The sequence below is a fragment of the Gopherus evgoodei genome, chromosome 14 (assembly GCF_007399415.2).
Source record: "Gopherus evgoodei ecotype Sinaloan lineage chromosome 14, rGopEvg1_v1.p, whole genome shotgun sequence".
Lineage (NCBI taxonomy): Eukaryota > Metazoa > Chordata > Testudines > Testudinidae > Gopherus > Gopherus evgoodei.
Genome location: NC_044335.1, coordinates 28,804,000 through 28,946,334, shown reverse-complemented (window position 1 = coordinate 28,946,334; position 142,335 = coordinate 28,804,000). Strand labels below are relative to the sequence as shown.

General features: G+C 47.1%; 4 protein-coding genes and 1 long non-coding RNA gene across 9 annotated transcripts; 3 read left to right on the top strand and 2 right to left on the bottom strand.

Moving 5' to 3' along the window:
• Positions 1-25,986: 25,986 nt before the first annotated feature.
• On the bottom strand, positions 25,987-50,064 carry E2F1 (E2F transcription factor 1). 3 transcript variants are annotated; one of them, XR_003996468.1, is made up of 8 exons: positions 48,751-49,047; positions 41,774-41,864; positions 40,356-40,575; positions 38,044-38,196; positions 36,071-36,185; positions 35,356-35,560; positions 27,571-27,659; positions 25,987-26,924 (listed from the first exon to the last, which is right to left on the bottom strand). XR_003996468.1 is itself a non-coding variant. In XM_030532884.1 (7 exons), exons 1-7 carry the CDS (start codon positions 50,045-50,047, stop codon positions 32,202-32,204), a joined length of 1,098 nt encoding a protein of 365 aa, XP_030388744.1. In that variant the 5' UTR covers positions 50,048-50,064; the 3' UTR covers positions 28,265-32,201. The 3 variants fall into 3 exon arrangements, 2 of the variants coding, with proteins under 2 accessions (XP_030388744.1, XP_030388743.1); XM_030532884.1 differs by lacking the exons at positions 25,987-26,924; positions 27,571-27,659; positions 48,751-49,047 and adding exons at positions 28,265-32,452; positions 49,985-50,064; XM_030532883.1 differs by lacking the exons at positions 25,987-26,924; positions 27,571-27,659 and adding an exon at positions 28,265-32,452 and having other exon boundaries at positions 48,751-49,045.
• A 64-nt stretch (positions 50,065-50,128) lies between these two features.
• On the top strand, positions 50,129-53,051 carry LOC115634895. Its single transcript, XR_003996469.1, has 2 exons — positions 50,129-50,217; positions 52,830-53,051. It is a non-coding gene; the product is annotated as an uncharacterized LOC115634895 (long non-coding RNA).
• Positions 53,052-55,670: 2,619 nt separating this feature from the next.
• Positions 55,671-62,970, bottom strand: PXMP4 (peroxisomal membrane protein 4). Of its 2 annotated transcripts, none has more exons than XM_030533000.1 (4): positions 62,730-62,970; positions 61,992-62,054; positions 61,126-61,324; positions 55,671-60,323 (listed from the first exon to the last, which is right to left on the bottom strand). In XM_030533000.1, the coding sequence occupies exons 1-4, from the start codon at positions 62,840-62,842 to the stop codon at positions 60,060-60,062; spliced, it is 639 nt and encodes a 212-aa protein (XP_030388860.1). In that variant the 5' UTR covers positions 62,843-62,970; the 3' UTR covers positions 55,671-60,059. The 2 variants fall into 2 exon arrangements, with proteins under 2 accessions (XP_030388860.1, XP_030388859.1); XM_030532999.1 differs by lacking the exon at positions 62,730-62,970 and adding an exon at positions 62,349-62,723.
• A 6,103-nt stretch (positions 62,971-69,073) lies between these two features.
• Positions 69,074-96,612, top strand: ZNF341 (zinc finger protein 341). 2 transcript variants are annotated; one of them, XM_030532787.1, is made up of 15 exons: positions 69,074-69,302; positions 78,003-78,113; positions 79,116-79,303; positions 80,427-80,579; positions 81,381-81,620; positions 82,745-82,940; positions 83,216-83,300; positions 84,184-84,374; positions 85,287-85,480; positions 87,306-87,514; positions 88,570-88,666; positions 90,668-90,800; positions 92,163-92,274; positions 93,615-93,685; positions 95,591-96,612. In XM_030532787.1, exons 1-15 carry the CDS (start codon positions 69,272-69,274, stop codon positions 96,103-96,105), a joined length of 2,526 nt encoding a protein of 841 aa, XP_030388647.1. In that variant the 5' UTR covers positions 69,074-69,271; the 3' UTR covers positions 96,106-96,612. The 2 variants fall into 2 exon arrangements, with proteins under 2 accessions (XP_030388647.1, XP_030388648.1); XM_030532788.1 differs by lacking the exon at positions 69,074-69,302 and adding an exon at positions 70,138-71,875.
• A 6,428-nt stretch (positions 96,613-103,040) lies between these two features.
• On the top strand, positions 103,041-139,044 carry CHMP4B (charged multivesicular body protein 4B). Its single transcript, XM_030532789.1, has 5 exons — positions 103,041-103,404; positions 129,444-129,621; positions 131,744-131,858; positions 132,251-132,377; positions 138,227-139,044. The coding sequence occupies exons 1-5, from the start codon at positions 103,215-103,217 to the stop codon at positions 138,292-138,294; spliced, it is 678 nt and encodes a 225-aa protein (XP_030388649.1). The 5' UTR covers positions 103,041-103,214; the 3' UTR covers positions 138,295-139,044.
• The last annotated feature ends 3,291 nt before the right edge of the window (positions 139,045-142,335 follow it).

Here is a 142,335-nt window from a genome sequence, read left to right as displayed (position 1 = left end):
GTGAAGAGTTTCAAAGGGATCTTATAAAACAGGGTTACTGGGCAACAAAATGGCAGATGAAATTCAGCATTGATAAGTGCCCAGTAATGCACACTGGAAAAAATAGACTCAACTACACATATATAACGATGGGGTCTAAATTAGCACTCAAGAAAGCGATTTCTGAGACACTGTGGATAGTTCTCAGAAAATTTCAGCTCAAAATGCAGCCGTGGTCAAAAAAGCTGACACAATGTTAGAAACTATTAGGAAAGGGCCAGAAAACAAAACTGAAAGTATCATAATGTATCATAAATCCATAGTGCGCCCCCACCATGAATACCATGTACAATTCTGGACACCAAATCTCAAAAAGGATATAATGGAACTGGAAAAAGTTCAGAGAAGGGCAACAATGATGATCAAGGGCATGGAATGGCTTCTGTATGAGGCGAGACTAGAAACACTAGGGCTGTTCAGCTTAGGAAAGAGATGACTAAAGGGGGATGTGATAGAGTCAATAAACTCATGAATGGCATGGAAAAAGTGAATAGAGAAATGTTACTTACCTCTTCACACAATGCAAGCACCAGGGTCACCCAATGAAATTAATAAACAGCAGGTTTAAAACAAACAAAAGTACTTCTCCGCACAACCCACAGCCAACCTGTGGAACTCAATGACAGGGGATGTTGTGAAGGCCAAATGTATAAATGGGTTCAAAACATAATTAGATAAGTTCATGGAGGATAGGTCCATCAATGGCTGTTAGTCAAGATGGTCAGGGTCACAACCTCATATTTCAGGTGTCCCTAACCCTCCAACTGCCAGAAGCTGGAACTGGATGACAGGGGAAAGATCACTCAGAATTGCCCTGATCTATTCATTCTCTCTGAAGCACCTGGCACTGGCCACTGTCAGAGACAAGATACTGGGCTAGATGGACCATTGGTCTTCACCCAGTTCTTATGTTCTTATGCTCCTACTGGGAGAAGTAGCCTGGTGGGGGGATTTCATAGATTCATAGATTCTAGGGCTAGAAGGAACCTCAAGAGGTCATCGAGTCCAGTCCCTTGCCCTCATGACAGGACCAAATACTGTCTAGACCATCCCTGATAGACATTTATCTAACCTACTCTTAAATATCTCCAGAGATGGAGATTCCACAACCTCCCTAGGAAGTTTATTCCAGTGTTTAACCACCCTGACAGTTAGGAACTTTTTCCTAATGTCCAACCTAAACCTCCCTTGCTGCAGTTTAAGCCCATTGCTTCTTGTTCTGTCCTTAGAGGCTAAGATGAACAAGTTTTCTCCCTCCTCCTTATGACACCCTTTTAGATACCTGAAAACTGCTATCATGCCCCCTCTCAGTCTTCTCTTTTCCAAACTGAACAAACCCATACTGGGTACTGGATCTGGAAGCTGGACGGGGGCTCAGGAAAAAGAAAAGAGGAGTTGACGTAGGAGAAGACTGGGACCGGCTGAGCAAGGTGACGAGGACTGGGACAGTGGTGTAGGGAGTGGGAGACAGATCTGATGAGGAGGTGGGGTGCATGGGGAGAACGAGGACTGACTGGCTAAAGAGACTGTGCCAAGGATCCAAATGGATGAGGACCCTGGGTGGGAGCCTGGGACTGGGATCCAATGGGGATGGGGAATGTGAGAGGTGGCAGCAAACGAAGGCTGGGGGTGGAAGACAGACAGATCAGATCAGGAACCAGGATAAGCGGAAGTGGGGCTGGGTGGGAAGGGGACTAGGACTTGGATGAGAAGCCTGAGGAGTGGATACTGGGACAGGCTAGGTGAAGAGCATGGGCCGAGGACCTGCAGGGTGAGAATGGTGTATGCACAGGGTACTGCATCCCAGGAGGGTCTAGTCTGACAGTCAGGGGATTGTGAAATTCCACCCAAGGAGAGGTGAAAGCACAAGGCCTGACTCCAGAGGGGGAGCACTCAGAGAGACCAGAAATGGGACAGAGGTGCCGCTCGCCCTGTAGCCCATGCTGGCATTTCCTACCTTCTGAATGCTTGACTTCACAACCTTCATAATGTTCTTTTAATGGAGCTTTGTATGTGAAAGTGTAATTATGTCACACTTCAACACAGCCACTTAAAGATCATTCCTACTCAGCGGAAAATTCCACAATTCCATCCCTTCTGTATGGCGCAGCAGGACACACCTGGAGATTCAAATCAAGAGCAATTTAATGACAGATGACAGACATGTTAGCAACGACATCATATGTGGGAGCCCCTGAGCTGGGCAACTCACTTTACTGATTGATCCTTAATAAGTCGTTGATGAGCTGTCCTTAGGTTAAAACCCTACAGGCTAAATCCTAACTCCAGCACAGGGCCTGGACAGCTGGTCTGGGCACTGAGCAGATGTATGGGGGATGGAGAAAGAATCCTTTCCCAGGCAGTGGAGCAGCTCCTTGAAGGCAACTGCATCCCAGTTGATGCCGTAGCCTCTCCAACTCAGGCTCAGGGGTGCAGGCTCTGAGCAGCACTTACCTCAAGCAGCTTCCTCTCCAGTTCCTACATGCAGGTGTGGCCAGGCGGCTCTGCTGCCAGCTGCCCCGTCTGCAGAAACCACCCCTGCAGCTCCCATTGGAGTGCCGGAGGGGGCCATTGGAGCGCGTAGGTGCCAGAGCAGGGCCATGCTTTGGCTTTTGGGAGCCATGTGGTGAGCCCCTGACCCTGCGCCCCAGCTGGAGCGCTGCAGTGGGGCCATGCCATGGCTTCCAGGAGCTGTGTGGTACAGCCCCCGACTCTGCACCCTGGCTAGAGCGCTGGAGTGGGCAAGCCCCAGACTCCGCTCCCCAGCGGGAGCTCACAGGCTGGCTTAAAACAGCTTGTGGGCTGGATCTGACCTGCGAGCTGTACTTTGCCCACCCTGGGGATAACAGAAGAGTGGGCACTGCCAGCAGCAGGAGACAGACACAGATGGGGAGCTGGCCTGGAGGGAGAGACAGTTAGCGTGTGTGAGAAGAACAGGGTCCTTCCTGACTAATTTTCAGCATCGATAACGTCCTGGCCAGGAGCTGTTGCCCAGCGCCTTGTGTTTGCCCTAGATCAGCGGTTCTCAACTAGGGGTCTGAGGCGAGCCAGTATCAGAGGGTCCATGAGGTCCAGCACCCCACAAGGCAGAAGCCCTGAGCTCCAGTGCCCCACAGGGCTAAAGCCCTGAGCCTCCTGAGAGCACAGTGGCTGAAGCCCGGAGTGATGCCCCACACCGTGCTTGAGCCCTGGAGTTTTTATAGCATGTTGAGGGGTGGGGGTTGGGACCCAGAAAGAAAATGGTTGAGAACCCCAACCTAGAGTATGAGTTCTCCAGGGCAAGGAAGATCTCAAGCACCTGGTAAACACGTGGTACCACAGAAGTGACTCTGCACGTGAAGAGCATCATCAGGGACGTGGAGCTGCCACGGACAGGAACCAGGCTGGAGCACAAGCTCCAGCAGAGCCCAAGAACAGCTGAGGGTGCAGATGGAAAGCCAGATGGAGGGAGGCACCTGGGCAGATCTGTACCAGGCCAGGGCCAGGCTTCTGTCTCGCTGCACAGAGGGCATGAAGAGCTGCAATCACCATGTGTTAAATAGAAGAATGAAGGAAGCTGCTGTCCCAACTCCTCTCTTTCTGTCAGAGCTGCAACTGTGTGTGAAGCATGGAGGAATGGAGCCCTGTGTATTCACCCACTGACTAGGCTGTTCTCCCCGATGGTAAGTTGTAGATTCTGATGAGGGGTGAACAGATGCAGAGGGCAGCACTCCTCGGTGTGGGGATAAGCCATGAATACTGCAGTAGGAGAAGCCCAAGTACCGACCCGTGTTAGTGACAGGATTCTAACCTGTCCACAGAGATCAGCTCTGCAAAATGCTGGTATTCTGGCTGGTAGCACCTAGGGACCTCTGTGGGCTCAGAGCCCCATTGTGCTATGTGTTGCAAAAGACATGGAAACAGTCCCTGTGCTGATATGCTCACAATGGAAAGAGACAAGAAACAGAGGTGCAATAATATGGTCACACAACAGTCTGCTTTATACCTCATTGACCTTACCCACTAGACCATGCAACTGCTTTTACATAGCAGTATAGTGGTTTGGGTCCTATATAATCAGGACTATTTCCACACTCCTTATTTTTCCCCTCTCATTTTTAAGGGAAAAAAGCTAATCTTAGAAAGTATTCCAGGGCTCTTTATCTCAAGCCTTGCATTAGCCATCTCTAGCTGTACGTTACCAAGGGACCTGATTAGCCTCTGCCAGCTTTCAGACAGCACAAATTTCTAGCTTCCCAAAGCCAGGCTCTGGAAGGGGCTTTCACTCTCTGCAAATGGATAGGAAAAAGGATATAGATTAGATCACAGTTGAGCCCAAATGTAATTAAAAGCAAGAGAGGGCTAATCGCAGCGTGGGGGTGACTCCACAGACTTCAGGGAGTTTATGCTAGGGATGCATTTGGCCCCAAAGTCATGCTAGAAATACATGTAAAGGTTGGGCAGAGCTGGGACCTTTCTGATGGGCACAGGCGTAACTGGGCTGTATTTCCTTTGAGATCTAAGTGGTTTCTGCTCTCAGGCAGCTGAGTTCTAATCAGAGCATTTATCACCACCTCATACAGAAGGTTCCCAGTGCTAGCCCCTGTGGCTATCGCTGCGGGTCATTCCCATAGGTGTCATTACGGGCCTGATGCAAACCCATGGAAGGCAGCAGGAGGACACCTGATCCCTACCTCAGGAGCTTGAGCAGACCCTGTGTTATCATGATCAATAAGCAATTGCTACATGGGATACCAGAACAGCCCCCTAGACCCCACCTTGGGCAGCAGCTCAGGCCTGGCGCTTCAGCTGAAGAGGAGACTCCCCTAATGCATCCAGCCGGAGGCACACTGCTGCAGATGGAGGAAGGGGAATATCTCCTTGGAACCCCTCTAGACATCAACTGTTGCCCCCAAACATGAGATTGCTGATTGCCATTATCTCTTAGCATGTGACACTACATGCAGGATCAACCATCCAGTTATTTCTTCACTAGAAGGGCCAATGCAGCCAATGCCCAGCGATCCGCCTCACTCCGGACTGGTAGCAGTGTGTCATGGTTATTGTTGACTATGGTGTCAGGTGGTGTGCAGTGCCTGCTGACTCGGATCCAGGGCTCCAAGGCCAGAAGGGACCATGTGACCATCTACTCTGACCCCCTGTAGAACAAAGGCCAGAGACCTGCCCCAGATAGCCCCTAAAGCTTTTAGAACATCCCATCTTGCGTTAAAAATGGCCAGCACTGGGGAATCCTCATGCCCTTTGGTGCCCTGTTCCAACGGAGGAGAAATAGCAGCTCGAGCTTGCACCCCAGAGGATCGGTGTCTTAGCCCCAGTGAGGAAGCACGGTTCAGTAGTTAAGATGTTTGCTAGGAAGCCATAAGACCTGTGTTCAATTCCCTGCTTTGCTACGGGCTTCCTCTTGCCTTAGGCAGGTCTCCTGGGCTAGGCTCACAAAAGGGACTTAAGCACAGCAATGCCTCACTACTAGGCACCCTGCTGCCCAGTGGGATTCGCAGCCAGAGATAGGTACCCAGCTTCTCTGTATAAAACCTAGAGAGCATTAGGTGCCTAAGGGTATGTCTATACTACCTGCCAGATCGATGAGTAGTGTTCGATGTATCGGGGATCGATTTATCTGCCTGGACGCAATAAATCGATCTGCTAATCGATGCCCATACTCCACCTCGGCAGGAGTATGCGGAGTCGACGAGGGAGCCGCAGCAGTCGACTCGCTGCGTGAGTCCAGCCAAGTAAGTTGAACTAAGATACTTCAACTTCAGCTATGCAAATAGCGTAGCTGAAGTTGCGTATCTTAGTTCAAACTCCCCTGCTAGTGTAGCCTAGGCCAAAGGATGGGATTCGCAAAGGCTACATAAGGTAGCTGATAAGAAATGCCAAGGAGAGGAGTGGGGCTCTGTCTGATTCAGAGCAGTGTCATAGGGTGAAAATGCGCTGCAGCCCCACAGGTAACAAGATCTTCTCACCTCCCCTGGTGGGAAAATTATTTTAGTCACATGACCAGGAAGGAAAAGGTCTCCCTTGGGCCAGGCCCGGGATGTGCAGAAGAGTGAGGGTGCCAGGCTGGACAGATGCAGGGGAAGCCGCAGCGGGATGCAGAATGCAAAAGGCTCCTGCAGGGAAGACCTGACTTAGCAGGAAGTTGCCCAAGCTAGGAAGGGCTGGGAGCAGCCTGCTAACACAGGGAACTGATTTGAACTGTGCAGACTTTATTTTGGGACTTCAGGTTATATTCTGAGTTTTCATGTTAATCAACCCAGATGTTACAGAGGGCTGTTTAAACAGGGAAGCCCTGGTGAGGCAAAACTGCGGTCAGGCTACTGCGTTGCAGAGCCACACCAGGCCACGAAGGAGCACTCAGGAGGCAGTGACTGGGTTACACTCAAGGACTGGAACCCAGGTTTCCGTCCCCTCAGATAGCAGGCCATTCATCTGATTTTAAGCCAGACCATTCTGTTTGTGTCTGGTTTGTCCCCTGCTTGGTACTGATATAAAACCAGACATGGTTTTGTCCTGTTTCATGCACAGAGGATGCTGTTTTGGAGACGGCGCCACTCCAACCGCACCAGTATGGACAGGGTCACACAGGAGGGGGCAGGGACAACCGAGGGGAGGTTGTCCTGTATTCTGGGGGTGTGTCCGTGGTCACTGTGATAAACTCAGGACAGACAGCTGCAAGGGAGGGGTAGGAATCAGTCCCAGAGGGTTAAAAGGCCTTCCTCCTTATCAACTGGGAGGCAACTACAGGTCAATCAAGTTCAACTGAGACAGGGTTACCAAGGTAGCAATTAGAATCAGCTGAGGGGGAGCTACCTGAGGTTAATTAGTATCAGCTGATTCCAACTTAGGGCTGTCTGAGACCTTTTTAAACCCTTCCCTCGGAGAAAGGAGGGGGGAGAGCAGAGAGAGAAGGAGCCCTGCTGCCAGGAGTGTAGGAGCAGCAAGACAGCAAGCCTCACCAGGAGGAGAGACAGTACTCTCTCCCACAAGGGAGTAAAAGAATACTCTAAATAGGACTGGTGGAGATACGGAGAGCAGACTTCTCCTGTGTCCCAAGGGGGACCGCATTGCCCAAGCCTGTCTCACCAGGGCTAAAAGCAGCAGAGGCTGGGGAGACTTAGAAGGTGCCTTGCCACACCACCCTACTCCAGAAGAGTGTCCAAACCACTGGGCTATTGGCTAGAATAAGCCGGGGTGGGGTAGGGTCTCTCAGTCTCTCCTCTGATGATGTCTGACTTCTGTCTCAGTGTTCTGAGGCAGAGAAGCTGGAGCACACGGCTCAGGACCGGCTTGCACATTCGTGGGCAGGAATCTCTTGACATCCCTGGCTGCCTGTGAAAGGGGGGATACTGTGGCAGGCAAGGAAAGGCCTCAGCCCGGATGGCAGGTTAGGCTGAAGCCTTCACATTATAAGGCCCCAAATCTGTCACCTTCAAGAAGCAAAGCTCCTGTTCTTACACACAACTACTGATCAAGAATGAGCTGAAGGAATTGCGGCAGATAGACACCATTAACGCAGACCAGACAGAGCAGCGCTGAGAAATCCCAGTGCAAGCTCTGCTGACACGCATGTTCTTATCAAGTACTGAGGCCCAGCCGCTGATTGCCTCATTGCATGCCCATTGCTTACATCTGGGGCTGAGCATCAGTCCTGGGAGACGGGAATCCCCTATGCTGCTCATTTAGCGAGGACACAGGCTGTGCAATGAGGCTGTGCCAAATATCGAAAGGCAACAATTCATGATGGCTGCTCATTAGCCACAGTTTATGCAGGAGAGCTGAAGAAGCGCTGCCAGCTCTAGGGATTTTAGCATGAGTCTCATGTTCTTTTCCATTACGGCCTCAGCTCCAGGAGTCATGTGATTATCTCAGCTCTCATCTAAAAATCAAAACATGTTTCTAGCCATCGTGACTGAAGGGAAAAGGCCTCACAACATGATCCCAAAGGCTCACAAGGTCCCCACATTTATTATTTTTTTAAGACTCATGATTTGGGGGGTTGGCACTGGCGATAGTAAGTTCCAGCCCGGCAGACTAATGAGACCCCTGGAGCCAAGTAATGATCACTAGAGAGTTCTCAGGTCATTTCTTTCCTGTCCCTTTTCTCTTTGCTATAGTATTCTTTACTGACTCGATTTCAGACATTTGTGCTATCACCCAGCACATCTCACTGTGGCGCTTCATACCACAGGCAGGCCCAAACTCCTCTCCCGAACTCCCACAAACTTGGGGGCAGTGGGGAGCAGTTTAGAATCTGAACACACATCTAGATCATGTGGCTGGCTCCTTCCTTCCAGCATCAAACCAAACCCGCAGATCTGAGCACCCCTGAAATGTAGGGGGATTAAGCCCAGATCATGCTTCAGGTCACTTGTAGTTCATGAGCAAAAAGCATATCAGTCAGAACTGCCTCCCACCCAGATCTCCTTATCCTCCTCAATGCATGATGCAAACCGCCCAGATTCATGAGTCTGTAAGAGAAATGACCTTGCTGTATGAATGAGTAGCAAAAGGAAGGCAGGCTTGGCCACTCCATTGCCTTAAAGCAGGGCTCACCTTGGGCTGGATGCCTCTCACAATGACTCCCTGTCTGTCTCTGTTACCTCGAGCCTTCTCTCTGTTCCGGTGCTCCTTGTAACTAAGAAACGGCTCGCAGCTGGCGTTGAACATGCCTGATGTATTCTGCGGTTTCTGGGGACATCAACTCTCTCCCTCTCTCCCTTCAAGCTACTGACCATTTTGTTTCTGTGACTTCTCCTACCAGAGGCTTCACAGACCCTGCAGTCGCCAGTCCAGGTTTAACCCACAGCTGCCTTGTCCGCTTCGCCCAGAAGGGGGCAGTGTGCAAATGGATCCCAAACGCTCAGGGTGACATGACCACGGCAGTCAATGAGGGCTGAGTCAGGCCAGTGGAGAAGGCGATGGAACCACTCCCTTAACAACCAAGGCAAGGTGAACGACACTTGCCACTTCCGCACAGCAATCACACGGCTTTCCCCTAGCAACGTGCAAAAGAAAGGCTCTTTTGGTTCCTTTCACTAGCTTATTGCCGGGAAGAACAAGTCAAGTAGACGGCACAAAGCGCAGCCAGAGGGAACGATCCTGCATTAGTGTCTACCAGATGGACTGCTCAGACCTAAGAGGACTTTTCCATCCTCATGAGTCTATGAGCTACTGGTTAACAGCTCCCTCTGATTTCCATGCAGCATGTGGCCAAGACTCCCTCAGAGCCACCTCAATATTCATTGCACTACGTGGGGTTGGTCTGTGCACTTCCAGGCAAGTCACTCAAGCCATCACCCACATCCTTCCAAAAGTGCCATGGGGTCTTTAATAGCCACAAGTGCCCAGAACCTCCAGTTCCGGTCTCCTCAGAAATAGGGCACCTTCCACAGCACAGCACCCCCTAGTGTTAGGCTGGGGCATTGTGTCTGCACAGGGGTGAAAGGGAGAGTGCCTGTTACTCAGTCACCATTGCCTGGAGAATCTGTAGAAATGTAACAGGCTTTTATCAGAATCACTTTTCAGTCCTGTATGGTACAATAGAAAATTCCAGCCTTGCCACAGGATTTTTGAAGCATCCTACAGAATTCCCTGTCATGGACAGCATTTGCTATCCAGTTCCAGCAACCAGCGAGGTAGCACTGCCGAGTGACTAGGGCAGGGACTGGGAGTCAGGAGACCCTTCTTCTATTCCCAGCTGGAGACCCTGGACAAGTCGCTTTTCCCTCCCTGGATCTTATGTCCGTCGTGTCTAGCTAGAGGTGAAGGTCTTTGGAGCAGAGCTGTCTCTTGTTATAGGTCTGTGCTCCAGCACACACCAGCCTAACACAGGAGCCCATCTAGGGCAACGGGCAACAACTGAGCAGCTGCCATTTGAATTCATTCCACAATGATGAGGCTTAATAGAAGGGACCAAGTTAAAAGCCAGGGCCTGCTTCAGTGGGTAGAAAGCCTCTGGTTTTACTGATGCTACACCACCATCCCCGCCAGATCTTCAGCACTTTACAACTAATAGGCTATTGAAGAGAAGGCCAGTCACATTAAAAACAAAAGAGGTGATGCTGAGTGATGAACAGCTTTAGGATGTGGTTAAAATCAATGGTGCTGCCTTTAGCAGGAGACACGTGGTCAGCTGAATCATTTAAAAGGCCACAAGGATGGTCCTGAGTTCACAGGGAATTGCAAATACCATTTAACTATTGTGATTTACTTCTCTGACAATCCCGACCCATACAGACTCTGACATGTTGGCTTGGCTTTGCACTGGGCTGCCCCCTGCTGGTACTGCATCCACTCTGCAGGGTTTATTTTCCCTCGCATTCCACAGATGTTGTCTGACTCTTTTGCTTTTCCATCGCTAGTCTGATCATTAGGGGCTGGGCTAAATCTGGTTCGGTACCAAAATTTCTGTTTTGCAGGAAATGGCATGATTTCAAATTTTGTTTCAATTCTGAATCTGGACAAAACGGCAGCTTCCCAGATTTCCTGCAAAATGAAATGGTTGGGAAAAAAATTCTTTTTGGGAGGGGGTCATTTAGACAAAATGGAAACATTTCATTTTGATGTAATCACCATGTTTAACTTCTAACCGGAATGTTTAAAACAAAGTTAAATAATATTTCATAATAAAATAAAAAGTGAAACTGAAAGTCACTGAGAAACAAAATGTCACATTTAGATTTTTTTGGTTCAAAAGAAAGTTTTGCTGAAATCAGCCCACACCTGTGGAACATTTTGATTTGGATGAACACGGATTTTCTGATGGAAACACCTTCTGTCAGAACATTTTCAACCAGCCCTACTAAGATTCAGCCCCCAGCAGCTGGTTAGTAGTACTGTTGTAGGGCGAAGCGTTCCACGGCTCTGGTAGAGTACAGCTAATTTCCCCCTAACTTCAAAACTACAGCCAGTCTCCCCAGCGCAGGGCCAAGAGGTTGAGAGCATTACCTGAGGCACCTAAAAATCAATGTTTGGGCCCAAATTCCTAACCTTTGCTTCTGTAGCCTCTCCATCCTTTCTGCCCATCTTTTAACAGTGCTCTGAATGGTACCAATGTTTGCGGAAGTCACTGACAGAAGGATCTGAACGTAGCTGGATCATCAGTGCATCAGCTCTTCCACAGAACCAATAGGGGAGCAACTAAGTGGCAACAAAAGTGCTTGCAACTGCCCAAGGCATCAACCTAATGTTCAGTTCTACAGACTAAGAGAGACCATGGTTACAAAACAGCCCTGGGAATGACAGTTTGACATTATCTAGCCAAGAAAAACAAACCATTTGCCTCCAAACCACTTCCCCACCATGGTCCTGGAGCCTGATAAAGTGACGGATGTCACTAGCTGTGACGTGGACTTTTAGCAGAGGGCAACCTAATAATAGTCCCATTATCAAACAGGCTGACTCACGGCACTGGCTGATGAAGATTGGGAGGAAACCCTGGATTATTACCTGGAATTGGTGCCACATTTACAGACCCAGAGACAATGGGCTCTGGCTTTTATAATTGCAGATGGAAAGCAGCTAAATCATCCTACTGAAAGAGCCACTTATAGTTTCCAAACCCTATAACCCCAGACATGCTGCATTTCATGACCCCAGGTGCAAGCCTACTAACAGCTGCCTTCTGAATTCAACCTTGGGGACCATATCTATGAAATGGAGACCCAGAATTTATATCCCCTACATAGCTCTGGCCAGCTCCTCGCTTTCTGTGTCAGCCTGGCTGTGCCTCGCCTCCTCCAGGAGCTGAGTCCTTCATCAAAATGCTGGGAAGCCAGTGTAACTTTAGCGCCTTCTTGGCCAAGATGGAGTCTGCTCTGCAGGCAGCTCTGGCCAAGAGAAGGCGGGCGCAGGAATGCAGCAGGAGAAATCCCTTCTACCCCAGAGGCACCTGTTCCAAACCCTCCAGAGTGAACACACACACCCACAGGAAAAGTACAATGGATATAACAAGGGAAATATTTATTTACAGAGGGATGAGAGGAGAAAAACAACAAGGAGAAATATAGGGCAGGGCCAGCTCCAGGCACCAGCTTATCAAGCAGGTGCGTGGGGCAGCAACATTAGGTATTCAGCGGCAATTCAGCGGAGGGTCCCTCACTCCCGCTCAGAGCAAAGGACCTCCCGCTGAATTGCCGCAGATTGCGGCTTTTTTTTTTATTTTTTTTTTTTGGCTGCTTGGGACAGCAAAACCCCTGGACCCGGCCCTGATATAGGGGGGGCAGTAAAACAGTGTTGCATCCAAGCCAAGGCACCACGGGCCCAGTGGTAGCACAGTCTGGAAGGGCAGACACTGAGCAGTGTGTCTGCACACAGAGTTCAGGAGGCCTGAGCAAAGTTCAGTCCAGTGCTGAGTCTTGGGTGCTCCTGGTCATCTTCGGCGCCAGTGAACTCTCCCCAGCAAATCCCTCCGGTGCCCTCTTCTGCCGCTCTCTGCAAAGCCCCACAGAGCGACCACCTCTCCACTTAACTAGCTACAGCCTCCCTCCTTGTTCCCAGTGCAGAGTCACAAGCCCCAGTACTCACAGCCCCACACAGCTCTGGGCAGCCGTGATACTGGTCCAGCTCCAGCCTGTCCTGCTCGGTCAATTCCTCCCTGGCACAGTGCTCCTCCTGGCTCCTTTCCTGGGCTGTCCCCGATCAGACCTGTCCTTCTCAGGCCTCAGGCAGGTTCTCCCTGCTTCACTTTTCCAGGGCCTGCTGACTGCCTCTCTTTCCCTGGGGCTCCCGTGCTGCCCCGGAGTTTCCCTCCTTTTTTCTTACTCTCCCCTCTCCCCTGGGAAGAAGATTTAAAAGGTCCATGCTCTCTAAACCCCAAAGGGGTTACACCAGGAAGCCACTAGCTGGAATCTGGTAGCCCATAAAACCCCAAAAGGATGTATGCTGCCTAGGTGTAAGAGGAGACTATCAGTCACTGACCATCTCGTCCAATAAGGAAGAATGCCCAGAGGTTTGTTGATGTAGCCATTCTTGTTATCAACCCGGGAGCTATGCCAGCAATTATATCCCACAGTGACAGACACCTTACAAACACTTAGCCAGATAGGAGCTCCTCCAAGGACTGCCATGACATGGTGCCACCTCTAGCAGCATGCCAAGAAGAACTGATGGAGTGGTTCAGTCTGTAACAAGACGGCATGTGCCAGCGGGGGACAGGAATCCTCCAACCACATGTTCCAAGCACTGATGGCAAACGGCCTCTTTGGAATGGACCAAAGGGCTGCATCTTATACCCTTTGTGCCACTTCCCTCTTCACACTCTCCATTGGATATGGTGCGGGAGAGAGGAAGTTTGCCTGACCTCTATTCACAAAGTGAAGTAAGTGAGGCAGGGGGAAGGGAGAATCAGCTGTGGAGATCTGGGAAGGTCTACATTACGAACTTACATTGGTATAACTGCGTCGCTATGGGGTGTGAAAAAGCCACACCCCTGAGTGATGTCATTATACTGACCAACCCCCGGTGTAGACAACGCTCTGTCGCTGGGTGAAACACTCCTGTTGACACAGTAGTGTCTTCACTAAAGTGCTACAGCCGTGCGGCTGCATTGGTGCAGCTTTGGGAGTGTAGCGCGGCCATTGGGTTAGCAGACAGTACAGGACCGCACAACCCAGGCAATATGACAGGCAAGGATAACCTCAAAAATAAGCCCCTGGGTTGGTGCAGGAGAAAGCAAAGGGTGCAAAATGAAGGGAGGCCTATTAGTTAATAGAGAATACTTTGAGTACTTAAAATACAAATAGCTACAAATACCTTCTCCTCCAACAGAAGTCCCACTCAAACCTAAAACTATCATTAAGAGTAATACAACAATATGTTATTTCTCAGACCATTGATACGGAAAAGATGCTGAGCCCTGATTAGGGGGCGGGGCTTCTCTGACTATGGGTCCTATAAAGGTAGCCAGTCAGTCAGGCAGCAGCACAGGCAGCTGCAGAGAAGCCAGCAAACAGAGCTGTAAACAGGGGAGTTTGAATGGGAGTTTACAGGGGCAGTTTTAGGGGAAGACTAGGAGAACGAGGCAGAGGAACAGACAGGCTAGTGAAGGGAGTGTGTGGTGTTCTGGCAGTATTTTGGTGCTCGTTGGGGATTTGTTTTGCTGCAGGTGGTGGTGGTGTGGTTTGGTTTGTGTTTCCCGGATTTACGGGATTTAGGTGGGAAGCCTGTGACAGATACAGAGGCAGCAGTGGTAGTGACCCAAGCTGTGGAAGACACAGTGAAGATGACTGGATGTGGAAGCTGTGGCATGTACATGATCCTGGAGGGGGTACCTGAAAAGAGTTTCGTCTGCATGAAGTGCCGCCTGATAGAGCTGATGGAAGAAAAGATCTGAGGATTGGAGATGCAGGTGGAAACTCTGGTTGAGTTTAGAAGGGGGTTCGAGCGGATGATGGAGCAAAGACATGAGGAGGCTGAAGGGAAAAGCTCAGACTTGCAGATGGAAGCAGGACCAAAAAACTCTGAGGGGAGACTGCTGGCTGAGGAAAGTGGACAGTGGAAGCATTCAACTGAGAGAACCAGGCAGAGGAAAAGATGGGGTAGTGAAGGAGAAAAAGACCTCAGGAACAGGTTTGCGGAGTTGGAAAATGAAGAAGGGGCACAGCAGGTGGTCACTGAAGGTGAGAGGGTAAGGAAGAAGAGAAGAGCAGCTAGTCCTATAGGAAAAGGGGAAGAGTCAATGGAGATAACACCAAATATGAGCCCCAGGAGGATACGGGATGGGTTGCAGAGGACTGCAAGGGAGAATAGGAATTGAGAAGACTTGCAGCCAGAGGGAACAGGGGATAGACCGGAGAATCACACGGTCATCAGGAAAAGGCAGGTCTACATGACTGAGGACTCCTTACTGAGAAGAATAGACAGGCTTGTAACCTGAGCTGATCCAGAGAACAGAAGGGTGTGCTGTCTCCGAGGTGCTAAGATACGGGATGTGAATCTGAGGCTGAAGAGGATCCTAATGGGACTGGGAAAGAATCCCCTGATTGTCCTTCATGTGGGAACAAATGATACGACTAGATTCTCGCTGGAACGTATCAAGGGAGACTATGCCAGGCTGGGGAAGACACTTAAGGAAATCGAGGCTCAGGTGATTTTCAGTGGGATTCTGCCTGTTCCCAGAGAAGGAAAAAAAGGTGTGACAAGATTATGATGATCAACAGATGGCTCAGGCAGTGGTACTATAAGGAAGGCTTTAGGATGTATGGCCACTGGGAAGCATTCATGGACAGAGGACTGTTCTCTTGGGATGGACTTCATCTGAGTAAGGAGGGAAATAGACTTCTAGGATGGAGGCTGGCACAAGTGATTAAGAGAGCTTTAAACTAGGAACTGGAGGGAGATGGTTGGGAGATATCCAGGTAATCTCCACACCAATTTTAACATTGAGAGGGAAGAAAATGAAGTAAGAAAGGATACAGCTGTGAGTAGGAGAATGGACAAAAGGAGGAAGGGTATGTAGATACAGTCTAATAGCTGATACTAGCGTTAGAATGTCTGGGCCTAATCAGGTAAAAAAATGTGAGCAAAGCCAAACAGCAAGAATTAAGATGTTTGTACACCAATGTGAGGAGCCTAGGTAACAAAATGAAGGAACTAGAGTTACTGGTGCAGGAAGTGAAAACAGATATTATAGGGATAACGGAATCATGGTGGAATAGTAGTCATGACTGGAGTACAGGTATTGAAGGCTATGTGCTGTTTAGGAAAGACAGAAATAAAGGCAAAGGTGGTGGAATAGCATTGTATATCAATGATGAGGTAGATTGTAAAGAAACAAGAAGTGATGGAATGGATAAGATAGAGTCTGTCTGGGCAAAAATCACATTGGGGAAGAAAGCTACTATAGCCTCCCCTGGGATAGTGCTTGGAGTGTGCTACAGACTGCTGGGATCTGATCTGGATATGGATAGAGACCTCCTTAGTATTTTTAATGAAGTAAACACGAATGGGAATTGTATGAACATGGGAGACTTTAACTTCCCAGATATAGACTGAAGGACAAGTGCTAATAATAATAGGGCTCAGATTTTCCTGGATGCGATAGCTGATGGATTCCTTCACCAAGTAGTTGCTGAACCAACAAGAGGGGATGCCATTTTAGATTTGGTTTTGGTGAGCAGTGAGGACCTCATAGAAGAAATGGTTGTAGGGGAGAACTTTGGTTTGAGCGATCTTGAGCTAATTCAGTTTAAACTAAATGGAAGGATAAACAAAAATAGATCTATGACTAGAGTTTTTTATTTCAAAAGGGCTACCTTAAAAAAATTAAGGAAATTAGTTAGGGAAGTGGATTGGACTGAAGAACTTGTGGATCTAAAGGCAGAGGAGGCCTGGAATTACTTCAAGTCAAAGTTGCAGAAACTATCAGAAGCCTGCATCCCAAGAAAGGGAAAAAAATTCATAGGCAGGAATTGTAGACCAAGCTGGATGAGCAAGCATCTCAGAGAGGTGATTAAGAAAAAGCAGAAAGCCTAGAAGGAGTGGAAGATGGGAGCGATCAGCAAGGAAAGCTACCTTATTGAGGTCACAACATGTAGGAATAAAGTGAGAAAGGCCAAAAGCCATATAGAGTTGAACCTTGCAAAGGGAATTTAACCCAATAGTAAAAGGTTCTATAGCCATATAAATAAGAAAAAAACAAAGAAAGAAGTGGGATCGCTAAACACTGAAAGTGGAGTGGAGGTTAAAGATAATCTAGGCATGGCCCAATATCGAAATAAATACTTTGCCTCAGTCTTTAATGAGGCTAATCAGGAGCTTAGGGATAATGGTAGGATGACAAATGGGAATGAGGATACAGAGGTAAATATTAGCACATCTGAGGTAGAAGCCAAACTCGAACAGCTTATTGGGACTAAACTGGGGAGGCCCAGATAATCTTCATCCAAAATATTAAAGGAACTGGCACATGAAATTGCAAGCCCATTAGCAAGAATCTTTAATGAATCTGTAAACTCAGGGGTTGTACCATATGACTGGAGAATGGCTAACATAGTTCCTATTTTTAAGAAAGAAAAAAAAAGTGATCCGGGTAATGACAGGCCTGTTAGTTTGATATCTGTAGTATGCAAGGTCTTGGAAAAAATTTTGAAGGAGAAAGTAGTTAAAGACATTGAGGCCAATGATAATTGGGACAAAATACAACATGGTTTCACAAAAGGTAGATCGTGCCAAACCAACCTGATCTTCTTTGAGAAGGTAAAAGATTTTTTAGACAAAGGACACACAGTGGATCTAATTTACCTTGATTTCAGTAAGGCATTTGATACTGTTCCACAGGGGAATTGTTAGCTAAATTGGAAAAGATGGGGATCAATACAAAAATTGAAAGGCGGATAAGGAACTGGTTAAAGGGGAGACTACAACGGGTCGTACTGAAAGGTGAACTGTCAAGCTGGAAGGAGGTTACTAGTGGAGTTCCTCAGGGATCCGTTTTGGGACCAATCTTATTTGAACTTTTTATTACTGACCTTGGCACAAAAAGTGGGAATGTGCTAATAAAGTTTGCAGATTACACAAAGCTGGGAGGTATTGCCAATACAGAGAAGGACCAGGATATCATACAGGAAGATCTGGATGACCTTGTAAACTGGAGTAATAGTAATAGGATGAAATTTAATAGTGAAAAGTGGAAGGTCATGCATTTAGGCATTAATTACAATTTTTGTTATAAGCTGGGGATGCATCAGTTGGAAGTAAAGGTGGAGGAGAAGGACCTCAGAGTATTGATTGATCACAGGATGACTATGAGCTGCCAATGTGAAATGGCCATGAAAAAAGCTAATGCGGTCTTGGGATTCATCAGGCGAGGTATTTCCAGTAGAGATAAGGAAGTGTTAGTACTGTTATACAAGGCACTTGTGACTCCTCATCTGGAATACTGTGTGTAGTTCTGCTCTTCCATGTTTAAGAAGGATGAATTCAAACTGGAATAGGTTCAGAGAAAGGCTACTAGGACGATCCGAGGAACGGAAAACCTGTCTTATGAAAGCAGACTCAAAGAGCTTGGCTTGTTGAGCCTAATCAAAAGAAGGCTGAGGGGAGATATGATTGCTCTCTATAAATATATCAGAGGAATAAATATCAGGGAAGAAAAGCAATTATTTAAGCTCAGTACCAATGTGGACACAAGAACAAATGCATACAAACTGGCTATCAGGAAGTTTAGACTTGAAATTAGATGAAGGTTTCTAACCATCAGAGTGAAGTTCTGGAACCAGGGACGGCTCCAGACCCCAGCATGCCAAGCGCGTGCTTAAGGCGGCATGCCATGGGGGGTGCTCTGCTGGTTGCTGGGAGGGTGGCAGGCGGCTCCGGTGGTCCTCCTGCAGGCTTGTCTGCGGAGGGTCCACTGGTCCCATGCAGCTTCGGTTGAGCCGCGGGACCAGCGGACCCTCTGCAGGTATGCCTGCGGGAGGTCCACCGGAGCCGCAGGACCGGCGATTGGCAGAGTGCCCCCCGCGGCATGCCGCCCTGCTTGGGATGGGGAAATGTCTAGAGCTGCCCCTGTCTGGAACAGCCTCCCAAGGGGAGCAGTGGGAGCAAAAGACATATCTGGCTTCAAGACTAAGCTTGATAAGTTTATGGAGGGGAAGGTATAATGGGATAGCCAAATTTTGGCAATTAATTGATCTTTGACTATTAGTGGTAAATATGCCCAATGGCCTGTGATGGAATGTTAGATGGGGTGGGATCTGGGTTACTACAGAGAATTCTTTCCTGGGTATCTGACTGGTGAGTCTTGCCCACATGTTCAGGGTTTAGCTGATCGCCATATTTGGGGTCAGGAAGGAATTTTCTTTCAGGGCAGATTGGCAGAGGCCCTGGGGGGGTTTCACCTTCCTCTGCAGCATGGGGCACCGGTCACTTGCTGGAGGATTCTTTGCATCTCAAAGTCTTTAAACCACCATTTGAGGACTTGAATAGCTCAGACATAGGTTGGGGTTTGATACAGAAGTGGGTGGGTGAGATTCTGTGGCCTGTGTTGTGCAGGGGGTCAGACTAGATGATCATAAAGTTCCCTTCTGACCTTCAAGTCTATGATTCTATAAGTTACAAGGTGGCTTTGTGAGGCGATGGTGTTGTGTCTGATGTCAGAGCAGAAGGCTGTGTGCTCAGATCATGCTAGGGTCCTGTGCTGCTGCTTTGTTAATTTTCCTTCCTCTCACCCCAGGAGGTTTGTGCTCTCTTCTCACCGTGTGTGTGGTGGGGTGGGGGGCACGAAGGAACCAATTTTCACATAGCTGGTCCATGCCAGGGTGATATCATCCTCTTTCATTGCTCCACTGAGCCAAAAGCGAGAGGGTTTGCTCCACTGGCATCCCTTAACCCTTGTATCAACTGGGGGGGATACACACCAATAAATGAATAACTACATCTGTCAGTCAGCAGACAACAAGCTAACCCCAAAGGCAGGCTGAGAGGGCAGGAGTGAAGGGAAAGAAAAACGGCCAGACAGGAATTGCACCTGCACTACGGGCAGATGCCTTACACACTGTGTCGCTGGCCTACCAGAAAGCCAGCCTCTCCTCTGCCAGATGGGCTCGTAGGATGGGAAGCCAGACTCTCCTTGCTCTCCCTGAATACAGTTCTTCAGTCAGCTAGGGCATTGGTGCCAAAAGCCAAGGCCTTCATCAGTGTTCCCTGCCGACAAGGTGACCATGGCTATTTTCCGAATCAGGAGCTGGAACAGTTTTGTGGGGACACAGCTTTAGGGGCTGAACTAGTTGCTGACTGGACGTTACACTTGGTTGAAAAAGGCGAGCATGTGTCACTGGCGGGAATTCCAACCAAACAGGGAGATGCAAAAGTGGAAAAGTGGAAGCTGATTTCCAAGAAAAAGTTTCTCCTGTTGCCCTCACCAGGGGTGGTTAGCGTTACCAAGATAATCAAGCAACTCTGCTAGCATGGTCTCAAGAGAATGTTTTCTTTTCTCCAAACACTGTTCAGCTGACTGAGCCCTCATTCCCCTGGACTGTTTGCTCCTGTGAAGATGGAGCAAATGCTACTCATTTCAGAATGTATGTGGCAGAGCCTTGTGAACAGCTGTGAAGGTTTGGATTACTGACATGACAACACATGACAGTTCAGGCATCCCAAATTCAGCTGCTGTGCCAATGGGACATGATCTGACTAGCTGTGAGTTTCAGTGAAGAAGCAGGACTTACGGGAGTTTGCCCCCATGAGGCATTGCAAACCCTTCCCAAAATACCCTGTGCTAGATGGTAGCAAGTTGCACAGTGGGATAGCTACTCCTGGCGCACTGCTCTCTGCATCATCGATGCAAGTGCTGCTAGTGAGGAAACAGGCTGCCGACAAAAGGAGCAGAGAGTGAACAGGCAAAAGCGATTTAATTACTACTGTACATTGACATAACTTAGGTTGATTTAGTTTTATAGTGTAGACTTGCCCCAAGTCGTGTGTCAAAAGGCTGTACTTTCCTGCCTGCATATAGCTGGAGCAAAGAGCCTTCTGCAGAGCCTATTGATGGGGTGATGTTGAACTTTCTCCCTCCTTTGCCTGTGGAGTGAAGGAGGCTGAGACTGGGTAAAGGTTTAGTGCAGTTTGGCTGCTGTATTAACCCTGTGGCTCAGTGTGTAATGTGGGATTTGGTTGAAGGCGCCAGGAATCCTCAAGTCATGGGCACCAAGCATGACCCTCTTTGCAATGAAGGGGGCACAAAGGGCTGCTTCTAATGGCGGTCAGTGTCTCTTCACACCCTCTCATGTTTTCTGTGATTGGGAAAGGGCTTTGCCTGACTTCTAGCCATAAAGGCTAATGGGGTCAGAGAGTACACGTTGGAGATTCTCTCCAGGAGAGCAGAGGCAAACTAGCAACATTAATGACCTTGTGGCACAATGGTAGCATGTCTCACTGCAGATCAGAAAGTTGTGTGTTTGAATCACACTAAGGTTGTGTGTTTTCTTCTGCTGCTTTGTTCTCTGGTTTTTAAAATTTCTCTGACTCCCGCCCCACCTTGGTGGTTCATGGTACCATCTCATAAAAACATAAGAACGGCCAACCTGGGTCAAACCAAAGGTCCATCTAGCCCAGTACCCTGTCTTCCAACAGTGGCCAATGCCAGGTGCCCTAGAGGGAATGAACAGAACAGATAATCATTAAGTGATTCATCCCCTGTCACCCATTCCCAGCTTCTGGCAAACAGAAGCTAGGGACACCATCCCTGCCCACTGTCTCACAGTGTTCATGAGGTGGGCAGGAGCACAAAGGGTGGGATGAAGGTACCAGTCTTCCAGGCTGTAAGCTGGGAAGTGAGGTCATCCTATCCCATCACCCCACTAAGCCAAAAGCAAGCACTTGTATCAGCTGGCTGGGAAATAATTCATAAATGAATAACTGCATATCTCCATCAGTAAATCCTAGGCTAACTCAAAAGATGGGCTGCTAGGGCAGGAGTGAAAGCCATCACAGGCATTTGGGACTCCAGCCAACACTCTTCAGAGCTAAGGAAGATCTCTGTGAAGCTCAAAACCTCCCATGCACCAACAGCTATTCCCTCACCCACCTTGCTTCTCTCCTCATTTACAATCAGATGGCTTCACCAGCAAGCTGTTAGCTCAGTCTCATTAGCGCAAAGGAAGAAACAGGTTGCAGACGTAAAAAGCCCTGAAAGCTTTAATTGCTGAAATGAAAGCACCTGAGTGTTCAGGGATCCTGACAGCAGTTCCTGGGTCACCAGAATGTGATCTGACAGGCTGCGACTTTCTGTTAAGAAGCGGCAAATGGTGCATTTAGCTCAAGAGCGAAGCAGGAAAGCTTTTTCCTGGTCTCAAACTAGGAACCTTTGGCATGCAAGGTAAAAGTGATAGTCACAACAATACAACCACAGGGCAGCTGCTGTGGGCTCAGAACTGCCCTCTGCTAGAAGGGAGGCATGCTGTTGTTTTGGTCTATTTCACCCTCTCATACCCCTAAATCCCCTTGTGATTCCACTAACTCACCAGCTTCCCTTGCCAAATAGACCCAGCATTAATGGCAACGCCTCGTTATGTGCCCAGCTTCCACTGACAAGCAGCAGGAGTTGGGAATGAAGTTGGTGTGAGGAGCTGAAATTGTGTGAGGGAGGGACACTCACTCCTTGGCCTCCTTCAGGTGGCGGCTGAAGGGTCCTGTGTAGAACATTGATGGCTCAGGGGTAGAAATCTCACTTGGCCAGCTCCGGTTCCTGGTCAGTACACTGGGCACTCCCAGCTCAGTGTTGACATCCCCAGTCTTCTCCAAGCTGTGCTGGTTTGAAGAAATGTTTGTGTTCTCCTCACTGCCATTGTGATGCTCTCTGCTTCTCCAGCTCTGCTCTCTCTGGACTGTGGCTTAGGGTTTGGGCAAAAAGCTGTACTTTCCTGGCATGTGGCTGGAGCAAAGATTGTCATGCACTAGTAAGCTGTGGTGTCTGGCTGCTTCTTCCTCCCTTGCTCTGTGGAGTTCAGAAGGCCAGGGAGGCTTCAGGTGGGTAAAAGTTTGTTTCAGTGTTAAGCCTCAGCCCTTCCTGTTGTTCAGTGCTTAATATGGCATTTACCAGCAGGGCCAGGAATCCCCTGGCCATGGACACCCAATGTCCATGGCAAAGACCAGCTTTGGAATGAAGATGGCACAAAGGGCTGCCTCCCAGGGCTACTGGGGCCGTGTCCCTCTCTGTACTCTCCATTGTATGTGGTGATGGGGGAACAGGCTTTGCCTGATTCCAGCTACAAAGGCAAAGTGGGGAGGGTGGGAGAGGGAGAATAAGCTGTAGTGATTTGCTTTGAGAGAGACAAGCTAACAAGTGACTTTGTGGTGCAATGATAATGCATCTGACTCCAGATCAGAAGGCTTTGTGTTCAAATCACACCAGGGTCACGTGTTTCCTTCTTTGACTTTTTAATATCCCACCCCACCTCTGGAGGTTTGTGATAGCTTCTTGCAGCCTGGGAAGGTATAGTGGGAGCTGTTGGAGATGGGTAGGAGTTCACAGACAGTCAGGACACAGTACAGCCAAGCCAAACCCAGCGTCCTCCTGGGTTTGGAAGATGATTGCGTAATGCGAGGTGAATGTGTGAACCAAAGACCATGTGGAAGCCCTACAAGTGTCTTGAATGGGGACATGGGCCAACAAGGTTTGCGCCCTGGTCGAGTGCACCCTCGCAATCGGCAGCAGGAGGACTCCTGCCAGGTCATAACAGGTACAATCCAGTTGGAGAGCCACTGAGTGGAGAGCGGCCAACCTCTCATGCATTTGGCTGAGGCGCTGAACAGCTGCGAGGACTTCCTAAACGGCTTTGTACGTTCCAGGTAAAAAGCTAGAGCCTGTCTCACATCCAGCATGTGGAGGTGGCACTTCTCACTGGACACATGGGGCTTGGGACAAAATGCAGGAAAAATGTCCTGACCCATATAGAGGCAGAGACTACCTTGGGGAGGAACGAAGAATGTGGTCAGAGCTGGACCTTGTCCTTATGGAACACCGTGTACAGGGGTTCAGAGCCCTGAGGTCTGAGACCCGTCTAGCAGGAAGGCTACCTTCCATGAAAGGTGCAACCAGGAGCATGTAGCTAGCAGTTCAAATGGGGAACCCATCAACCTCATCAGCACCAAGCTCCTGTGTCTTAGCCTTTTTGGAATGCCCGTGCACGGGGAGTGGTGCTAACTGATGGAAGGCACCAAAGAGTCGCTGCGCACTGATGCCACAATACCAACTTGGAGCAGTGTAATGGTGTAGGGGTCAAGGCCAACTCCATCAAAATGGCTCAGAGCTGAATGTCCCACTCCTCCTTGGTCCGAGGCTTGAAGGCTCTGCAAATCTTGCAGCAATCGCTGAGATAGTTTTCCCCCAGACAGCGTAAACAGTCCATGTGCGGATCACTCATGGACATTGGCCGCTTGCAAGTGTCACACGATTTAAAGCCTGGGGCACAGGGCATGCCCCAACCTGGGCACACTCAACTCTAAACTAAACTACCTTAACTACAGGTACTACTAACTCTGAAATAACAGAGTCCAAGAGGGAAGCTGCAGCCAACTGGAGCAGAGCAGTTCCAATGCACCTTCACTGTAAATGAGGGTGGGGGAAGCGCACAGCGCCCCTTTGTCATAACCTAATCCCAGATTTGGACCTTAGCGTCCAAAATATGGGGGTTAGCATGAAAACCTCCAAGCTTAGTTACCAGCTTGGACCTGGTACTGCTGTCACCACCCAATTAGAGTGTTTTGGGGCACTCTGGTCCCCCCAAAAACCTTCCCTGGGGACCCCCAGACCCAAATCCCTTGAGTCTCATAACAAAGGGAAATAATCCTTTTTCCCTTCCCCCCCTCCAAGTGCTCCTGGAGAGCTACACAGAAGCAACCTTCATGAATCTAAACAGAGGGATTTCACCCTCCCCGTTTTCAGCCTGGAGAACAGAATTACCGAGAGTTAATTTCTCTTCCCCCCTCACCCAGAGGGAATGCAAAGTTAGGCTAGTACATCTAACACACCCAGGTTCCCCCCTGACTTCTTCCTCCCACCAATTCCCTGGTGAGAACAGACTCAATTCCCTGGAGTTCCCCAGTAAAGAAAAACTCCAACAGGTCTTAAAAAGAAAGCTTTATATAAAAAGAAAGAAAAAAACATAAAAATGGTCTCTCTGTATTAAGGTGACAAATACAGGGTCAATTGCTTAAAAGAATATTGAATAAACAGCCTTATTCAAAAAGAATACAATTCAAAGCACTTTAGCAACTATAGACATGTAAATACAAAAGAAAAAACCCACTTTGTACTCACAACTTGGAAAGAGAAGATTAGAAAGCAGGAAATAGAAAAATCCTTCTTTAGCTGAGAGAGATTTAGGCAGAAGACCCAAGAACAAAAGACACACACACACACACACACACAACAAACCCTCCACCCAGATTTGAAAAAGTTTTGTTTCCTAATCGGTCCTCTGGTCAGGTGGTTCAGATTACTTCTTTCCAGGTGAAAGAAACATTAACCCTTAGCTATCTGTTTATAACACCCTTATACTATGCCATGGAGGCACCACTCCAAGGGTTGCTAGGATGCTCCCCTACGGGTACTGCTGGGGAAAAAACTTCCGGCACTGGTGCATATGGCGAGCATGCACACCTATTGTGGAATGCACATGAGTAATAACTCAAAGAAAAGACAGTTACCTTTTCCGTAACTGGTGTTTGAGATGTGTTGCTCATGTCCATTCCTCAAAGTACAGTGTCACTTTTGTCCTCTGGAAACTTTTGCTTTATGGTACGTTTGTATTCTTCATGGTAGGACTCAGATTCTTCCCCACCCAAAACAATCCACCGTTTACAAATCTCTCAGCCAGCGTTTGGTTTGAAAGCCTCCCATGCCAGGAAAACACACACACCAGATGCATTTTTAACAGCTGATGCAGTGACTTCAAGTGACCCTGATGTCAATAAGGTTTTCTCTAAGGACAGATCAGTCCCCACTTTGCTCATGTCTGTTAAGAGTGGCTGGCTGAGAAAGCTTTTATTTCTAAACTACCAGCCTCTCTTCCTATGGAAGTTAACTTACTCAATATTTGACTATTTTGAGCCTGAAGCCATGCTCAATTCTTTTCATAAACTAGATGCTATTGCTTTCAATAAAATAACCAACAGGCCCTGGAAATAGGGTCACAGTGGGAGAAAATGTTACAGCCATTACAAAAAAAGACAGTTTGAGAAAATATAGGGAAGCAATTAAACATGGAGTTCTTAAGGATTCTACTGCTTTGCATAGGCAAGCTTTAGTATTTCTTTCCACTAATTAAAGCTGCTATATATGTATGTTTGACTTTCTTGAAGGACTTAAGGGGGAGGAATGACCAAAATCCATCTCTCTATTTTTGCATTTTAAGAATGACTTTAATCTCCCCTTCATGTCTCTAAAGCATTGCCTATTTTAAATAAACATTCTTCACCTGCGTCATCTCCCACGCTGACACCATGTCCCATTTTTTAAAAACTTTATTAAAGCCAATGTTAAAAAATATAATACAGAGGTTGTGAAAAGAGTGTGTACACATCTGGGTATAGCACTTAGATTATTCACAAATACAAAGTTTGTTTTTAAAGTCATATGATACACAGTGCATAATCAGCAATAACCCAAATTTAGGTGACTAGATTTAACAATACATTTTAGATATTAGAATCCAAATACTCAGGTGCATCACACATGAAAAGTTGTACAGAGATTTGGTTGTGGAAAGCATAATGTCAATGAGTGGAGATTGTCCCTCAGTAATCGAGAACTAGATTAATTGTCCATTTAGAAAATACAATCCATGAGGAAAATACTTGTTACTTTCCTGACAGCACTTCTCATTGGTACTCCAGCTCATCCCTCCTGGTACTGCTGTTGTCCAGGAGGACAATGTAGATGTTCCTTGACCACTTGATGGTGTCTGACACCATGAGTTGCCACACCAGCTGAGCAGAGCATTGACCGATTCCGCATTCTCTCAGCACTTGCTCGTTACAGGGGTCCCATGTGCCTAGGGCTCTGATGATCAGTGCATGTGTCTGGACCTGGTAACCCCTAGCTCTCAAGGTTTCAGCCAGAGGGGCACATTTCTATATCTTTCGAGCCTGGGCATTGTGGAAGCCGGGGTCCTGTTCTCAAAGGGCACTGAGATGTCCACCATAATGATCTTCTTCTGGCCCTTGTTGATGACAATGTCCGGTCATAGTTGGCTGTCAGTTCCGGAGATGGTGGAGTTTACGTCAACCTTCCCCACAGGTGGTGGGATGGCTCTGGCCAGGCAATCTTGGATGGTGTTGTGTCACAGCTGCCAAGTTCTCGAACGGGGCTTGCAGCTAAACAGAATGTGGGGTAGCATCTCATTTTTACATTGACATGGTCATCTGATTGGGAAGACTTTTAGCTGGAAAAATAAAAGGGTCTTGTCAAGGCAAGTATGCTTCCCTACTGTTCCCAAAACTCCCAGATTCCTACTTTTTTTTTTGGGGGGGGGTCATTCAAATTTATTTCTTCAGGCTTTTTCTGTTCTTACAGCTTACCTAAGATCAGAAAAAAAAGAACACTACTGTGCCTTGGGCTTTGACGATGCTTGGGAACCTTTATCTTCTTTGATGCCTCTCAGGGGAGTGTAAAGTTCAGCTATAGAGCAAAAACCCTAATTCCTTGTGAGCAGCCTTTCAGGTGAGGCCTCATGTTTAATTATTTGGTTTGCTAACTAAAACTAAGTAAATTTTTGTAACTCCATGACTGCGTGTGCCTGTGTGCAACACAAACTTTTCTTTCACAATTCCCATGATGCTTGGATTTTTATTTTGTTAAGGCTTAGCTGTAATGGTTAGAATTGTTTGCCTGTAGTTAGTTCTGCATTTCAGGGCACCGTATAAGCCATTCGCTAATGAATGCCTTTGAAAGTGATCAGTAAGAGGAAAATAATTTCAGCAATATCTATTTGCCCGAAGTCAATGCAAAGAGCCGAACAGGGAGCCTGCCTGCAATGGTATTTTTATTACCATAGTGCTTAGGCTTCCTCATCACTGTACAGCACTTACCGCAAGGGGGTCCGGAGCAAGCACAGAACGAAGCTTCTTCATCTCCAAAGTGGCTATTTACTCATCCTCAGTACCCGACAGCGAGTGTGCTGCAGAAAATCAGTATAGCAAAGGGCATTAGGAGACCTGGTTCTTCTCCCGTGTGACTATGGACTGGTCACCTCATCAGTGCACCCAGCCGTATGATGGAGATAATGAAGCTGAATCCCCTTTGTAAAGCACTGTGAGGGCTACAGCTGAGAAGCACCAAGGTTACCTCAGAGGCAGCAGGTGGGCGTTCTAGAACAGCAGCCCAAGATCAAGTGCATGACTGCAGGCCAGGCACAGCCTAGCTGTGCCGAAGTCCCTGGGACTGAACGAAGCTGCCTGCATCCCCATAGGTACAACAGTTTTTCAGCAGGGGACAGATGGGCTCAGGCTGATAAATGCAGAGAGCTTGAGGCTCTCACAGGACACAGCACAAGTGCCAAAGGGCCATCCCCCTCTCCCTGTGGACTGCTGCTTCCCCAGCTCAGACCCCCAGGGACTGGGCACTAGAATTGTACAAAATGGGGAGTGGTCAGAGAAATGCTACAGCACTTTGGTGAGCCAGCCCGGCCAGGGCCCTCTCCAGCCCTTTGGCTTCTCAGAAGATGAGGATTTAGTCCAGTGACCTGCCATGCCCCCCAACAGATGAACAGACACTGGCCAGGAGTTCAGAGACTCCGTAGAAATGTTTATTAAAACACAAAGCACAACAGTACACAAAGCTCATTAAAAGGCAGTAGATGAAAATGCATTTCCACCTGTGGATTCGATTGTTCAAAGTTCAGGAACTGCAACAGTTCATAGGAGTCTGGGGATGCAACAGGAAAACCAGCTGCCCGAGCAGGAGAGGCAGCGCTGCTCAGGCACTTGAGATATGAGGGGGGAAACCCACTTTTGTTTTCTTCTGTCCTTTCTTCTCCCCCTCAAACATACATTTGGGTCTTTTCCCTCACCCTAGACCTCCTCTTCCCTGGTACCCCAATCTGCAACACTGAGATCTGTTCCAGTCCTATAAATCCCCTTCGGCAGAGAGGCCTGTGCCACCTCCCTCTGGCTGGGCACTGGAGCTGGAGGAACCCTTGTTCTGTTGTGCTTTCAGTTTTATTTACCACCACCACAAACTGTTCCCTGGCTAAGCCTGGAAAACTCCCTGATAGAGGGGAGCGAGGGCACCAGCACAGTTCTCCAGACATTTAGGCCAAAACACCATGGATTGCATCCTCTTCCCCCCACCCACCCCAAAAAAGAAAATCATCCTCTACAAGGTTTGGTCAGTTTCTGTTCCAGTGCATGTCAGGAATGTCAAAGCTAATTGCATTAGGTTTGCATTGGGATGGTCCTACAGCCCTCCACAACATCCAGGAAGGGGACAGGCTACTGGCGACAGTTCTGGCAGGATGAGATTTACCCAAGACCCACGTGGAAGCAGCTTGGAGATGCCAGCACACCCATTTTTCTGAGCCTTCATCTGTGCTTTGGTCTTGATCCCCAGCTCGAATCCTGTGGGTGGCTCTGCTCACAGTGCTCTAGAGAGCAGAAAGCACCTGGAAATCCCATAAGAACCCAAAACTGTGCATGCTTATCTGACCCCCCCGAGGGATCACCCATCCCTATACTAAATAGCCAGTGAGTCAGCATTACCATTCTGCCAACCCCATGAAAGCTTTGGTTCATGGCCTGTCCAACTTTGTCAGCAAAGGAGCTACCCCAGAACAGCCTTTGTATCGGCCCCACTCACTCTCAGAATCCACTGCAGGTTCTCATTTTTGAAGCAAGGGGGGAACCCCACCACAACAGTTACTTCAGCCAACAGGATGTGCTGCTCACTAGGGCTACTGGCAGGGTCAGCTGCAGTTCTCTGTGCTGGGAAGTGGATTATCTATCTTCCTGAGTTTGGGGTGGCTCTGGGACTCATGCAGCCAGGATGGGTCATACCTGGTTGTTAGTTGCTTAAGCTTTGGTGCAGCAGCCTCACAGCCCTACTAGAGTTTGTGCCAGGAAAACTAATCTCCTCTGCTCTACTCAGGCAGCTGACAGCAGTGTAGTAAAGGTACAGGAGAGAATGGGTGGCTGCTCTACATGGTAGAACCAGGTCCAGTTATGGCACTCCCAGCCTGCCTCCTTCATGCAGCCAGGACTAGCAAGAGTTTTGGGTGCTCATGACCAGCCACCAAATAAGCCACTCCCTCCAACCCTGCCAAGAGAGCAGGTGGGGGCCCTGCAATGGAAAGGGCCAGGTCTGTGCAGCCTCTCATCTGTATGAGACGTTAGGAGAATGAGCCCACGGCCTGGGCATGCTGATGCCAGCACGCAGTGTGAGGAAACAGAGGCAGATCAGAGCTTCCCCTACCCAAAGGATCCTTGTCTCTTTAAAAGTAAGAAAACCCCTGCCAGGCTAGGGCCTTGTCTGCCAGATTTCTCTGACAAGGGAGGCTCAGAGCCACACAGGAGCTGCACTGGCTGCCATCCCGCCTATGTCCAATGGACAGCTGGGCACGAAAGGGTCCAACTTGGTCACCACCACTCAGCATGGAACACAAAACCCTCCAAGGCTTCCCTGGAACCTGCTTCGCTTTTTCTTTTTATTACTTCTTCGCCCGCTTCCCTTCCATGACTAAGTTGCTTCCACTGCGCATTCTGGCATCTCCAGGCAGAGATTCCCTCCTGCCTCAGATTCACCTCATCTTTTCCCTCTATCAGAGGCATCTGCTACTCATTTCCTGTCTACAATAAATAGCCCGCACAGCCCACCAGCTCCCCTTCCAACCAGTCACATATTTTACCTCACAGAGATGCTACAATGCCCCCTGTTCCGGTCCAGTACCCCAGCTAGTGAGCTCCTACACTGTCCCTTCACCTACCAGCCGGCTTTGCAAGTGGTTTGTATGAAAGGAGCTCTGTGACTCTGTATTTAACAGCTGGCACTCTCTAGCTAACAGAACACAAAATGGCCTCCTTCCCACCCACAGTTCCTACTTCTGGCAGTCACCCTACTTGGGGGCACACACGTACACACGCACACACACAAGCAAACAGAGACCCTTTCCAGAAGCCTCACATGAACCTTCTAGACCATATAAATAATAAATAATAAACTGCACTTGCCATCTGGACATCTCACAGCACTTTGCCACAGACGGGGCAATCTCCCAGGCTCTGTTTGGCAGGGGGAGACAGAGGCACCGGGAGGTTAAGTGACATGCCCCAGCACATCTGTGGCAGAGCTGGAAATTGACTCCTAGCTTTGCATCAGGATCTCTAGACCACAGCTGCCTCCCTCTTCGAAACAAAATACCCTCAGTACTACAGCTCCGCCCTGGGAAAGCATCACACTATTTACCTCCTAGCAGAGTGCTAATTCCTACATAACACAGCTCAACCGCACACATTCCACCTGGGAAATCAGAGCTGTCCCCATGGGAACAAACACACAAAATAAATAAAATCAATCTACACAGGACTCTCCTTAAAGCTCTAACAAGGAACCTTTGAGAACCAAGAGCCAGTGTCATGCTGTATCTGGCCTTCCCACGCCCCGCCCCGCTTGGATCCAGAAGCCCCCAAGGCCAGTCTGGGAATTTCAGTTCTGCACATTTCCCATTTACATGGGGAGCCAGAAAGGGGGGCTTTGCCACAGCCAGCTGGCTGTTAAACAGACCCCACCCTTTTTTTTGAAGCATAAGCCAGACCCTGGTCACAGGCACTACCCAACGGGCAGACATACATACAGTGGTTCCCCTGTACCCCCACACCAGCCTGGTACTCCTCAGCAGGCCACCCTGTCACTACTATTTACATTCCTGAATGGGGGCAAGCCTTGCCAGACAGAGGCCAAGAGACAGCTTATCACCATGGAGGCAGCTCTGGCCTACAAGGAGATACCTAAGCAGCAGGGAATCGGTGCTAGGTTGCAGCTAAGCCAGAAGACACATGTCTCCTGCTGCCCATCCCACAGCCAAGTCAGGAGACTAGCAGAGTGAAGCCTCTTTGCCTCTGGTGCTCTAGAGGGGCTGCACCTCCAGGCCAGGTAGTCGCTCCTCAGTGGAAAGATCATCACTCACAATTATTAAGGCAAGTGGAGGGGAAATGGCTCCTGCGGCAGGAGGGACGTATCTGGCTCTGCAGCTCAAGAGAGGGGCCTGCCCACAACAACAGCTCTAAGGCAAGAGTCTGAGGTGGTTAGGGGAGAATAAGTTAAGTGGCCTTTGTTACTATGGCAGCAGCCGCATGGGCTATCCCCACAGGGGCATGGACCACAAAGTATAGCTCCCCGCAGGGGAACGGGCTTGTGGAGGAAAGGCACATGCGTGAGGAGACAGCGCTTCGCATTCCCAGGAAGGCGCGGAGCACGGCAGGGAGAGGCTGTGAGGTTTCCCACACCTTCCTCCCTTCCAGCAAACCCCACCCAGGCAGCCATTTACCAAAACACTCACTACCCACAAATCCCATTTGCTTCAGCCTCTTCAGCGTCTGCTCCCGAGTCCCAAGCCTCCTCCAGCCACAGAGCCGGAGTCAGCTGCAGCATCACATTCAGGCATCAGCACCCAGGAGGAGCGGCCCCACCCAGCTGTGCGCTTATGGCACAGCGGCTCCACAGGAGGCAGTCAGAAGTCCAAAGGCGCAAAGTCCCCGAAGTCACAGTCGAAGAGCTCACTGATGCCCTCGCCCTCCTCCAGGCCGAAGTGGTAATCCTGGGGCTGGGGCGGAGACAGGTTGATGAACTCGTCCGGGAGGAAGCTGGAGAAGTCATCCTTGCTCTGCTCTAGCAGAGCATCCACAGAGGCCAGTGGTGAGAGACTCACCTCATCGGCCATGCACTTCAGTGGCAGCGCATTCTCCCCAGGAAGGAGGGGCTCTGCAGAGACAGGCAATGGGTCACTGAGATTGGGTGTGCAGAGCTGAAGGACAGCACTTTAGAATAGCCCACCAGACTACCAACCCCACCCCAGAGGGCTGCTGCATTGTCCCAACCCATGAGGGCTACAGCATCTTCCCACTGGGCCATCAACCTTCCCATCCACCGCCTTGTGGCTGTTGCATTATCCCATCGGCAGTCCACCCCCTGCCCAGATGGGTCTGATCACTAGTTAAAGCCATGCTGTACAGACACACACAGACAGCTCTGCCCTGAAGAGCTCACTACCTACAAGCAGATCCAGAAGAGACATGATGGCAAGCAAAAGCCACCACTACAGACTTGTGAGTTTGTTTTCTCCCTGCACAGGAGACTGCACCTTGTTCCTGGGGGAATAACCTGGCCCAAGGGCCATGCTTGTGGGGTCTTCCAGGAACACAGGTTTGGTTTAAAATACATGAGGGAAGAACTAGCCTTCCACTGGCTGGAGCGAATGGCTAAGGAGGAAGTCTGGAAACCTTGACCGGTCCTATTCACTAGAAGGGCTAAAGAGTTGCATTCCTCAATTCACAGACAGACTTAACCCCAGCCAGGAGCCTGCTATGTAATTAATAGCAAATGTCTAATATTAGCACCTGTCAATGCTCCAGCAGAGTCATCAGTTCGCTTGCAGCAAGGTGATGGCTTTAATTAGAGAGGGGCTGGATCTGGCTTTGGGAGCTCAGGCCTGGGTTATCATTCCACAGCCAAAGTCCATTCCTAGTTTGAATTCTAGCAGCTCTGAAGCAGGATAGGTTACTGCTCTTCACATTGGATGTGTCAGTCCTAGCAGGGTAGCTTCCCTCTGCTGGGGGAAGGTTACAGAGAAACCTGTCGCACACGCTGGTTTGGCATTACCTAGAGCGGTAGGTGGAGCTGATTAAGCAGAGGTGCTGCCTCAGAGCTGGGCAGCTGCTCCTTCTGCCCCTCAGATGCTCTGGCGTGGAGCATCACAAGGATCCTCCACTGCTCCATGTGTGTGCAAAGGCCTGAAGGGAGGCAGCTGTGGCAGTTCCTTGGCTCTCCTAATAACCAGCTGAGACGGGGGCCCAGGCAAGGCTCCATCCAGGTAAAATGGAGGAGCTGCCAGTGGCCTGGGTGGCATCCAGAACAGATGTCAGCCCTGGCATTTGCCCCACCGAGGTTTCCACACCTTTCGTCGGGAAGGAGTCAAGTGTAGGGCCCACAACTGCTTTGAGAACACTGACTGAAAATGCCCTTTCCTGCAGCTGGCTGGGCAATCAGCATCCTTCCCTTCTGCATGCCAACCCCTGGCAGTGACCCAGCATAGCCATCTCCATGCTGGGCCATGGCCACCTGCTCAGCAGAGAGCAGGCAGATGCTGCAGGGCCCTGCCCTTGGAGCATGTTACAGCGCATGTTAGAGCATCTGCATCGCCTTCTCCTGTTTGCGGAGACAGCTCGAGGTGTTCCTTCAGATCGCATGCTCTGAATGGTCTCCTCCCTTCCCACCAAGCCACTGGGGATAATCAGAGCCCCCTTGTCATGGGCACTGGAATGGAGAGTAAAGACCCCCCCTCCCCCTGCATGTGGTTAAACAGCTTTGCTAACAAGGAGGAAATACACCTACCACTCCTCAGAGGAGCAGCACGAGTGCTCAGCCAGGGTGGGAGTGACAGCAGGGCTAAGGAAGCAAGCCTTCCCAGAGAGAGCAGGGTGGGGCCTTGCTCCCAGGGAGAAGCGCGCACACAGCCTGCACCTTGAAACCCAGGGGCCGGACAAAGGCTAGGGAGAGGGATGCTGATGCAGAAAGAGGGAATCTGAGGCTAGAACAGAGTCAGGAAATTGGCCCAGCACATTACCATCTCCCCACCCCCAAAATACTATCAGTGTTCTTAGCTAGTCTGGCTATGCCCCTCACTGCAGCCAGGCTCAGAGGACGGGGAGGCACGCACCCAGCCAGGCATGCCTCAGCCACTAGCACAGTTCTGGGGCCCAGCCCTCCACCAGTCTGTACCTGTGATAAGCACAGCTGTGATTTAGAGGGCAAGGCAGGTGAACTCCACCCAGGAGTGACTGTGGCCGAGGGCAAACCAGGGGAAAAAAACTACACGCACAAGGGGGGGCTCAGGCAGAGCCAAGCTGGGGAGCAGCTCCACTGCTACATACCCAGGCGTTGGGAAAGAGCATCATCATCAAGGGGGCTGGGTTTTCCCTCTGGGATCCCAATGTGCAAGCCGTGCTACAGCTAAGGCGACACTTTTATTCCAAGCCCCTACCAGGGCTGGAGCTTCCAGCCCAACAGGGAGTTTTCAGAGTTGACTTAGAAACCAGTCTCCTCCCAAGTCTGAGGAGCCATGATTTATAGTCCTGACTAAACCTGTTTGGCTGTTTGATTCATCCAAGTGGGTGGGTGAGGGTTGGGCCGCTTGCCAGGTCCTCTCCCTGAGCCATGGCAAGCCCACTAGCTGTGCTTTGGCCCTCCAGACACAGCCTACCAGTCATGGGAACCAGGCACCAGAGTCAGTCAAACTCTCCCTGCACCTGTGATATCACTACAGATACAGTACGCAATACCCATCTGCAACTGTCACCCCCATTGTGCAACGGGGACGGTATTTTCCCCCCATCCCCATTAATTCCCCGTATATTTACTACACTGCGTTTCCGGTCTGAGACACACACTGTGAAGCTGAGCATTGTTTTGCCTGGCCAGCAGAAGCGCGATTGGATTGTTCCAACCTTGCAGCTCCATCAGCAACCAGAACCAACCCACCCATCGCTGGGTCCCTTTGATCTGTGTCTAGTGCTGAGCCCGCCAAGCCCCTCCACATTCACATTGCACTTCCCCAACTGCGAAGCAGGCTCTGAAAGCCAGGGAAGATGCCCCGTTGCCATACACACCTTGCTCACTGGGCACCAATGGCAAGTTCACGTCCTGGGTGGGGTGCAGGAGCGGGGATGCTGCTGCCTCAGAAGAACCAGGGGATGATTCCTCAGCAGTTGCTTTGAAAGGACTCTTGACTGGGCTACAAACCCCGGAGCTGTCTTCTGGGCACAGGAACACGTCGATGGGGCCCTGGGTGCTTTTCAAGGCAACATGGAAAGCCTGGAAGAGAAGAACAAAAAGAACCACTATAGCAAGGGAATACACCCTTCATGGGCTTGCCGAGGGCAGACTGCTTATGTAGGCTGGATGCCCCACAGCCACGCCAGCTTGCGTAGATTCAGAGAGCAGAGCAAGGCATACAAGAAAGCACAGACCTGCCAGCTTCCATCGGCCCCCCAAAGGGGGAGTGAGCCACCAAGCAAACCCCATGGGTAATGGCCTGCTAAGTTCAGGAGACCACCCCTCGTAGGGAATTTAGGCCCCTGCCGGGAGTAGCAGCACGAACGCAGGCAGCGTGAAGTCACCCAGGCTGCCAAGGTTGAGGGGTTAGCGTCAGGTGAACAGTTCATGGGGCAGGAGGCTTTATTCCCCTGCTGATCCAGGCACTTACAAACAGGGAGCCCTGTGCGCAGCAAGGCGACAAGATGGGATAGCCAGCTGCAGAAGGACAGCCCCAGGCACTGCACCATGAAAAGCTGCAATGAGAAGGGGCATGGGGGGAGGAGTTACCTCTGCTGGGTCTGAAACTTGCAGCTGGGTCTCTGGAGGGGCTTTTATCACCATCACCATTTGCTCAGAGGGGTCTGCGATGCTGCGAAGATCTTGGCAGGTCACATAAGCAGAGGTGCGCTCAGTCAAGGAGTATTCACTGGAAGGCTGGTGGTTGTTCCCTTCCATACGGACCAGAGACAGCTTTACAAGTCGGATGCAATAGCTAGTGGGACTCAGGAGCTGGGGAACTGTCAGAGCCAAACCACAAGCAGCTGCCTAAGCATTCAACTCTCCAACACGCAGGCAGTGACTTACTCAAGGGCATGCAGTGACTGGGACAGAGGTACACTTCTGATGGTCAAAGCACTTGCGTTTCACAGTGCACTCAAGGCAGGAACATACTAACCTCTCCAGTGTTACAGAGATGTTCACGCGTGTCCATCCCACGCTCTACTCAGTGCTTACAGCTATCCACTGTGTAACTACAGCATCTCCACATACACATACATAGTATCTGAGCTGAAAGGGGACTTCGCCCCAGCCCTGTGGCCATGTCCAAAGCCTATAAACCCCTTTCCACAGTCATGCAAGAGACAGAAGTTGTCTGAATTATTTGTGCTGTGTGAGAGCGGCAGATGCCTGATACACCTGGTCGAGAAGCCACTCAAATCCTGAGCCCCCAGCCCCGATTTAGGGCAAGAGATAAGTGATTTAAGAATACTGGCATCCGCAGAGGCCTAGATGCAGCATTTGTGCATTGCAATTCCCAGGTTCAGTCATGAACTTGACAACGGCAGCACTTGGGCTGCACAGTAGAGGAAAAAACAGGTAGCAGAAGGGGATGGGGAATTAATGCACGTCTGCATGCTCACTGCTGGTTGCCTACAAAGGCTGAACTGAAGCAATCTTCCATTTGTCTCTGAACAGCTGATGCTTGCTAAGGACCTGGAGCAATGGCTTCACCACTCCTCCCATTCTTCACTAATAGGCACGACTTCACTGCATAGAAATAGCAGCCCACAGACCACTTACGACAAAAAAGCAACATGGCTCATGCAAAGCACGCAGGACACGTAACAGTTGTGAGTCGTTAAAGAGAAGAGCAGAAGTGGTATGTGGTTTGCAAGGGAGTATGCACACACACCAGCCGAGCCACAAACCTAAAGGAACTACACCCTGTCTGCAGACTGGCCAGCACATGGAAGGAATCCAGTCCCAGACGTTTTGGTTTACTATATGTTTTACAAAACCTCAACATGAACAGAAACATTTCCATGAAACTAAAAATTTAGATATAATCAATTCTGGCTTGAGGCAAACAACTTGACTCCCCCACAGTGTTCGCAGCCCAGACCTTGCTGAACCAGAAAGCAAAACTGAAAGGATTTGCCCATGCTGAGCAAAATGCCCAAGAGCTAATCAGTGGGATGAACCACGAGGAGTCCGAACTCTAAAGCCCTTCTCCACGTCTGGCACCAAGGGTCACAGTAACAGATGCGGACACCGAGACTTTTTAGCTTGCCCCCTTTAAGGATAAAGTTACCCATTCCCTTCAGGCTGGGAAACGGCTGGTATCTCCTGTACTGCGACAATAGGCAGCTCTGTATGGTTTGAACAAAATGGTCAGTGGAGACTACACTACGGTCAAAGCAATGACCTCACTCGCACTAGAGCGCATACTCGCAGCCACATGGAGCAAGGAACACAACTCCTTCGCAACACTGCTGCTCCTTAGGGAGATGGGCCCTGTAGCCCAGCCTGAGATCAACTGTCAAAACTATCTGTCAGGTACAGGGCTTTCCACCAGCTCAGAGGGAGGCAACAGAGACAAGATACCGCCCCTTGGCCTGACATGTTTAGCTCCTTGAGGCTACCCTGCAGATGGGTAGCTGTGAAGCTATTAGAACAGAGCCACGCAGAACAGGCATTGCAGCTCCCAGATCTCACTATGCAGTAAAGCGGCTCCCGCAGCTCCACTCAGACAAGGATATTGCTGATTCTCAGGGTCCTCAGTGAGGAGCTTGAGCTGGACAGTGCACATCTGGAGGAGGTCATCCAGCTGCTGCTCAGCCACCTGAAGGTCACGGATTTCCTTCTCCAGCACCTGGTACTTACTGGTGTTCCCCACAGCTGACTGGCTGCCCCTAGGAAACAGAACACTCAGGTCAGTCGTGTTCAGGTCAAGGCTGCCATTGCAGTTGCTATGTAACAGAGTGTTCTGCAGAGCAAGTGGAGGTGTGGGGATTACACCCATCAGTAGCCACCTGCCCCCTTACCACAGCCATGAGGTGTCCCCTCCCACGTGTAGACACTTGAGGCTGCATTCTCTGGCAACAATTGTTTTGTCAGTTGGCAAGCCAGGAAATGAAGTCATGAAATAGGGAAGGGTGAGGCAGGGAATTCCACCTCCACCGTGGCCATTTGGTGCCAGTCAGATAGGTCAAGGCAGAGGACTGGGGAAGGTGCTCTAGCTAGTCTGACCCCAAGGGCCATGACCACTATTTGTTTTCAGTAGCCCCCACGGTGATAAGCAACGCTCAACACAAGGGAAAGTGCAGCCCTGCACTAAAGCACAGGTCTACACTCCCTCCTGTATCAGTGTCGTTCCCCCTCCATGTACCCAAGTGCAGGGTCTCCCACACCCACCACTGCAAGCACCAGCCTTCCAAGGGGCAGCGGCTTTGCATTCTGAGAGGATGCACCACAGCCTCTTGGGTGATTCTCTCCTTCCCTGCCCAGCCCTGTGGTGGGGCGCTAGAGGCTATCCTCAATACAGCATTCACCCCAGGGGAGCAGGCGGAGCCTCCTCTCTTGCACGGCCCGCCACTAGGGGACACTCACCACGGACTCTACCCTGCTAGCCTTGTAGGCCTGACACCTCTGACCACATTAGCCTGAGAGGGGACAGGCTGGAGCTATCCTTGAAACTCAGATGCTGCAGGTGCAAATACAACAGCAACACATGACGTAGGCCAGTCAGTGCCCAGAATTGGGAACTGCCCACAGAGCTCCACCCAGGGCATTATTCAGGTGGACGCTTGGACGCCATTCTCCAGTGTCGTGGGGTGAGGGCTCAGGCCCCTGCACCCACTATTGTAAGCAACAGACTTTAGCCATCACTTTAAAATACAGACCAACCGGGTTCTCCCCAACATTCTTGGGGCAGGGTGAGGTAAGTTTATTCTTATTTTGGTTGAACGTCACCCATAGCCATTGGCTCATTTAGCTGACCGCGGTTAAAGCGTGTCAGAGTCAATAGTACACAAGGGAGTGATGCGATGTGGTCAGCTTCATGTTTGACCCCCCTTTGACTGCCCTAACCCAATGGATCAGGTTCCTGTTCAGCAGTTGGGTGAACTTTCAGTGTGGGACTGAGCAAGCCTCAAACCCAGGACCTTCACCATTATAATCAAGTGCCTTAACCACTCTGCCATTGCACTTGAATTTCTGATTTCATGCAAATTAGGATGCTTTTATTAAAGAGCATTTTAGGTAGGAAACTTTAGGGTTAAGGCACTGGACTGAAACTCAGAACTGGGTTTAATTCCCACTCTGGTCACAGACTCCCTGTGTGACCCTAGACAACTCACTTCCCTGTGCTTTGGTTTCCCCATCTGTAAAATGGGAATGATGCCGGCTCAGCTCCCAAGGAAGTCGCAAGGCTTGTTTGTGAAGCTCTTTGAGGACAGTAAAGGGTTGTTCATGGGTCAACAAAATGTAGAGTTATGTACAAAACCGGCCCCCTCTGAAGTCCAAATCCCCAGAGAGAAGTTCCCAGAGAACTCACTGGAGGAAAGGGGAAAAAAAAGACACTTTGGCATCCCAGTGGAAGCACTTTTAACACAGTAAGGGCAGTACACTTGGAGCATTTAAACGTACAGCCAAAACATGCAACCATAATCTAGCACCCTCTAGCCTCTGACTCAGCTCTAGAGGACTGCCCCAGTTGAGCTCACATAATGACCAGTGCCAGGGAATACCAAGTATGAAAGGCAACCTAAAGATATACACACGGCAAGCAGAAACCTGTGGCAATGAGCCTCAGAGCCCAGGGCTACAGCATGAGCCTGAGTCTGAATTGCTAAAAATAGCTATGTAGACATTCAGGCTGGAGCATGGGCTCTGAAGCCAAGCCCAACCCGCTCCTTAGGTTACAGAGTCTGAGCTCCAGCCTGAGCCCAAATGTCTACACATTTTAGTGCCATAGCTGCCATGGGTTCTGCTTGCCATGTAGATGTGCTCGAAAAGCCTCAACCAGTTACACTCATGCTGGCACAACAAAGAGCTTGGTACTCATACGTACAGCCACTGGATGTTGTTCTTGGATTTCTTGGTGATTAGCTGAATGCCCTCCAGGACATTGGTGATGTCGTAGATCCGCCTCTTCTGCACTTTCAGGACCTCTGCTGCCCAGTTGAGATCCACCACCCCATCTGGTGACTGGCTTAGCAGCTCCAAGAAACGCTTGGTGGTCAGGTTCAGAGAGGTTTCATAACGGGACTTCTCCCCAGGAGATTTCACACCTGCGAGCGATTAAAGTTGCTTGTTACGGATTTATATAGAAGTGACAACACAAAAACTCAGTGAGTGGAGTCTTCCTTCAGCACACCCACCTGGAACCCACTGGAAAGAGGCTCAGTGTGATGTCTTGGGGGCTCCCGTGTTTACTCACTCTAACATCAGGATTCACTGTGGTCCATTTACACAGCTTTTTTTTTTTTTTTTTTGGGGGGGGGGGAACAGCATCTGCAGATTTAACCCCTTTACTCCCTATGCATCTAGATCATTAATGAGGATCATTTCCACTTGATATCTGTGCACTGACCCCACTATACTGCAATCTCATTGCCTTTGTAATCCTTTCCTTACAATCCTTCAGCCAGTTTAAGACCCCTGTGACAATGTCCATAGGCAAATCAGTTACTGTTTTAACAACTGAAGCCCAGACATGTTCCATCAGCAACATTCCTGTCATCCCACTTGAGATGCAGCGTTGCATCTCTAGCCTCCATGTGCTGCACAACCATTGCCCCTCTGCAGGGCAGCCTGGCACAGATCTGGGTAGTTTGTCTGTCCAGGCAAGACTTGCGATCACAGGCTCTGTATAGTGTGTTAATTCTGGTGCCAGTGGGATAACATGATGGCATGAAACAAATGCTCCCATGAGGTTCCCAAGTACTCTAGCCTCAAGGGGCAGGCCAGAATGCGTGAAGCAGTCCGTCATCACCACCAGACAACTCAAGAGCCCAAGCCCAATTCCAGAGATATGTGAAGCACTGCTAAAAACCTACAGCTTGATTCCTGGACAGGCTACTGGAAAGCACAAGCCGGAACAGGCTGCAGAGGAACTCAGCTGCTGAGGGCATGCCTATTTATGCCCAAAGCAGTGAGAAAAGGGCAGGCAGAGCAGGACTTAACACCTAAGAGGCTTGAATTTACACCCACCACCCTTTAATAAAGTTGGGCCAGCTGAGGAAGTCCCAGAGCTGGCTCTGCACAGAGGGATGGAGCAGGTCAGAGGCTGCAGTGGGAGAAGGGGTAGATGCTGCAGCACTGAAGGCCCTTGATCTCCTCCAGAGGGCAACAGACTCCATGACCCACAGTCCCAACCATCATAGCTCAGCTTGGCTAGGGATTCAGCCCCATTAGGCCATTTGGAGGGGAGATACAGTGGCTGGTAAGGACTGCGTGAGTAGTAGCAGCAGAAAGTGGTACCTGTACCTTTGACAGGGTTTTTCGCTTTGCCCCGGGATGTCTGGATGCTCTCTGCTATGTACTGGTGATCGGTCTCCAGATCTAACTTCCTCTTCACCTGCAAAGAGAAGGAAGGCTTAGTGAAGGAGAAGAATGCCACAGATCACCTCCCCCTGCAGGTTACCACTGGAGCAGAGATAATGTGGCTGGTGCTACTGTACTTCCAACTGAAAGTCATGGCCATCGGTCAGCTACTGGGCTTTTGCAATATGAGTCTGGTCTCAGTCAAGTTCCCAGTGGGCAAGTGTCTACTGCAGAAGCCACCATCATGATCAGCAGCTGGGCTGGTGGGCTCAGCATAGACCAGAATGGCTTTGATGGCATTTAATGGCAAATGTTAACTGCAAAGTGTGACCAGACTTTGCATTCCAACCCTAATAATCTATGATTCTATGATTATGGGGCCAAACCACCACCCCAGTAGCAGTGAGAACAAAAGAAACATAAGCATGCCCATATTGGCTCAGACCAAAGGTCCATCTAGCCCAGTATCCTGTCTTCTGACAGCAGGACAATGCCAGGTGCCCAAGAGGGATAAACAGAACAGGGAATCAAGTGATCCAACCCCTGGGGCAGGACCAAAGGTTTTTAGATAAAGAGCCTTGAACTTCAGGCATTTAACCTTTCAGACAGGCAAAGCCAATCGAAGGGAAATCCCTCCAACTAGGCCAAAGAGTGGGGCAGGAGCAATACCTATGAGGGCAGGGACAGTACTGGAATCAGTCGCTAGCCTCGGTGCATTGAGACTCTGTTCTCCCAGGAAGGTCACTGCCTGCCATGTAATGGTTTGTTAACAGTTGTGTGGGTTATGCTGGAACGGTGTTCTAGCATTTCCTTTAAGAGCCAGAACAGCATTCCTGTACATCTACCTGTGCTGGGCCAGGCGGCTTCTTTCCCTCCCTGGCTGCAGAGCATCCTCCAAGCTAGCAGGAGCCAGGTCAGCACAGAGAGAGCCGGGGATGCTGCAGGGCGGACTGGGATGGGGAAGAGGAGGGACATGGGGCCAGAGCCGCCGAGTCCAGGGGAGAGCTGAAGCTGAGCAATGTTGGGAGTTGGTCAGCAGGGCTGACCAAACAGCTGGCCTCCCCATGGTGAACCAAAGCCAAGCAAGTAAGGATGGGATAGATCCTAAGGGGAGTCATTCCCTGCTCCCTCAGGCCTCCCCTACTGCCCCTCCCATCTTCTTCCAAGCTCCTCCCTTTCCCCCTCTCAGGGCCTCCCCCTGCCCTGGTTCTGGCACTCCTTTGTCAGGGCTCCAGCACTGTTTCTTAACTACGTGGCGCAAGCCTCCTTGCTGTAAGCTTCCACAGCTCATTCCACGCTCAAAAACTTAAGGCACCCTGGACACACAGGGTCACCTGACTCAGCAGCCTGTCTCTCTGGTGCTCAGCGCTGAGACATGAAAGCCCCCAGAGGGGCTGCGAGGATGCTTTTCTGCCTCCATGTGATCACCTCACAGCTTGATATCAGCCCTTAGAACAGTATGCTGGTTACATAGCCAGTAACAGGTATAGCTACAGCACCCATTATAGCACAGCACCCAAGTGCCATATGTGAACTGGGCATTTAGCAAACCTTCATCCCATCATCTCGACCATTTCTAGACTCCCTTTCCCCTTCCTCTGACACTCTGGTGATGGGCACTATTAAGTGTTTAATTTGTGCCAGGGCTTGCCAATGTTGAGCCCTGGAACCTCTAGGCTTGGCAGTTCATAACCCTAGTATCTCTGGGCTTCCAGCCAGCAGCCGCCCAGCTCTGAAGAAAGCACCACTGCCAGCAGCAGCACAGAAGAAAGTTGGCAATACCATACCATGCCACCCTTACTTCTGCACTGCTGCTGCTGGCAGCACTGCCATCAGGGCTGGGTGACTGGCCAGCAGCTGCTGTTTTCTGGCTGCCCAGCTTGAGCCCCAGCATCTCTTTCATTACAAATTAAGCACTGGCGCTATTAAAATACTTCATCATAAATCAGTCCTCCAGTTCAGTCTCAGGTTGCCTCTGATGAGAGTTCAATGCAGAACTGGCAGGCGGTTTGGGGTGAGGAGCTGCCCTTCTCGGTTGCCCTAGTTTTACGTTTTCAGTGCTGTGGGCTGTCTAAACAGATAAGTAAGAATTAATAGAACAGAAGTACTTCATATCTCTTTTGCCTGTAAAGGTTAACAAGATCAGTGAGCCTGGCTGTCACCTGACCAGAGGACCAATCAGGGGACAGGATACTTTCAAATCTTGAGGGAGGGAAGTTGTGTGTGTGTGTGTGCTGTTAGTGTTGGTTGTTGTTCACTCTGGGGGCTCAGAGGGACCAGACGTGCAACCAGGTTTCTCTCCAATCTCTTTGATACAGTCACTTATATGTCCAGAATAGTGAGTACTAGGTAGATACGGCGAGTTAGGCTTATGTTTGTTTTCTTTATTTGCAAATGTGTATTTGGCTGGAAGGATTTTAATTTGTACTTGAATACTTAAGCTGGGAGGGTATTCCCAGTGTCTATAGCTGAAAGACCCTGTAACATATTCCATCTTAAATTTACAAAGATAATTTTTACTGTTTTTTCTTTCTTTAATTAAAAGCTTTTCTTGTTTAAGAACCTGATTGTTCTTTTATTCTGGTGAGACCCCAGGAGACTGGGTCTGGATCCACCAGGGAATTGGTGGAGAGAAAGGAGGGAAGGGGGAGAGAAAGGTTATTTTCTCTCTGTGTTAGGATTACTTTCTCTCTCAGGGAGAGTCTGGGAGGGGGAAAGAGAAGAAGGGGGGGAAGGTGGATTTTCCTCTTTGTTTTAAGATTCAAGAAGTTTGAATCACAGTGATCTTCCAGGGTAACCCAGGGAGGGGAAGCCTGGGAGAGGCAACAGTGAGGGAAAGGGTTTACTTTCCTTGTGTTAAGATCCAGAGGGTCTGGGTCTTGGGGGTCCCTGGGCAAGGTTTTGGGGGGACCAGAGTGTACCAGGCACTGGAATTCCTGGTTGGTGGCAGCGCTACAAGTACTAAGCTGGTAATCGAGCTTAGAGGAATTCATGCTGGTACCCCATCTTTTGGATGCTAAGGTTCAGAGTGACAGGGGGAAACACCAAGCTAGAGACCAAAAGCATTTTCCGTGTGCTAGAGTTTAGAGGGATCCAATTAGAAAGACACAACGCTGCCTTCTAAGCACATCTGAAGGATGCACTATTCCTCCAATGCCTCAGGAAGCTGCTGAAGGATTCCTGCCATCAGCCATTTGGGAACACTTCAACGCCAAGGAATCCCTGCTAAGCAGATATGCCCCAGAAGAGGAAAAACAAAGTAGGACTGGGACACATTCACCCACTTGATTCATCTGAACAGCATTTATAACATTTTATAACTCATCATACGGCAAACGCCCAGTCTGAGTCACCCACCTTGCAGCTGACAACATTTTCTGCAATTCTGTCATAACACAATCCCTTTCCTTTCATGTAATTCATAAAGGTACAGACGCAAGACAGCATTATCTATGGGCCCTCATCTGCATGTATTTCATTGGGTGCCTTATTCAGGCCCTGCACCCAGTTACTAATGGGATGGGATTTGTTAGCGGAAGTAAGGAGCTTGGGTCTTTAACTGGTACCCAACTCACTTGCCACACACAAGGGTATAAGCTACAAACCAACTGGTGAAAAGGACCTGGAGATTACAGTGCACAAGAAGCTGGATATGAGACAACAGTGTGCCCTTGTTGCCAAGACACCTAATGGCATATTGGACTGCATTAGTGGGAGCACTGCCAGCAGATCGAGAAGTGATTATTCCCCTCTATTCGGCACTAGTGAGGCCACATCTGGAAAACTGCATCGAGTTTTGGGCCCTCCACTACAGAATGGATGTGAACAAATTGGAAAAAGTTCAGCGGAGGGCAACAAAAACAATTAGAGGTCTGGGGCATACGATTCATGAGGAGAGGCTGAGGGAACTGGGCTTATTTAGTCTGCAGAAGAGAAGAGTGAGGAGGGATTTGACAGCAGCCTTCAACTACCTGAAGGTGGGTTCCAAAGAGGATGGAGCTCGGCTGTTCTCAGTGACGGCAGATGACAGAACAAGGAGCAATGGTCTCAAGTTGCAGTGGGGGAGGCCTCGGTTGGCTATTACGAAAAAATATTTCACTAGGAGGACGGTGAAGCACTGGAATTGGTTACTTAGGAGGTGGTGGAATCTCCACCCTTAGAGGTTTTTAAGGCCCAGCTTGACAAAGCCCTGGCTGGGATGATTTAGTTGGGGTGGGTCCTGTTTTGAGCAGAGGGTTGAACTAGATGACCTCCTGAGGTCTCTTCCAACCCTGATATTCTATGATTCTACGAGGTCGAAGCTTTCCAGGGTAGCCCCAAGTGGAGCACCTGACTATCATCCAATTGTGCCAACAGGCAAAGCTCCAGCTCAGACCAGCGCTCCAGCTACCTGCCTGGGAGCACATGGGCAGTCAGGAGAAGTTGATGGTTCCAGAGAACTTTAAAACTTTGTACATTGTGACTGTATCCGCCTCTAGCCTCATTCAGCGCAAGATGATCTAGCTCATGAAGGAGCCATTTGGGAAGGAGACTCAGTAATTGAGGCCTATCTTATTACTAGAGGGGAACAGCCTGACAATACAGAAACAGATGGATTAGACAACTCCCTCCAACCCAAAGGCCTAGTGACACGTACGTGGTGGGAAGCATCTCAACTTAGGCGATCAGGGAGTGAGTGGTTACTCACTAACCTAGACAGCTAATGGTTAGGTTAAGATACCTAAATCCCAGTGCACTGCTGGGAAGCACCCATGAGAGCTGAAAACAAGAGTTCTGCCCGCTTTGGTCATGCACACTAGGGTGTTCAGAGTTTCACCACCCGCAGGCACCTGGCTGCAGCCCCACCAGAGCTGCTGGTGCAGAACAGCCTATGTGCACCAGGCTGCCGATTGCTTATTAAAGAATCAGAGACTGATTGGAGCTTCCTCTGAAACAAGCACTTTGCAAACAGCTGGGAGAAACGCAGCTCATGTTTTGGGGTTTCAAAAACAAGGATCCTCCTTGAAGCGGCAGTCCAACCACACAAACCAGCAACACTTCCAGCACAACAGTACAGAGAACCAATCACTCCTTTCCATCCCAACCACCCACTCCCCATAAGCAGGGAGACACCAGACAGGGAAAACTCATTATGGATTCCTGACCCAAACAGTTAAAACAAAGGATCAGCTGAAACGCTGCTGACCACTGCAAGCCCCTCAAAATACAGTGAGAAGCCTCTGGAAGATGGCATGTTTAACTAGCAAAGCATGTTGCAGTCTTCTCCTCCCTCACTCCCTCCAACCCCTCATCTCTACCGAACTAAAAGCATGGGAATTTTATGCTGGGACAGATCCACTCACTAGATATGGCCAATGCCAGATGATAGCTTAAAACTCCATCTTAAAATTGCACAAGTAAAGAAGGATCCCACACAATGATCTGCTTGATCATGCCCTGATAGAACTGCAAGCCCTTGTTGCTTTAGCCTCAGTCTAATTGCAGGTGCTAGTATGAGTCATTTAAGTGTCTAAATCAACCTTATGAAAACAATTCAGGAAACCATAAGAAAGGAAAGGCTCTGCTGGTTCACCCTTGCAGGTCTTGGTGCAAAAGCAGAGTCTAACAAGGCAAGGACAGATTCCTGTTTGGAGCACCATTGAAGACAATGGGTGTCTGCATGGGTCAGCCCTGCATATTTCACAGCACAGTCTGTATTTGTTACCTTAGAGTAGCATCCAGCGGCTCCAACAACAATGAAGGCCCTCTTGTGCTGATGCTGTAGAAGACAATGCCTGCTTGCCACTCTTATCCTAATGATTATTTAGAAGTTACATGCCTGACTGTGTATGTATACACTCCCACACTGGACAAGCATAATTTTTCAAGACTCTGGCTTTAATATCCTGAAGCAGGAAATCAAGCTCTGCATTTATAACACTGCGGACTGCTGCCACAGATATTAAAGGGTCATCACAACAAAGTGAGATCTGAGAACAATCTGAGACGTGTGTAGAGATAGAATCCACTCAATCGATTTAGTTCTGAAGTGGAGCTTTGAGACATTTTGATGACTGGTGTATGTCCACACTCACAGCACACCCTCTCCCAATTAATTTATTTGCATATTTTCATGAGCAGTTATCATTTCTCTTCACTGTACCAGGGTTTATCGCTCCTATATGCTAGCTAACAGCTAATATTTCAGAATCAGACTTCACTTATCCCATTTGGACCTTCCCATTTCAACTTGCTCCACCTCACTACTTAGCCCCGTCAACGATTAACAACAGAAATGCTGAATCAGGAACACACTCAGAATACTGTACAAGCAAACCAATCCCATGTCAGGCCTGACTCACATAGTAGTGCCGGTTCGGTTCTTCCCTCACTCGGGAGCTTTATCACATGAAGCCGGAAGACCAAGAGCAGCAGCCACACCAAGGCCAGCTATCTGCCTTATCTAGCCCCAGAGAGGGCTGTGCCTAGAAGAGCTGAATGCAAGAAGCGCCCTCTCACTGAAGCCCTGGCCACAGGTGGCCCACTACAGTCCCCAGGGAACTTTATTTTCATGAGGGGAGAGCCAATGACCACAGTATGGGGGAAAAGTAAGCTATTACATCTGCCTTCTTGGATTACCCTGCACTGACGCAAAGTCTCACTCCATTTCCTTTCTTTGTTTTATTTCCGGGGCTCTTTAGAGCACCATCAGGGGAGCCTCTGGCCTGTGCTGTGACAAAGCTGCCACGTTTCACCACACACACAAATTTAGCAGTGACGCGGAGGGCAATACACGCGTAGAAAGAACACGCGTGCTCCCCGGGGAGCAAAGGGCCTGATTTTCAGCCGACCGAGCCCGCCCAGCTCCGGGCTCCTGGAGATCCCCTGGGGGAAGGAGCGCTGCTACCGAGCTGCACACGAGAGCGCTAACGTGGCGTTACCGGTGGGCGTCCCAGCGCCGGTCTCTGCGCCGCCGGGCCCGGCCGGGGGGCCTGCGGGGTGGCGAAGAGCAGCAGCTCGGCCTCGCTCTCCGCTTCAGGCGTGGGGAGCGCGTCCGGCGTGGAGATGATCACAATCTGCTGCTCCATCACGTGGAGGCCCCCGGCGGCCCCCAGCAGAGCCTCGAAGTCGGCCACGCAGGCGCTGCCGTCCGAGGCCACCCCCAGGCCCTCCAGAGACATGGTCCGGGCGGCGGGCGCTCACATCCCCGGCGCTCGGCGGAGAGTGGGGGGACGCGCCCGGCCCTGCTCCCCTCCCCGCGCCGGCTCAGAGGGCCATGGCCCTGGGCCGCGGGGCGGCGGCGGCCCGCGGCAAGAGACGGGGCTGGCCCCGGGACGCGCGTCCCATGCTCAGGGAGGGCCGAGGCCCGAGGACGCGCAGCCAGCCGGGGCGGCGGCGGGGTCCGGAGCAAAGGGCACCAAGGCAGCACCCCAGAGCTTCAACCCTCGCCTAGGCCTAGGGCCGCCGCAGGGCACAGAGCGGAGCTGGCGCCGGGCCCGCTGCTCGCCCCGCTGGGGGTCCCTCGGCTGCCCGCGCGCCCCGGCCCGGCCCCGGGTATTGTCCCCAGCTGGTCCAGCCCCGCACGCCTTTGCGCGCCAAATCCTTTTTGCCGCGAAAGCGGCCGTAGCGGCGCATCCGCGCTCCCATTGGCTACGCCGGCGGCGAGCCGCCTCTCCATTGGCCGCAGTTCCCAGTTTGAGGCCCAGCTCCGCCTTCCCATTGGCTACGATCCGGATGGCCGTGAGGCGGTGCGGTGACGAAGAAAACGTTCTGACAGCCGCCCAATCGCAGCCGCTGCGCGGACGGGAGGGTCAGAGTGCGGCCAATCAGCGCGGAGCTGGGGGACGCTGCGCTGGGCAGCGGCGTGGCGAGAGGCAGTCGGTGCCGGCTGGTGGGAGTGGTGGCGCCGGCCCGGCTTGGAGAGGCTCTTCGGTGATGGTGTCTCACCCGCTCCCTGCGCCCCCGGAGCCGTTCCCCTCCCCGGGGGCTCCCCCTCGCCTTGTGTCCGCGCTGGTCCCCGCCCCTCATCGCACCCGTCTCCCCATCTGTCCCCATGGCGCTGCGCCCCCCCCGCCCCCCGCCGGCTGGCCGTGCAGAGCGGGGTCAAGCAGGGACAGACGGCCCAGGACGTCAAGTGCATTGATCCGCTCAGGACGTTTGTCCACAAATACTTATACGTAACTTTTTCCATTGCAAAAAGCTGAACAGCCTCGGCTGGCAACGAACTTTTATGAACATGAATCCGCCTTCCCAACGCCCGGGAGGTGGGGATTATCTCCACCTCATACACCTGCAGAGACGAAGGCCCAGCGAAGTGGTGTGGTTGCCCAACACAGATGGGTGGCTGAGCTGGGACTGTGGCCCTGCTGTCCCGACGACCAGCCCCTTGCTCTAATTCTGTCCCCCTGGTAAGTGTGTCTTGTGTCTCCACTCTGGGCCCAATTCAAAGAGAACGTGGGTTGTAGATAGTGTTCAACTTGAGAGCGTGGCAAGCTTTTAGCACTGGCAGTTCCTGGCTTAATGCATGATGTTGGCCGAGACAGAGCCCAGCACATAATCATGAGGCCACACTTCAGAATCTCCTTTCCGAAGGATCAATTGGTAAGAAAATCAGAGATACGTTGATTATTCTGTGCTTGTGCCTCCATGAAATATGTATTATACAGCAGGTGATGCACTAGAGTTGAAAAGGCCGAGTAGGAGAAAGATAACAGCAAACTCCTTTAATATCTGTAAATATGCACTGGGCTCTGGTGATACAACCATAAAACGTGGCACAGATAGCAACGTTCCCTCCGTGTGCCTGGCAATGTGTAGGGAGCTGATAAGCTGTTTAGCGAGAAAGCTAAATTCAAAAAGAAATTACTAGAAAGCATATTTATGAATTGTGGCTTCCTTGGAATTGCAATAACTTATAGAGACATAAAGGCTTATACATGAAAGAATCCCAAAGTGTTTTATAAAATGCAGGTCAGACTCACTTTAACCACTACTGGAACACGGTTTCCTCTGGTATGGAACATGGCAGCTATTTGTGCACAGCCACACTACATGAGAATTTAAGAGGAAAAGTGAAAAACTACTGTCTCTGACAGACTGCAAAGGCGATTTTAAGGAGGCAAAATGTAATAATCAGGATTGGAATATGACTAAAATAGGAGGGTTCACCCCCACTTCTGCAAAAAGCACCATGGGATCTTTACTGACCATCAGTGGTCAGACTCCCCATCTTCTCTCTCTCATCTGAAAGAGGAACCCACACACCATCAGCATAACGAGCCTCTGTCACCAGCTGGGGGTACTGGTTCATGGCTAACTCAGGAAGAGGAGGACGAAGGAAGCTGTAAAACTAGCTTGCCTAGTAGACAGAGATCTTAACTACAAGCTGAGCAAGATTGTACTTGAAACCTTAGGCATGCACTGAAGTGGGCTCTTGGCAGAGAGGCTTGTCCCTTGTTGGAGGCCTGAGTGCATTACAGAGCCCTGACAGCACTTTGGGAAGGCAGTGCCCTAGTTAATACAGTGACACCTGCACTAAAAACTACTCAGTACCAAGAACATGGGGTTGGAAAATGCAGAGATAAAGTAGGTTTCTAAACCTTGTAAGGACTGTGCTGTCACACAGCGAACAGTCAACTGCACCTGCTGCCTGATTGCAAACAAGGAAGGTTTTGATGCAAACACAAGAAAAGCCAGTTGGGTTAAAACAAAACCAGCCTTACCGCTGTGAGCTGGAGCCGTGCCCTATCTGCACAGAGAAGGGATCTGTGTTTGAAATCAGGCTCCTAACAAGTCAGCTGGCCAGGGTGGAGTCCAATCTAGGCTCAGACAGGTTCTAATTTAGCTAGGGCTCGTGCATGACAGCACGTTAAGCCATGTCACAATGTGCTTCAGGAGCTGTATTTGAACACTGCAGGCAGAGCGCCTTGCCACTTGCCCACTCACTCACTGACTACCAAGAAAGGCTTCAGTCTTGGCCCTTCGCTCCTGCCCGAGCCCTTAGGCTGGAGCCCTGCCTCTTTAACGCCAATCTTTTCCATGGCTAGGACGTGGGAGGCAGATGAGTTAATTCCTGGACTGCTGGTCTAGAATAGAGCCTATGCAATTCCACTGTTCTTGCATAACAGGCTTCATGCTTTAGGACTCTGCTCAGCACTTTCGTGGTGGGAATAATGCAATGGAAGGAGAGCTGGTGTTGTCTAATGAACTGAGCACAGAGCTGGGTCTTAGAGAGATTCTTAATCATAGCCATACCAGTGACTTACTCTGTGGCCTTTGACAAGTCGCTTAACCTCCCTTTGTCTCAATTACCTCAGCAATAAAGGAGGCATAGCAACACTTCCCTACCTCAAGGGGTGTGAGGCAGTTGAATTACAGTTTGCAATGTGCTATGTAAATGCTACAGGACAAATTCTCTGCAGATCTTGCAGGATTTGGCTACAGCAAAGAACAGGCAACAGTTAGACCAGATGTATGCACATTAATTAATGTTTTTTCCATATGGGAAAAACTAGGGCAAAGTGGAATGGCAAGAGTGCATCTCCTTTCCTGCAGGAGGCTCTGTAGCTTTCTTAGAGTGATCTGAATATGCAGTTTTCGGGCACAGCTGGTGCACCAGCTGTTGCTGCTAGTGCCACAAAAGATGTCATTTTCCCAGGCAGACAGATCCAGCAGCAGGAAGCTCAGAAACACCAAATGGAATTAAAAAGTTTATTTTCAAATCCATGTGGCAGTTCATTCAGGGTGAGCAGAGCCGCTTAACCTCTGGGACAGACAGAGTGGCAGACACAGGGAAATGGGGGCAGTGTCTTTTTAACAACGCACTGCCTTGTCATTGCACAAAGGGGGCTATAATTGTACATAAGAGGCAGCTGTGCAAGTTATCTGGGATTTTTATGGATTATAACATTGCAAAGAAAATCCACACTAATGAGTGAATGAATCCCAAACTGCAACTGCAGCAAAATCTGGCATGAAAATAGAGAGGGAGGAAGGAATAATTGTATATTCCTGTTCTCAGTCTTTAAGGTCACAGAGGGAAGATGAACCTGCCCCTTTCCTGTCTTCCTTGCACCACTGTGATGGATGGAAATGAATCCCATCTCTGCACCTCCTTTGTGTCTATATCAAGGCAAAATGAACCTCCTTCCTCTCCCTTTCCACACCACGGGGAGAAGATAAACTTGCCCCTTGATTCTGCAATTTGTAGCTTTTCAGGGTAAAATAAAACCATTAAATCTCATCTGTCGGGGCCTCAACAGATCACTTGCAGGACCACCCCCTTTTGCACCACAATTGGCTTTAGGCACTATCAGTTGTTGAGCTTCGTTTTGTTTGTCTGTGGGTTTTTTGTTTTCCTTTCCTCTGAAGCATCCGGCATTGGCTGTTACTGGAGGCTAACACTGGGCTAGATGCATGATCTGAAGTTACAGCTACTCTTTTGTTCTTAGATACTAACTGGAGGGATTCAGACCTACAAACACCAAAGAGCCCTGCTCACTGAATCAATCCATGGTACTAACCAGGCCCCATCACCACAGTACCAGAGTTCCTCTCAATATTTAATGCATTCATTTTCCCAGCACCCTTGCAAGCTAGAGCGCAGCTATTATGCCCATTTTATACGTGTGCAGTTGAGTCCCAGATCCACAAAGGGACTTTGGTGTCATTGGGGCAGAGAGAGAATGAATCTGTAGTTTGGGGGTTAGGGTGCCCCATGGGAGGAAGGTGGGATACCCAGGGCCCAGTCGCCCTGCTCCTACAATTAGTTAATTCTTTACCCAAAGTGGAATAGTTTCAACAGGAGAGATTGAGGCTTGGTCTACACTATGATTTTAGGTCGAATTTAGCAGCGTTACCTTGACTTAACCCTATACCTGTCCACACGACAAAGCCCTTGTTTTCAACTTAAAGGGCTCTTAAAATCTATTTCTTTACTCCACCTCCGACGAGGGAATTAGCACTGAAATCAGCCTTGCTGGGTCGAATTTGGGGTAGCGTGGACACAATTCAATGGTATTGGCCTCCGGGAGCTATCCCAAAGTGCTCCATTGTGACTGCTCTGGACAGCTCTCTCAACTCAGATGCACTGGCCAGGTAGACAGGAAAAGTCCCACGAACTTTTGAATTTCATTTCCTGTTTGGCCAACGTTGCGCACTGATCAGGACAGGTGACTATGCAGAGCTCATCAGCAGAGGTGACCATAGAGTCCCAGAATCGCAGAACAGCTCCAGCATGGACCGAACGGGAGGTTCGGGATCTGATCGCTGTATGGGGAGATGAATCCGTGCTAGCTGAACTCCGTTCCAGTAAACAAAATGCCAAAACATTTGAAAAAATCTCCAAGGGCATGAAGGACAGAGGCTATAACAAGGACTCGCAGCGGCGCCATGTGAAAATTAACGAGATCAGGCAAGCCTACCAAAAAAACAGAGAGGCAAACGGTCGCTCCGGGTCATAGCCCCAAACATGCCGCTTCTATGATGAGCTGCATGCCATTCTAGGGGGTGCAACCATCAGTACCCCAACCCTGTGCTTTGACTCCGTCAGTGGAATAGGACACAACATGGAAGCGGGTTTTGGTGACGAGGAAAATGATGAGGAGGAGGTTGAAGATAGCTCACAGAAAGGAAGCGGCTCGTCCTGCCCGGCACGTAAGCCCATGGCCGGGAGGCTAGCCCCCTCCCCTGCAGCCTCAGCTCACCGTGCCACCAGCGCTCTGGGCAGTAGGGCTGTGAGCTACTGCCAGGTAGCACGGCAGTGTGGCTGCCAGTCCTGCTGCTTTGAGTGGCATGGTAAGAGGGTGAGGAGTAGGGGGGTTGGATAAGGGGCAGGAGGTCCTGGGGGCAGTCAAGGAACAGGGAGCAGTTGGATGCGGTGGAGGTTCTGGGGGGCGGTGCAGTCAGAGGATGGGGAATGGGGGGGGTTGGATAGACGTGGGAATCCTGGGATACCTGTCGGGGTGGGAATGTGGATAGGGGGCGAGGCAGTCAGGACAAGGAGCGGGGGGGGGGGGGTTGATAGTGGGTGGGGTCCTGGGAGGGGTTGGTCAGGGGACAAGGAGTAGAGGCGGTTGGATGGGTGGGGGGCTCTGATGGGGGCAGTCGGGATGGGAAGGGGCAGATAGGGGGCAGGCTGTTTGGGGAGGCACAGCCTTTCCTATCCAGCCCTCCATATGGTTTCAAAACCCTGATGCGGCCCTCAGGCCAAAAAGTTTGCCCACCCCTGCTCTATGTGCTGCTGTGGCAATTTTGGGTGAATGGACAACTCCACAGGCAGGGCTGACTTAGCCACAGCTGACCTCCAGCAATTGCTCCTGGTTGCAGCCTACTGAAGACCAGGCCTGGCCATCTTCAAGATGCAGCACAAGACTGATTGAAAGCAGGTATTTCAAAGCTCCTCTTTGCTACTATTTCCAAAGCTAAGACTTACTGGACACAATGACACTTCCTAGTCTGTACTGATCACGCATAGCCCAGGAGAGCCCACCTCCTTCCCTAATGTTAGGCAAAGATGAATCACAGCAGCAGTTGGGCATGTTGCTGCCAACGTTCACAGCTGCTAAAATGTGAGAAGGTTCATGTTACCAAAAATACAGGTAAATTTTAACCCCAGCTCATCTCTGCAGCAAATGTCCTCCCACAGCCAGCCAGCCAACAATACCATTGTTATGAGTCAGGGAGGTTAACCTCTCCGACAATGTGGTCTAATTGGCACTGGCTACAGGACTGGGTAATGTGCAACACAAATGGCTCCAGGATTACACTTTTTTTGCATAGTGTATCTTTACGTAGCATTAAGGATACTCAGCAATTAAACTTCACCTAACTTAGAACCAATTCCAATCACTTAACACGAGAATTTAAAACAGAGGGACAATCATTTATTTATTTACTAAAGAATGCAAAACATTATCCTCTCCAAAGATGCATTATATAGAAACCATGCTCAAAAGAGGCAAACAGGATATCTGCATGGGACTGACATATTGTCCATAGGATGGAAAAGATGTTTTATGGCAGTTGAGGCAGATATGTCTACTAACTGCCATCTCTTTCTTTACTGCAATGCTATTGTTTTTCAAGCAAGACTTTCCCCTTAGCACTCTAACCAGTATAACTAAAATAAATCACCTGAGATTATGTGCTTAATGCATTCCGTATTACCAAAAAATTCACTAGGCTTTCAGTGTGTGACACTTTCCCATACAGTAATTGTAAATAAAAATACACGCAGATAGACTGAAAAGCATAAAAACAATTCTCTAGTTACAGCATCTATTGCACTTAGTGACTCCCTTTTGCCCATGTTACAAGGCAGACATACAAATGTAGAAAATGGACAGCAAAAGCCCCTCAAGCTACAGAACACTCATTTTAGTGATCAAACCCACATAATCGTGTGCACTGAAAATTCACAGCAAGTTCTGCTTTCTCCTGCCAGCTGTATTTCAAAGTCAATATTAGAAATAGCACAGACAGCAGCTTGAGGAAAAGGGCTTTTCAGATGGCAAATAGGAAACAGTTTACTGTTTGATATTAAAAGATCACATTTATATTGAGTCGGTACAAATGTGTTTGGAGAACAGACATTTCTTCTAATAGGAGGGAATTTCCACTAAGGGAGCTGACAGTAAGTGGACTTATGTCTACAGACAATGAGCCAAATCCTCAGAACTGAGGGGGCTTCTTTGCCTGCATTACCAGTGTAAGCCTCCCACGAGGGTGGCTTTCTTGGCCCAGAAGGATCACTTGAGTGTAGGGGTGATTCTCAGGCAGTGTAGAGTTGATGGAGGGCTGTGGCTGGAGAAAAGGGAACCTGGCTGCTGATTCTGGGCTCTGTTTTTGGCCTCTTGTGGCCACTGCAACGAGGCTCAAGTTTGTCAGAGCAGTTTGAGGTCTGCTCTAACCCAGACGGCTAGGGGATAGTCATACAGCGCTACAGTCATCAGGCCTCGTTTCCACACCACCCTCTGACCTGTGGTCTTTGGCCATTCCAGAAGATCCGGCCATCTAGGTATATATTTAGTATTTGGATAGATATGCTAGTTAGTATATCAACGTGCTATGCACACAGCGTGTTAGAACAATTGCAATGTTTGTAAGCACTTCTCAAAATTCTCTCTTGCCTCTAAAGTGGCAAGATCTAAAGTGACAACTGACAAGCATAGATTTTCCCCTTCAGAAATGCCCTTCTGCCATAGGTCAGTGGAATAAAGTCACTCAAATATCCTGAATCCATTTAGATTGCTCCCCTACTCGCATATGCAAACCCTGAAGACATCCCTCTGCAATATTAACGCCATGTCTACACTATGGGGTTATACTGGCATAACCCCAGGACTGTAATTATTCTGGTATAACCTCATAATGTAGACACAGCCTATACTAATGTGGAAGGGATTTTTCCCCATCGGTGTAGGAACACTACCTCCCCCTGCAACAGTAACAGGTCAATGGAAGCATTCTTCACAGAAATCATGTACTGTTAGGATATTTGGTTTTCCTGAGCATTTAAATGGCTCAGATGTTTAGTTTCCTTCATGGTTTGAACCAGTTTGGGGAAGAAGATTTGAGCCAACTTTGAAAAGCATTCAAGTATCACATTTAAAATGTCCTCTGGCTTCTGTCTCTTTGTTCTGCACACTGATATCCCAGAGATACACCAATCTGCTACTGCACAGCCTTGTTTGCAAGGGAGTTCTGGCAAACCAAGATCTCATCCCACACAGTGCTGAGCTTTCCCTGATGTCATGGTGAGTGAGGTGGTAAGTTCCTCACATAATTTTGCCCCTGGTTAAAAGCAACGATCCAACTTTGGGTTGTGATAAACATGAACTGTTTTCATGTGTTTTGATTTACAGAGATCAAGACTGGAAAAACAGGGTCTCCCTTTCTCATTTTTGGGTGGCTGGCTGTTTAGCAGATGGTTTCACAACTATCTCCTTATTTCTGTTTGGGTTTAATGCTAATAAAAGGAAGAACACAAACAGAAGACTGAATTCCCCAGACAATACATTGGGGGTGGGGGGGCAGGGAGGATGAATGTAACGTATGTATTCAGAAGTCTGCAACAGACAGACAAATTACTTCCAGTTCACTTCCCTATTACACACTGGTATTGTTCTATCACATCAGTGGCATAAGGGTTTCATCGCCATCTATCAGTCTTTAGTAAGAGTGACGTGTGCTGGTACCAATGAAGAATTGTTCCAATTACTTCCCTGGAAAAAGGAGAGACTTGCAGCCTAATATCCTACCCACACAGAACAGGAAAACAACTGTCTTTAAAAAGCACAGCTATTGGACACTGATTCACCACAGTAGCAAGTTCCACGTAATTCCAGTTTGGTTTCTGATGGCAGCAGCTGGCTCTGTGAATCGGAGCTGCAGATGGTTTGAGTCTCAGATATGATTTACCATGAAAGTGAAGTTAGTGATAGATTCCTAGGGAGAAGGGATTTTTGCAGGTAGTGCTGGGATGCCGCTAGAACTCTAGCTGACAGGAGTTTGGTTATACAGTCATGAAAGAGATGGAGATAATGCCAGAGCATAAAAATGACGAGCTGAACTGCAACAAGCAGTTCCCTGAACAGCTTAACACTCAACTACATGTGTCTGGCAGGTAACTAGGGAGCTTCAGATCTAATATAATTATCACCAAAAGAAATTTAGTTGGCTCACGTAGGTGGTTGGTCTTCATGTCTTGTTTTACAAGTGTATGTAATTAATGAGGTAACCAATGGTAATTTATAAACCGGAGAATTTTTTTCCGAAGATTTTGGTCAATTATACCATAGCTATCAGGTCATATATTTGGAAGAGATTTTCTGAAATCTCTTCAAAAATATCACACAAGGAGTTACCAAAACACGCAATCTTTTTTCTACACTACGAACTCTAAACATTATCAAAGACACTTGAATTCCAATTGAAGTGCAGTATTCTGCTGACAAAACATAAGCAAAGCAAAGATATCAGCCACCTATGTAGATGAAGATAGTGATTTTAAAGCAGCAAGAATTTGCCTGTAATTTGAGAAATTAAAAAAAAGTGAAATTGTGATTTTTATTTGTGTGATAGATTTTATACAGAAAAATATCAGAACTAGTCACTAATTCTTGCAAACCATAAATGCCTGAATCGTGAAATACTGATCACTGGTCCAACTCAAGTATTCAGTATATGATCTAGTAGTCTGAACAATTAAAGGAGTGTTTTTGACTAGGTCCAGTGTGAAATAACAATCTTTTGGCTAAGATCAATGGTAGCTTCAATTTACACTGATATATTCTCCTTCCAGGGGACAGGACAAGAAAGTAACACCATGGATTTGCACACAGTGGGCTCAACCTCTTTTAATCCCTCACTTGTAAAATCTTACTACAATGGATTTGGTTAGTTCTCTCTCTTGTATGCAATTCATAGTCCAAAGCACAGAAATAAAAAGATGCTGTAATTAAATAGGGGGAATAATTAACAAAACATCCTGCATTACATAATCCAAAAGGAAGACAAAGACTGATTATAAATAGTGATTCCAAGCATGACGTACCATGTCTGTCCCAAAGAAGCCCAATGCTTTTAAATGCGAACATCCTATTATCTACAGGGTGGCAAACTGCACAGAAAATTCACTGAAGAAACAGCTTGTTTAGTCTGGATTTCCTGTACTTCAGAGAAATCAGGACCTTCTTCTGACAGGACACAGCAGAAGACAGATAAATATATCAGCTCACAAAAGACCCAACATATAGAGAGGTATGGCTGGAAATCACTGCATTCCTTCCTCAGCTAAACACAGTGGTCGTGAGAGGCATTTCTAGCACATAAGCATTCCATTAGTTCCCTACTTCAGATTCTGTTTCAGTATCATATAAACTATATTCACAGTTTACTTTCGAGCTGTCAGTGTTTAAAATCAGTCCATTCTTTAAAAGTAATTAACTATTACAATGCAGGGAACATAAGGTCTCTCGTAGAAAAAAAGCCTTTTTGAAATCAAATTAATCCAGGAACATTTTGCGCTCGTTGTGGCACTGGGACAGGTTTCTATGGAGTCGCTGTGTGGCCAATAGAGAGCTAAGAAAAGATCATTAGGGTACTCACAACATTTTGGCCAAGAAACAAGTGGGAAATTTGTCTGTCAGATCCTAATAATAAAAAGTGCGTCAATCAAGGGCAGCAGAAAATCCGTTCCGCGTTGTTGCAGAAATGAGCCATTATTCAAAGATCACTGGGCATTAGCAAATTACTTTTGAGCATTGCTTTTGTTATAAATGAGGAAGTCCGAAATGTCATGCCATACATTACTGTCATCATACAGGTAAGTCATGGAAGACTGCAGAGAAGGTTGGAGAGTGTGCCGATGATATTCAAAGAGCCACAGAACAATCCCCCAAGTCACAGCAGCAAAGATCGGGAAAGGGTCCTGCTTGGGTTCTGGGATATAACCTTTCTCCACTGCCAGTCGGGACAAGCCAAACAGAAAACGAGACAGCAGGTACATGTTTATCTATATAAAGAGAAAACCCAAGGAATATTAGTCTAGTAACATGGCTATCAAATCTGACCAAATCAAGCAACTTGGAAGTTAAAGTCATAGGAAAGGTTAAATATCTGACCATAGTTTACTAGCTAATTGCCTTCAACATTGTAGTGTGTGTTTGTATCCTCCTAATGCTTTGTTCATTGGTACTCTAGTTCTGCTGAGCTATAGGTTTCATCTGGTACAACATCTATCACTTGGAAGATCAGTTGTATTAGCAGCAGATGCCACTGCTGCTAATACACTTCACAAGGTGGCGTGAAAGAGCTCAGTCAATTGGCTCCGCATTTTCATTTTAAAATCCAATTTAGATAAACTGCATGGGCACACTTATATCAGTTTCATACCGTTTATATTGGTATAACCTGAAACTGTACAGTTTACTACATTAGTTAAACAAATATAAGCCAGATTTAAATCAAATTAAGCGTGTCCAAAGAGAGTTCTGTGGCAGTTCAGCTATATCAGTTTCAAATCATAACTTCAGTTAAATCAGTGCAAGTTTGTGCGTGTCCAGTGAGACAGTGGCAGAACTGGGAATACAAGGCAAGTCACCTGGCTCCCAATGCTGTGTGCACTACCCACTGATGCAAACTGTTTTCCTCTAGGCTTTGACAGTAAGCGAGCTAAATATGAAGAGTGGCCATATCACATCACATTACAGCATCAGTCTTAATTTGTTTTTTAAATCAAACTAGCTGGTATACAACATGATGTTGTTTTTTTGGCAAGGTCAGAAATATCAAACTCCACAAATACATTTGTTTACCTGGCTGTTGATATGATTGTTTTCACCAAACACTAACCAGCCCCCAACACAGGCTGCCACGAAGGAGTGCAACTGGAAGTTCTTTCCCTGAAGTCGGGATTGCAGCGCCATCAGCCCCTTGTAAGTGAACACAAAATACGCCAGGTTTCGGGAATGAGTGTATGTGGCCTGAGCAATCGCTTTCAGTTTCTCTCTTAAACTGAGCAAAGAAACAAACAAACGTTAGTAAAGCAATAACGTGATCATCATATTGTTCACTCTGCTGATACTTTGTCTACTTAGACTAAGGTTTTTGAGTCAAGAACAACCTACCACTGTGTAATACTTTTCTTTTCTGAATGGGCTCAACAAAAACAAAGCTGTGAGGATGGCTCATTTCACTGCTAGGTCACTGATCAGAATCCAGTCTAGGTCTCTGTACATTGATGATTTACCATCATTCCAGAAATTGACAGCCAGCCATTGCAGCAGCTGCATTAGCAAAACCACCCAGTGGCTTTCCTTGTCTACACAATTTGCACTGCTGCAGTTTGACCCTGCTTGAAACAAGGTAAGCCCCACTGGGGCTAACGGCAGTTCTCCTTGTCTGCCCTAGTTGTACTGGTGACTGGTCCTCTGGAAAAAATCCCCAATACTGTATAACCAAGGCCTAGCTCAGCGCTGAGATATCAGCTTCCTGAACCTCTGAAACAACAGGCTGCATTCTGCTTGTCATTTGCATTTTTAAAAAGTCACATTGGGAGATTTTCCCATTTAGTTATGAAAACAAGTATTTGATTGGAACATGTCTGGTGTTTTAAAAGATGGATAGCTGTAGCATGCTCTCATCCTTACAGAGAATGCTAGAAAGGAAGAGCTGTCTGTACCTTCCACTCTTGAAGAGAAAGGTCATCACCAGAGCATGGGGGGCACGGATCTTTGCTCCATAACTGCAAGAGAAAAATTATTATATGCATACACGTTTTCAGAGAGCTTTTTATTACTGTAGGCCAACTATTGATCTTTTAATCCTTATATTATAGTGGAAATAAACCACAAGTCATTTGTTGATCAGCTTAAATCAATTTTAATACATCATCTGATAATTCAATCAATGGGTGGTAGCTTTATTTTTTATGTATACAGTATTTACAGCCAAACAGCCACAGGCTAAGAAACTGTACTTAAAAATAACGAAGGTAATTAGACATAACACATTCCAAATGGAAATAAAACCAACCCACCTCAACGGAAGTAAATAAAGAAATGCTAGCTCTGAGCACTTGAAAAAGGGCATTAGCGACTTTACCAAAAAATAAAAAAAAGTTATGAATGCATCCATACAGCCCGGCCCAGATATAAAATTTGTATCAGATCTGCAAAAAATGATCCGTGGATATCTGCAGATTTGCAGGGCTTTAGATAAAAACACTGGGATCCACATGCATCCGCGATCCGCGGAGGAGAGAGCGCCCCTCTCACAGATACAGCCCGGACGGGGAGGGGGACGGAGGCGGGAGAGTCGCCCCCCCACACACACAGACACAGCGCGGGCAGGGGGGGGGAGGGCCCCGCACCGTAGCACAGCAGTAGGCACAAGGGTGCCCCCCACTCCCCCGGCTTACACCGCTCCGTTCCGGAAGCCCTTGAGCACGGCCAGCGCCGCGCGGTATCTGCGCTGCTGCAGCAGGGAGTTGATGGTGTAAAGCAGGGTCTTGAGCATCGCCTGGACTCCCATTGCAGCGACGCTCCGACCGCGGGACCGCTTCGGTAGCGCACAGAGCCAATGGGAAACCCGGTAAACAGGGTCCGTGCGGAAAGCAGACGCCACCAAGGAGAGGTTCCACACCCGCGCTCAACCCATCACCCTCGCATAGGCTGCCTGAACTGTCTATCAAATCTCCTGACTAATGGGAGACTCTGCCCTGCCCCTTCAAGGCGGAGACATCGAAGGTGATCTTGCTATTGGGAAAAGGTCCCTATCTTGCAGCCAATCACAGACTGCCCCCTCCTCTGGCCAGGGCAGAAGCTACCCTCTTCCGAGGTGGGTTGCTGCTCTGGTTGGCTGGCTGGCTGGCAGCCCAGGGGGTGTCTCCTTTGCTGTCTTAGTGGGGCTGGAGGTGGGAGCCCGTGGCTCCATGCCTGGACCCTAAGGCGTGTCACAGCCACTGGGGTCCCTGTCCCATCCCACCAGCACCACACGCATGGCCGGGTAGGGTCGGGCTGCGGTGCCCCAGGCTCGTGCCCTGTGTCTGACCTGGCCAAGTACCAGTCGCTCAGGGGGCGACAGAGAAACCTTGTGCTGGGCATGAAGGGAATAACCTGTCCCAAGGGAAGTCTCTTCTTAACCTCTGCCACGTAGTGATGGGTTTCTGGCCTGACATAAAAGAGTTTAGTGTCCTTCTAAAAGAAAAGTATTCTCTCCAGTATAACCACTGATGGTCTCATTACATGTCTAGTCTTTTTTTGAATTCTCTGAAACACATTGGCTCAATGTTGCCCAGTGGCAGTGAGTTCCACAGGCTAATTGTGCATTGTGTTACATTCCCCTGGCCTACATCCCGAGATTGAAGGGCTACAAGGTGCAGATGGACGCCCTGATCATCGGAGCCCTGAGCGCCTGGAACCCCTGGAACAAGCGCGTGCTGTGGACCTGCGGGATCAGTTGATGCTATGCATGGCTCATGCGGCGCCTTGTGGTCTCAGACTCCATCCGATGGTCCAGGGACATCTACACTAAACACATCACCGGCCACCGACAGTACCAGGAGGCGTGAGCTGGAGTGATGTGCATTGACTACGAGAAAGGGACCGAGAGACTTTGTCTGTTGGACCCTATGAACTGGAAGCATAAACTCACTGAATGTTAAATCTCACCAAATGTGGGTCAACCCATCCTCATCATCATATCCACTCATTATACTCCACACCTGAACATAGCCATTATATGAACAACATACCCTCATCTCTCAATGTCTGTATTTTGAACCGTTAACCTTTTACTCCCAATCGGGGATATTGCAGATTATGTATTCCTTATGCCATTTGATCTTAAATTGAATTTCGCACCCTTTGATATTCTGTACGTTATTTCCTGATAACCAGAAACTTCTACACTTAAGCTCTGTACTCTTCACTTCTTTTTTTAAACATCATCTTAATACAAAAATTTAAACCTAAAAAGATTGTCTTTTAATCAGTTTTAAATATTCTTTCTCTCTAGGCTTGGCAGAATCTGATTTTTATTTTATTCTAATTTTGACAGATAATATCAATGTTTATTTTTAAGCATATTTTTAGATTAATTTTTTGTAGTTGTGTAGAATTATTGGTTTTAAGATTTTATTTTATCTATTTACATTTTCACAGTTGTAAGAAATTATGGAAGAGGCAGATAATGACAGTAAATGCTGAGATTCAAAAAGTTAAAGTTTTATAAACTCTTGAAAAAAATTGTTAACATCGCATGGCAAAATATAGAAAGTAAATATCTTTAAATCAGCTCTGATAATGTTGACATTAAAACATGTTTTATACACATTAACGTCGGACTCCACTAAGTTCTCAAGCAGCATTTTTCTTATTTTGCCTAACTGTAAATTTCTATTATTATCGATAGGAATATTTTTTCATCAGTTTGCGTGTGTACAGTGAAATCAATGTTTACCAACATTTACCAATAAAACTCTAATCCTAAAAGCCTAGTTTTATTGAATAACCTCTTATTCTTGTTTAGAGAAAAGTTTAATAGAAGCACTTCATTTACCTTCTTTATGCCTTGCGTTATTGTGTACTTTTTGTCATATGCCCTCTTATTCATGTCTTCTCTAAGCAGTTCAGTCTCTCTTCATATGGAAGTCTTTCCATACATCTAATAATTTTTGTTGCTCATCTCTTTACCCCTTCAGGTAAATCTACTGATAAAGGCCTGTTTAGAATTAGCCAATTTCCTCATTATGACCCTTACCAGCTCTACCAATTTTACTGGCATAAGTCTGGATCCATCTATTCTACCAAGAAGCCCCTATGATTGGTCAGTTACTATGTTGTTGTTATGTGTATTACCATAGCACCTAATCATGGTCCAGGACCCCATTGTGCCAGGTGCTGTATAAACACAGAATAATAATAAAATAATACCTAACTAAGTATATGGTGATATCAGTCAATTTCATCACTCTGGCTCTGTCTAGGTTTGGCCTGATTCTACCTCCAGCCAATTTCATGATGGGATCATTCAATTTAATTATCATCCTGAACTGTGGAATCAGCCAGTTTCACTGTTGCAGCCCTCAACAGGCTTAATGGATTTTGCGAACGTGTTCTGTCTATTGTATGAGAAAGTTTACATCATCATCTCATTGATTTGCTATGTTATGCTGTTATGACATAATCATCCCAGAACAACTATGTTTGGGAACGCAAACATCAAAAAGGTGGCAAACGCAACAGCAGAGGTCATGGCAGCACAAGCTTTCCTTCTCATATCAATGTGTCTTCTAGAGGAAGAATCCAGCACCTCACCCCCCATCAGATACAGTAATGCTGCCGCCATTCCCCCACTGGTTTCAAGTTACATTTTTCTGAGAGAACTCAAAGGTAGTTCTGGCCAATTGCTGTTTTGCCCAGAGGGCTCTCGCGTGCAAGGCTCTGAGTCTGAACCTTTCTGTCCTCTTATTGCATGTGTACATTAAGAGAGTTGGGAAAGAGTTATGGCCTGCATCGTCTTTAGAAAGACTTTTCTGATGTTGCTGAGGGATGGAGACAAAGTTGATTGCAGCAGTTCACAGGGGAGTGTCAGCAACTGTCACAATAGGAGCTCAGATTAAGGGCAGGGTTATAACTGATTATAACTTGTTTTGGTATTATCAACACAGGCAAGATCAAAATGTGTTATAACATGGTCAGGGCAATACCCCGTGTTTAGCAGTGATTAAAAGTGGCAACATCTATTGTGTAAATGGGGCCTAAATTAGGAACACCCAAAGTGCAGCCAGAGGGCCAAATATAATCATTTCAGGATTCTTAAAGGGATCATATTTAGCTCTCAGGTTGAACATTTGTCATCCTCTCTCTATAACTGCTGGTTTTTACTGCTTGAATTGAACCAACAAGCAGTTTCTATTCCACAGGGAAAATATATGCATCAGCAAGTGTTCTAGTCCTGGGTATCTATTTTTACTAGCAGTATATGTAGCTGATACTGTTCTTGAGCTCCTTGGAAGCCGTCACTGCATAACTTGTTGGTGCTTTGTTCGACATCCCTCCACTAAGGGCCAAATGCTGGTCCTATTAAGGCCACTGGGACTTTTATCAATGACTTCAACAGGACCAGCATTTGACTCTAAATGGTCAAGCTGTAGCCTGAAGGGTCGTTCCTGATGGCCAGCATACTGAAATATTTTGAGAAAGAAGCAGTGGAGGACAGGTGGTGGGAGGAAGCTGGTTTTTTCACACACTGGTCTGCAAAATGAAACAGTTTGAGATCTCCTATATCATTCACGGACAACAAACTATGTTAAAATAGAACCAAGGTTGAGAATTTATCTATTAGTTAAGAGTAAATAACATTACAGGGATGCTGTAATTATCCCAAAACCAAGCATTATAAATCTTAGCATTATTCACAATTAAAGTTAAACTTAAAAGAAACCCAAACGTGTTAAGATAAGAAATGCACAGTTAAGACACCCGCAAAACCTTAGCTCTTTGACATGATGCAGTAACCACAATTATGAGTAATACTCTTTGGTGGTTGTAGTTCCTTCATGTTATCACTAGAGGGCACAGTAATTATTATTTCAAGCACTGACACCCAAGCTAATATGAGTCTTAATCTACCAATGAGAACTTTTGACACACGTCCAGTCTCATTCAACTGAGTCATTACAACCAGTAGACCTGCTGAATGTCAATTAGCTGTAGAGGAGGGACGGTTAAACTATGTAGGCTATCACAGTGACTCCAATTAAAAACGACCTGAGCTGTTGTCTTGAGCTTCTCTGTAGCCAATACAATTATAGTAATTAGTTACAATTGCTAATCACTTAGGGTGGGATCTCTAGAATGGGGCTGCAGTGTGCATGCTTAGAGGCTGAAACATCTGCAGCCAGGGATTTTTACTATAAAAAACACAGGCACTGAGCAAATTAGGAACCTACAGGGTTAGAGAATGAGTGGGATTGCAGTGGTGTCTAACAGCAGGACTCAGGCATTTAAGTAAATTTGTGGATCCCACCCTTAGCCTATTTATATCCCAATTTCCTCAAATATAGCCTATGCACAAGATCTGTTATGTTTAACCATATGGGACCTGTAAAGTCTGTTATTCCATTTTTAAGACCATTCAAGACAAAGGACCTGTTTTTAAAAGGTAGTTTAGTTTCCTAAAGATGCAGACAGACATCTAGTGGGATTTTCAAATGTACCTGGGGTCTAACTCCCATTGATCTGGGGAGTTAGAGCTCTGGGTGCTTTTGAAAAAAATCCCACTAGATGCCTATCTGCATTTTTAGGCACCTAAATACCTTTAAAAAAAGAAAACACTGATGAGATGCTAAATTTCTTAAATGACCAAGTTTCTAATTAATTATAACTCAAATTCACAGGTTCCTATATATATTCTCAGCAAATTCATTCTTAAAAAGTGCTGTGAGTTTGAGGAGGAGAGATTCTTTGTTTTTACACACACAACACCTCTTGCTTTACTCAACTTTAACTATGGAGTTGTAACCCAGGCCTCCATCCATACTTAGACCAGTACACCAGCTATTGGTAAAATGAATAAACCAATTTCAACAAGTGAGGTTAGAATTCAGGCCTGCACTGCTAGCGTCGTATCCTTAGTCAAAAAATCTTAAATTAGGGGAGGCACCAACTTTGGCAGATGAGGAAATGGCCACAAGGTTATTTGCATTCCTGTGTGTGTATCTGGCTCCAGTTTTCATTCTATCAAGCAACTGTTTTTTAAAGGGCTACAATTCTGGAGCCTTTCAGTGCTCTAATGTGGATGTTCTCTATTGTAACCCCAAAAGCAATGCACCCCTCGGCGCTCACTCCCGCTCAGCGCTCTGCATTCTGACTCAGTGGTACTGAACAGTCCATGCTGATCACATGTAGGACGGTTCTGTGTCTGTGACTGTTCAATACCAATGACTTGTCCTTGCACCTGGCCAGCTCAGCTGTACTGTCGGTGTACTTACGTCCCTCCATGGGATATTTACCCATAAAGAGAGACTCTAGCACCCCCATAAGGGCTTTATTCCCTATAGACATCCCCATCCCCATAAGGCCTTTACCCCACTGGACATCCCATCTGGGCACCCCATTCCCCATAGGAGCTCTACCCCCTCATCTGGGCACCCTATTCCCCATAGGAGCTCTACCCCCCCATCTGGGCACCCCATTCCCCATAGGACCTCTACCCCCCCATCTGGGCACCCCATTCCCCATAGGAGCTCTACCCCCTCATCTGGGCACCCCATTCCCCATAGGAGCTCTACCCCCTCATCTGGGCACTCCATTCTCCATAGGAGCTCTACCCCCCCATCTGGGCACCCCATTCCCCATAGGAGCTCTACCCCCCCATCTGGGCACCCCATTCCCCATAGGAGCTCTACCCCCTCATCTGGGCACCCCATTCCCCATAGGAGCTCTACCCCCTCATCTGGGCACTCCATTCTCCATAGGAGCTCTACCCCCCCATCTGGGCACCCCATTCCCCATAGGAGCTCTACCCCCCCCATCTGGGCACCCCATTCCCCATAGGAGCTCTACCCCCTCATCTGGGCACCCTATTCCCCATAGGAGCTCTACCCCCTCATCTGGGCACCCCATTCCCCATAGGACCTCTACCCCCCCATCTGGGCACCCCATTCCCCATAGGAGCTCTACCCCCTCATCTGGGCACCCTATTCCCCATACGAGCTCTACCCCCCCATCTGGGCACCCCATTCCCCATAGGAGCTCTACCCCCCCATCTGGGCACCCCATTCTCCACAGGGACACCCCAGCTCCCCCACAGGGGCTTTACCCCCCATTTCATGCTCCACCGCCCGCCCCCTGCAGACCCCGGCGCGAGGCTCCCCCTGGCGGCCGGCTCGGCGCCTCCAATCCCTTCCCACAATGCCCGTTCAGGCGGCTCGGGCCCGGCCACCGCGGCTCCAAGATGGCGCAGACGATATTCGAGGCGCTGGAAGGTAGCGGGCTGCGGGGCCGGGTCGGGCGGGCTGCGGGGCCGACACGGCACCTCCCGGGGGCGTCGCAGCGCCAGGCACGGCCGCGGCTCTTCCGCGCCGGGCGCCTCCCCTCCCTCCGCTGCACTGGGGCTCGGCGGTCGCGGGGCCGCCCCAGGCAACCCGGCCGGCCGGGGGAGGGTTCCTGGAACAGCCGCGCACAGAGGCAGGAGGCTGCGCAATCCTCGCGCTGCAGCGGCCCGGAGCAGTGTCATCCTCGTCCCCGGGGGACCGTCCGGAGCAGTGCCCCCCCCCGACCCGGCCAGCCGGAGCAGTGCCCCCCCCCAGACCCGGCCAGCCGGAGCAGTGCCCCCCATCCCCGGGGGACCGTCCGGAGCAGTGCCCCCCCCCCGACCCGGCCAGCCGGAGCAGTGCCCCCCCCCAGACCCGGCCAGCCGGAGCAGTGCCCCCCCATCCCCGGGGGACCGTCGGGAGCAGTGCCCCCCCCGACCCGGCCAGCTGGAGCAGTGCCCCCCCCCCCGACCCGGCCAGCCGGAGCAGTGCCCCCCCATCCCCGGGGGACCGTCCGGAGCAGTGCCCCCCCCCAGACCCGGCCAGCCGGAGCAGTGCCCCCCCCAGACCCGGCCAGCCGGAGCGGTGCCCCCCCCATCCCCGGGGGACCGTCCGGAGTAGTGCCCCCCCCCCGGACCCGGCCAGCCGGAGCAGTGCCCCGCCCATCCCCAGGGGACCATCCAGAGCAGTGCCTCCCCACACCCCCCCCGGGGACCTGGCCAGCCGGAGCAGTGCCCCCCCCCCCGACCCAGCCAGCTGGAGCAGTGTCTCCCCATCCCCGGGAGACCGTCTGGAGCGGTGCGCCCCCCCAGACCCGGCCAGCCAGAGCAGTGCCCCCCTACCCTCGGAGGACCGTCCGGAGCGGTGCCCCCCCCCCCCCGAGACCCGGCCAGCCGGAGCAGTGCCTCCCCATCCCCCGGGGACTGTCCGGAGCAATGCCCTCCCTCGCCCCGGACCCGGCCAGCCGGAGCAGTGCCCCCTCATCCCCGGGGGACCATCCAGAGCAGTGCCCCTCCCCAGACCCGGCCAGCTGGAGCAGTGCCCCCCCCCATCCCCGGGACCGTCCGGAGCAGTGCCTCCCACCTAATACATGGCCAACTGGAGCGGTGCCTCCCCTATCGCTGGGGGGGCCATCCGGAGCAGTGCCTCCCCCATCGTTGCAGGGACCGTCCGGAGCAGTGCCCCCCCCCAGACCCGGCCAGCTGGAGCAGTGCCCCCCCATTGTTGGGGGGAGCCGTCTGGATCTGTGCCCCCCCCATCATTGGGGGGACCGTCTGGAGTAGTGCCCCCCCATTCCCGGGGGAGCTGTCCAGAGCAGTGTACACCCCCCACTGGCATAGACCCGGCCAGCCCGGAGCGGTGCCCCCCATCCCCAGCAGAGCTGTCTGGAGCAGTGCACCTCTACCTCTGTGGGAACCTGCCCCTGGCATCGACCCAGTCTGCCTGGAGCAGTGCCTCCCACCTCTGTGGCGACCCCCGCACCATAGACCCTGTTGGGATGGAGCAGTACCCCCTCATCCCCAGGAGAACCATCTGGAGCAGTGTCCCCCAACCTGGGGGAACCCCCCACAGAGACCCAGCCTACCCAGAGCAGTACCCCGCTCCCCTAGGGAAGCCCCCCTGAACCCAGCCTGCCCAGAGCAGAAGCCCCCCCATAGATCTGGCCTGCCTGGAGCAGTGCCCCTCCCCACTCATGGGGAACCCTCCCAGAGACCTGGCCTGCCTGGAGCAGTGCCCCCCCCCCAGGAGAACCCCTCCAAGACCTGGCTCACCTGGAGTACTGCCCCCCAACCCTGGGGACCCGCCCCCAGACTTGGTCCACCTTGGAAGACCTCCCACCCCCTGCATGTCCCCCTAGAGATCTGGCCTGGTACAGTGCCCACCCCCTGGAGATCCTCCATCAGAGACCCGGACTGTGTGGTGCAGTGCCCCCAGAACTGCTTAGGAGACCCAGCTTGCCTGGAGCAGTGCTACCCAGGGAGCCCCCCACCCTGGGAACCCCCCCAGAGAGACCCTGCCCACCTGGAACAATGCCTCTCTGGGAACTTCCCCTCACCCGTGTTCCCTGTTGGGAGACCCCAGGGCTAGGAAGACCCTTTCCTCTCCTGGGACAGCCCAGCCCTGAGGGCCAGGGAGACTCCATCCCCTTCTGGGAGACCCAGCCCGCAGGGAGATCCTGCTCCTGCTCCTGTATGCCCTAAGGAGACCCCCTATCTCCAAATTCCCCTTCCTGAGAGACCCAGCCTTCAGGACTCAGGGGATTCCTCGTGCCCCTCCTACTGATTAACCCAGTCTCCTCCTCTGGGGAGTTCCTGTCTCTAATGAGACCTCACCCCACCCTCTCTTCCTAAGAGAACCCCCCCAGGCTCAGGGAGCAGGACTTGCCCTCTGGAGATGCACCTTCCCTCTCCCTGTAGGGCTGGGAGCCCGCTCCCTTTCAAGCCCCTCAAAAATAAATGTGGATCTTTCATTCATCACTCTGTGACATTGGTGCATTATGTGCTGTAGGTGGCAGTGTGAATCAGGTTGGTAATGGATGAAAGGGGAAGCTAAGATTCATAGATTCAAGGCCGGAAGGGACCATTCTGATAATCTAGTCCAGTAGTTCTTAGCCAAGGGTACATGTGCCCCTGGGGGTACACAGAGGTCTTCCAGGGAGTACATCAGCTCATCTAGATATTTGCCTAGTTTTACAACAGGCTACATGAAAAGCACAAGAGCAGTCAGTACAAACTAAAATTTCATACAATGACTTATTTTGTACTGTTCCATGACCTATACACTGAAATGTATGTACAGCACAATATTTATATTCCAATTGATTTATTTTATAATTATAGGTAAAAATGAGAAAGTAAGCAATTTTTCTGTAATGTTTGCTGTGGCACTTCTGCAGTATGTCTGATTTTGTAAGCAAGTAGTTTTTAAAGTAAGGTAAAATGTGGGGTACGCAAGACAAATCAGACTCAGATGACACCAGCAGACAATTGATTTTCTTTTTTGGTGGTTCAGGTTCTATAGTTTCCGCATCAGAGTGTTGCTCTTTTAAGATTTCTGAAAGCATCCTCCACACCTCATCCCTCTCAGATTTTGGAAGGCACTTCATATTCTTAAATCTTGGATCGAGTGCTGTAGCTATCTTTAGAAATCTCACATTGGTAGTACCCTCTTTGCGTTTTGTCAAATCTGCAGTTAAAATGTTCTTAAACCGAACAACATGTGCTGGGTCATTTCCAAGACTGCTATAACATGAAATGTATGGCAGAATGCAGGTAAAACACAGAGCAGGAGACGTACAATTCTCTCCCAAGGAGTTGTCACAAATTTAATTAACACATTTTTTTAACAAGTGTCATCAGCATGGAAGCGTGTCCTCTGGAATGGTGGTTGAAGCCTGAAGGGGCATACAAATATTTAGCATATCTGGCATGTAAATAACTTGCAATGCCGGCTACAAAAGTGCCATGCAAACACCTGTTCTCACTTTCAGGTGAAGTAAATAAGGAGTGGGCAGCATTATCTCCTGTAAATGTAAAAAAAAACTTGTTTGTCTTAGCGATTGGTTGAACATGAAGTAGGACTGAGTGGACTTGTAGACCCTAAAGTTTTGCACTGTTATGTTTTTGAGTGCAGTTATGTAACAAAAAAAAATCTACATCGGTAAGTTGCACTTTCACAGTAAAGAAATCACACTACTGCACTTGAGGTGAATTGAAAAACATTTTTTATCATTTTTACAGTGCAAATATTTGTAATAAAATAATATAAAGTGAGCACTGTACACTTTGTATTCTGTGTTGTAATTGAAATTAATATATTTGAAAATTTAGAAAAACATCCAAAAATATTTAATGTCAATTGGTAGTCTATTGTTTGACAGTGCGATTAAAACAGCGATTAATTGCAATTAATTTTTTTAATCACTATTAATTTTTTGAGTTAATCATGTGAGTTAACAGCGATTAATTGACAGTCCTATTAAAAATGTAATCTGGCCCCCTCCCAGACTGAGCTTGGCATTCCTGGCATGAATATTAAGACAGAAATTAGGTTTTTAAAATTCTTGAGCTTCAGTAATTTTAGAGTGTTTTAATTATCAACATAAACTATTAAAATAGAATTCTAGGTGTCCAATTCTCTTCTTACTTTTCCTGCTTTTTGCTTATTTCCACATGGACATTGCAATAGACTTGTAAATTTCACACCCTGGTTCTGATGCACTAGCAGGAGTTCCTGCAGTGTTTCCCTTACAAATACTGCCGGGGAATAATTGTAAATATATGTGTGTATTTTAAAATATTGGTTTCTCTTGAAATTCAAAACAAAATAAAACACGCATGCTCCTGCAACGTTCAGTTTCCTACAGTATGGAAAGAAATGCATGGTGAATTTGTAAAGGAGCATGAATTGTATAACAGCTGCTTTCCCCTTGCTTCTCTGGAGCTGCAGAGCCATGCTGTTCTCAACAGTCTTCCCTCCTATATGAAACTGATAGAGGAAGGGAGTTTGCAGAATCTGCCACTGATGAGAAGAGGTGCAGCTGACATGATGACTTATAGATAAGGCTAAGATTTTGTCACGGATATTTTTAGTAAAAGTCAAGGCCAGGTCATGGGCAAAAAAGGAAAATTCAGGGAAGCTGTGACCTGTCTGTGACTTTTACTAAAAATGTCTAGGACAATATGGGGATCTGTGGATCCCCACACCGCCTGAAGCAGGGCAGCTGCACAGAGGCTAGGAGCTATCTGTAGCAGCTGGGGGCCGTGGGGCAACCCCATCCCCACAGTCTGCAGCTCCGAGGTCCTGTGGCGCCCAGGAGCTCGAGGGTTCCCCGCCACTCGGGAGCTTGGGAGTTCCCCCACTGCTCCCAGTTGCCACCTGCCAGCTCGGGAGTTCCTCTGCTGCCCCTAGCGGCTGGGAGCTCAGGAGTCCCTCCACGGCCTGGGATCTTGGGGGTTCCCCACAACAGCTGGGAGCTGCAGGGTACCCCACCTCCCACTGTGGGGTTGCCAGAGGCACTGGGGGTACCTACAGCTCTCAGCCCCGCAGGCGATGGGGAACCCTGCAACTCCACACTGCTGAAGTCACGGATTCCATGACTTCCGCAACCTCCATGACTAAATTGTAGCCTTACTTATAGATATGCTCCTAATTGGGGAGTGAGGGAGAGGAAGGCTCTCCACCCACCCTTCTCACCTTTATTCATAGGGATAGTTCTGAAGCAAATTGCCCAGCCTGCAGCTGGGCTGTCTGCCCAGCAGGTGTAGGAGATTCTTCACCCTGGGTTTCCCCTACACCTGTACAGCAACTGTATTGGGATTCTGGGGCATCCCATGCCACACCCTACAAGCTGCCTTCTTAGAAGGGAAATGAAGAAGAGAGACCATATCTCATTACACACAGAGAACTGTGGCAGAACTGGGACTATCCTGTCTGCTTCCTGATGGGAATCTGATGAATAAAACAGACCATGCCTCAAAATCAGTTTCTGGGGCAAGGGCTGCAAAATGGGTGATCTTATCTCTTATTTAACAGTTACAATAATTGTTTAGAGAGAACACCCCCAAGCTCCCATTAGGGGTTGGTATTAGATATATTGTTATTTGTTGCAGTGCTATGAAGTGTGATGGCTACTTTACACACACTAGTAAAGAAACAGCCGCTGCTCTGCAGAGCTTATGATATAAGGTCCCGGTCCTGCATGTGTCACTGAATGTAGTGCTTGGGACAATGAGTAATCCCACTGATGTCAATGGAGCTACCCCCAAGAGTGAGTACTGTGCTTGGCAGTAAATGTGTGTAAGATGGAGCCATAGGTTCAAATGAGACACATCTATTGGGTGTCTGGGAAGTGGGCGGGCAAAGCCCGCCCACTGCTAAAGGATCCTCCCCCAGCCTAAGGGGAGGAACCACAGGGCCACAGAACCCACTGAGTGCAGGGGACAACTAATAAAAGAACAGGGACAGGAGTGAGGTCAAAGGGTCAGAAGGAGGGAACCTAACGGGGACACCGAGCAGAGAACCCCGGACAGCGCCCACTGCTCCTCGAAGGCGTCAAGGGAGCCAGTGGACGCCGCCCAGAGGAACTCCGCCCGGATGCGTGATCGGACCATGGAGCGGAAGCAAGCCCCACAGTCACCGGAGTCTCCGTCGGCCAACCTCCCCTCCCTGGTCGCGTGGATGGCCTTTTTCGCCAGGGCGAGGAGGAGGTTGACCAGGAGGTCCCGGGACTTCGTGGGGCCACGGATAGGGAGTGCATACAGAAGGAGGTGAGGGGAAAAGTGTAACCAAAAACGCAAGAGGATGGCTGTGAGGAGCCGGTGTAGGGGCTGCAACCTGGCGCACTCTAAGTACACTTGCGCCAGGGTCTCCCTCACGCCGCAGAAGGGGCAGGTGTCCGGGACAGGGGTAAACCGCGCCAAGTACACGCCCGTGCTCACGGCCCCATGGAGGAGCCGCCAACTGATATCCCCAGTGGGCCGTGGGACCAGGGTGGAGTAGAGGCTGGCCCACCGGGGCTCCTCACCCTCCAGAGGTGGCAGGAGGTCCCGCCACTTCGTATCAGGGCGGGACACGAGGGTGAGGAGGTGAAGGGTGTGGAGCACGAGCGTGTAGAGCTGTTTCCTCGGCGCAGTTTGGAAACGTACCGGCTGCAGGTCGTGCAGCCGGCTTGCGGAGAAGGGACGGGGGGGGCGGCCGGGCCTACGGGGCAGGGGCCCGATGAAAAGGTCCGGAGGGCTTGGGGTGGGGGGTGGGCGGGGCGTGCCCTCCCGCAGGACCCGGTCGAGATAGGCCCGAGCAGCGGGCGGCAAAGCGGCTCAAATGAGACACAACAAGGAAGGTTAATAAACAAAAGGCAAGGAAGGGGGGAAATCGAACGGGTCACAGGCAGACTGATCAGGTTACTCAGTTAAGGCATAAGCAGCTCTTCTTGATGGTTCAGTTACTTGAGTATATTAACTAGCTCCATGTGGGTGATGCAGGAGTAGTGAGTTCTTAGCTAATCTTTAAAGTGATGTGTATGTGTGCAGTTGGTGAGAGTCCCTCTCTCTCCCTTGTGGAGGCTCCTTGGCACCTGGGTTGTCACCTTGGCAGTCCTGGAGAAGTAGATCCTGCAGATCTAAATACTCTCCTTGCCGTTTCTGTTGCACATTATATTCTTCACTTCCTGCCCTAAACCCTGGCATGGAGGGGACCTATAGGAGGAAAGCAGAGCAGCTTCTCTGTGATGTTTCCTTATGTCTTTGCAATCAGTTGCAGGATTTTCAAACATCTCCTCATGCTATTTACTAATTGGCTTCTCATCAGGATCTGCCTGTTAGCTGTACTATTTGAAAATGATTTTACCTTGTAAGATTATTTGCTCTTTTTGATTGTGGTGCAGTAACAGCATCACCATAGTTAAGACTGTGTTAAGGTTCAGTATTAAGAGGAGCTTTAAACCTTTAGTTTGTAAAAATCTCATTGAAATGGCAAAAAGCCAAAACACAGAATATAAACTGAGTGCTGTTTGAATTTGTCGTGGCTTGATGAAAAATGAATTGAATCACCCCTTTTGGGCAGTTTCTTCACCCCTTTTACAAGAAATCTAAATCGCTCTGGGAGCTGTCCTTTGGCTGCTTTTTGTCTCAGTTAATACATCTGTAGACAAACACTAATGAGTTTTTAAATAACATTGTAGCTGCAATGGAAAAAATATTTGTGCTAAGGTAAACGTGCCAATTTTTAATTGAATGGCAAATGTCCCTCAGTGTGAATGTCATCACTGGCTTCTGTGGGATGCTAAAATGGGAAAGACCCTAACTGAGGAATTCTTTACAAATGTTGCTCTAGCTTAAGGGAAAGTTCCTTGAACTGGGAAAGCAGAGACCAGGAGTTCAAATCTTACCTCTTCTAAGTGCTATTGCAATTCCCTACCCTTATTATTGACTCAAGCCATGAACTTTGGCCCAGAAGACAGGGAAGAACTGCTGAACATTCCTGCCCTTTTTAAAAATACCTTAGCAGAGAGTTTGTGCAAGCCCACTGCAGGCCCAGGTTAAGATCCCTGGATCTTAACTCAACAAACCCCAAGTCTCAGCCACTGCACTACATGGCTTGTGAGTAACTGTACCGGCCTGAGTTACCCTCTGTGTGACATGGTGACCTTAAACTAGTCTGAGCATAAAATCTATTAAATTCCAATGTTTCTGCACCTCCAAGTGGCAAGTGCCACTGATCAGACCCCCCTTCTGCAGCTAAAACTCTTTGCCTTCCCTGGGAATAGCTTCCCCAAAAACCAGCTCTCTCCTTCAGCTGCCAGATCTTCTTTTGCCTCTTCTTACCCACTCCTCCCATGACCATATAAAGAAAGATGAACTGGCTTTCTACTCTTAGGATCTCTTTTCTCTCTTAGGATAACTAGCACATAGAATAGGTGGCAGCGGGGTTGGGGTGGGGGTGGAACTCAGCTCCGTGAAGGAAGAAGAACTAAGCGGGAGACATAGGACCCCTGAGGGGGAGCCACTTTTCAGTGTTACTCTTTTAAGTTGTGTTTACTGTAGGATACATTCAGATGGTGCAGAGTGAGGTTTCAGACTCAGTGAACCAGCTCTTGTCCCAGAGGGCCTGCTTGGATGTTGCTGTTAACCCTTGCTTCTGTCTCTGTTTCAGGAATGGATAATCAGACAGTGCTGGCTGTTCAGTCCCTGCTGGATGGTCAGGGAGCAGTTACAGATCCATCTGGTCAAAATGTCAGCACCTCCACCACCATTCAGTCCATGGGTGAGCCCCTCTCTTCCTTGCATGTGCAAGCAGAAAGAGACTCTGGAGGGCTGCCTTTCCTGCCACACCCTCTGTCCCACTGACCATCAGAAATGGCTTGGCAAAACAGTTATCTGCAGACGGCTGGTGGAGAGTCACTGCTATGTGCTAATTCCTAAGGACTCATGGTCTGTTTAGCGAAAGAAGGCAGAACGTAAGGGGAGTGACGGACAATACAGAACATACTGTGTGGTGCCTGTCACAGACTTGGTGCGGTTGCCCAGAGGAAGAGAGAGTGGGTTGGGATTAGTCTCAGCAACAGGTCCAGGCCATGCACTTCAGGGAAAGCATGAAGGGAGGGGCACTTTCTGCATGTCACAAACACCTCTTGCTGCAATAAACGCTCAGGTTGCTCGATTATTTGGGGACAGATCATTGTGTAGCTAATTTAGGTGAACAGTCATGGTAGTTGCTGACTTAAATGCTTATGAAAGTCTGACTTTTCACTTCAGCCCTTTATCAGCAATACCAGGCTCCAGAGCTGCTCTCCCCAAAACTGGAAGGCGTAGGCCAGACAGTGTTTTATCAGGGCTCACTTGGAAGATGCAGAATTATTCTGTGACCTTTCCCCAAACACATGCAAGTGAACGCTGTGTAGTCAGCCTCTCCCTCCTCCATGCATTGCGGCTGATCTGTCTAAAGACAGTTCAGCCTGATCTATTGAGCCTTTTTGATGTACTCAGAAGGAGCAAGAGGAATGCAAAGTTCAATTACTTATTTCTCATCCTCAGTAGGACTTTCTGCAGCTAGAGCTCAGCTGACAAAATAGCTGAAGCTGCACAAGGCAGAATAGAATTCAGCTCACCCTCCCCTAGTTCTCACAGCTCTGTGGGGCTAACAGCAGGAAAGCACCAAATTGTATTGTCCCTTTTCTGACCCTAACTATAGTTGAGGTAGCTCCATAGTCTGAGGAGGAGAAGGATCCTGAAGCCAAATCAATGATCTGTTCCCTTCTGATTGCAGATGACGAGGACGTGTTCTTGTGTGGGAAGTGTAAGAAGCAGTTCAACTCGCTGCCGGTGTTCATGACCCACAAGAGGGAGCAATGCCAAGGAAACACCCCTTCACTGGCCACTGTCTCATTGGCTACCAACAGCGTGTACACTCCGTCCATCACATCCGTGCAGCAGGCTCAGAGTGCCAATCGGCAGGTAGCTACATGGCATGCTTGGAGGTCTCTGCGACACTGACTTTGGAAGGCAAAAGAATCCAGGGGTGAAGATTTACTGAATCCAGTTACACATACATAGTGAGAGGGTGCTGGATGTGGCATCCTCATCCCTGGATCTGTCTCCTGGTTCCTTCAGCACCCAGTCTCCACGCACGACTCCATATATCCCGGTGTGCCATGTCTGGGGAGAATTAAAAAAAAACAAAAATCTTCCCTCTACCCCAAACCTACCTTTCGCCAGAATTGAATCCATGCAGCTGTTCTTCTGCTTCAGTGCTCCTGTATCCCCTCATACACACAGCATACTTTCTGCTCCTCAAGTCAACCAAAAAGATGGAATTATCCAGGAATTTTAAAAAAAAAGTGTTTTCCCCCCACTTAAAGTGAATCTATCACTGGGGAAAGGCGCTGCCGACTCAGGAGGCATCAGTCCTCATCATAACCACAGAACAGGGACAGTGTGAGCAAAATCTTCCCCCATGCTATCACCCCCAATGTACCTCAATTGTGACCTTATGGGAGCACCTCTAGAGGTGAGAAGGAAGTACAGTCTTCCTGGCCATCTAGTCCCTGGCCTTCCTGAATTCACCACATCACCTGGTTAGTCAGAGCATTCCACTGAAGGTCTTCGTGCTCTTTGTTCCCCAGGTCACCTTTAAGAACCAACGTGGTTTGAACTGTAAATGCATAGCCAACTCCCCATCCCATCTCCAATCGCCTGATCCATCAGGTCTGCCAGGATTGATTCATTCATAGATTCTGAGGCCTGAAGATACCACTGTGATCATCTAGTCTGATCTTCTGTATAGCACAGGCCAGAGAACTGTCCCAAAATAATTCCTTTTGAACTAGAGCATTGGAAGGTCTAGCCCAGTGTGGTTCCCTGTTTGTTACAGGATGGCAGGATAGACCTGTAGGTGAAGATACAAACAGTAGCAACCAGTAGATCTCTAGTGTGGCCAGTCAAGTGAGGAGAGCTGGAGGTAGCAGAGACTCATCGGTTTAGTAAAGAGCACATCCTCATTCCTTCCCTGGGCATTTCAGAGATTATTTCTCTTGTTCTAGTGTTGAGCCCCAACACTTTTTTTTCCCCATTCTTTCAGCAAATTTCCACATACATCACGGTTCCTCCATCTCCGCTGATCCAGACGCTAGTGCAGGGGAATATCTTAGTCAGCGATGAGGTGCTGATGTCAGCCATGTCCGCATTTACATCCCTGGACCAACCAATGCCCACGGTGCAGCCCTCCGTGCAGGTAAGGGGAGTGCGCTTTCCAAACAGACGGAGTCCCCCCGCTGAATAGCGGAGGGATCCAAGAGTTCTGGCTGGCAGTGCCACCTGCACAGTTCAGAGAGCTGCTTTGATGTTGGTGCCTGGGCATCTTCTCAAAAACAACAGCAGAGGTCAGGTTGGAAACAAGAAGTGATGGGCCTATGCCAAGATCTGCTCACTCACACTGTCTCTCGCAGCAGATTGTGCCGCTCTTCATAATATGATCATCCTTGGTTCTTTCTTGTGTGCTATGATCCCCCATGAAATAAAGTGTATGTTACAGTGTAACCATCAGGAACCATCTTTGTAACGGCCACGGGGATCAATGGGACACCTCTTTCAGAGCTGTTGTTTAATGCTGTCTGCAGACTTTGGTAGGCGTCCTGTGCTGGTTACCCTCTTTGCATTTTGAGGGTTTTCCTTGTACTCAGCAGGGCTACAAAGAAAATGAAGCAAATGCTTGGATTCTAGAGCACAAGATGACCATCAGCAGGGAAAAGTGGCAGTATGAGCTGCTGCATATCCTCTCAATCTGACCCATGCGCGGTATATAGGTGGTTGTTCGATTGCTCATTGCTTCCTTAGAAACTAGATACTGTATTTAGTAAGGTGCCTACATCTGTGTTAAAAAGTGCATTTTGCCCAGAGTTTGCTTTGTCTGCCAATCTGACAGTGAATTATGAATTATGTCATGAGTGAGGCCTCTGTAACTCCAGCTGGAAGTTGCTTGACCTGTACTGCATTTTTAATGCCTTCTCTGTTTGTCTCTTGTTCCGGTTTTCAGAGCACCTTGAGTATGCACACGGGAGCTGGATACCTTTCCCAGCCCCCACCTCCTCCGCCACCCCCACCTCCTCCTCCACCTCAACCCCCACCTCCTCCCGCTCAGACACTGGGAGCACCGGGACAGCCTAGCACTGGTGGCAGCAGGGTGGTGGAAGTGTACAGCGCACCTGCTCCTATGGCAGGAAATGGCACAGTGGAGATACAGACGCTGGGGATGCAGCCCTATCCGCCCATAGAGGTAAAGCCGTGTCTCTGGCCTCGTATTGTGAGCTTGGCCATGGGTCATCCCTCAGATGCTGCTCTACTTTCTGACTGATTCATGACACTTAAGGCTCCCGCAAGCCCCATTTCACAAGTTGGGGAGAAAATGCTGCTCATGAGTTAGCTAGATTAGAAATGCAATTTGTCATAAAATTAGAGTCAGGGAAAGATGTGTTAGGTCGTCTTGTAATCAGTGAGTATTTCCTCTGTGGGAAAGTAATGAGCAGAAAGATGTCAACAAGCTGAAGGGAATTCGGAGAACATGAGAGTGATTAAGGGACTGGAGGGATTGATTGATGAGGAAAGATTAAAAGAGCCGAACACATGTAGATATGTTTAAGGGGTGGGATTTCCTATAACTGCCTGCGAGTATTGGAAAGGGTATCTGCTGGGAAGGCGGAGACATTGCAACGGGATTGAGCTAGGAGTAGTGGGCCGAAACTCAGCACAGGAAAGCTTAGTCTGAATATCAGAAAAAATATCCTGACAGTGAGATTCCTCAGGCAGTTAAATAGTCTCCCAGGGGAAGTGGTGGCAGCCATGTTACTTTTGACCTTGAAACAGGACTGGGGAGTATGCGGTAGGAGAGGACATGCCAAACTTCTCCAGATGCCCTTTTCAGAAAGGGCCTCAAACCGTGTTACTCCAGATTGATGACTTGGTCTACTTTGCTAACTACACCCTTCGCCTTCCCAATAATGTTGTCAGTTTGTTTAACTGGAATCTGCATAGCAGAACTTCCTCAGAAATCTTCCTGAGGTTGGTAACAGGGCCTTGAGCTTTTTTACTTTCAGGGTCACAGGTCTGAATCCAGACCCAGGCTGAGGGTGATCAGCTCTGGAGAACAGAGCTGCTAATCGGGGGCTAGCTAGCTCTTTGTTTTGAGAGTTTATACTTTGGTGTCCAGATCTTGCTAATACCTCCTGAAAACTTGGCAAGGTTCAGCCTGAGAGCTGCCCTTTGTGCATTGGTTTAGCCTCCCTTTGGTTAAAGAAACAGATTACTGGTTTGATCCAGTTAGGCAGGATCCTGGCTAATGATCTAGCATGGCAACTTCTCCACGGACTTAGCAAACGTATTTTCACTGGTGCATTATTCCAGGTGCCAAGCCAGTGTGTGGAAAGTCCTGTGTATCCCTCCCCTCCAGTGTACAGCCCAGGGAAGCAGGGCTTCAAATCCAAAAGCACTAACACTGCTGCTCCTTTGACCAATGCGGCTGGAGGAAACGTGGCCGGTTTTGATTCCACCTCGACCTCCAAAAATAGGCGTTCCAAAAATGACAGTGGGCTGCAAGAAGGTACGTCTCCTTATGGCCAGCCCCTGTTCTAACTCCTAGACCATCATGTCTCCATTACGTTGCACTTTTAGTTTGGAAGCTCTCGAGACTCTGTTAGCAAATGTACAACACAGTGTACTCTTACTATGCTATACAAAAAATAGAATTGGCACCTATTATTGTCCATGGGACAAACTCTTGTGTTGTGGCCATTCATATCCCATCAAATGTTCCTTGGTCCTGAATGCAACAGAATTGGAGTAGCTAATTCCCATTATGCACTCTTTCTATTTCAGGGAAACCTAAGTCCCCCAAACTGAAGTGCACTTATTGTGACAAGGCCTTCACCAAGAACTTTGACTTGCAGCAACACATCAGAAGGTAACAGTGAGATGCTAACCCAGATGCAGCAGGGATGGCCAAGTGGGGTGGGCTGTTGATTGCACAGGAGGCGTGAGCTGTAATTGCATCATCTACTTTTTGAGTATGAGCTGGTTTTGGAGTCCTCTTTGCTCACTAGCTGATGAGAACATCCACAGTTCCTGTGACCTGAAATGCCCGGCCACCTTCACCTCCAGAGCTGCCCCTTGGGAGCGAAAATTCAGAGCGATGCCTGAAGAGGAAGGATAAAAACTGTAGTCTCAGCTCTGAGCAAAGATGTAAAAGCTTGATGGGCAGTTAGCAGGAGTCATTTGAACTCCAAGCCCGTCCTGGGGCCCCTCACATGGTGACCACCAAGCATCAGAAGTGGCTTCTGGGCCTGTAACAGAAAGAGAGAGCAGAAAGATCTCCTTCCCTGTAATTTGGGGTGGGGGGAAGAGAGAGGGAAGAGGACAGGGTTTCCCTCTTCCTAGGCTAGAAGCAGAGTGAGGGGACAAGAAGAGATCCTCTAATGCTGGAGCAGAAGAAAGGGGTTTTATTCTAAACCAAGCAATGATGGTCAAGTGGCTTATTGGATCAGTGCAGAAAAACGTGATGACAAATGTTCCAACTCCATTGCAGAGCTCCTCCCCACCCCCAAACTACCCCTGGGCTGTAACTCTGTGTTCTGTATGTAAGGCCTGTTTCTCCTGCTCCACGCACAAAATCCATTGACACCAGTTGATCAGGTTCCCAGCCCTTTGCAGGGGATGCCCAGGAGTTAATCTGCCAAGCAGCTAGGTTCTCAGTTCACTCCTGGGACAGCTGCCCCCTGTGATCCATGCTTGCAGGCCACCACCTCCTGTCATGCATCTTCACTGATGTGCTTTGTTCTGCCCTGCAGCCACACAGGGGAGAAGCCGTTCCAGTGCATCGTGTGCGGCCGAGCCTTCGCGCAGAAGTCCAACGTGAAGAAGCACATGCAGACCCATAAAGTGTGGCCTCCGGGGCTCGGGTGCACCATCTCCCGCAACTCCATCACAGTGCAGGTCATGGCACTGAACCCCAACCAGCAGGAGGATGAGGAGAATGCAGGTGTGCTACCCTTAGAAATTTTCTGTTAGGAAGCAGAGTGACACTTCCAGGATCTCTGAACGCTCCTCATTCCCAAAGCTCCTTCCCACCAATTTCTTTCTCATGTTAGCTTCCTCTGGAGTTAAAGCCAGTGATGCCACCATCTGGAGACCAAGCATTTAGCAGCATCTATTAGCTAATCCACAGACCAAACACGTGGGCTAATGCAACCCTGTGTGCTCTGGCTTGCTGTTCTGCACTGCTCAGGGTGGTGAAGTCTCATCTAATGGGTCAGTTCAGAATTTGCTTGGTGTGGAGGAGCTCCCAGCTGGCATCCAGTGGTGTAGCCAATGTTTACACCAACCTCCCCCGAATGGTGGCATGGAGGATGGGGCAGAGCACGACTCAGCTCTGCTAGTTCTCAAGGGATATGTGGTCCTATCAGGCCATAGCCAGCTGGCATAAGTCACAAAAGTCTAGGGATTGCTCTGATGTACACCGAAGCTAGGCAGCTAGTGAATCAGGGATGCATAATTGGCTAGCTGATGCCTCTCGTCTCCTGCACTGAGCAAATCTTGGAGGAGGAGTGAATATGGCCTTAGATCGTCAGGGACCTGTTGAGCTCTCTTTTCTATGAGACAGCTGGCACATAGCTGGGAGCATGACAGGTAAGAATAGTGGGTCACAGAAGGGTAGCCAGAATAATCAGGGCCCTTGATAAGCTGTTGTAAAGGGGAGGTTAGGGGAATTGAATTGTCTCTCCCAAAGAATTGGCTCTTAGGAAGGGAGCAGGAGGCTGGCCCAGAGACCAAAGCTGAGTGTCACATGGCAATGCAGGACTGGGGCCTTGGTCAGTTTTCAAAGCTGTTAAAAAACTGATCTCAGGGATGCTTCAGTTTGTCTTTCTCTCTCTGCCTCTGCCCATTCCTCCAGGCTTAAGCCAGGCCTCCAGGAACTCTCCCCAGCAGCCTCAGGCCATGGCCCCCACAGAAGAGAGCGAGGTTGGCAAACTGGAAGCCAGGCAGGTTGTCCTGATCGATAGCTCTTACCAGTGCCAGTTCTGCCCCAGCAAGTTCAGCACCTACTTCCAGCTCAAATCACACATGACGCAGCACAAGAACGAACAGGTGGGTGACGCGTTGTGGACACTCATGCTTGTGGGGCCCGCATCAGTAATCAGACTGAGACGTTAGTTTCGCTCCAGTGGCCTTGGTCTAATTATCAGTGAGGGTCAGGTAGGCGTGGAATGAACATGGCAGGTTCTCCGCAGCACAAGCTGATGCCTGTCTTTATAGAGTTCTCGTGGCTCTGTTATAATTGAGTGCATTCAGGTCATAAAACCGGCGGCTGCAGTGCTGCATTGTGCTTTCTGGCTCTCCTTATGTGGATCTGGATTGGAAAAGAGCAGCTTCAAGCAGAGCCCCAGCCCTACTGTGTTGACTGGAAGAAATCAGCCAAGAGGTGGACTAGTTGGCAGCCGGGGAGAGCTAGAATAAGCAAATCCAGAACACTTTAAAATGGTCAGCAACCATCAAGTTGTGGAGTAGTTGTCTATGGAATCATGTGATCTCATTTCTATTACCCTTATCCTCCCTCCTCTGTCCTGTCCCACTCATTTGCTTTTGGTGTTTACAACACCCAGCTCGCAGGGGCCCCGATCCTGGCTGGGCAGCCTCTGAATGCCACAACAATAGAACTGATCATAAAAAGAGGTGGACTTAGCCCAGCTCAGTGGGAGGGAGGGCATTTGGGTTTATCTGTTGGGGCTGTTGCCTTGCTTGTGAGTCCCTGTTAGCCTCAGCTGTGGCAATGTTGAGGCTGCGTGTTCCCAGAGTCTTGGCTACCCGTTGGGAGAAGATGCTATCAGGGAAGAGCGTCCCAGCATTTGGCTACCAGCTGTGTGTGTCACTGACTAGCTCTAGTGCATTTGGGCTAACTGGTCTTGGAGACGGCTGGGTTGCCTACTCCGTCGGCACAGTGGGGCTGGAGCACCAACCCCATGAGTTACCCCTAGGGAAGAGTGAAATTAACTTTCACTCTTGTGCTACTTTCTGGTACGTGCTGTGAATTTCTTTAGACCTCAGATCTGACCCATAGTAACACTGGTACAGTGTGACTGTGACCATTATGTTGCAGAACTGTTTTATTTAAGATCTTCTGCTACCGTCTCCAAGAACGTCTGAACAGAAGGCCGTTAACACGTTTAACAATGGCATGTGCTCCTGCTGCTGGCACCGGGTGGGGGCTGCTTTTGGAGTGCTGCTCCTGTAACTGATGGTGCGTAAACAGTGACTGTGGCATGATGAGACACTCTGGGGACTGAAATTGCCGCTTTTGTTCATAAACACAGCCAGGCTAATTTAGTGCTATCCAAACTAGGGGAAAAACCAATGGTCCAGCAAGAGAGGAGGAAATTAGTAGCAATAATAATTTGACAGTGTGTAGTGTGGGGAAGATTTTCCAAGGTACGGAGGGAGGTAGGGCAACTAACGGCCAATGAAAGTCAGTGAGAACTGGGCACCTGACTGCTGTTTGTGATTTTGGAATCTCCCCCTGTATCTTTAATTAATGGATCTTCACAGTGATTTAATTAAACCCCCAATGAGCTGATAACTATTATCATCCCCCTGTAACACATGGAGAAAGTTGAGGTTAAAGGTGGGATTTTCAGAAGAACTTTGGTGACCTAGGCGCATGGTTCCTAGTAGCTGTTAGTGAAACTTGAGCTCCTAAGTCACTTAGACACTTAGGAAAATTGCCCGCTCAATGACTTGCTGAAGGAAGCAGTTTCAGAGCCTGCAAGAGCATACAGGAATCCGGAGTCCGAGTCTTACGCCCTCACCTTAGAGTATACCGCATCTGTTGGCAGAGGAGTCGCACTGTTTTTATTGCCAATGTGCATCACTCTAGTAGCTCTCCCTTCCTCCCATAAATCCCTACCTCTTCCTCCAGGTGTACAAGTGTGTGGTGAAAAGCTGCGCTCAGACATTCCAGAAGCTAGAGTCCTTTCTAGAGCACATCAAGAACCACCAAGAGGAGCTGAGCTATCGCTGCCACCTGTGCAGCAAGGACTTCCCCTCCCTATATGAACTGAGCGTCCACCAGTACTCCCACAGCCTGCTGCCCCAGCACAGCCCCAAGAAGGACGTGGCCGTGTACAAGTACGGTAGCAATCCGAACAGTGGTTACCAGGCGCGGTAGGAGAGAGTGACAGCTTCGCGCTTCAGGCCGAGGGTGTGTGCTCTCAGACCAAGCGCTGAAAGGACACGAGGGGAAGCATGTGGGACCTTGTTTTCAGCCTCTGGGATTATACTGGGCTCACACAGTGCATAGCTGAGTGCCCCGCTGCCTGGCGACTGTGGCCAAACACTGCGCACAGAATGTGAGTCTGAGGGCTTGGGTGCCACAGGTGCAGATGTGGCTGTTGGCATTCACATATGGAGGTGAACTGGCTACCTGGGTGAATTAATCACAATCAACATCTGCAGTAAAAGGTGTCACTTATGTACCAGTGCAGGGGGCATGGGAGCTGTGTCCAGGCAAACGTGGCCATTCCACAACAGTCTCATTCTCATTTTAAACCATAGCGGGCTTTGTTGACCTGAAAGCTGATAGATTGGTTGATGGAAGGAGCAAGTGAGACTCTTGTGCCTTGCTCTGTGTTTGGTGAACAGCACTTACAATGCTATGGAAATGCTGATGGGAAGATTGCAAGTAGATTGAAGAGCACAGTGACTTCCTGGATTGCATCTGGGAGCCTTATCTGGATCATATACCATTATATTATGTGACTGCTGCTCGTTAGAAAGGCTTGTAATTTCTAGTTGTCCTTGCACTTGTAGAGAGGCTGGGGTTCATCTTGCAGTGAGTTAAGAGACGAGTGATTTTCTAAGAGAGATGGGCTCTGTTTAGGTTTGATTTCTCCCCTTGCCCCTCCATTCTGTATTTCTTGTAATGGGATAGGGGAAGGATTCTTAAATTTGCAGAAGCCTTGAAGTGGAAATCTAGGTTTGCAAACTCCTGGGGTTGGGATAGGGGAGGAGGAGGTTATTTCTATTCTCCAAACACTTAGTGTTCTGTTACTGTTTTTAACTAAACATTGGGAAAACTGACTAGAGAAGGTACGTGGTTAATAACTGTCTGCAGAGGTAGGGTGTGGTATGGCTGCCGTGGCTGGTCCTTGCTCACATGCTCTCTTCTGTCTCTCCTCATTCAGGTGTGTCAAGTGTGTAAATAAATATTCCACCCCAGAAGCGCTGGAGCACCATCTGCAGACGGCAACGCACAACTTCCCCTGCTCTCACTGCCAGAAGGTGGGTGGGGCTTTTTGCACGAGATGGCCCTCGAGAGATGTTTGGCTTTCTGAGGGATTTTGTCTCCCTTTCCTCTCCCTTTCTACCTCAGTACAGATTGGCAGGTCCTCTAGGACTTCTCAAAATAGGAATGGGGTGTGTGTTCTTGCCCCCTTGTCTCTCTAGAGCAGAGTCCATTCCTCCCCCCAGTGCCAGCTTTTCTGCTGCACCCCATTCACAGATCAATGAACTTTTCTCCAATTTCCTGCCATCCCCTCAACCCTGCGTCATATTGAGCCTCAATCCTGCAAAAGGTTGAGTGCCCAGAGCCCCAAATACTCTATTGAAAGTGGAGGACGCTCAACACCTGACAGTATCTGACCCTTTTACTGTACTGGAACACTGGTTGTTACGCTGGCCTGCCTCACCTCCCAGAGTCAGGGATGGCTAGAGGAATGAGGCCGGCTTTAGTGTTGTTTCCGTGGTTTCTTGGCTTCTCCTTCAGCCCCCTCTGTGACCATTAGCCTGTTCCCTCATTGTACCACTAGGCACATCCTGCCTACAGGAGGAAGGATGTAGAGCCCCAGCTTGCTAACTCATCATTTGTCTCCCGTCCAAATAAACCTCTGTGTGCCCCTCCCACTGTTGCCCTCTCCTCTTTTGGATCAATGCTATGTGTCCTTGGAAAGGACAAGCCTGTCCTGATAGCGTGACAAGCTGGACACCCAGGCAGCCTTTGGCTGGAGATGTTCCGATCACCTCACCTCCGGGGGTGGAGGGGCAAAATTGTGGCTGTTGAATTCTAATACGCTTTGTTCGAAAATCTAGACTAAAATATGGACCCTTGCTCCTCTGTTTATAGCTAAGGAGGTGAAAATCCTGCAGTGGGGGCAGGAACAATCTCAGAGGAGTGACCACTTTGTACTGAGGTAGCTCAGGAAGGGGAAACGCACACCCGCCATGGTTAGTAACCCATCTTTCTTTATGTGTCGTCTTTTGTCCCCCAAGGAGACAGGTGCTCTCTGTACAAGGCTGTGGCCGTGTTAGGGTTAGCTTGCTGCTTTTCACATCTGCATGGAGGGCAGTCCATTCCCGCTCTCCCATTGATCCTTGGGGGACTTCACAACACGCAGGGACAGCAGCCTGAGACTCCTGCTCTTGGAAAGCCCTGTAGCTGGGCAAATTTTTTTGCCTCTAAGTTTGTGAGTTACTAAGATTGCATCTGTGTGGAGGGAGTGTAGTGTAGCAGCAGTGGGAGCTAGGAGTGCTGGGTTCTCCACCTAGCTCTCATGTGGACTGGTGGTATTGTCATCAGCAAATCATTGGACTGGTGTGTTTTAGTTTTCTCGTGTGTGAAATGAACTGTTAATAATATCGGCATGGCAGATGCCACCCGTTAATGGACAGGTGCTTTGGAACCCTGTGATGGGAGATGATTGGGGGGGTGCACGGTACTGTTAGTATAAAGTGCAACGGGTCTCTGCCACAGTTGGTCTCAGTACTGCCCCCACGAAGTGAGCAGAGTGAGTGCTTCTCAAATATGTCCCTCTTGTTATAAAAGCTGTTTGCAGGGGTTGCAGCCAGCACTGCTTTAGCATCTGAAGCTGTTTTAAAGCTGTTTTTGTGTTTTCCTCGTGGAGTTCTGCAGGCCTCCTCTAAGCTTCGCTCCTTGGGTTTTATCTAGGTAAAAATCCCTCACCCCTTGTGCTTGCTCCCACAGAGAGAGCTCCAGCCCCCTGTGGGGAGCAGACTCTGAGTCTGTGGGAGCTGCTGGCCCAGCCCCCCAGCCCAGGAGGGATTAGTGCTACGCCCAGTCTGGTCAGACCCTTTCTTCAGGACACCACTGATTGGTTGCACTGACAATCTTCAGCAAACCCCAATATTGACCCCTGGCAAACTACCAGCCCCAATGTATTTTTAATGGGGCTCTGCCACAGAACAGGGCTGGCTGGGCCCTAGGGTCCCTGGTTCTGACAGTGGCAGACTATCCTGTTACAGTCCCCTCTTTTTCTGTGCTCACAGGTGTTCCCCTGTGAGAGGTACCTGCGACGGCACCTCCCCACGCATGGAGGAGGGGGCAAATTCAAGTGCCAGATCTGTAAGAAATTCTTCCGCCGGGAGCACTACCTCAAGCTGCATGCCCATATTCACTCAGGTATGTGCTTCCTCATGCATGCTCTCCGCTGCGTCAGGCCTCCTTTGTCTCTCTGGGGAACCCCCCAAGGGGCAGAGCTGTCTGGATGGTATTTAGAGAGGATCAGTATTCAGTGTTTTTTTGATTCCGGAGTAAGTAGTGAAGTACACAACCTTTGGTTCCAGCTGCTTTTCAGAGTAATCCCGTGCTGTTGAGACAGGGTTAGCTGTTGAGTCAGCTTGGCGATCTCACCTCAGCACCAGCTGGTGGATGGAAGTGCAGCACACAGCCAGCCTCCTCCCTTCTCAGGCTTGCTGGGGCTAGCAGCGCTGGCTTGGAGGAGGAGCACTCAATGGGAAGTGTAACCATCCACCCATTGGCCAGAGGGAGCATTGCTGACCTGGGGCCTTTCAGGGAGGAACTACATCAGGAGTTCTCAAACTGGGGGTTGTGACCCCTTAGGGGGTCATGAGGTTATTATTTGGGGTGTCACGAGCTGTCAGCCTCCACCCCAAACTCGACTTCACTGCCATCATTTATAATTGTGTTAAATATAAAAAAGTGTTTTTAATTTATAAGGGGAGAGGGGTCACAATCAGAGGCTTGCTATGTGAAAGGGGTCACCAGTACAAAAGTTTGAGAACCACTGCACTACAGAGATAGGTATGGGAGTGGGAAGGAGTCACTTCTTTCTGCACTCATGATTCGGGCCTTCCTGCCCTACTTTGGAATCAGAGCACAGCCAAACACGCTTGGGCCTGATGGAGTAAGGGGGGGTTCTCTCTCTGGGGAACAGTGCTACATGAGGGTGGGCTGGAGGTGATTTGCCTCTGGAGTCTTACCTCTGTTTTTATTGGGATGGAAGATGATTCTTCTCCTGCCCTGTCATAGCATGGGGAGCAAGTGATGCTGGCAGGTTGGAAAAACTGCGCTGTCTTCAGAAAGTGGCAAAGGGACATGCCCTTTGGGGAGGGAAATGGAGATTTGTTATAGTCTCCTGTGTCCCCTACCCTGAGAGTTTTCACTTCGGCACCTTCAGGCTTTACACACAGCTGTCTCCCTGGAACCTGCTGTTAAAACCCTAGGGACTGGTCAGAGGTGATCTCCTGCAAACCCCTCGTCTGGGGCTGAGCAAATACACTTGGCTCCATAACCAGCAGGGCATCTGTAACTAGAGGAGAGGCCTTTGCACAGCATGGCTATCAAGTCTCTGTGCTAAAGTGGTGACCCAGCTTGCAGGGAAAGCAGGGGACATCACAGAGCAGGAAAGCAGAGGCTGATGCTGCTGCCCAAGTGGAGGGACTAAAGGGTTATTAGAACAACGATAAGCCCTGGAGCCCAGTGCAGCCTGTATGTCCCTGACTGTCTCTCTGTCCTGCGTAGGTGAAAAGCCCTTTAAGTGCTCTGTATGCGACGCAGCCTTCAACCGGAAAGATAAACTGAAGCGACACATGCTGATCCATGAGCCTTTCAAGAAGTACAAATGTCCCTTCTCGTACGTACCAAGTGACCCCTGGCAGCCAAGAGCAGAGCTGGCTTTGTTGTTCCTGAGATCACACTGTGCTTTGGGAAGGAAGGTTTCCCTCAGTCTGCACAATGAAAGGGCTGTTATAAGCTCTCAGAGTGTGTGGACAGCCCCTATCATGTGGCACCAAACAACCCACTGCTTCTTGGGGAGGCTCCATGCTCTAGTGATTTTGAGCAGGGAGCTGGGAACCAGCAAGTCCCAAGTTCCAACTTGCTTGGCGCACTCCCTTCATCTCTGCCTCAGTTTCTCCCTGTGTAAGATGGGGCTGATCCTACTGCCTCCTGGCGAGGTTGTGAGGTTTTATCACATCACACTGGTAGAGCACTTAAAAGTGCTAGATATTATCAAGGGGTTGCCTGAATGTGTGTAAATCCCATGCGCTCCGCCGTCAAACGTAGTGTTGCCTAATGCATGAGGCACTTGGGAAGGGTTCTTATTTCCACTTCAAAATGTCTTTAAAGCTTTGACCGAGAAATGCCCATCCTGCCCAGGGTTACATCATGTTGGCAGGACAGGGTGGGGAAGATGCCCCTTGCTCTGTGCGTGGATAGAGATCTTAAGGCACAGTCTGATGCCTTTCGCTGGCACTGTGTTCACTGAATGTGTCTTTGGTTTAAAAAATGTGGAGCCTCTCAATAACTGTCCATGGTCCCCAGGGGTGGGGGCGTCTGGCTTGGAACGTGGGAAATGGTTGCCCTCACTGCCTGGGCTGGCAGAGTCCCCTACCTTGAAGGGTAATTGAGAAAACATCAGTTATTATGACAAGAGACTGTACAGAGATACATCCTATCTCCTAGTTAATGTGGAGTAAGATGGCTTCAGAGCCTTGGTAATCCTGGGGCCATAACTCCAGCAATAGGCCCTTGCACATCCCAGCACCAATGGGTATGTTTCAGATACAAGAGAGAGGCCCCTGGCATAACATGGTCTTTCTTCGGTGGCCTCAGTTCACATGGCTTCTCCCCACTCCTCTCATCCCAGTCAGTTTGCAACACCTTTAACTCTGCTTCTGACTGCAGCTGCTTTGAATCACTATTAATACCTCTCTGTGAGGGTACCTCTGACGGGCACCGTGTGGCTTTCCAGTGGAAGCCATGTGCATCCACATTGCAGCACTCATCTTGTACCACAGTCGGGAGAATGAAATTGTGTGGTCCCTGTTGTAACACCTGGTGGATACACCCAGAGCTCTCCACGGCACATGGGTGGTGAGGGATGGTGTCTGAGAGCTAATGTATGTACTTCTTTCTGTCCTTACCACCCCCCCATCTGATTCAAGCTGGTTACTGGATTTTTTATTCTTACAGAAGCCACACAGGCTGTAATAAAGAGTTCAACAGGCCAGACAAGCTGAAAGCTCATATACTCTCCCATTCGGGTAAGTGGGACTGTAGCTCTCCCCCTGCTGCCCATAGCTGTGAATGAAAATGCTGCTTGAATTCAACTTAAGTGCTTAGAGAGCCTCTTAGGCAGGAGGCCAATGTGCACATCTCCTGGCTTTATTTTTCAACCAGAGTAGTAGTAGGGGTAAGTTGCCTACGAACTATCAAGCGAGTGGATTACTAGTGGATTATAGCAGTGAATAGTACAGGGTTTCTCAAATGGGTTGCCCCTTGTGTAGGGAAAGCCCCTGGCGGGCCGGGCCGTTATAATGATAATAATAGGAGATATACCTATCTCCTAGAAGTGGAAAGGACCTTGAAAGGTCATGGAGTCCAGCCCCCTGCCTTCACTAGCAGGACCAAGTACTGATTTTTGCCCCAGATCCCTAAGTGGTCCCCTCAAGGATTGAGCTCACAACCCTGGGTTTAGCAGGCCAATGCTCAAACCACTGAGCTATCCCTCCCTCCATGGCCAGTAAACCCCTCAGCCTGCACCACTTCCAGCAGCTCCCATTGGCCCGGAGCAGTGATCCACAGCCAGTGGGAGCCACAATCGGCTGAACCTGCAGATGGGGCAGGTAAACAAACCGGCCCGGCCCTCCAGGGGCTTTCCCTACACAAACGGTGACCCCTGTTTGAAAAACCCTGGAATAGTAGGACTCTTACTCTTCTCATCACTGTTGCTGGATAACACTAGTCTACATTGATTCCAACCACTAAGCACATTGTCCTAGAATTCAGAGAAGCAAGAGATGCCAAAGTCCTTATGAAATCAATCCGTTCCATTCCCCTGACAATGCAGGATTCTTCCCTGAAGGATACTCTCCTGCTTTGTCCAGCTATGACTTGAATGATGAGACGTTCACCACTTCCCATGGGAGATTTTCTGCAGTCTAATATAAGGAGTTTCCCATGCAGTAAAACTAACAGTGTCACTCACTGGCTCTGCAAACAGCCGCTGGCTTTGGGATTTCTACCTCTGCTACTGCAGGCCTACTTCAAGAGCCCTCGTTCAGTTTGCAGCTGTGTCTAAGAGCCATGCACGTTTGAGGCTATACAAATAATTAACTATGTGGCCAGCTTGGGATATAGGAATTCTGAAGCAGAGCCAGGATATTAGGTGTGCTCAATTGCATATTAATACCCAGAATGCTCTTTCGGCCCCATACCGAGTAATACCCCCATGTCAAAAGTAAATCTCTTGGGATTCAGATGAGCGTTTGTCTGAGTTCCACATCCACATGCCTAGAAACAAGTGAAGCTCCGCAATTCTTGTCTAACAAGTAGCACAACTGTAGATCTCTCCCTCTCCTGTCTCTGTCATGTCCAGAAACCTGAACAGAGCAGCTGGATGGAGTATGCACTGTAGATGCAACATCAGTTTGTTCCTCCAATGAAATTAAGCAGTTTCAAAAAATCAGTTCACTTTCTTTATGGTTCCTAAACCAGGAAAATCTTAAGTTTAAAAGCATGTGTTTCACTTTTCACTGTGTTCTCCTGAAATTGCTTCCATGGTATATTGCTCAGCTCCCTTTAGGGGCAGGAGCAATGCTGTCCTTACGATAAACTCTGAAACTAGGGTTCCAAATCACTTCAGGCTCCAACCTGCCATACGCATTCTCGGCTTACTTTTTTTTTTGTTAAATATAGAAAATGAAAAAATCTGATCTCTTTGGGGAGTGGAGGTGATTGTTTTAAGCAGTAAAGGAGCATCAAATAAAAGTTTTTTGGGAGCTTTGGGTGGGGATTTTTGTCTTGTTTTTGCAAGCAATAGTTAAAAAATTATTCAGCTTTGAAGAGCAGACACAACTATTGAGCCCCATTGCAGTGTGATTAACAGGTCCATCCACTGTAAGGAGGGTTCTGTAACAAAGCTCTTTCTCGTATTATGCTTGGCTTAGGAATGAAGATCCATAAGTGCCAGTACTGTAGCAAGTCCTTCAGTCGGCGGGCCCACATGGTGGAACATCAGCGCTCGCACACTGGAAACTACAAGTACCGCTGCCCCACCTGCAGCAAGGGCTTCACACGCCAGAAGTATATGAAGGACCACAAGTGCAGGCTGAACTCACCCATGGACAAAGAGCTTCAGATCAGGAAGGCCCAGAAGAAGCGGGGAGCTCGGCGGAAGGTGGGCCTTCCTCTTCCCAGCCAGCTGGCCCTGGCAGAGCTGAAGGACAGTGCAGAGGGGTTGAACCCCCGGGAGAGTGGCCCCAACAAAGAACAGTTTCCGGAATCAGACGCAGTCCTGTCCATTGTGGTTGGTGGGTCGACAGCTGCAGATTCGGACCTTGTAGTCCCTGGCCAGCCCAGCAGCATCGCGTCCAGTCTTGCCCTGGCAGAGTTGCAGACTGGCACAGATGTGCCGTGCGCCATGCTGGCTGTCCCTGTTTACATTCAGACTACGGACGGATAAAATTGTGACCTGTGTGTGCTTGGTGAGTGGTAGGGGATCTGCATTTTCTTCACCCACTGCTGGGGTTGCCAGACTCATGGTGAGATGGGATGAAGTGTCTGGATCACAGTGATACAGAGACCAAAACTCTTAGTGATGGAGATGGGTAGGGAAGACAATGACTTTCATCTCCACCTACCGAGGTACATGACTCCATAGAAGCCAGTGATGGCCAGCAGGTCCAGAGGGGAATGGTTACATTTTCTTGTCTCCGTTCAGCATGTGACGATGCGGGGGAGGGATGACAAGGAACCCTGAATCAGGGTGGGAAGAACGTTAGAGACCATGAGCAGAAAGCTTTGCAAAGCACTGTCTGCCCCATTCATGTTTTTATTGTAAAATCCGTATTATTGCCCCATATATGGGGAGAGGTGTGTCCTATTGCAAATACATGATCCTTCCTACTGGAAGCAAGTGCATCCTGATATCCTTTGGGAACATTGTTCATAAATACCCTAATAGACACTGCCCGTGTCTTTCTCATGTGTGTGTGTTAGCAGAAAGGCTGTATTATCTGTACTGTGTGTGGATATATGCGATGGGCCTGATGCTGCAGCTGTTCTGTGTGAAGTCAGGATGGCCGGCAGCTGTGGCATTGTGCCCACAGTTGTGTGTCTGAGTGCATATACGTGTGTGTTCTTCTCTTCTGTTTCAAGTTCTCACCAGGATGGTCACTGTATTTTAGCTCTTCTATGTCACTCTTTAGCCAAGGATCTCAAAATGCCTTAGACACTAATGAGTTAATCTTCACAACAGCTAAATACTCCTTCCGTTGTCCAGCGGGGAACCACAGCACAGCAGGTAAGTGAACTGTCCCAGCTCACACAGATTGCCTGACTCCCAGTCTGCTGGTCTGCGTACTACCCTGGGCTTCTCCACGCTTTCCCTCAGAAGTGCTGGAACTAGGGATGCTGGGGGTGCTGCTGCACCCCGTGACTTGAAGTGGTTTCTGTCATATACAGGGTTTAGACTGATTCAGTGGTTCTCAGCACCTCCACTGTACAAATTGTTCCAGCATCCCTGCTAGCTATTAGAATTGCAAGATTCACTGCTGTTACCAGACTGGCCAAACTTCATCTCCAAGTCATGGGCAGCTCCAGTGTGGAAGCTAGTGAACCCCTGGAGCAGGTGTGTCCTCTCAGTGCCTTATGTGACTGTGATTCAGCCTTCAGTCCAGCCCTTGGTCATTGACTGCATGAACAGTGGATCTTTCCCCACTGCCCTTCTTCCTCCCCTGCATGTGACTGGAATAATCCTGACTCGGTAAATATATTTCTCCCCCAAACCTTTACCCTGCAAAAAGTCAGGTGGTTGCTGGAGGAAAATCTCTCTCTAAAATGAGAGGAAAGTAGGGGCCATGGAACATGTGGTGAATGAATGAGCCCAGAAATCTTCCTCTTCCTGCTAAGATCTTGGCAGATGTGATTGTGGGCTGCTGTTTTGCATTAGTTTCACTGCTTTGAGCTGATGTGACAACATGTTGATGGAGATAGAAAGACAGAAGGTGTAAACTTCTGAGTAACATGAGGCCAGCCCTGTAGTTAGTACATGGGAGGGACCACATTCAGTTGTCTGCGCTGACTCCTGCTCCTTGCACCAGTGGAGCCCTTTGCTCCATGGAGCAAGAGAGCTTCTCCTGACCCTCTGTCGGGTGCTGTGATTATGGATTTGGACTGATGAGCACCAGAGAACTCCCCTGTCAATCCTTCCCTGACCCAGAGAAGCTCAGTGCAGGCAGGTGGAAAATTAATTTAAAATGAACTTCATTTAGTGCTGGTGAAAAGGGCCACATGGAGAGCACAGGAGACCAAAGTGCTGCCTCCACGGAGCAGGTAGGACATGGGCAGCAAGAGCTGTGACTCCTTCGCTCCCCTACCCGCTGGGATCCCCTTTGCAGATGAGTTTCCATTGCCCAGCCAGTCTTCAGCCTCCTTGTTCTGACAACATCAGAGCATGCCTGAAGCAAATACTTCACTCGCCACAGACAAGGCCCTGATCATTAGGAAGGGGAGCTTGAATGAGAGCACCCTCTTACCCTATCCTCTTTTGGGATTAGCTCCTACACCAGCTTCTCCATCGCTTTGTCTAATGCCATTTTAGATGACTACAGTGCTGGAGCTTCCTTCTTGGATATTTCTTCTGCGCTGGGCCCTGGATTCAGAGTAAAAGTCAATTGGACAACAGTCAGCATTTCCAGCGGTAATACTTGGCCTTGCTAGTGCTGCAGTATGCCCAAGAGCTTGAAAGCTTGCATTTCCTGTAGCTGCTCACTGTTACACAGTCTGTAGGAAGACTGTGGTGTTGTAGGCTCTCATTTTGGAGCTGTCCACTCTTCAGAAAAGCTCCTGGCAATGGTGTCTCCTTCTTCAGCCTCTTCCTTGTCTTATACATGAGAAGAGCTTGTAGAAAATCTGCTGAAATGGTGTATAAGTTTCTGACAACCAGAGCAGTGGTAATAATGTTACTGTGCAGTGGTCTTCTGGACTTGGCTGAACAGAAGCGTCCTGTCCTGTGCGCAGCAGCTTACTCACAGCAAGTAGTTCAGGGACGTCCTTCTTGTCTCTTGTGATGTACTATGCTAAACTAGAGGCAGTAATGCACAGACATCAGGGACAGAACACAGTTGTCTTGTCCATCCCAGGACAGCCTGTGTCAGATTGTTCCCTCACAGCACATGCTCTAGGGCTGAGTAATGGGATGATGCAACCTCTACCCCTTCCTTTGGGAGACTATTGCACAGTCTAATGCATCTCCTTTTAGGGTGTTTCCTGCTTCCCATCCTACAGGTTCCCTTTGCTCCCAGTGCCCATACCTTTTCAGTATTTCCTGCTGCTTTTGTCCAGCTGCCTTCAAGCATTTTGTATGAAGCTTCATCTGTTTCAGAGGCAAGATTTTATTTGCCTAAAATTTGTTTGAAATACCCAGCTTTCCAGACAGAAGAACTACCACCAGGAAATGGTTTGCTAAATATACTTCTCCTGCTTTCCCTCTCTATCTGCCCACATTGTAAGGCATAATTATGTGGCCACTAGCGTCTATTGCAGCATTACAATCATCCCTGGTTTGAGACTGGTATGGGGGTGTTTCATTCTTCCTGTGTATATTATGGCATTCCAGGGATGTGCTTCCATTCTAACCTCTGTTTTCAACCAGTTGTGATCATAGGGTAGCCAGTCAAATGTTCAGCGAGATGCTAAAAGCAATTTTGCCCAATCCGCCTGTATTGAAAGTAGACAATACAAACAGGGCTTCAAGTGACATGATTTTGAAAAGTCAGAGGCTGAGGGATTCTTCATAGTTTTTCACTTGTCTGTGTTTTGGAAAGCTGCCTTATTTTATTACCTTTACATCCAAAAAGTAGCACTGACTTCCAAGTACCAGCTCTCCACCCAGCTTGGCCAGCATGCTTGCTCTTCTAGAGGGAAAATCTAAATGCTGAACTAGAGAAAGGGGTTTATAGAGGTCTTGGAACAAGAGAGAAAACGAGCTGTATTTATTGATGGAGCATGTGTCTCGGAAGCTCTGAGCATGTGAATATCTTGCATGGCTAGTGGAGGCTGCGAAATCCAGTTACATCTCAGGAGAGCCAATGAGTGACTGCGTGTCAGAGCAGTAGGCTGTGCCATCTCTCAGGCTGCACAGTAGCAATCTAGACTGTGACAGCTGGTTCCACAAGCTGCTGTAATGTCCTGTTGAGACTCCCTCAAGAAATAGGTAGATATGGGTGAATCCTATTTCCTCCTGGTGTATAGGGATAGAAAGATGATTGATTTGTAATTTTTTTTAAAGACATTCTCATGAGCCTGCAGCTCTGCTGCCTGAAATTTAAACTCAGATGTAGAAAGAGACCACGGTTTACTTTAGAAAAAAAGTCTTTTAAAACGTGAGCTTTAATTGTCTTTAGTTTTAATAATTTTCTGCATATATGCAGAGGAGCAGCGAAGTGGGCACAGTGCAGTGTATTATAGCATTTTAAAGCCCTAGTCATGGCCAGAATCCCATTTTGCTAGACGCTGTACAAACTGAACAAGCTGGTCTCTGTCTCCAGGAGTTTACAATCTAAGTATAAGACAGGAGATAACAGATGGCTATGCGCAGAATGAAGGGGAAGTACAAGAAAACATATAGTATTGGTCAACATGCTACACACTGATCTCAGTTCCAGTTCCCTTTTATATGGTGTATGACCTTGCTCAAGTTACTTAAACTGAGCTTTCACACTTCCCTAGAGTTAGCAGGGATGAGCATGAACCATTTTGTCAACTTCCCATCTGCAAAATGGGGCTAATACTTACCTCGCAGGCGTAACATGAGGATCTGTTTAATGTCTGTATTGTAAGCACCAGGCACATTCTAACTTATTTATAATGTGCCTTTTGTCCCACACTATACAATGTGCAATGTTAATTCTACACAAGAATTGTGTCATCCGTCATTGAAATGCAGCTGCCTCTAGTGTGCAACATGGCCACTTTTAAGCAGTATAGTATAATTTAGGTAAGGCACTAAAAAGTATATACAATGAATGTTTCAGGGGAGTTGAAGGACCCCAAAATTGAAATTAGAACACACAACTTGTGCTAGTGCCCCTCCAGGAGAAGTGCCAGGGCACTGTAATGATTATACCTACTCAGGGCATCAGTGTTATGTCACAACTGAAGGATGGTCCCCTCCTATACCTCCAACACACCCTAGCACCATCTTTGGACATTAATTCAATAGTGATTCACAAAGATCATCTCTCAGGACCACTTTCTGTAGCACCTGCATTTTTCTGGGAAGTTTCTCATGGTATTATTGACTTGGCCCCAATTCTCAGGACAGCCAACATCACAGTTGAAGGTGGTCTAACTCTTGTATGTTTGCTATTACTATATTAGAATGAAAGCGGGAGCCTCTTTTTAAAGAATTAATTGCCTGCTCCCTCCCCACCTGAAGGATGAATTAATAACTAGGGGGTGAACTCCCAGAGGTGGTGATTTACCTCTCTCTCCTACCATTCAGTCTTTTCTGTTCTGCAGGGATAGGCTCCAGGCCTCTTTAGGGATAAGTCTGTGTCATAATAGTGTTGCAAGTTCAAGTCTATCCTTTCCTAATTCTTGTGGATTGGTTACTATGAAACAGGCCAGCATGGGTTGTCTAAACATAATGCTCTGCTTGTTTTGCTCCAGCCCAGGGCCGGTACAAGGATAGTTTGTGCCCTAGGTGAAACTTCCACCTTGCACCCCCTCCCATCCCGCCAGGCCAGCCAGGGATCAGCAAAGGAAGCAGGTGCCTGGGGCGGCCAATAAAAAGGGGCAGCACATCCGGGTCTTCAGCGGCGAGTCCTTCACTTCCTTTCTTCCTCTTCAGCGATAGCTCAATGGGTTTGTTTTTTTCCTTCGCCACTTGGGGTGACAAAAAAGCTGGAACCAGCCCTGCCCCCCCTTCTCTCATCCCCTCCAGCATTGCTTATTATAAACTTTCAAAAATGAATAGTGGAGTCACATCTTATGTGTGGGTTAGATTCATATCTATCAGTCAACACATATCATTCTATCAGTCAACACATAAGAAGAAAATTGCGTATAGTGAAAATTACCATAAAGTACATTATACACTAGAACAGGGGTCCTCAACCTACAAAGGTGGCACACGAGCCAAATTTTTTTTAATGGCAAGCTCTGGGTCCCAGCCGCCGCTGAGCCTGGGTTTCCATTCACTCAGCCAGCAGTGGACTGAGCGGGGCTGGTGGCCGGGACCCCAGACTGGCGGCAGGCTGAGCGGGCCGGTGGCCAGGACCCCAGACCGGCAGCGGGCTGAGTGGGGCTGGTGGCCAGGACCCCAAACCGGCAGTGGGCTGAGTGCGACCGGTGGCCGGGACCCCAGACCAGCAGCGGGCTGAGTGGGGCTGGTGGCCAGGACCCCAGATCAGCAGTGGGCTGAGTGCTGCCGGTGCCCGGGACCCCAGACCAGCAGCGGGCTGAGCGGGGCTGGTCTGGGGTTCCATCTGCCAGCTCCTGCCAGCTGGCATCCCGGCTGCTGGCCTGCTCTTATTCAAAGTGTCATTAAACCCACAAAGTTTAGTGCTATTCTGATTTACGGTTTGTATAACTATAGCTGTCAGGAGTCTGTGGCGTGCACCAAAGAATGGGCGTGGCAGGCGGAGGTCAGAAGAAATGTTAGAGATGTCCAGTTACTGGTTTGGAGAGGAGACCCCCCCGCAGTTACAGCGTAGCCAGGGTCTGGGCCGGGAGCCCCCAGCAGCTCTGCCAGGGAGCTGGTCCGCGCTGTAACACGTGTTAACCGGCCGCGAGAGGCCGCAGCCCAAGCCGCGGGTGTCGGAGCGGGCTCTGGTTGTCATGGATTCAGCGCCCCGACCCAACCCAGGGACCGAGGCTGGAGGTACCAGGCCCCGTTGGCCGGTTCCTCCTGCGGACCGCACCCTGCAAGCTGGGGGAGAGGGGAGGGCCGGAAGTATCGGTGCGGTCCCTACGGCTTTGCCTCTTACATCACCAAGTTTACTACGGTGGGTTCATCACATGATGATGATGTCATGGTGGATGAGGGGGGGTCAATGTGAACTTCAGCTCCCTCGTGGTAAAATGAGAGTCTGAGACTACAGCTCCCAGCATGCACTGCTGCCTCCGTGCGAGAGCCGAGGTGGGATTACAACTCCCAGCATGCACTGCTGCCCCAAAGCGAGAGCAAAAGTGGGGACTACAGCTCCCAGCATGCAACGCTGTCCCGACGGCCAGAGCGGAGCTGGGGACTACAGCTCCCAGCATCCCCTGCTCGGTTGGCTCCCCGGGCCCGGGGGCAGGGTGACGCGGTGGGGGCTGGGAGACGTGGCGTGGGCGGGGTGCCGCCGTTGCCGTGGTGCGGAGTGACGGCTGCGGGCTGGGCGGTGAGTCAGGCGGGTGCAGCCGAGGCTGAGGTGCGGGGGCCACTGTGTTCCGCGCGGCGCCGGGCGGGCGGGCAGCGGCTGTTGCGAGGTCTCGGCCGAGGGTCTCCCCGGTGTCCGTCTCCCTGTCCCGCCGGGTCTGTTCCGCTCTCTCCTCCTGCTCGCTGCGGCGCGGCGCGGCCCAGCCATGTCGGGAATGCTGGGGAAGCTGTTCGGGACGGGCGGCAAGGGCGCCGGGAAGGGCCCGACCCCGCAGGAGGCCATCCAGCGGCTCCGCGACACCGAGGAGATGCTCAGCAAGAAGCAGGAGTTCCTGGAGAAAAAGATCGAGCAGGAGCTGCTGGCGGCCCGCAAACACGGCACCAAGAACAAGCGGGGTGAGGGGCCGGGCTGAGGGGGGACCCGCGGGCCGGACCAGGCTGGAGGGGGACGGAGCCGCGGGGCCTGACCGGGCTGAGGGGGGACCCGCGGGGCCGGACCGGGCTGGAGGGGGACGGACCCGCGGGGCCGGACCGGGTTGGGGGGGGGAACCCGCGGGGCCGGACCGGGCTGGGGGGGGGAACCCGGGGGGCGGTGAGGGGCCGGGCTGAGGGGGGACCCGCGGGGCCGGACCAGGCTGGAGGGGGCCGGACCCGCGGGGCCGGACCGGGTTGGGGGGGGACGACCCGGGAGGCGGTGAGAGGCCGGACCGGGCTGGGGTGGGGTGGGGTGGGGGGCGCCCCGCGGGGACTGATGGCGGCTCGCAGCGCAGTGGGGTGGAGCCACCGGTCCGTGCCGGCTGGGCTGTCTCTGGCGATCCCTGCTCTGGGCCTTCAGCCCCGACCCGTGGCTGTGCTCTCCTTCAGCACCCAGGCTGGAGGGCCCGCGTGGCCGAGCCTTGGAGCAGGCTGGGCTGGGCTGGGGGTACCTTGGGGTCCCTGAGCACGGCATGAGAACCTGCCTAGAATATCACTTCCTTCTGGCCAAGGCTCAGCCCTCTGCTCTCTCAGCCCACACAGCTCTTGGCACAATTGGGACTGTTTTCTGATCTGCGCGGGGAGGGAAGGTGGCCACCAAAGTAGCTTTATATCTGTCCTACTGATATCTAGTCCTAATTTGAATATTGATCCCTTGAACAGTCTAGCTTGTTTGTGGGTTATAGGATGAAGTTCCATAAGCTATTGGCATTGGCTGCCATGTGAGGTGAACTGCAGGGTCATTTCTTTTTAGATACACTGAAGAGAGCCTATCAAATGGTGACTTGTAGGGGTTACTTTCCCAGGCCTTTGTTTTATAAAGCTTCAGTTTAAGTTCCATTTATGTTGGCTGACTTCCCTGCTATCAGTGCCTGGAGACAGAACAAAACATACCAGTTCTAACCTTGGTTCACTGGACCCATTCTGTATACACTGTATGAAGAAGTAAGTTAGTTATACATTCTTTACAGGAGAAACTCTAAATGTCTTTCTGTACAGCACCAAACACCATCAGCATTTAGTAAATTTTAACTAGCATTCTGTATGTGCATGAACATTAGGGAAATATTTAGGCTTATTCTCTGACAGTGGACCTGTTGCTGACAGTGGGTCTCCCTGCACTTGATTCTGCAAACATTATCCACTTGTGTGGATGAGACAAAATTGTCATCAGCTTCAGTGCGGTGGGACTTGCTGCTGATCGCCTAAAACTGGTCCATTTGAAAATGTAAGCATTCCTTTTTGATAGGGTAGGTGTAAAAATCCATTGGCAGTAGCATGATCTCATGGTTCCACCGTGGGATTGGTTTTCAGGTCTAGATTCTAGTCCTGATTCTGATTGTATCTTGCTGTGTGATCCTGAGCAGGTAACTTCTCCTCTTTTTGCTTTGGTTTCCTGTCTGGAAAATGGGGATAAAACCTAATAAGAGCATTGTGAAACTTAATTAACACTTGTGATTTGAGATCCTGTGATAGAAGGCACTATGTATGTCCTTGAGTATTTATTGATCACTTTGTTTTAATAACTGGGTAACTAGGAGCTTATAAAGTCTATGAGAGGGGGAAGTAAGTGGGGCTGCCATGGTTGTGCCTGATCCGGAATCTGAAAGTGGGAATCTGAAAGTGTAAAACATAAACTATATATTAACAAATTTTCATCTAGAATGGCAATTAGGGAAGGGCAGGTTTTTACGTTAGGAAGTTGTTCTAAAGTATACACTTTATCACATGATGATTATGTCATGATGAGTGAACGTGGCTCGTATAATGCCAACTTCTGTTTCCGTGTAGAAGATAGCCTATTGGAATGCCAGAAAGATAATGCAGAGTTTGAGCTTGGGTGTATTACTGGCAGTGTCTTACAGCTGGGAAACTTAACTTCAAGTAACCAGAAAAGTACAAAAGCTACCTAGTATAAAGGTCCCTGCTCGTTTAGAGCAGACTTAAAAAAATAACAGATTTAAATCAAAGAATTTGTAGATATCTGTACCAGGGTGGATTTGATTTAAATCAAATTGGTATAGATCAGGATTTAAATCACTTGTTAGGAAGACTCCATTTAATCATGGATTTCTACATAAAAGTGCATTCTTGTTGGTTGTTATAACTTCAATACATATTCTTCACAACTCAGAGATGTAGGTTTCATTTTTAGAAGGTACACATGATACATTTTAAAAATGATTTATTTTGAAAGCTTTTCAGATTAGTTTTACACCTATATCAGAAAATGAATGATTGTTTGGTTATTTCATTTACCAAAGGTAATTGAAGTGGATATTTATGAACTATCTCTAATTCAACAGGTTAATCATTAATATTTGGAAGATTTTCTTGCCATGCTGTATTAGAAGGAGAACATCACCAGACAGACATTTAAACTGTTTTATTTAACTTAAACAACAACCTTATGTATTCTGGATTTTTTTTCTTCAACAGCAAACACATAATTTAAGAAAACAAGCATATAAATTTTTATTTTAATTAAACATTGACTTTTTTAAAATCAGGTTTGTTTTTGTTAACATTGTTTTTAACAAAAATAGTTAAATGAAATATTTAAGAAGAAACCCAAAAATTAAATAGTCTGTCAGCCTGGTCAATATGAGAAATTTAAATATTGGCTTCTGCAGCTAATTCAGTCATCTTCACCTTCATTTTCCTGTTTGTTCATAATCTGGAAAAGAAAAACAGGCTTTCCTTCTTTTTCAGGTCCCAAACGATTTCTCAGTTTGGAATGAATTAGAATATTTTCTCTCTTTGGATTTTCTACATCAGCAGAAGAAGCTTACTGCTGTTAAAAGTGAGATGATCACTTCAACAGTCTCTGAATCCAAATGCTTAAGTGACTTCCACCAGTTCATTGGTGTGACTTCCTTTAAAACATCATCAGCAAACATATATATTTCATGAATGGTTCTTATTCCCAAACTGGGTCTTTTTTATGGCCTGCTGCCATTATAGGTTTTCCCTTCTAGTGAGAGAACGATATGGTAAAACTCAAATCAATGAAGGCTACACTCAAAAAGACCTCAAGACTTCTGGAATATGCTGCTCAAACAACTTCACTTTTGTTTCTACTGCCTGTCCCTCCCGTCTCACGTTTATCTTCAGACATCTTCTCCTTGTCTAGATCCAGTCCTCCCCCAACAACTTTCTATTCATTGAAGCTTTTGAAACTTTGCACTTTTAGAGAGAGGTAAGGGGTTGACTCTGTGTACACAAATTTGCAGAGGGACAATAGGGTTGAGGTCTGTTATTTCTCACCTCTATATATTATTGATTTATTTATTTATGTATTTAAAACATTTTTGCTGTTAACAAGCCTGTTATCTCTGGAGACACACATCCTCATTTGAGAACTGCAGAACTAAGCATCTCTGATGGTGACTAAGCACTGAGTCCCATTGGGTAGATAGAAAGAGTAGCCCCTGGAACCCCATAAGATTAAGGGCCTAATCCATGAACTATTGGAATTCATTTACAAAAATTTTCTTAAATGTTACATGAATATATTGTCTCATACTATAGAATTAGAATTTATAATCCCTATTCCATGATGAGATAGCTTTGAGCTATAATGTATCTTAGTTAAAACTATCTTTAGATAGTTTTTTCCTCAAAAAGTATTTTATAAAAAAAATGCAATTTAAATGAAAAGTAGGATTTTTTTTTTAAATCATTGATTTATATCCACCCTGATCTGTTCCTTCTTTTGGATTATCATTAAATTGTAACGGGAGATCGCATACAGTGCAATGCTGCTTTGCATTTAGGTGGCTATAAGTTGCTGTTAGCTAAGTGGGATTCCGTGTTCCTGGAGAGCTATAAATGTACAGATGTAACAGTATATAGTATAGTCAGTTTCTAGCTTAAGTGCTTTTATTGACAGTTTAAAGTGCCACCAGGAATATATATCTAAAATTTGTCTTAGTGAGATAAGATGAGTCGGGTAACATCTTTTATTGGTCCAACTTCTGTTGGTAAAAAAGTCAAGCTTCTGAGCTACACAGAGCTTTTCTTCAAGTTTGGGAAATGTACTCAGTCACAGCTAGATACAAGGTGGACATTGTTGAGCATAAGCAAACTCATATTTTAAGGGACCATTCAAGATGAAGTGGCCCATTAATCCTGCTGCAGTCCTAGGACAAAAAATGGGTGTTATAAGAAATCATAAATCCAGTATCTTTATTAATACCATGATTTTCAGTGTCTAGCAAAGTTGTGAATTTAAGCTCCCAGGCTCATCTTTTGAAGGTGGTGTTCAGATTTCCCTTGAGGATGAGGACTGAGAGTCAGATATGGGGTGGTCATTTTGTGAAGTGTTCCCTTGTGGGTGGCAGGGTGTTTTTCGTTATGTCATTTTTTTGTGCGAGTTTATTTGAAAACATGCGATACTCTGGTTTCACCCTCATAATTTTTGTTGGGGCGTTTATTGCACTGGATGAGGTACACCACATGTTGTGATAGGGATGTGTAGGACCCATGGATCTTTAAAGGTGTGTTGTGGGGGTAACGGACCACTTCACCTTGAATGGTCATTGGTCAAATTTTGAAATTAGACTAAGCAGCTATCTTAACATTGTCCTTAGAAAAGGGTTCTGCTTTGCTCTGTGGCTTTACTGCTACATAGTACATGTAATATAGGATACTGACAAACTGCTGTTGTGGATTGTTTTGCTAAAGCTTTGTAGACACAATGTTATGAGACAGGTAACCATTTAAGTGTTCACTTTATTGCAGCAGCATATGAAAATGTTTGTTCGGAAATATTTATTAAATCAAACAGGTAGGAAGTTTCACTTTTAGCCTGGGGACACCTAGTCTAGTTAATCCATATTTGAATGCTATGGATACAAAGCTTCCAGAATACACTTGTACTTGATCTTTTCTAGCAGCAACCCAAACCTGAAGTCCTGTCTCAGAATATGAAGGTTCCATGAATCCCCAGAGGTTACAATATGGTTACAGTATGGCTAGTAAAGTCTGGCACTTCTGCCTGTCCCTCCCTTCTCACGTTTTGGAGCACAGAGATATTTACTCTTTTGTTGAGCAGTACAGTAGAACCTTAGAGTTACGAACATCTTGGGAATGGAGGTTGTTCGTAACTCTAAATAAAACATTATGGTGGTTCTTTCAAAAGTTTTCAACTGAAAACTGATTTAATACAGCTTTGAAACTTTACTACACAGAAGAAAAATGCTGCTTTCCCTTTATTATTTTAGTGGTTTATGTTTACCATGATACTGTGTGCTGTATTTGCCTGCCTCCCTTTTTTGTCTCTGCTGCTGCCTGAATGTATACTTCCGGTTCCAAATGAGGTGTGCGGTTGACTGGTCAGTTTGTAACTCTGAGGTTCTTTTGTGTTTCTTGGATCCAAGAGAAATTGGTATAACTTATTCCCATCTGTCATCAGTTCTTACCTCTTTCTCTTACATGATTAACCTTTTGGTTATTCAGATGTTTATGGGCATTAAGTCAGGGTGAGTGTGTTGAATCCAGAGATGATGATGGCAAATATATGTAGGATCCTGTGAGGCTGTGGGATTTAATGGCTTTTCTATAGACCCTAATACACATGATGCATTTCCCACTATGAATTTCTGTAAACTAGCCTTTTCTCCTCTAGTCAAGGCAGGGATTCTTTTTTCTTCTAACTGAATCCAGTGTCAGTTTTTCAGCCCTGGAGACTGAAATTCTCTTTCCACAGAGTGGGTACAGAATGAAGACTCTGGATTTATGACTTATTACAACAATCTGTAGTCCACTAATACCCTCCCCTCTTCTTTCCCCCTAATGACTGCACCACTTCACCTTGAATGGTCCCTTAGATGCCCCATCAGTGTGGTTCAACCTTGACCTGAACTGAAAGAAGTGAGAGAGTAAGCTTTTTTCTTTGTGCAGCTGGGTGAGACAGTAGGATTATGGGAGGGAATCCATAGCAAATATATTGTACTTTGTTTGTGCTGTTTCTTGATAAACTTTAAATGTTCTAATCCTAAATTCAAGGTATTTTTGACACTTTAAAACACACTCCATTACAGGAACACAAATTCAGGTATACGACATTGGGGCTAGGTTCAGCAATGATCATGGAGCAGGAGCTAAGCAGAACAAGCTTTCTAGGGCTCCACACTCCAATTACTAGTCTTCCTGTTATATTGCTATTTGTTTTTATGATACACATATGAAATAATAAAAATAATACACTGAGTGACTAGTCTCTGCCCTTATCATTTTTTTAGTCTTAAATCCTAGACCCAATCTACACTACAGAGGTAGGTCGATGTAAGGTAGCTTATGTTGATCTAACTCTGTAAGTGTCAGCTCTACAATGGTACTCCTGCCAATGTAAGTTGCCCACTACATTACGTTAATAACTCCACCTCTGTGAGAGGTGTAGCATTTAGGTCAGTGTAGTTAGGGTGACACAATGTCTGTAGACCAGAGGTAGTCAATTATTTTTTGTCAAGGTTCAAACCCCACCCAGCTCCCCTCCCCTTACCCGCTGATTTCCCCCCAAACTCCCGGATTGTCTGCCAACTCCTTGCCCGTCCTGCCCCGGGTTGTTAGGTGACTTTATTTCCTTAAACTGAAAACAGGACACAAGGCTGGCTGGCGTTGCTGCTCACCCCTTCCAAATGTTCCTCCATGCCCCCTATTGAGCCAAGTAGCAGAGATGAGGCGGGGGGAAAGGAATGAGTATGGGCTGGGATCTAGGCAGCAAAATGGTGTGAATGTGTGAGAGTACTTTTGAGCTTGGAGTCAGGCAGTGAAACTGTTGGACTATGATCCAGCTAGCGGTGAGATGCCCCTTTTAGGGCTGGTATAGCAGAGGGGAAGGAAGGAGGGACCAGGGAGACTTCAGATAGCAGGCTGGGGAGATGCGGGGGAGGCTGGGATGTGGCAGAAGCAGGTGCCTGGAGGTGGACTGGGGTGGGAAGGAGGCTGGTTGGGGCAGGGGGATGGGCACTGGAGAGGACTCTGGGAACTGGACCCAAAGGACGGGGGATAGGAAGGATATGAGGCCAGGGTGGGGAGCTCTGGGGACCATTTGGGGGCGGGGGGCATGAGGCCGAGGTGGGAGGTTGGGCTCAGGGGTGGGGAGCACGGGATGAGGACTGCTTGGATCACAGACAAAGCTCTGCATGGCTCTAGCTCAGCTTCAGCCTGTTCACAGAGGCAACATGTAGCTGTGGCTAGCGGTGGGGGCATGTCCCATTTCTTGGGACAACCAGAAGCAAGAAGACAGAACTCCCCCTGGCAGCGGCACTCTCTTTGTGCCCGTGCAGCCTGAGAAGGGAGGAAGCAGCAGGGTGGCTGGCTGAGCTCCTCCTCCCCCACCCCCTTCGCTGCTGCTGCTGGAGTCCCATGCATTACCTCGGCTTCCATCCCCGACTCACCTCACTCAGTGGATGGTCTGCAAAGCAGGCAGCAGTGCTGGGACTCCAGTAGCAAGGGAGGTGAAGCAGCCTCTTGTGAGGGTTGGAGAAGGAATTCAACCAGCGGCCCTGCTCCCTCCTCGTGACAGGAGAGCACTGCCGCCAGGCCAGGCGGAGGTCCCTCCTCACTTCCCCCTTCAGAGGTGTCTGGAGAAATGGGGGTTGGGGGAGCATGTGACCCATGGATGTCCCATCCACGCATCCCCTCTGCCCCAATGGTCCACTGAAAAGCATCTGGCAGTCTGGTTTCAGACTGCAGTCTGCCTATTGGCTACCCCGATATAGAAACTGGGTTGCTTACATTGACTGTTGCCTGTTAGCCTGGTGCCGGGCTTACAGCTGGGCCCTTCTCTCACCCCAGCACTGACAACCTGAGCTCTTAACCAGTTAGTGGATGAAAATCCACAGAAAACCAACTTTTCATGTTGCGAACTGAGAACCCCTGTCCTATGAGGTGCCAAACACCTCCAGTTCTGGTTGGAGTCAGAAGCTGAGGGTGTTCTGCACCTTGCCAGGCTTAAGCCGTGTGTGAACTTCACTCTTGAACTTGTATCAGAGGGATAGCCGTGTTAGTCTGGATCTGTAAAAAGCGACAGAGGGTCCTGTGGTACCTTATAGATTAACAGACGTATTGGAGCATGAGCTTTCGTGGGTGAATACCCACTTTGGCAGGCGCACTCTTGTGCATGTTGATTTTTTTTTTGTTTAAATGGATTTGTAGATCTATATGGAATTCTGTTTTGTACACATGTAAAAGCAATATGTTAGCCAAGCAATGTGCATGGTTTTATTTAAGTTATTTGACATCATTCATCAAAAATAAAGCAACTTAAATGTATTTATAGGAATTGAACCAGCTATTTAAGAAAGGATGTGATCATATGGATAATTAGTGCTGTGACTGGTATGATTTAGAGAATGCTAAAATGTAAACATTTTGATAGAATTATATTCAATCATATCTGATGCATTAATAAGAATTATTGATTTTATTTTTTTTGTATTGCTAAATATGCTTTTAATACTGATATTTACTAAATTTTTTCCTTCCTCACCCTGAGTCCCCTTTTAGGCATGTACACCAGAAGTCTGTTCTGTGGCTTAAATTTTCGTTATAGCAGGTAATCATTTTTAGGATGTGAATTGGGACCGAGGAAGTCCTGACTTCTAAACTCAGCGGTAATCACTGACATAGCTGATGACCTGTCAAGGCACTTAACATCTGCCTCTGTCTGCATTTTCTTTATCTGTATAATGAGGATAATGCTCACTTTTCTTCACAAGGATATGAGGAGGTTTAATAAATTAATATTAGTATAGTGCTTTGGAGGTGTACAGAGTCACAGTGCTACACTTAGCTGATTGTTGGTACAGATCCAGCATGAATACGTTTGTTCTCATTTTTTTCCAATGTAGTAAAATTATTAAAATTTCTGTTGGCCCACTCACCAAACACAAATTCTCCAGGCTGGAGGTGTGTTTGAGACATAGGCTAGCTTTAACTCTTGTGTACAGACTTCCTCAAAACACAGCAATCAAATGTTTCTGTGTAATTACGTTCCCTTCCTTTCTCTGTTTTTTTTCTTTGTACATAAGAACGTTCACGTTCGTCTGTTCATTTCTCAAACAAAACTATCCCAGAGTTGATCTGGAGATGTTCCAATGGCAGACTGGATGAGAGGATTGACTTCATTTTAGAGTAAACAAGAGCTGAATTTTGATGCTGAAAGCTTCCCTCAGTGGTGAAAAATTCACATCCAGTGCCCTATAGGCAGCTAGCCGTAGTGGAAAAGGTGATTCAATTTACAAATTTTAGCTTTGTGATTATATTACACTTCGGGGTGCAAAATGGCCTGGGTGGGTTAGTCACCAAATGTGTCAGGAATGAATAATAGCTGAATAATCATAATTTGTAGCCTTCAGGAACAACCTTACTGTGCTTGCTATGGAAATTGGTGGTTCACTGCTTAGCAGGGTGTGATAAGGAGGTACAGTATGATTGTGTTTACAGCTGCCTTGGAGCTGAGCTAGGGGCTGTAAGCACCTGTTGAACTGACATCAGCTGAAGATTTAACACTTCATACAGGAAGTCCAGGGACTATTGATTGTTGTCACAAATGATGTCTGCTTAGCTTAGAGGCAGTTATTGATTTAGTCCTGAATGGAGCACAGGATCTGGTCCTGTAAGTGAATATAGCTGCATCACTTGGTAATAGTGACCATAACATAATAAAACGTAACATCCCTGGGGAGGCGGGGGACGAGACCCTACAGCAGCCCCACATGGTAGCATTTTATTTCAGAAAGAGGAACTACACAAAAATGAGGAAGTTTCTTGTCTGGCAGCATTTCTGCCTACCCATGCGTCCAAGCTTTGGTTCCTGTCACAGTACTTCATACATGTATTTTTATACTGCTTTGCTGTTTTTCCACAGATTTATAGACATTAAGGCCTGAAGGGACCTCCTACATAACACAGACCAAAGAACCTCACCCAGTAATTTCTGCATTTCACCCAGTAATTTCTGCATTAAGCCCATAACTTCTGTTTGGGCTGTAGCACTACTAAAGCAGTAGTATCTAGTAGTCATAACCAGGATTAGAACCCAGCTCTCCATTTCCCCAGCTCTGTGGTCTAATAGCCTCACTGTTTAAATGTGGACAAGTTACTTAACTTTGAAATGAGGACGTTGCCTACCTTACAAGGAAAGGTCTGCGGAAAATCTTATTAGGCTCTCTCTAGACAGAGGCATAAGTGAAAGATAAGTTGGGGCTCCATCACTGAATGCTATTAGCAGTTCCCTGGTGAAAGCGCAACACCTATACATAGCTGCAAGGCGGAGCAGGATCGGTGCTTGGATTCTTATCAAAATGTTGTCCATGGCTGGGGGGCTTTCTCATATATTAGCCTCTGCCTAGGGTGATAGATAAATAGAAGCCTATGCAGCTGGGAGGGACAGCTTTTTTTTCTCTCCCAGCCCCGATCCACTTGGCTGCTGTAAGGGAGTCTGGGCATCTACTGCTCTACTCCTCCCTAGCCTTTTGGGTGGTGGTCCCCTCTAAATAGCCTCAATGACAACCTCTGCTATTTTTCTGTGGTGGGGGTGAAATTGACATGATTCTAATCAGTAGTACTGTTACTAGGGAAACTGACCCAGACCACTGTTAATTTCACACTCCAGCTGCATCCCACAACTGGGAGCAACAGATGATGCTGGCTCGGCTTCTGCATACTCAGGAAAACACCACTTTGGCGTAGCTTCTGCATACTCAGGAAAACACCACTTTATCAGGTCACTTTTGGAATGGCTTCACACCTTTTTCAGCAGTTGTTGATGTCACCCCCTCGAAATTACCAGGGACAACTAGTAGATGAGTTTTTCTAGCTTTACACAAGAGCAGTTTTAGGCTTAATTAAATCAGTGGTTTGAAATGCTTTGCAGACCTCAATGGAAGGTATACAAATGCGAAGTATTAAAATTTTTGGCTTCAGTTTATGGTGCCTTTTGTTCTGATGAGAAGTTTTTATAGGACTCGTAAAAAAATTCTTTAACCGTATACAAGGACTTCTCTTTAACTTGTACAGTAATTAGCAGTGCACTCTGAGTTGGCAGTGGGGAAAGGAATATTTGTGTCTAGTATCATAGTTGAACAACCTGGTAATGTGGCTTTTTGGTGCTAGAGTTGTCTTCTGTATTGTTAGAATTTGTAGCTTTTTTTCTTATTGGAAACTGAAAGTTGATCAATCTGTATACTATTTAATTCAAATATCTGTATAGTAGTGTTAAACATGTTTGGTAGCTTTTAAAATGGAAACAGTCTTACTGTGTACTAGGCACAGTATGAAGCTTTTTGAGCTAGAAAAATCACTATATAAAAAAACAACGAGGTGTACTTGTGGCACCTTGGAGACTAACAAATTTATTCGGACATAAGCTTTTGTGGGCGAAGTGGGTCTTAGGCCACGAAAGCTTACGCCCAAATAAATGCGTTTGTCTCCAAGGTGCCACAAGTACACCTCAGTTGTTTTTACTGATACAGACTAACATGTCTACAACTCTGAAACCTGTTACTATATATAATTTAGCTTGGTGAATGATGCTTCAGAACTTCATCTGTTTGTCATTCTGAAACATTTGGGCTTGTTTGTATGTATCTGGAGTTCTGCACCTTGGTAAAGTGTTCATTTTTAGAGGAAAATCAGATTCTGTGTGTCCAGTATAAAGGTTTTAGTCGTTCAGCTTTATTTCTAAACCAGACTCTTCAACTTCAGATGCTTAAACCTGACTTTTGCTCCACCTCACTCTGGAATTTAAGTTTCAGTCAGTGACCAATCAGGAATCATATTGTCATAGTCTCTCTAACTCCTTCCTGGATTGCGCACCGTTCCTTTCCTTCTCCTCCTGCCAGTGTACGAATGGTCTTGTGCTTTTTCTCTTCTGTGCAGGAAGCAATTGTAACAACATTTCCTGAAAGCTTGTTTTTTATTCTTTACAATGTGGAAAACCACACACTTAAAATGGAAGGTAAGTACTCTGTCTACAGAAGTGCCCTGCAGCACTAGGCTCCAGGTGTTCAAAGATAACTTTTCAGTTACAAGTGTCTGTGAGAAGGAAAGTCTGCCTCAGTTATAACTATAATATAGCTGCTATTGTGCCGTAATCCACAGAAGAGTTAAGGTACTGGTGCTGCAAGGTTCCACCTATGTCCCAGAGGGACCAACTCACCTCTGGGACTGAGTGGGGAGTTGAGGTGCTGGCTCTTGTATCATGTAAGCAGACACTTGTTTAATCGAAACTGGAATTGGACCGAGATAAGCACTGCTTGGTACATGCCACTGAATGAGCAATTATGCAGAGGTGAATGTTCTGTATCTTTTACTTATCCCCTGAGCCATCTGGTGCCCTATAAAATCATATTTAAACAAGTATTGTGCTCAGTGGGTGAGATAAAATCAACCAGATTATTCAATCACTTTATCTATAACTTGTTGTTGTTGGGCTTTTATACTATTTTAGGGAAGTTCTACGGCCCGTGTTGAACAGGAGGTCAGGCTACATGATTACAGTGGTCCCCTCTGGCCTTGAAATCTATGCTTTGTTTTTAATCTATACATGTTGTGTTGGAGAGCATGTTAAGATTTGTTTTAATTAGTATCTCATCTCAAGAGTTTCTTGACGTGTTGAAGATAAATTGCTGGGTCTTGCTAGACTGAGATCCAGAATAGTTACCTGAGATATTAAAATATGCTCCAACACTGCCAAACCCCAAGTCTGAGACGCCCACTATTTGTTCTTGCTGCCTTTGAAATGGGATTCTGTTGATGATTCAGACTTTTGTCTGTGATGTGAGCACCAGGAATATGGATTCAAATGTGTATAGAACAGCTAAATTAATGAATGCTTTGTTTCAGTTGCTTAAGTTATCTTAAGTATCTGTGTAGAAGACAGTTGTGCAGTAGTAATCTATACATTTTTTTAGATATTTTTCAAGTATTAATTACTCTGGTCTTTAGGGTTATGTGGATTACAGAAAACAGTGGGATTTGTCCAGAAGAGACAGGCAAATAGGATAGATGGGTTTAATAAATTAGTCCATTTTATAGTCTTCCTGTATGGATGACAGTTGGTATACCCTTATTTTGAGTTTGCTTTTAGAGGGTTTTTTCCTTCCAAATCTATACATTTGCCTCCTTTGCTTGTTTTAGTGGGATGTCTGCTTCTGATAAGATACTTCCTCAAGTTGTCATACTTTCTAGAGTGAAGTAACAAGTAGGTTTAAGTTTAAATTTCTCCTCAGTCTTACTGACCAAAGGTGTTATACCTTGAGTTTCTGCTGGGCCATGTGTCTTTCAGTATTTTTGTATCAAGTATGTGATCCTGTTTTCAGTGGTAAAGAGTGATAGCTGCAGGACAACAGAGATGGAAGCTGTGTAAGTAGTAGGTAGATAAAATCATGAAGGTCAGGCTCGGGGAAATCCTGTAAATTCACTTATGTGCAGATCTTTACAGCATGTCTGTTCTGTATTAAGTAAAATAACAGAACTTTACTCCAGATTCTTCACAGTACTTTTTAATGCAGACAGTTCTTCCGTTTTCCCCAAACCTGACACATTTTCACTTCAGATACCAAATTGGATTTGTGGGTATATGAAACCCTATATATTCTTAGGTTCTTCAGTTTTTTTGGTAAATTCTAGTATATTACCATTAGGGGCATTTCATAAAATTCAAATAAGGTACTTTAAAACTGCTGTAAGCAAAAAATAAAATATTAAATGCTAAGGCCCCGAGTCAACAAGCACTAAAGCAGGTCCCTAATTTCACACACAGTGAACCTACTTAGTCACTTAAAGTACAGCATCTGCAGCTAAAATAGTATTTTTATTAAAATCTTTTTCCCTTGAATTGCTGAGGTATTTATAATGAAAATTTCAGACTTCTATTACATTAATAAAAAGCTGTTATGAACTTTTTTATACGCAGGTCAAAATTTTCAAACATGAATCTAAAATTCTATCTTTAAAGTGGGATTTTCAAAAGTACCTACATGACCTTGTTGCATTGACTTCAAACTCCAAACCATGGTAGAGGAGGTTAGCCTGACTGAAGCATTTCCTGTTTTCTTCCCTTGTGGAAGTTCGTGAATTGAAAGGTGGTGGTGGCTGCAGAGAGAGCACGCTATTTGGTTATCAATCTTGTCTTTTGAATCTGTGGTGTTAACACTTTAAGGTTGTTAATGAGGCCCTGGATTAATCTTTTTCATCATAGTGGAACATTTTAAGTGTGAAATTTTAGTAGAAATCCTCTGTAAAAACTGAAATTCTGCTAACAAGTGGGAAAATGAAGAACAAAAATGTACTATCCACTTTGCAGTTGAAGACTTGAAAAAGGAAAGAACTAGCAACATGCTAATAAGTCTGACTTTAAATTTAAAAACCTCCCTCTTTTAAAATTTCTTTTTTCATGCAATTGAACCTGACATTCAAATCTAGCTTCCTCTGATCCAGCTGTGTTTTATTGGTCTTGTCTTCCCTCTGGGAGAGCAGTAAAGAGGCCTTCGTGAATGAAAATGAGGCCCTAGGTCTACTTAGTTTGAAATGGTAACAGGATGACAGATCTATTAAAATAATGATATAGAGAAGTCAGTGCTCCTGTTTGCTGTGTCACATAATAAGAGCCCAGGACTAGCCAATCACATTAAAGGCAATGCATTTAAAACTAATACAAGGAAATGCTTTCTTTTACTGCAGATTAACTGATGGCACTTGCTGCCATAAAATTTGACTGAACCAAAGAACTTATTAAAATTCAAAATAATTAGATATGGATGACAAGAAGATTTAGTTGAATTCTATCCACCATTACATTATATAGGATAACTTTATAATGGACAGAAATCCTCCTGCTTCAGGTCATAAGCCAAACCACAAACTGCCAAAGGTTAGGAAGAAATATATCCTGTATGCATGTTGGTGCATAATGAATAGTGGAGGCTGTAAAACTTGTCTCTAGTATCTGCCACTGTCTGAAATAAGATATTGATCTAGATCAGAGGTGGGAAAACGATGGCCTGCGGGCCACATCTGTTCTGCCAGACGTCCTGCTTGGCCCTTGAGCTCCCAACCGGGGAGGCTAGCTCCAGGCCCCTTCCCCACTGTCCGCCTTCCCCCGCAGCCTCAGCGCTCTGGCCTGCTGCACTTGCTGGGCAGCGCGGCACTGTGGCTGGCTCTGGCCAGGCAGTGCGGCTGCGAGCTCCTGCTGCTTTGAGCAGCATGGTAAGGGGGCAGAGAGTGCGGGGGTTGGATAAGGAGCAGGGGATCTGGGGTGGGTAGTTGGGACAGGGAGTAGGGAGTGGTTGGATGGGGCGGAGATTCTGGGGGAGGTGTCGGGATGGGGGTGTGGATAATGGTCGGGGCAGCCAGGGGATAGGGAGCAGGGAGGGTTGGATAAGGGGTAGGGTCCTGGGAGGGCAGTTAGAGGCAAGGGTCCCGGGAGAGGGTGGTCAGGGGACAAAGAGCGGGGGGGGGGATGTTGGATGGGTCAGGGTTTCGGGGATGGGGGGTGGTCAGGGGGCAGGAAGTGGGAGGGGGTGGGTAGGGGGCAGGGGCCAGGCTGTTTGAGGAGGCATAGCCTTCCATACCAGGCCCTCCATACAGTTTCACAAGCCTGATGTGGCCCTTAGGCCACAAAGTTTGGACTGTTGGTATGGTCCTGTGTGATGGTACATTAGAATATATTTTTGCTGTTCTTTGGTTTAATTTTCTCAGTGAAGAGAGACCATCATGGTTTTGTGAATGCTCTAGTGATGAATCTTTGACTTCAGTTGGTGGTGGTTGTTTGTTTGTTTGTTTGTTTGTTTTTGTGTAAATGGCAAAATTCTAAACCCACTGTTAACCATCTCTTCTTGTATCAGCCCAGGCCTCTTTTTTCAGGAGGTGGATATGGAAATCTGTCAGCGCTTTCTACGTGATCCTGTTACAGTGAGCTAACAATCATTTAAAATGACCACTGAACCAACTCATGGTATAACATCTTTCTAAGCTTGTTCTCAGAGTCCTTCCATGTACAGAGTTTCTAGTGAAGTCAAGGGGAGCTCTGTATGCAGAGGGACTAAAGGATTGGGCTGTTAGTAAATGCAAATATCTATTTTCTTCAGAATTTTATTTGCACATAAGCAAAACCACTTTGGGTAATCCTGTAATAGACACACCCTCTGCCACAATATCTGCTTCCCAAAGCCAGCTGGATTTACAACCCTATTAAATATTGCAGCAATGTCTGCGGGCCCGGGTGCTAGGTGCTGTACTAACACAGTTATGCTCTCACAAGTATATACTGTGCATAACAATGTCTTTATTCCACATTCTCTAATCTCCAATGGAAATGTTAGTATTACCTATTTTTAATAAAACCTATGTGTACTAAGCAGTTCCCACAAAACACATCAAGTCCCTGCCCCAAAGAGCTTATCAAATATAGCCTTTTAATCTAAGAGTGAGCATGCTTGAAGAAATTGGTGCATTGACAAGAAAATTTAAATCTGTGTTCCCTTCAGGTAACTGTACTGATGGTTACTTTAGCATCAAATAATTTTTTGTCTTGTGTGGAACTTTGTCTGGTTAGTCTAAAGCAGGGATTGGCAACCTTTGGCACGCAGCCCATCAGGGAAATCTGCTGGCGGGCCGGGACGGTCTGTTTACCTGCAGCATCCGCAGGTTTGGCCGATTGCAGCTCCCACTGGCCACGGTTCGCCGTTCTATGCCAATGGGGGCTGTGGGAAGTGGCGTGGGCCGAGGAATGTACTGGCTCCTGCTTCCAGCCAATCCGTGGTCTAGAGAATAAACGTTTAAACATAATGTGTGGTTAGTTGTTTCTACTTAAGCAATTCCACAGTAAATTAAATTGGGCATTAGGTTAGGTTGTCCACTGCTGTAATTACTATCTTGGAAACAGTAAAGGCTTAATTAAATATGCAGATCCCAAGGGCTGACTCTTTCATGGATGCCTAATGTAATAGCAGTCTTCATAAAGAATGAAGATGGGCTGTATTTATATTTTGACTTCAAACATGCTTCTTTATTTTGTGTGTGCGCGAAATATTGATATGCTGGAGGAAAAATTCATAGGTGTCTTATACTTGTATGAAGTGATGGTAGTGGATTTGGGGGGAAGAGGAGCTGCTATTATTACTTCCTGATAAAAGGAAGTTTTTTAATACAATTATCTTATCTACCATGACAACACATCACAGCTTTATATAGATGGATGGATGGATAGAAAAAGATGGCAGAACTGCTCATCAGTTTTCAGAATTAAACATTGTAGTTGGTAAGTTCACATATAGAATTGCTGTAGATCAGAACAAAAACATCTTGAATATACACCTCAGAATAAATACTGTGGTGATCCTAAAGCATTGATTGCAATATATAAAAAGCCTGATACCACAACAATCGTTGCAGTAAAGACTATAATTAGTTTCCCATTTTAAGTTGAATTTTCCCCCCATGTTAACAGCATTTACCTCATTCCCTGCAGACTTCTTGGGTGTAGTGTTTGCCAGAGGATATTTTTTCACAATTTCTGGTTAGCCACCCAAGATTCTGGTAGATACAAGAGTGTGAGAAATTAGGTTTTTCGCTGTTGAACATTTCATATATTAAAATACTCCCATCTAAGACAGCTTATTCTTTTGATTTGAAGTATTGTTTTGTTCTCTGCTCATGTGAAATAGTGCATTAAAATAGGAAAGCAACTCTCTTATAACTTTGTTTTTAACTGAAGTGGCAGCTCTCTGCAGAGTTCATGAATTAGGACAAGCAGAATGTTTGGAGGACTTTTGGAAGCATGTGAGAACAGCTTAGAATCAGTCCTGCACACTTGAAGTTAAATGTGGCCTGTAAAAGGAAACACTTTATGGCTTTGTACCATTCTTTGTTTTGGATCATGTGTAAAGGAGGTCTGAAACATGGGCGCCAATTCCATGCGTGCTATGGGGTTGAAGCACCCACAGAGGAAAAAAAAAAATGGATGCTTAGCACCCACTGGCAGACCTGCCGATCAGCTCCTCCCCTCCCCCCCCAGCGCCTCCTGCCATGGATCAGCTGATCAGTGGCATGCAGGAGGCACTAGGGGAGGAGGAGGTGGAGTGGGGGTTGGAAGAGGCCGGGCAAGGGTGAGAGCTTGGGGGAAGGAGTGGAGTGGGGGCTGAGCATCACCCGGGATCTGAGTAAGACGACGCCTATGGTCTGAAAGGCTCCACCTCTCCTCTCTCCCCTTCTCCACCCCAAACGCAGACAAATACACCCATTTATTTTTACAGTAGAAAGACTGCCCAAAAGTTTTGCTAACTCGGGTATGAGGCACTGCCGTGCAGCCTTAACCATCCAGAACCTTGAGTGCATCTACACTGAAAACCTCTAAGAATCAGTCCTTAACAGAATGGGTGGAGTGTGGCCTCTCAGAACTTTGTTTGGCATTTAGTAGTAGTTTAAAAAAAAAAAGTTTTTAATCATCTGAATAAAAATAATTTACTCTTTCAGTCAGGTTTCACTTCTTTCTATCTGATGTCATAAACCCTAAACAAGAATTGAATTTTTGATATAAAGAAAAAGCAGGGGAATTTAAAACAAAACCTCCTCCCTACCCCACTTTTCAGGCCTCCTTTGTATATCACAGAAATCTTTTCAATTTTCATCCTTCAGTGGTCACCTTTAACACAGCTGTCCTCTCAGATCTAGTGTAGTCTATATATCTGGGTTCCAGTCCTGCAGTTGAATCGTTATGGTGGACCTTTGCTAATCTGCTATGCATCTGTTTGATAATCTTGGAGAAATACTGACCTTGTCATCATTATACACCAATTTACTTGTGGTAACAAGTGTATAAACTCATGGTGTGGTTTCTCCGTCCTTTCAGAGAGTGGCGATTTTCATACTTGTAAATGCTGCAATTTCTGAACCATGTAAAAAGTGAAAAAGAGGAGGAATTGTGGGGTATTAGGGCTAGATCCATGATGGGATTTAGGTGCCTAAATCTAAAACTTAAATCCTCAGAACCCATGCTCAGCTCCTGCTTAATCCTGTAGGCAGCTAAATACCCTGGGCACTTAAGTTTCCATTGGTAAAGTCTCCTAGTCACCAAAAAATCTGTCACTGCTTCAGTCTCGTTACTAACTTATGCCTGAGCTCCAGTGGAATCCTCAAACTAGGCATTCCCCCATCTAACCTGCAGAGCCCATGTATGGTCGGAGGCTGCCTAACAGATCAGGCTCCATACAAAGCAGTGCTGTCAGAAGAAGAGGTGGTGGTGCCCCCTTATAGCTTTTAGGCAGTGGTTAGAGAACTTGCCTGGGATGTGGGAGATCTGGGTTCAGTTCCTCCATCTGCCTGATGTGGAACAGGGATTTGAACCCACATCTCCCGAGAGTGCCCTGAACACTGGGTTCTGGGATATTCTGCAGTAGGGTGCTCGGTCCTTCCTTTGTAATTGTTCCATTTTGTATAGTTACTGGAACGGGGACTTGAACTTGGGCCTCACACTTCCCAGGTGAGTGCCATAATCACTGGACTAGAGAGCCATGCTCACGGTCTTTCTCTGGCCCCATGACTACTTATTCAGACAAAGTGGAGCAGTTTCAACAGGAGGGACAGAGTCCTGCCCCAGAGTATCCCATAGCCCAGCAGTTAGGGCATGTTGGGATAAAGAGCCAAAGAGTTAATGGCATTAACATGACTAACTGTCCAACATGAAACACTTTTAAACAAAGTTAGATATACAAAGACCTCAGACTGTTTAATACCATGGCAATGCATCTGGAAATTCATGCCAAAAATGTATTGATTGAAATACACAAAAGAAAAAGAGTACAAACAAGACAAGAATACTGAAACAGAAATTGAGTGATTATGCAAAACAAACGTAATCAAAACCTATGAAACCAGAACCCTTTTTAGAGAGGGTGAATGTTGGTTAAAGTCTTTTATTCTGTCAAACAGCCTTCGTTGGTGGTGAAGAAAGGGTTAGTTCTGTTCACTTTTTGAGTTGGGAACGCTGCTTTTTCTTCCGTTAGACAAGACAGACACCCAGAAGGGAGAGAAGAGGTAGAATAGTAAATGTGGGGGAAATGCAGCATTTGTTGTTTCTTTCAGGGTAGAGGGCAGTTAGTCAGTCACAGACAGTGGTTTGGACTCAGGCAGGCCAGCTATGATAGCTGCTGCTCTGGACCCCAGCTTGCCTCTCTATTCAGGGACATTATCTATTTGGTTTGGCCATGTCCCCCTCCATCATTGGTGGTACTTAGGCCTATCAGAGCTGGATGGGCCATTTCATCTTGTGCAGTGCAGTTGATTTCAGGATCAGGTGAAAAGCCAACAGAGTTAGATAGGACAGGAGGAAGACAGTGGGGGACAGAAAGGGACACATGAGAGACAGGAAGACAGAACAGGAGTTCATATGTACACCTCTGCTCTGCTCTAACGCAACCTGATATAATACAAATTCTGATATAACGTGGTAAAGCAGTCCTCCGGGGGCGCGGGGCTGCGCACTCCGCGGATCAAAGCAAGTTTGATATAACACGGTAAGATTTTTTGGCTCCCGAGGACAGCATTCTATCCAGGTAGAGGTATATATGTACGAAGTTACAATGACATGACTTAGCCAAGCAATTGTGGCCTCTTCTGTTGCCATAATCATTTGCTGTCTATCACTTCAGTTATTTCTGTTTACGATACGCAGGCTTCTGAATGGGTTCAGGGCACATGCTAGTGGATTTGATTGCAGGATAGAACTCTGTGTCTGGGAATTAGACTTAAGTTTTGACTGCCACTGAGTCTGGCCTATTAAAGCAGCCTGCAAACATCCCGACTGTACATTTTTTCAAGTGCAAAAAATTCATGTCTCACATGTATCTTGATGGTTATTTTATATGTTATAGGTCAAAAGTAAAAAGATCTAGATATAGATTAGAGTTAATAAGGATATTTTAATTCTATGTTAGGTACTGAACCAAAATTCAGATAAATACTGGGTGGACATGTCTGCTTGGAAGTCGTAATATTCTAATGTGAAAGATCTGGTGGGGATATTCTTGTGTAGCACACAATGTTCTCTTGTATTCACAGTCTAACTTCTGTGCCTTGGTTTATCTGTGAAAGCAAAGCCATGAAAAGGCAGAGCTGATTACCGCAAAAAAAGAAAAATCCTGAATGTGAAATGCATCCTATTGTAGGTGAATAAATGAATTAATAGAACTCACAGGAGAAAATGAATGTGAAATGACCCAAATTAGCTTGTCAGAGTTTCATAATCTCTCCAATTTAATAAAAGATTCCAGTTGTAATTGGTATGAATTCTAAATTGGATTAAAGCATAGTTGTGGAAATATAGCTGCTATTAAATGACCTCTAAATAAACTACAGGAAGGTGCATTTCTCTCAATTAGAAACATTTCAGTGTCTTGTTTGACCTTTCTAGTACATTTTTTTAATGCCAGGTGCAATGATATTTAACCAGTTGTATAATCTCTTTTCACTTCAAAAAAGTGCTTTGCCTCTAGATGTTAATTGACTACGTAAATATTACCCTGAATTGTCCAAGTGTTGAAAAGTGTGGTCCATGTGTATATGAGTAAGACAGCACAATATTTGCTCTTACATTCCTATTTGTATTCCTTCCCACCTCAACATTACTTAAACATAGAAGTCTTTTCTACCATTTTATCATAGCATAATCCTGCAGCAGACAAAATGGAAGGGACTGCGGAAAACTTGAGTAGTGAGATTTAAAAGCAAGGTCATAACCGCTACTGGGTATAAGGACATTCCTGCTGTTAGAAAAAAATGTTAGGGTATAACATGGGCAAGTAGGGCTAATGCTGGGGCATGGACTGTCCCAGATCAGGACACTACAGATTGACCGGAGAACCAGGTTGGAGAGAACTTAAGTGTCAACTAAAGCTTACCTGAGACATAATACAGACCTTTTCGTGTGCAGGAGCAGGAGCCTGACTTACTAAACCAGAGATTTACCACCAGACAAACAAAAAAGACAAGGGAAATTACAAAACAAAAAAATCTCAAATGATTTAAGATTAGTAAATGCAATTAGAGTGAAATACATTGAGCAGACACTCCTGGGGTGGGAAGGGTGGGTGAGAGAAGAAAATAGAAATAAATGGAATGGAAATAGAAAGATACGGTTAGAAAATTCTGGTTAATACCTGATACCTACTTCATACACACACCATTTAAAAACACACTCTCAATGTTTAGTGCCCATATAGCCTGAGTTCTGCCCTTGTAACAAAGTACTCCCAGTAAGTACAAAGTCTAAAAGAACCTTATGTATTTATCCCATAGCTTTCACTAAGAATTGTACATAAACTGTAATACTGTACTTTTGTTTATACAAAAGCTGTAAGAACTCTGGCCTTGCAGTCTACATATTCCACAAAATTAACAGTTCTGAGTATCCTACCTTTTGTTTCTCCGATTTCTCTCCAGTGCCATCACACTGAATACAGCACATCCAAATAGCAGGCTTTTCCTTCTGAGCAAGCTAATTTGATCATTCCAAAATTAAATTGTCTTTAGTCTGTTTATTATCATCTCTAATATTTGTTTAATGCATTGCACATAATTTTATGATATGGCATAAAGCAGGCACCAGTAGCATCCAGCATGATACTGCAGAGCAAATACTAGATCTTGTTATATGAAAGCCCAGTCAAACTCCCATTCATGTCAAAGGAAAGACTATTGCTATTGTCAATGGAATTTGGATTAGTCCTAAAATAGGGACACCAGTCAAGGGGGGAAGCAGGTCACAGAAATATTTATTTTTAGCAGTACGTGCAATTATTGTGCAAAGCTGGACTCAAAATGGGCGGTGTGGCCTTTGATTTTCATACTGGCTGTTTAGATTGTTTCAATAGATGTGATCAATGGTTCTTTTGATTTGTGTTTGGCAGCTTTAATTGTAACTGTACCTAGTTTTCTGTTTTGTAATGTGTTGCAGAGTAATGATAAAATAATCCGAGGGTTAGAAAATGAAAGGACTGTGTAGTGTGCAGCCACCCAGGAGCCTTATCTTGAGGGGCTAAAAAGGTGTGTGTTTTCAACTAAATACAATTGGATAACTCTCCTTTTACCCGTCAAGACAGGACCCAACAGTACATATGAGGCCCCTGTAAATGTACAGTCAGCTTCTAGGAGATCAGCCTGATCACCTGTGTTGCAGCCACTCATTTATCGTGTCAATTGAAACTGTCATTCTAGAAAAGGTGACAAGGAATTCTGTCCCTCTTCAGGAAGGCTATAATTTTGGGGTAGGGAATCTCTCCCACAATTCAATTCCAGCACTACAGCCAGGAAAGGCAAATTCTGAAATAGCATGTTTAGGGGATGGGTTTTAGAACTGGATTTTGGAAATTGTTTTTCTTCACTTCTAATGAACATGTGTAAACGACAAGTTTTCTGTCACAAACTGGCCCTCAACAGGATACTGTGTGTTATATATGTCTGAGACATCTCAATTATACATTTCCTACACCTTTCCCCAATAAACCTCTTTCGATCAGACTTTCACAGAGGCTAGAGACTTGAACAAAAAGGACACGCATGGAGTGAAATGCAGCACAGGTCTGAGTTCAGATGCTAAGCTGTATCTTGGAGGAAAGAACTGCAGTCCTCAGGTTAGAATCTGAGTAGACGTCCAAGTTGATTCTATTTCTTAAGCAGATAAATGTTAAGTTACCAAGTCTATTGTATATTAAGAACTGGATTATTGATCTCTTTGACAGAGGTAGCTGGAAATAACATTTAGGGTAATTAGTTGTTTCATCTAAACAATGATTCCGTCAGAGAGATTGTGTTGTATCTGTCAGCCAAAGCACAGGTTAGTTGGTTGGAAATAGCTAGAAAAGGACCGTGATGGAGGCAGATATAATACTTGGTCATGGAGGGGCAAGGGGAACTTGTTTCTAACATAGTGTTTGGGGTTTTTTTGTAATGTATATCTAAGTGGATAGGTATAGTAGGAATAAGCCTATGCCTATGTGGTTGTGCCTAATATTTTACTATGTTTGTTCCTTTCTTCTTTGTGTGGTGATACCCAACCAATCTGTCCTTCGGTAGGCCCTGTTCACACTACAACCTGTAATCAAATTTGTAACTACTTACAGCAGGCACCTTATATGTACACTACAGTTGGTCGTACTTTTTATTTTATTTTATTGAAATGATTTGCAACAAAAACTGCCATTTGCAAGACCAAAGTTTTCTGTGGGGAAAACTTCGGGTGCGAGGAGGGGGTGGGTTAGTTTTGGGCAGGGAATCAAAATGATGGATCTCCAGTTGTCTACTTGGAAGGTTTCTCTTGACAAAAGTTTTACATGCGGCTGCCAGCGCTGAATGCCTGACTCTGCCTTCCTGATGCTCAGCTCAGCTCTCCGGGTGCCCAGGCATTCTGCCTGTCCTGCTGCTGAGTTGCAAGGCTCTTGTCAACGTCACTTTCTCAGACAAATTAAAAATTCCATGTTGGTTCACCTGAAACAGCACTTTTCTAAAATCTTTCTGGGAAAATGTCACATTTTTGCCATTTTGTCTCAGTTTGGGTTTTTTTAAGAACACGTGATTTTTAACAGGGAGGAATTTCCATTTTCCAGCCAGCTCTAATCCACATACATCATGAATGATTGATACAGAGCAGCTAGTCGAGTTTCACTTTTGCCAGTGATCTAGTCAGGTGGTATTATCTTCCTGTAACTGGTTGTGTACACATGTGCGCATTCACTGGGGGTGGAGGAGTGGAGTGCTTAGTGTGAACTGAAAACCATGTTCTGGTTTGTGAATCCAGTTTGACTGGTTCTCCTTCTTCCCAGCTTTCTGTACAGAGTACTCAGACCCATGTGTTGGTGACTATGGATTTCATGCAGTGGCATTGTGGGATAGCTCATCTGCCCATACTTTCGGAGAAAGCACTTAGCAATGTCTGTTCATGTTTGTGTAGATCTAGAAACACTTACAGCAGAAAAGCTGCTGTGCAGGCTCAAACTGAACAGGGTTACAGATCCAGAGACAGCAATTCTATTGGTTACAAAAATCATATTTAGAAGGTTCAGTGTGGGCGGGACCTTACACCAGGGGAGACGTGAAATGTGTTTTAAACAGGATGAGCTTTCCTTGACCATTGCTCTTATTCAAACAGGAGCGATACTAGGAAGCGAGTTACAGTACAACCTAAGTTATGAACACCTCGGGAATGGAGGTTGTTCGTAACTCTGAAGAAAAAGTTATGGTGGTTCTATCAAAAGTTTACAACTGAACATTGACTTAATACAGCTTTGAAACTTTACTATGCAGAAGAAAAAAGTGGCTTTCCCTTTATTTTTTTAGTAGTTTATATTTAACACAGTACTCCACTGTATTTGCCTTTTTTTGTGTCTGCGACTGCCTGATTGCTTGCTTCTGGTTCCAAATGAGGGATGTAGTTGACTGGTCGGTTCGTAACTCTGGTGTTCATAACCCTGAGGTTCTGCTGTACATAATGCTTTCTCCCAGTCACTCCTGCCTAGCTGCAGCTGCTGATTGAGCCTGCATCATAGTTAAAACCGTGTTTGGCAGTTACTGTACCATGGACTGCTGTGTGTTCCGTGGGAAAAGATGGAGGAAGATGTTACTTTTAAAGAGGCATGCTTATGTTTTGAAACATGGTGTTTGCTATAAAACACAGTACCCTGTAGCACCATCCATGCTGAGCATCTAGACTGCCAACATTGTGATTGCTGGTTTATAGTCTGTATTTTGACATGAAGTGGACGTCAGAGGTTTGGCTACTATTACATTTGTTTAGGCAGGAACGTAAAACAGTAACAAATTTTAATTAAACTAGATAGAAGAGCAGATGAGCAATAGAATGAATTAAACGTTGTTCTGTTTTGTGAATGGAATTTTGTACACATTTGAATGGCTATTTTGGACACACATCACATACATCCTGTTTTTGTTTCATCTAGCTGCTCTTCAAGCCCTGAAACGCAAGAAGAGGTACGAGAAGCAGCTGGCACAGATAGATGGCACGTTATCAACAATTGAATTCCAGAGGGAAGCCCTTGAAAATGCCAACACCAATACTGAAGTGCTCAAGAATATGGGCCTGGCTGCTAAAGCTATGAAAGCTGCTCATGACAACATGTAAGAAATTTCATATTATATCCTTGAATGAATGTTCACTCTATCAAAATCAAACCAGAAATTATAGAAAGAGAATAAAGGACCAGGTCCCATGCAATCTGCTAAAATACTCTGCATCATCGTGGCATGAAATAACTGATTTTTGCAGAGGTTACAGACAAAGCAGTAAAGTGTTTTTAAAAAGTTTAAAATATAATACTAGATGTGTTCGCTTATTGATCAAGCTACAAAAGATGGGATTTTTCAACCCAGAAACATTTTGTGGGGTACGAGGCCATTAATAGCACACACACAATTTTTGTCTAGCTAAATTATAATGTCAATAGTAGTCGGAAGTGAGTTCAGAGATGTACTGGTCACAGATCCCTCTAATACTTGTACACTTTTGAAAAGCCTTGTTTAAAAGGGGTGCATAATCAGTTCCTTTTTTCTTCTACTCAATATAATTTGCAAACAAAAATGACGTTGAGATGGAGTTATGGTTGAGAGTACATATCAGTAACTAAGGGTAAACTACAGAGATGTTGTAATTAACACAGAGCCAATATTTGCAAACCCAGGAAACTCTGAACTAAGGTTAACCTGTTCAGATATAGGACTGCATAGTTAAGGCACCTAAATAGTCTTTACTGAGCCATATAGTGACCCTATGTTATTAGGCATGTAAAATATTCTCCAGAGAAATTTATGAAGAATTGTAATCTTTCAAAATAGCTGTCATCCCCCATTTTTTGCAATGACAATGAGACCAGGTGCTGACCTCAGTTAATATGCCCTCTTTCCAAATGCCACCACATTCCATTGCCCCCAGTGGGAGTGAAGGTAAACTGACTTCAGAAAAGATGTTAGCCCCCTATGCTGTCGGGAGGTAGAGAAGAACATTGAGGAGTAGGTGAATAGCTGCAGTGGCCATTTTTGTTAAGGGCAGTCTGTTGCTTCAGTCCCATTGAGAACAATGGAGAAAAGAGGCTATTTTGAAAGAGGGCAGTTCTTCGTGGAATTCTCTGAATTGTATTGAGTTTCTGCCCCTGAATAAACTTGAATAAGGAGAATAATAGGTGTGTGAATGTGAATGACAGTGCTTAAAAAAAAGAAAACCCTTTGCATATAATCCATGCACAAGATTTCAGTGAATTAAGTATATGGAAAGTTGTAAAAGTCTGCATTATTCCATTAAGGTCATTGGGGACAAAAGTATGACAAAACAGGTGCCAGGTTTCTTAAAGGACCCATTTCTAATTTAATTAAAACTAATGAATTTGCTTGTAAATTTTCAGAAGTCATTCTGTGCTCTGAGAGTAAGGAGTAGAATTTTGGGGAGGACATCTTGTATTTTTCATACATAAAAGGTTAAATCTCAGCTTCAGGTGCAAAACTCAACACACCCTTAACTGTGGACCTTACGCTGATGATGATTGTGTCCTGTGAAGGCACTTTTTTCGTCCATCCTTGATTAAAGCAAATAGAGCTGAGTTACACTAAGAATTAGAGTTCAAAGCAAACTGATAATTGGATCTTGGTGGCACAAAGGATTGATAATAGGGCAACGGAGCCTTTCACCCTGACAAGTTGAAGCTGACCTAGATCTGCAGCTGTAACCAAAAGTAGTTGCCAGCCAATGGGCTGCTTGGCTACCTATGTGAAATGATTTTGTGCGCTCAGTCCATCTTGCCATGTGTTTATATATTTTCTGAAGGTAAACGGAAGCTTTTGTCCTCCAGGGCTCTCAGTCCATCTTTCAGCACTAAATTTTTGCCAAAGAGAAAAATTTAAGAACAGCAAACAGGCAATTTCTAGAATCGTGAGGGAGGTAATCTGCTGGGAATGAGCATCCTCCTGCCCAATCCACACAACACAAATGGCATGTGCTTTAGAGGAAGTTTCATACCTTCCTGCAATGGGTTAAAATGCCAAGACGTTGGCAGGGAGTAGAGAATGGAGATTGCGCAGGGTGGAGCAGTTGAGGAAAGGAGAGCTGCAGTGGCTGGAGATTTGAGGTCATGCACAGGTGAAATGCCTTTGCAGGGTGGAATTAGCATTGCCACAGAATTAGCAAATGCACTCAGTGGGCAGTGCAAAGCAGGTTAATGAGCTAACATATTGTACTCTTTTCTCTTTACAGGGATATTGATAAAGTAGACGAATTGATGCAGGATATTGCAGAACAGCAGGAGCTGGCAGATGAAATTTCAACAGCTATTTCAAAGCCTGTAGGATTTGGGGAAGACTTTGATGAGGTAAAACAGCTTGAGTTGCACTGTTTTAAATTAAAACCCATCTCTTAGTGATCTGAGTTCTGCATGCATTCAGAAAATAATGCAAGTTCTAGGATATAAAATTTCTCCTAGCAAGTGGTCTTTTCCACCTCAGAAAATTGTGCACTACAAAACTTGGATGTGACTTCAAACCCCCAATGTTCTGGATCAGAGAATTCTGTGCCCATCAGAAAGTGAAGCCATAAATTCAGATCAGGGTTGAGATTCAGACCCTACCCTCACAGTTTGAGGGTCATGTGCTGGGGTCATTTAGGCCACCCTCTGTGATAATGTGCCTAGCTGAGTGAGTCTGTGTTTGTGCTACTTAGTGGCAAGTGTGATCTGAATCATTTTTTTTCCCTTTACAATACTAGGATGAACTGATGGCAGAATTGGAGGAACTAGAACAGGAAGAATTAGACAAAAACCTGCTGGAGATCAGTGGTCCCGAGACAGTACCACTACCAAATGTGCCCTCAATAGCAATACCATCAAAGCCAGGTAATTGTCTGCCTTTGCCAAAGCCAGCTTGGTTCATTAACACGTGCATTCATCAAATCAGCAGCTCTTAATAAGGATTTGAATTTTCTGGCTACAAGTAGCTTGTAGAGTTAATATGGAATTGCTTCATGAATCACATGATGTGTTATTCTCAAGAGATCCTTCATCTCCTTTCATTAGATCTATGAAAATGAATAGCTGTAACAGGAGCAGTTAGCATGTATTCCCACACTTCCAGTTTATCTTATAATACCTTAAAAAACAAGGTTCAAGGTAGAATGGATATGTAGGAAGAAGTAGTACAGGCTGGGAGTCTTGTACTAATGGCGGCTGATTTAATGGGAAGCAAGCCTGACAAGACCAAACACAGAAGTAAAAGCAAGGGAGACTTGAGTGAGAAATAGCCCTTGGAATTTAGTCTTGCAAGTAGGTCTCAATGCTCTGATTGAACCATGCTTGCAGGTCTTTGAGTCTGCCTCTCGCCCCTTACTGGGATGCTGTGGTCTTACATAGCTGACCCATCTATTTTCATAGCACTCTGTTTTGGGTGAATAATGCTAACTCCTTACTACCCAAGGTGCACAGGGTCCCTATCTTAGCAATGGCACTCAAATCAGATGACGCCAAACTGAGTTTTGTGCAAAACCTTGGAGCAAAAGCCTCGAGGGGAGGCAAATCACAAGGACAAATCCTGGTTGGTGCGTGTGTTTTACTGGTACATAGAGAAGCTCCACGCTAGCCTGATTCTGTTGTGGTGAGGTTCTTTGTTAGTTCTGCCATTGGGTCCTGCCTTCCATGGTTCTTGTCTATGCAACAACCCCTGTTGCAGCCCTGGAGATGAAGACACTGCAGAGCTGTCTTCAGGAAGTAGAAAGAGGAGCCTAGTTCTCATGGAAGCTTATTGTGATCCCACACCCAAAAACCTAGCTAGTGGAGATAGTTTATAAAGGCCTGGCCTGTGCTCCTTGTCTCCCTGTTTATCCTTGATGGTCATTGTCACTCAGGCCCCTCAGGAGTTCCCTAGCTGCCAGTTGCCTTTCCCAGACTTCACTTCACAGTGCCCCAGCAGGCCTAGATGGCAGTTATGTGAGAGCAGTCACTCACTCTGAACCAGTGGAAAGGGATGCAGTTGGGTGACTGAAGAGCAACTCTCTCATCATTAGTGGTTGCTTTCCCCTCTTAGCCTGACTTAATGTTCCATGGACAGAGATCTGGCTGGACCCATTCATTTTCTGCATCAGGATTTGACTCATTAATAGGAAAAGAGGGAGAGGGAAAAATCCAGTATTGCTCTCTAAATTGCACTAGGAAGGTGTAATTGTAGAATCTCTGCCTCCATCTCTCACTTCTCCTCTGGCCTACATGAAAATTGTATGGTCTAGAATGGGGAGAAGTGTTAGATTTACACAGTTTTGGTTCAAAGCTAATAATATTGTGTTCCAAACAACCACTTCGCATCCTGTATGTAGAGTAAAGGTCATAGCTAATGAAATCCAGCAGACATGGAGAGTCACTGGCCTGTGTTAATGTCCATGATGTGATGTATAACCTTCCTGGACCTGCTTTACAGGCTCTGCCATAGTACAGTATAGCTGTGCCACAGTTTTACTGCATTTATTATAAAACCACAGTGTAGAAACTTCAGTATCCATTCACCCCATCAGTGCCTGTCTTCTCATGGCTGGTGAGGACCCGTAAATAGCAGAAATTTCTGTACAGCAGCTCTCTGCCTGGATTCAATATAGGTACTCTAAAAAGCCTGCTATATTTCTCTCTTTTATAACTGTTAAGTGTGTTTTACTTTGGAGAAAATCATTTCACAGAGGAGTTAAGAAATGTCTATCAGGGTGGATTGACTTAAATAATCTATTTTTAACATGATTTAAAACAGGAAGCAGGTAATTTTTTATTTAAATAATTGATTTTAATCCATTTAGCATGTTTACTTTTTAATTATTTTCCTTAAGAGCAGTTCATTCTTATTGTTTGGCATAATCACTAAAACATTCATTTGCCTCCAAATATAGGGTTCTTTTTGCTAAACAAGAAGATACACTATATCTGTACACATTTATTTAAGCATCAATATAGCTTCACATACACTTAGTCAGATTTTTAATTTTTGATTATTTTAGAAAATGGTGAATGATGCATTTCTTATTTATCGGGTGAGTTGGTTTTTTTACTTGGGATTTATGGCAAGCCGCATTTGGATGGCAATTAGGAGTCAATTAGAAGTACCATAATAGCATTTTAAAATGTGTTTTATTTAACTAATAAAAACGTCTTAAATGTGCTGTGTATATGTTTTGATCAACTTTTTTTCTTGTTTTGCATTTAAAACTGACCTATTAAACAAAGGAAGTAACTGTAGTTAGTGAATTGATGGATTATTTCTGGTCACCATGAGCCAGGTTTTCAAAGATATTTAAGTGACTAGCAGTATTTCTGAAATTATCTAAGCAGGCTAGGTGGCTAGCTCCCATTGAAATCAAATCCCTTTGAAAATCTGGCCCTGTGTCCTTCAAGTTTTTAGAATTAAAAGATCTCATCCTAAATCAGAAGTTAAGAATTGTAGTAAATGAATAATGGAAGCAAAGATACACAAGGAGAAATCTATGGCTAGCATTGTTAAGGACAATAAGGAGTTTTTACAATATATTAAACAGGAAGAATCTTGACAATGGTTTTGGTTCATTACTAGATTGAAATGATAGAATTTTCAATAAAAATGCAGAAAAGGCCAAAGTGTTCAATAAATGTTTCTGTTCTGTGTTTGATCAAAAAAACATGATGTAGTTTCATCATATAGTGAACACTCTTTCCATTCCACTAATATCTCTGGAGAATGTTAAACAGAAGCTGTTAAAGCTAATACTTTTAATGAGGTCCCGTTAACATGCATCCAAGTGTTTTAAAAGAGCTGGCTGAGAAGCTTGCTGGACAGTTAATGTTGATTTTCAGTAAGTCTAAGGGCACTAGAGAAGTTTCAGAAGACTAGAAGAAAGCTAATGTGCTGGTTTTTAAAAAGAGTAAACAAGATGACCCAGGTAATGTATAGGTCTGATATCAGTCCCAGGCAAGATAATGGAGTGGCTGATATGGGAATCAGTTAATAAAGAATTAAAGGAGGGTAATGTAATTAATGCCAATCAACATGGGTTTTTGGAAAATAGATCCCATCAAACTAACTTGGTATTTTTTTAAATGAGATTATAAATTTAGTTGATAAAATTGATCTAAAATACTTAGATTTCTGTAAGGCATTTGGCTTGGTTCCACATGACATTTTGATTAAAAAAACTAGGATGATATAAAATGAACACATCACATGCTAAATGGATTAAAAACTAAGTATCAACATGTAGTTGTAAACGGGGAATGTTCATCAAGTGTGTGTGTTTCCAGTGGAGTCCTGCAGGGATCAGCCCTTGGCCCTATGCATTTAACTTTTTTAGTTTTTATCAGTGACCTAGGAGAAAACATAAAATCATCACTGATTAAAGTTTGCAAATGATAGTAAAATTGGGAGAGTGGTAAATATAGAGGAGGACAGGTCACTAATACAGAGTGATCTGGATTACGTGGCTAACTGGGCACAATCAAACAGTATGTGTTTTAATATACTAAATATAAATGTATACATCCCAAAACAAAGAGTGCAGGCCATACTTGCAGAATGGGGGACTCAATCCTGGGAAGCAGTGACTCTGAAAGACTGGGGAGTCATGTTGGATTATCAGCTGAACATGAGCTCCCAATGGACACTGTGGCCAAAAGAGGTAATGTGATCTAGGGGTGCATAAAGACGGGAATCTCAAATAGAAGTAGAGAGATTATTTGACCTGTATATTTGGCACTGGTGTGACTGCTGCTGGAACACTGTGTCTAGTTCTGCTTCTCACAATTCAGGAAAAGTGATGTTAAATTGGAGAGGGCTCAGAGAAGAGCAGCAAGAATGATTAAAGGATTAGAAAACACACCATATGGTGACAGACAAAAAGAACTCAACCTATTTAGCTTAATAGAGATAAGGTTAAGGGTAACTTGATTAGTCTACAAGTACCTACATAGGGATCTTCAGTCTAGGAGAGAAAGTTATGATTCGATCCAATGGATGGAAGTTGAAGATAGGACAAATTCAGGCTGGAAATAAGGCATACATTTTTGACAGTGAGGGTAATTAACCAGTGGAACAATTTACCAAGGGCCGTGGTGGATTTTCCATTACTGATGATTTTTAAATCAAAATTGGGATATTTTTGTAAAAGTTCAGCTCCAGGAATTGTTTCAGTGAAGCTCTCTGGCCTGTGTTATTCTGGAGGTCAAACTAGATGATCACAATGGTCCTTTCTGACTTTAGGATCTGTGAATTCTCTTCCTGCCTGGTGGTAGTTCATAGATTAAAAGAGGAAAACAAGTTTTTCTGCTTTTTCAGCTCAGTTGGCTTCTCAACTTTGAATGAACTAGCCCAAATGAAGAAAATATTTTCTCTGCACCTCCTAGCTAACCTGAAACCAAAAGTAATTAAGGCAAAAACTTTTCTGCACAACAGAAACTAAAAGCACGGACATATGATAAATTTAAATAACAGCATTTGCTCCATTATTAAAACTGAAAATAATACAGATATTTAATGCAATGTAAGACATTGTGCCATATTTATAAAGCTTCAGTTGAGCTTAAGTTAATGTTTCCCCCATTCTGTATATAATAAAAAAGCAGCACCCTTAATTCATTAAAATGTGAATGCTGACTGATGCAGCATATTTTTTATTTAAATGATTTAAAATAGATTATAATAAGTGTAAGGCTCAGAATATTTTGTCATAATTTCACATTTACTTTTTACAGGCTTATTTTTAAAAGAAAATATTTATCTAAATACAAAACTCAATTTGATATTTTTAAAAATCAGTTTTTATTTATCCTGATTTCTACTCTTCCATGCCCGTTTAATCTGGGGGACCCTGCCAAAGAAGAGATTTGCCATCCCTTGGCTCCTCCCCTTTCAAGGGTTGAACTTCAGGAATTTCCCATTTGTGCCAGCTTTGTATTACAAATTGCGCATGTACGTACACGTACACACCCCACACCCCATTCTTTAAGCTACTGCTGCATTAGGAATTTCTTTGGGGAAAGTGTAGTATTTTGAAATTTTTAAGGTGAGACTTGTAATGCTTAGGATTCTACATCTTCAAAGCACTGTACAGTTTTTAACTAGCCTTCCCAATATTCCTGCAAGGTAGCCAGTGCCTTCATTTCCAGAGAGGTAAACTGAGAGCCAGAGGTGAAACGGCACAGGAAGTCTGAGAGATCCTAGGCTAGGACCTGATATTTCCGGGCTCCTAACTCCATCTGTTCTTCCAGCTAGTGCTGCACTCAAATCAGTCTAAGACTCATAGCCCCAAATCCATAGTGGTTGGTTTAGGCACACTGAACAACAAGAAACCAAAAGGTATTGGCATCCTGCTTAGCTAAATAAACTTTACATGGCTCCAAAGGAGCTCCTAAAATAAACAGGTCTACATCTTCCCATGCTTTGAGAGTTGGTGACACTGACAAATATTGGCAGTGCTTGTGTATCACTCTGATTAAAATGCACATTTGCATTCTCACAAACCATTTTCTTTTCTCTTTTTGAAATATGGCCTAGGGAAGTTTAACCCTGGCTGGCTTTTAAAATGGCACATAAGTCTTGTAACTGAAAACCACATGTGGCATATTTGCTCTTCTTTGGGACCTAGTGTCTTGTGCAGTGCAGAGCCACCTGGCCAGGTGAAGCAGGACATTATGGGGTTACATCAAGGTATCTGCTCCTAACTCTTCACACTTTTTTTATGCTACAGCCAAGAAGAAAGAAGAGGAGGATGACGATGACATGAAAGAGTTGGAAGCTTGGGCTGGAAACATGTAACTACAGCAGCAGCCATTTGGAAAAACATAAGACTTTGGCCACCTGGTTTAGGTGCACGTTGAGTGTGTTCGGGACAAAACTTTAAGCAAAATGTCTTTCTCTCTTTAATCTTAACCCAAAGCAGTGAGCACTGCATTGCTGTACTCTGCATAGCATGGTCTGCGCAAAGGAAACAAAGGGGGTCGGGGAAAGTTGCCTGCAGTTGATGTTGAATTTCTGTAAAATAGAAGGTATTTGCAAAATCCAACCTTCGGCTTCTGGACTATGCTAATGTTACTGCTGGATCTTCATCTTCTAGAGTTTGGGGGGTATTGACTCTAAATGACCTGAAATGCAGCCTGTACTTTTACGTCAGTTGAAAGTGTGTCGAGAAGTCTTGTAAGGCATTTAAAAAGGAAAAGTCATAAGCCACCATCGGCTTCTCATGTTTAGGTATAAGAATGTTTTAGGTTTTTAGTTCTTTGCACTCTGTATTTATTTCCTTTGACTGTGTGATCACCTTCTATCACTGCACTGACCTAGTTGCTGTTCCCGTTTTTAATTAGTGAAATTGATTTGAAATTGATAAAACACTACCTTGGAAGTAAGGGAGATTTACACTTAAAATCCAGCTGTACATTTTGTTCTATTTAGCAGTTCAGTGTTCATTGCTATTTGTGATAATTGATAACCCATTCAGATACATGCACACATCTATTTGAATTAAGAAACTATGGTTTGCACTGTATTAAATATCTTGTTTAATTTTCATTCTCGGCTAGTGTTGTCAATTATCTATTTTTATTAGATTTAAAGAAATTTAATTTACATTAAATTTGGTTTCTGCTCCTGCCTGATAGAGGAATAAACAGACTTTTTGGCATCAGTTTATCTTTGAATCCATAATTGTAGCTATGGCCAGTGTTATGACAGATACAGAGTCAGGTCATTTATCATACAAACTCCAATATTAGCTGAGCAAAATGTTTGGGAGTGTTCCTGTGAAGTTATTACTCTTGACTGTTTTAGTGTAATGATATGCTGGGACAACAGATTGAGACTCCAGTCAGAGGGCCCTAGGAGCTACTGTGTTTGAGATAGAAGCAGCTGATTTAAAGGCTGAACACATAGCTTTGGCTTTATATTTCTCTGCCTACCCTACTGTAAATTATGATAAGAATTATTTTTGACATTCATGATTTGTTGCATATTCTGTGCTAGTAAGAAGATCTTGTATTTTACAGCACTAATATTTCCATTAGGATTTATGCTTTGAGCACTAGATGCAGTGAAACTCCTTGCTGGAAATTTGCAAGCCTACCTCAAGGTAAGTCGTTACCTTAACATCACTATTGTTGCCTCAGTTACTGACACCCAAGTCCAGAAACCCGACATGGAAAGAAGGCAAAGAGGCACAGATGGCGGAACTGCTAGCTGCTCCCAAGCTTGTGGAGGGGGGAGCTGAGTCAGTAATGTGTTCTGATCTGTACCGTCACCCTGTTTCTTCAGACAAGAAGAGAATGCAACTCCTGCAATAAAAAACGACTGTAAGAATTGGAACTGAACACCATAACTCCTGTGTGTTGGCCAGGCAGCTGGAACAATCCCGTGGTCTCTCTTGCAGCCCTGCACTTTTACCTTCACCTTAAGTCTCCTCTGAAGACTTATTTTGGTCAATACTATGTGTCTGTCTAGCATATGTGAGGTTTTTTAATTATTCATCAGGAGCCTTACTTCTGCTTTGTATTCTTGACTCTTCTTCCCCACTTTCCCTGCCTACATCAGTGAACAGCCAGGAATTATAAACAAGGCTGTTAAAGAATAAAACAAGGACATAGACATTACTTACTCCTGCTTTTATTAAAAAGTCCAGGCTCATTCTATGGGTAAGTCGTCTTTTCTGAAATCAGCCAAATGATGTTGAAAGAAGGTAAACTGTTCCTAAGCTAATCTTTCTGTGGCTGTAAATAGGATTAAGGCTCCGTGTTTGTCACAGATTCCATGACTTCTGTAGCAGCCTGATGTGCTTGGCCCTGGGGCCACCTGAGCAGCTCGGGCAGCCCCCGGGCCAGGCGAAATGGCTGCTGCTGGGACAGTCTCAGGGCCCCCAGCAGCAGGTGTTTGTGGGCTGGGGATTGAGGTGTGAGGAGGTGCTTACCTGGAGGGGGGGCTCCCCTCCCTCAGCTACTAGCTCCTGTGCTGCCTCTGCCAGCAGGCTCCACCCCCACAGCTCCCATTGGCCACAGCTCCCAGCCAATGGGAGCAGCAGAACTGAGGCTGGTGTGGAGCAGAGTCAGTGCATGGTGCCCAGGAGCCAGGTAGGGAACCTGCCCCAGCTCAGTCAACCCTACCCCCACCTGCAGCATCCCCCACTCCCTTCCCCTGTAGCTCCTGCCCGCTGTGCCCACCCACCGACCCCCAATTTTAGTCAGGGGTATATAGTAAAAGTCATGGACTGATCATGGGCTGTGAATTTTTGTTTACTGCCTGTGACCTGTCCATGACTTTTACTAAAAATTCCTGTGACTAAAACATAGCTTAACTTTTTTTAGCCTTTTTTCCTGACGAAGCTAATTGCCCAGTGCTAGTTTCAAAATATGCCATTTTGTAACCTGAAGTGAGTGTCTTGTTGTCTTAAAAGAATTAGCAGTTTTAGCAGGGTTGTGCCAGCTTTGTCTTGCTTATCCACGACTATATATTACAGTAGCCAAACAGGAGAATGCTAAATCCCTCAATTCACCTCTTAAAGGTACATTAAGCCTTTATTTTTCTGGCATAAACAGTTGCACTAGCGAAAGCTTAGTTGCTTTATTGTATGTACGTGCAATACCAGCAAAGAACCTCTCAACATTCACAGTAGGGGAAAATTGTGATCCAGCCTGGTGGATGTCTCTAATGCTTTCCTTTCTAGCTTTGCACTTGAAGGTGTTTCAGCCCTTTTCAAAGGTGGTATTATCCCCACTGCACCCATGGGGAAGCAGGACACAGAAGTTGTGGCTTGATCTTAAGGTCAATTAGCAAATTAATCAGGGAAAACTAGAGGGACAGAGAGCGATATGTCTCTGAAGCCCTTTTGTAGGTAAGTGCTGTCTGGTTTACAGGAGAGCCTGTCATCCTATGATTTTCCTAGACAGTTCTTCAGTCACATGAAGTGCCTATTGTCTGGCTTCAGAGCAGGAGAATAATGCAGGCTGGCCTAATCCACTGAGATCTCCCTGGTTGGAATAGCGTTGTGTGCACTGTTGCTGCCTTCCCGGAATTGGCCTGTGTGGAGATTTCCTTGTTTGCAGAGAGCACCACCTCTGCGTGTGCCAGTTGCAGAAGAGGAGGAATGGTCAAACCTCTCAGCCATAACACATGCCCAGCCTTATGCAGTTGGACTTAGAGAGGCTGTTGCTCTTCAGTGTCCCCATTGCACTTCTTGCAGGTGAAATCCCATGAGTCATCTATCCATTTTAAGGAAGGACAATTAGAGGGTGTAAATGGGTTTCCAGTATCTTGTTAAACTGCCACAAAAGGGCTGCCTTAGGGTGTGTGCTGATCCCTTTATCAAAATAGCTTCTTCATTCATGGCTAAAGGCTGTGTGAGTAGGCAGTTGGTACCTGGTTCTGAGTAATGACCTTTGGCCCAGCAGAGATTTGCCGGTTCCAGCCTGTAGTATACCCAGAGCACAGACAGTAACAATTCCTCCTTTACTCAGAGTGATATTTGCCCATCCAGGTTTGGGTGGTTAAGTTAATACCTTTGCACCCAAAATGAACCCAGGGCAGAGGAATGATGTTGTAGAGTAAAGCACTGTGGAGAATTGAAAAGGCAACTCCTGCTCCCTGGAGATGTGCCAGGGTATTGCTCTGGTCTGCAGCTTTTGTAAAGCAGAGCAAGGAGCACATTTTGGATTTTTCTCAATTTTGTCTGTACTCTGTGGTTAAGGAAATTATTACATCTGTTGGAATGACCATCCACATTCGTGTTCCTTGAGTATTTGTGGTGATAGTGAGTCATCTGCAAAAGTCCCAGCAAGGGTAGCTACTCCTAGAAAATGGCAGCCTAATTATTTCTAG

Coding starts and splice junctions, on each gene's coding strand:
- CHMP4B (XM_030532789.1), top strand. CDS start 103,215: ATGTCGGGAATGCTGGGGAAGCTGTTCGGGACGGGCGGCAAGGGCGCC. Junction 103,405..129,443: donor CGGCACCAAGAACAAGCGGG/GTGAGGGGCCGG, acceptor TGTTTCATCTAG/CTGCTCTTCAAGCCCTGAAA. Junction 129,622..131,743: donor AAAGCTGCTCATGACAACAT/GTAAGAAATTTC, acceptor TTCTCTTTACAG/GGATATTGATAAAGTAGACG.
- ZNF341 (XM_030532787.1), top strand. CDS start 69,272: ATGGCGCAGACGATATTCGAGGCGCTGGAAG. Junction 81,621..82,744: donor AGCCCTATCCGCCCATAGAG/GTAAAGCCGTGT, acceptor GCATTATTCCAG/GTGCCAAGCCAGTGTGTGGA. Junction 83,301..84,183: donor TTGCAGCAACACATCAGAAG/GTAACAGTGAGA, acceptor TCTGCCCTGCAG/CCACACAGGGGAGAAGCCGT.
- E2F1 (XM_030532883.1), bottom strand. CDS start 48,990: ATGTCTCTGGAGGGCCTGGGGGTGGCCTCGGACGGCAGCGCCTGCGTG. Junction 38,197..40,355: donor AAGAACAACATCCAGTGGCT/GTACGTATGAGT, acceptor TCTGTTTCCTAG/GGGCAGCCAGTCAGCTGTGG. Junction 35,561..36,070: donor AAGTTTCAGACCCAGCAGAG/GTAACTCCTCCC, acceptor CTTCTCTTCCAG/GCTTTCCATGTTGCCTTGAA.
- PXMP4 (XM_030532999.1), bottom strand. CDS start 62,548: ATGTGGATCCCAGTGTTTTTATCTAAAGCCCTGCAAATCTGCAGATAT. Junction 62,055..62,348: donor CTTTATTTACTTCCGTTGAG/GTGGGTTGGTTT, acceptor TTTCTCTTGCAG/TTATGGAGCAAAGATCCGTG. Junction 60,324..61,125: donor ACAATCATATCAACAGCCAG/GTAAACAAATGT, acceptor CTCTTTATATAG/ATAAACATGTACCTGCTGTC.